Consider the following 144,179-nt stretch of genomic DNA (forward strand, 5'->3'; position numbering starts at 1 on the left):
GCCCCGACCTCGAACGCATGCGCCCCCTAATGGAACTCCCTCCCCCCAACTCACTCAAAGCCCTCAAACGCTGTCTGGGCTTCTTTTCCTATTACGCCCAGTGGGTCCCCAACTACGCCGACAAAGCCCACCCATTTATCCAGTCCACCTCCTTTCCCCTGTCGATGGAGGCCCGCCAGGCCTTTAGCCGCATCAAAGCGGATATTGCAAAGGCCACGATGCGTGCTATCGACGAGTCCCTCCCATTCCAGGTCGAGAGCGACATGTCCGATTTAGCTCTGGCGGCCACCCTCAACCAAGTGAGCAGACCCGTGACCTTCTTCTCTCAGACCCTCCGCGCTTCCGAACTCCGCCATTCCTCGGTGGAAAAGGAGGCACAGGCCATAGTAGAAGCTGTGCGATATTGGAGGCACTATCTGGTCGGCAGGAGGTTTACCCTCCTCACAGACCAACGGTCAGTGGCCTTCATGTTCGATAATGCACAGAGGGGCAAGATCAAGAACGACAAGATCTTGCGGTGGCGGATCGAGTTGTCCACGTACAACTACGATATCTTGTATCGTCCTGGGAAGCTCAACGAGCCTCCTGATGCCCTGTCCCGCGATACCTGCGCCAACGCACAGGTGGACCGCCTCCGCACCATCCACACGGACCTCTGCCATCCTGGGGTAACCCGCTTCTTTCATTTCATCAAGACCCGCAACCTGCCCTCCTCCATCGAGGAGGTCAGGACCGTGACCAGGGATTGCCATATTTGCGCGGAGTGCAAACCGCACTTTTACCGCCCGAGCAGGCGAATCTGGTAAAGGCTTCCCGCCCTTTTGAACATCTCAGCATAGACTTCAAGGGTCCCCTCCCCTCCAACAATCGCAACATATTCTTTTTAAATGTGGTTGACGAGTACTCCCGCTTCCCTTTTGCCATTCCCTGCCCCGACATGACCACAACAACCATCATCAAAGCCCTCCTCTCCATTTTCTCCCTGTTCGGTTACCCCGCGTACATCCACAGCGACCGGGGGTCCTCCTTCATGCGTGACAAACTGCGTCAATTCCTGCTTAGCAGGGGCATCGCCTCTAGCAGGACGACCAGTTATAACCCCCGGGGTAACGGTCAGGTTGAGAGGGAGAACGGTACGGTCTGGAAGACCGTCCTACTGGCCTTTCGGTCCAGAAGTCTCCCGGTCTCCCATTGGCAAGAGGTCCTCCCAGATGCCCTCCACTCTATTCGGTCTCTCCTCTGTGCTGCCACGAATCAAACACCTCACAAACGTCTGCTTGTTTTCCCCAGGAAGTCTTCTTCTGGGACCCCACTCCTGACCTGGCTGGCCGCCCCCGGGCCCATCCTGCTCCGGAAGCATGTGCGGGTGCACAAGTCCGACCCGTTGATTGAAAGAGTCCAGTTACTCCACGCGAACCCGCAGTACGCGTACGTGGAGTATTCCGACGGACGACAGGACACAGTCTCCCTTCGGGACCTGGCACCCGCTGGCGTGCGGCCACAACCCTCCAGCATCAGCACCCTCCCCCCAGCCCCAACCGCCCCCAGCGCCCTCGCAACCCAGCGCACAGGAACCCCCTTCCCTGGCCTGACTACCGCTAACTCCGACCAGGGGTAGGGACACAGGACCACGACCACCGCTCCCGGAGTCACGGACGACCACTGCTCCACCGTCACCAGCGCCGCTGCGCAGGTCCGGCAGGACACCGAAGGCATCCATCTGGCTGATCGAGTCAATTTGATGGGCCTTATGGACTTTCATGTTCAGCATATGTTCCTTGCCTGTGTTTGTTTTATTATTATTACGGTTATTGTTGTTTTTTTTCCTCCTGTACACTGTATATAGTTCGTTGGTTTTCTTACACGTTCGTCGCGGGCCAGTGGGCAGCCATAGTTATCTCGGTGCTCCTTGAGTAGGTCTCTAGTCATACCACTAGTCTTATGGGACACCCCCCCCACTGTCTCTCCCGTCACTCCTTCCCACCCCCCCGCTTCTTTCTCACCAAGAGGCGAATGTGGTAGTATGACTAGGGCGATCATATTACCTTAGAACCAAGCTGCCATTGGTACAGCAGTCCCGCTGCCCATTGGCCCAGGCAAGTCATGTGCCTCTCTGCCAATTGGCTGTGGCTAGTCATGATTGGCCGAGAGGATGGTTATAAAAGCTCGTACCAGCCGGCAGTCGGCCTTTCCTTGTACGACCACTGCCGGGCTCACATCTAGCATATTACAGCCTGATATCTGGATCCTCTCTACGACTTGTGCCCGATTGATGGTACATCACCAGACACGCCTATTTCTGACGCGTCATCGGCCTTGTGCGAGTCATGGGGCTGCCATCTTGGTGGCGGCCATCTTCGAATCCCGACACGTGCGGCGGCCATTTTGTGAGTCCGACTGAACCGAGGACTCTGACTACCCGCAACTAGGAGCGATCACGCTCGATCAATCTCGGCCGAAGCACCTACGGAACACCATGATGCAGGTCCGAATCAACGGCCACGACACCCCCTGCCACTCAAACGGTGCTTGGGGCTCTTTTCCTATTACGCCCAGTGGGTCCCCAGATATGCGGACAAAACGCGACCACTCATTAAGACCACGGTTTTTCCCCTGATGGCTGAAGCCCAGTCGGCTTTCAGCCGTGTCAAGGCCAACATCATCAAGGCCGCCATGCACGCGGTGGACGAAGCCATTCCTTTCCAGGTAGAAAGCGACGCATCAGACGTCGCCCTGGCTGCTCCCCTCAACCAGGCAGGCAGACCAGTAGCGTTCTTCTCCCGAACCCTCACCGCCTCGGAAATTCGGCACTCTGCAGTCGAGAAGGAGGCACAAGCCATAGTGGAGGCCGTGCGACACTGGAGGCACTACCTAGCCGGTAGGAGGTTCACCCTCGTCACCGACCAACGGTCGGTCGCCTTTTTCTTCGATAACGCACAACGGGGCAAAATAAAGAATGATAAAATTCTGAGGTGGAGGATAGAGCGCTCCACTTATACATACGATATTACATATCGTCCGGGGAAGCTCAACGAGTCCCCAGATGCCCTGTCCCACGGCACATGCCCCAACGCACAAAAAGACCGCCTGAGAGCCATCCACAATGACCTCTGCCACCCGGGGGTCACCCGGCTTGCCCATTTCATTAAGTCCCGCAACCTACCTTACTCCACCGAGGAGGTCAAGGCCATGACCAAGGCATGCCAGATCTGCCCTCTGGGCCCTTTGAGCGACTAAGTGTGAACTTCAAAGGGCCCTCCCGTTCACCAACCACAACATCTATTTCCTCACCATTATCGATGAGTTCTCCCGCTTCCCTTTTGCTGTCCCCTGCCCCGATATGACCTCGGCCTCCATGATCAAGGCACTGCACAGCATCTTCACCCTGTTTGGTTTCCCCGCTTATATCCACAGCGACCGGGGTACATCGTTCATGAGCGATGAACTGCATCGATATCTGCTCAGCAAGGGCACCACCTCGAGCAGAACGACGAGCTATAACCCGCGGGGAAACGGGCAAGTGGAGAGGAAGAACGAGACAGTTTGGAAGGCTGTCCTTCTAGCCCTACGGTCAAGAAGTCTCCCAATCGCCCGCTGGCAGGAGGTCCTACCCGATGCCCTGCACTCCATTAGGTCGCTCCTCTGCACGGTCACGAACGAGACCCCTCACAACCGTTTGTCTGCCTTCCCCAGGAAGTCCACCTCTGGGGTCTCGCTTCCACGTTGGCTGACAACTCTGGGACTAGTTCTACTCCGGAGACACGTGAGAAGCCATAAGACAGATCTGCTAGTCGAGAGGGTCCAACTGCTACCCCCAAACCCTCAATACGCCTACGTCGAGCACCCCGACGGCAGGCAGGACACCGTCTCCCTGCGAGACCTGGTACCCGCCGGCTTCCCCACCGACCCCCCCCCCTCCTACCGACGCTCCCCTCCCCGCACCAACTGCCGATCCCGACAGGGCCCCCCCATAGCGCCCCCTTCCCCGCAGCCGGCGCTGGCACCAATCACCCTAGTCACCCCGGATACCCCCCGCTCCAACGCGGGCAAAGGCTCAGTCAACCGTGCTCCCGGATATACCACCACCGAGAACGACCGTATCTACGGCACCACCGCCGAAGCTGAGAAGGTCAACACGGACAATCAGACCACCCAAAAGACTGAACTTGTAATTTCACTTCACCCCGACGGACTGTGCATTTTTTTTTAAAACAGGGGGTGAATGTGATGAATAATATCTGTACCTTTAATACAATGGCCCCTTTAAGACCGGGCTTGGAACCCTGGGGGACTCCGCCTCTGGCCTCGCCACCAGGAAACTGTGTATAAAGTTATGCTTAGTGGGCAGCGTGCTGTGAGCACACTTCTCGGCAACTGTCTGGTTCTCTGGTAATTAAAGCCTTTGAATTACCAATCTGCTCTCCTGTGTTGTAATTGAGGGTATCTCAAGTGTGAAGCTGCTTGGCGAATCATACATGCCATGCAAGACCATCCCCCAATTGGAATTGCACATTATCTCCTGGCTCTAGCATTGCTAGATCCTTAGCTGTCCTGTTGTAGTAATGCTGTTCAGTTTGCTTGTTCGGCTTCATTTTGCACAGCATCACTCGCATCAAAAAGAATCTGGACAGACTCAACTCGCTAACAATGACAGTAATAATTCACATGTATAGAATATACAATGTTTAACATGTATATATGTTTGTAACAGTCTCCAAATATCTTCAAAGGAAGAGGGATGTAACAATATGGTCATTGTATGGGAGATAAATGTTTAACAATTTCATGTACATACTCCTTACCACCAGATGGTGATCAAGAGCAGTCACATGTATATCACGTGATGACCCTTGATTCGGGGAGAAGGTGTTTAGGCGTGAGATAAAGTAATTGTGTATTTGAGAGTTCTGTGGTTAGAGTCATAGCATAGTTTATTTTAGAACCTGGGGTTGGATTCTCCGAACCACGACGCCGAAATCGCGTCCGGTGCCGGGGCAGGGAATCCAGTTTCACACATGGAATCGGGACCGGCGCCGGTTCCCTGATTCTCCGGGCCCTGAAAATCCGCGAATCCCCTACCTGCGGCTGTCATCGCTGGAGGTCTGCCCTGCTATCCTGCACCCCCGGCCGGCCGAAATCCCGACTGCGTGGACCAGTCATGGTCCTACCGGTTGGGATATTGTTGTGGCGGTTGAGGACTCAGTCTGCGGCCGCCATGGCCGGGGACGGACCGATCAGGGGGCGGTTGGGGGGAGGGGTGGGCTCGCAGGGGGGGGGGGGCCTTTATTGTGCAGGCGGTGCGGGCCGAGTAGCGTGGCCAATCAGGAACACTATTTGGCAGGTCCAGCTCCGCGGTCTGAGTTCGCCATGGAGCACAGAGCTGGAGGCTGCCGCCGTGTGTATACGCCGCCTCAGACCCAGAAGTGCAGGGCCCCGTATCTGTAGCTAAAGCTACTAGAAACACGCCGGGTCCCTGCTGGCCCTCTGCAGGGCTATGAATATGGGGCCTTTTCAAGCGATTTGTTTTGGCGTGAAACGCCACAGTTTTTACGACGGCGTGGGGACATAGTCCCAAAAACAGAGAATCCAGCCCCTTGTGCTTAGAAATACATTCAAGTCTAATTTAAGCAGTGTTAATAAATCAGCTTTGTTAATTCACTCAGTTAATTCACTACTCACTCAAGACATCCAGACAAAGGAAACAGAGAACTTCACAAGTGCGGGGGCAGGACTTGTGCTGTGGGGGGAGGGGGACAGCCGCCGGACCTCAGTTTCAGACTACCGGCTCAAAATGGCGGCTCAATAGAAGGATTCAGAATGGAATCCCTCGAGCTCCCTGCCATGAATAAATTAGCACCAGGAGTGATTCACTTTAGTGGGGGAACAAAGTCTCCCAAACTGAGAATCCTGCCCCAATAGTTGCAGCTGTATAAGTAGAGCTGGCCAGTGTGGCACCCAGCTAGAGAAGGAAGCCACTGTGAACTGCTGCTATTGTTGGAAATAAAGTTTCTGTTTGACTCTACAAACTCATGCTGGATTCTTCGTGGCCCTCAGAAAACCAACCACAGGGAAAACCACAGAATATTAGACTACAGTCTGAGAATAAACTATTTCACCATTACTCTGCTTTCCGTCTCTCTCGCTAATTGTGTATCCATACTGCCGCCATTTCTTTAATCCCATAGGCTTTAACGTTGTTATCAAGTTTATACTTGGCCAAAGGCTTCTTAGAAGTTAATATGCAACTTATCATTAACCCTCTCTATTAATTCATCAAAGAACTCCATCAAGTTAGTCAAGTATCATTTGCCTTTAATCAATCTGTGCTGACTATTATTTGTGACCCTGGGTTTTTCAAATGCCAATTAAGATTGTCCTAGATTATTGGATGGCATTTTACTGAATATAGACCCACTTGTGGCGGTACGGTTTTTGGGGTGGGGATCAGGAACCCTTTTGTTTTCTGAGCAAGTTTTATCTCAGCATGGCACTGGTGCCTCGCTTCTGGGTTTTCCAACTGGCGGGACATGGGCATGATGATGACCCACATTCTGGCAAAGGAAGGATCTCTATTTAAAAGAGAACCAGCAGGGGTCAGGTTGACTGCAGGAAACGCAGCTGCTGAACACACAATAAAGACAGAGGGTTTCAGGAGGACATGGTAAGATATGGGAAGACTGTCCACCAACCACACCCCTCTAGCCCACTCTGGTACTCCCACCAGCACTCCCTTGTTCCCTGACTGTTCCCTGGAGATTGTGCCTGAGGCAGTGTGGGACTGAAGGGAAGTACCGTTTGCTGTGAACCAGCAGAAGAGGCCAACCAAACAAACTGAACAAGCATGGCTGATGGTCACTGAAGTAGTGAGCAGGTAGTGAGCAGCAGATGTGTGATCCCCTGCAGTGCCACAAGAGGTTTAATGACCGAATAAGGGCAGGAAAGGCCCATGGCTGGACACTTTCTGGTGGCAGCCTCCACTCTCGGACTTCCCTTTGCTTTTCCTTGCGTTCTGAGCACTCCTTGTGCCTTGCTGTCAGAGCTGTTATTTTCTAGAATATACCTAAAAACACAAAGTTCAGGGGCTGGATTCTCCGCCCCATTGTGCCACATTTCAGGTTCACCCCACCGGCGGGATGCTCTGTTACGCCGGCTGGTCAATGTGGGCCACCCCCACGCCGTCGGGAAACCTGCTGGCAAAACGGAGCATCCCGCTGGTGGAGAATCCAGCCCATGATCCGTAGGTAAAGACCAGCTGGTTAAACATGATTTGACCTTCACAAATTCTTGCTGGCTTTTGTTAGTTAATCCACATTTGTCCAAGTGACTGGTAATTTTGTCCCTGATTATTATTTCTAGAAGCTTTTCCACCACTGAGATTAAACTGATTGGCATGCAGTTGTTGGGGCTATCCTAACTCTTTTCTTTGAATAGGGGTGCGATATTTGCAGTTCTCCAGACCTCTGGCAGCATTCCTGTATCTATTGCTTTATGCATTTTCCACTCTTACTTCCCTCTGCATGTTCGGAGTCAACTCATCTGCTTCAGGTGAATTGCCAACTTTTAGTACAGCCAGCCTTTCTAAAACCTCCTCTTTAACAATTCTCCTTCATCGCTTTGATTTTGGAAGCATCTTTTACCTTGGGAAAGACAAAAATGCTCCTTTAATACCTCAGCCATGCCCTCTGCCTCCAGATATAAGTCTCCTTTGTGATCGCTAATCAGCCTCACTCTTATTTTTCCCACCATTTTATGATTTTTATGCCTATGGAAAACATTGAGTCCCTTTTATGTTAACTTCCAATCTCATCTCATACCCTTTTTTTTGCATCATTTATTTCTTTTTCACTTACTTCTGAACTTTCTAAGTTCAGCCTGATTCTCACTTATATTATTTGGCTGCGATCTTTAACCACACCCTTTTGCTGCTTAATCTTATTTTCTACCTGTTCTGTCCTTTAGAGAGCTCTGGCTTCCCTGGTGGGATTCAATCGAGACTCTATCTGAACCATCTCCTTTTTAAGAGCTGCCGATTGTTCTGTTACAATTTTGCTTGCCAATCTTTGATTACCATTTACTGTAGCAAGATCCATTCTCACCCAATTGAAATTCACTCTCCTCCAATTAATTATTTCTACTCTGGATTGCTTCTTGTCCTTGTCTAAAGCTGACCTAAACAATATGATACTCTAATTAATGTCTCCCAAAAGGCTCCCTTACAGACACTTAATCCACTTAACCTACCTGATTCTCCAGAACTGCCAAAGTGTCCCTACCATGTTCCACCGGAATGTACTGATCTAAAAAATACTCCTGAACACTCTTCACAATTGTCCTCCTCTCTTCACTCTTATCATTCCAGTCTACATTTAGATAACTAAAGTCCACCATAATAACTACTTTAGCGTTCTTGCCCCTCTCTGTATTTAAGGTCGATTAAAATCACTCACTTTCAGGTTGTGGTTGCTAGTTTCTTCCCTCGTACCCTAAAATCTGCTTATAGGATTTCATTCCTGTTCTACCTATGTTGTTGGTACTGATATGGGACTGAGACTGCTGTCTGTAAACCCTCCTGCCGCAGACTGCTCTGCAACCTCAGTGATATGTTTGTCAGTTAATCCACGTTTGTTGATGCGACTGGCAATTTTGTGGCTGATTATTATTTCTAGAAGCTTTCTGTGGTAGTATGACTAGGGGTATTATGGTACCTGGAAGTGTGAGCTGCCATTGATGCAGAGGACTCGCTGCCCATTGGCCCAGGTAAGTCATGTGCCTCTCAGCCGATTGGCGGCTCCATCACTCTGACCTCCAGTTCACACTCGGTCCAGATAATGGGGTGCTGCATAGCAGACCTCACGGTCCAGGGGAGGGAGTTTAAAAATTACAAGCTCTTCGTCCTTCCCCACCTCTGCTCGGCAGCACTCCTGGGGTTAGATTTCCAATGCAACTTCCAGAGCTTAACGTTCAAATTCGGCGCCACTATGCTCCCCCTTACTGTCTGCACCTTCAAGGCCGATCCCCCGTCCTTGTTTGCAAACATCACCCCGGATTGCAAACCCGTCGCCACCAGGAGCAGATGATACAATGCCCAGGACCGGACCTTCATCAGGTCCAAAGTCCAACGGCTTCTGAAGAAAGGGGTCATCGAGGCGAGCAACAGCCCCTGGAGAGCACAATTGCTGGTGGTCAAGACCGGGGAGAAAAATAGGATGGTCATAGACTACAGTCAGACCATCAACAGGTTTACGCAGCTGGACGCGTACCCTCTCCCACGTATCTCCGACCTGGTCAACAGGATCGCGCAGTACAAGGTCTTCTCCACGGTGGACCTCAAGTCCGCCTACCATCAGCTCCCCATCCGCGCGAGTGACCGAACGTACACTGCGTTCGAAGCGGATGGGTGACTCTACCACTTTTTAAGGGTTCTCTTCAATGTCACAAATGGGGTCTCGTTCTTCCAAAGGGAGATGGACCGAATGGTCGACCAATACGGTTTACGGGAAACCTTCCCAGATCTCGATAATGTCACCATCTGCGGCCACGACCAGCAGGTCCACTCCTCTGGCACCATTCCCGTATCTATTGCCTCTGCAACTTCCACCTTTGCTTCCCTCATTGTGTTTAGACGCCAGAGCAGGGAGCCAACATACCAGCCTGGATTTATGTCTGCGGCTGAAGAAATGCCTGTCTGTTCCCCTCATTACAGACTCTCCTATTTTAATGACCAAGGAACCAGGCAGTAGGAAGGATAAAGATTTATTTTAACTAACAATAGATCTGCCCATGACAGTAACTGTGTACATATCACAGTCTCCTTTGGGACAACCAACATGTCGATCCCTGCTTGGCTGGATTTTTTTTAAATTAAAAAAAATAAATTTAGAGTATCCAATTGATTTTTTCTAATTAAGGGACAATTTAGCATGGCCAATCCACCTACCCTGCACATCTTTTGGTTGTGGGGGGCGAAACCCACACGAATACGGGGAGATTGTGCAAACTGCACACGGACAGTGACCCAGAGCCGGGACCGAACCTGGGACTTCAGTGCCTTGAGGCAGCAGTGCTAACTATTGAGCAACCATGCTGCCTTGGCTGGATTTTATGCTCAGTTTGACGAGCCCAAGTTGAATGGGGATCCGACCTCTACAGGGGAAGCTCGTACTCCATGAGCCCCACGAGGAGATAGATTATGATTTCCCGTGGGACTCCTGAGGGTTATCTTTATTGCTTTCCCAATTTTCCTCCCGCCAACTTGCACAGCTGACTTGGCCGTGGTGCTGTGGAACTGGTCCTGGCTGCACTCTCCAGAGTAATCATCACTCCCATCAGTATTCAGAACTGAATACTGGTTGGAGAGCAAGATGCATTCCAGCAACACCAGCACTTAGCTGCCCAATTCTCCTAGACCACCTGTCAATCACCCATTCCGTTTCCACCTGCAAAGCCTTAAGCTTCATAGAACATACATAGAACATACAGTGCAGAAGGAGGCCATTCGGCCCATCGAGTCTGCACATACCCACTTAAGCCCTCATTTCCACCCTATCCCCAAAACCCAATAACCCCTCCTTTCCTTTTTCGACACGAAGGGCAATTCATCATGGCCAATCGACCTAACCTGCACGTCTTTTGGACTGTGGGAGGAAACCGGAGCACCCGGAGGAAACCCACGCAGACATAGGGAGAACGTACAGGCTCTGCACAGTGAGTGACCCAGTGGGGAATTGAGCCCGGGACCCTGGCACTGTGAAGCCACAGTGTTAGCCACTTGTGCTACTCTGCTGCCCAGAATTCAGGGTGACAACATGCAGGAATATGCTGTCCACAAAACTTTCAGCTTCACCATTGCACCAGACTGATGCCAGCAGCTGCTCAAAGCCCAAAACCTGGTGCTTGGGCTGCTCCAGATGTAGATATCCTGATATCCAGGACACTTGAAAGCTCCTGGAGTTCCCAAATGGAACAGAATATGCACTTCATGTGGTTGAGATACTCAGACATATCTCTATTTATTAGACCATTAATTGATACAACAGAAATAAACATAACTTTTTTAAATTCATTTATGGGATTTAGGTGCCCCTGGCAAAGCCAGCATTTGTTGCCCATCACTAAATCCCCTTGAAAAGATGGTGGAAAGCAGTTTGCAAAGCATTGTCATCGTCATTTGCTTCACTTCACATGTACATAATCCAGCAAGGCTATGTTCCGTTTTTAGTATAGACTTCGTCCTGGATTACGGGGACCAGCAGTTGCATAGGAACATCATCATCAGGAATCTCCCCTCCAAATCAAAAAACATCTTGACCGAGAACTATATAACCACTCCTTCACAGTTGCTCGTTCAAGCACAAGGGACTCCCTCCCTAGTATACCTACAGCAGATGGGCTGCATCTCCATCTTCCTGAAGTCTGGTGGCTTTAATTGTACACAATACACCAGATGAGATCTAACCAGAGTTTTGGGAAGGTTTAGCTAAACCTTCTTGTTTTGCATTCACACGCCTTATTCACAAGGTCAAGTATGATGATTGTAGGAATTTCAGATATATTGTGTCACATGTATTTGGTGCAGAGTTAAAAGCCTGCTTAATGTGTGTATATGGCTGTTGCAGTGGTATTTAAAAAAAATCCTCCTTTGCAAAACAGCAGCTTTTTTGGGAGACAGAGGTGCAATTAAAGCGTTGTAAACGATTGGGCCAATGGCTTTTTGTTTGGATTAAGGGGGTTCCCTGTAGAATATTTAATCAGATACTTTGGGCTGGATTCTCTGTTCCTGAGACTAAGTGTTGATGCCGGGGCAGGATTTGTGTACTTCCACGTGGGAGAAGCATTCGGAACATTTAAAGTAATTGTTTGGCTGACTACAGAAGGCTGGATTGGTGGTAAACTTGGCTAAAAGTGAATTTATGAAAGCTCAAGTCACATTCTTGGCCATACAATTGGATGTGGTCAGATGGCCCCATGTAATGTGAAAATGAAAGCTTTTGGGTAGTTTCCAAAGCCATAAACAAAGTTCTCAGATTTCTGGGCATGAGTGGTTTCTACTGGAAATTCATGCCACAATTTAGCAGTGCAGTTGCCCCACTGACTGAACTTCCGAAAAAGCACAGGAAATTTCAGTGGACATCAGAATGTGAGGGTGGCATTCGACAATCTGAAAACTGTATTACCACCAACACCAAATTATGACAATCAATTTAAGGTGGCAATTGATGTGTGATGTGGGCATTGGTGCTGTACTGTTGCAGGAAGATGACGAAAGAATCAAAAGGCCTGTTGGTTAATTTCCCCGGAAACTAAATATTCATCAAAAGAAGTATTCGATCATCGAGAAGGAGGCATTGAGTTTGGTATTGGCATTACAATATTTTGACATTCATGTTGCGAACAGTTCATCAGAGCCTATTGTATATACGATCGTAATCCATTCAAGTTTTTGCAAACGTTTCAGGACCGAAATGCAAGACTGTTTGGATGGAGTTTATTGCTACAACCATTTAACTTAAAAATTATACATTATAAAATTATACATGTGGCAGGAAGAGAAAATAATGCTTTGTCATGGCTTGGAAATGTGAGAAAAATGGAACGTTCGAACATGGAAAAGAAAGATTGAAATGGACTATATTCATGCTTAAATTTCCATGCTTAAATGCAATATGATATAAATCTTAGAGAGTATTACTTGTGTTTAGTAATGAGCAATGTTTAGAGTTGAAAGGCTTTGGAAAATGAAGCTATATTTTTATATTGCTGGTTCATGTTTTTTAAGGGGGGGATGAATGTCGGAATTTCAGTATTATATGTATTTAGTGTGTGTAGAAATGCTCACATTCAAAGCATTGTCTTGCATCTTTGACTTTGTCTATATATATGTTTCTGGAACCTACCTCTTCATTCACCTGAGGAACGAGCAGTGCTCCGAAAGCTAGTGATTTGAAACAAACCTGTTGGACTTGAACCTGGTGTTGTAAGACTTCTTACTGTGCTCACCCCAGTCCAACGCCGGCATCTCCAAATCATGTAAAAATCTTGGTTTGCAAGAGAGATAGTTTTTTTGGGGAGCCAAATTGCAATGAAAGCTTTGTAAAAACTTGGGCTAATGGATTTTCCCTGTGGGTTATTTAATTAGGTACAATGTTGATAAAACTCTAGTTAGACCACACTTGGAATATTGTGTCCAGTTCTGGTCACCTCATTATAGGAAGAATGTGAATGCTTTGGAGAGGGTACAAAGGAGAATTACCGGGATACTGCCTGGACTGGAGGGCATGTCTTATGAAGAAAGGTTTAGAGAGCTAGGGCTTTTCTCACTGGAGTGAAGAAGGCAGAGAGGTGATTTGATAGAGGTGTACAAGGTGATGAGAGGCATGGATAGAGTGGATAGCCAGAGACTTTTCCCCAGGGTGGAAATGGCTATCACAACGGGACATAATTTTAAGGTGATTGGAGGAAGGTATAGGGGAGGTGTCAGAGGTGGGTTCTTTACACAGAGAGTGGTGAGTGCATGGAATGCACTGCAAGGTAAGTGGTGGAGTCAGAGTCATTAGGGGCATTTAAGCGACTCTTGGACAAGCACATGGACAGCTGTAAATTGAAGGGGTGTAGGTTAGGTTGATCTTAGATTAGGATAAATGGTCGGCACAACATCGTGGGCTGAAGGGCCTATACTGTCCTGTTCTATGTTCTATTTAGTTGATAAGATAATGTAACTAATGGGAGGGGATAGCGTACCTGGCATTTTAGCAGAGATTGTACAGTTGCAAGATGGAAATCAAACCATGAAGCCAGTTTCTGAAGACATAAGCTAGAGATGCATTGTTCTGACAGGATTCAGGTTTACCTCTTAAGCAAATATGCCTGGGTTTGCCAACTGCATTTTAAAAGTGGATTGAGGTGAGATGACTTTCTGGTTTGACTGGGAATAAAGATATCAGTGAAGGGTTATTGTGTCACTGTGTGGATTAGAATTGTTTATGGGGTCATTGTAAGCTATTTTCTTGTATGATGTTAACGATATCTTAATACTGTGCTAGTAACAAAGTTTGTGTTAATATACCATATCCATTCCCCATATTTTGTGTGAAATCACTCCTGGAGCGAGGTATCCTTTAATCACAGTCTTACAAAATAAAAATAAAATATTGGGCCTTGTGTCCAGTATCGTAGCTACTGTTGGGGTCTGGCCCGGGATTGTAATAAAATGTTACCAATTGCTTTTTTAACTGCATTGTCACATTCAAAGATTTGTGACTGTGCATGTCACGCCCTCGTGTTCATGAATTCCCTCAAAATTTCACCATTTAGCTAATACTGTGTCTCAATGTTATCTCTTCCAAATGCACTGCTGTGTATCTAACAGTGTGCGCCATGTGTCACCTCTTCACCAAGCCTATGTTCTCCTGTAAACACTGTCTTCAGTTTGTGGCAAGGTCCTCCCCTTTTCAACGAGGCGTCCAGCGTGACCGTAAAACGTTTTCTATATTCTCCTTGAGTTTGGTGGCAATCCTGACACCGTGAAAAGAAGTTGAGCATTTGGCACACAGACGAAGCTGCCAGGGAAGCGAGCCGATTCCACACGACCGTGGCTGCTGCAACGCTGGACGGAGCAAATTGGCTTTGGTGGGAATGCTGGAGTTTGTTCAGCTTGTGCCAGTGTCGCTTTCGGAAGAATTGCTCAACCAGACCTCCTGACAACAGGGATCTTCACGAGAGGTAAAAGCAGAAAACGCTGGCTGAACTCAGCAGGTCTGGCAAGCATCTGTGGAGAGGGACTCCATGTGACACTTCTGCAGAGCAGCTCTCGGCAGATGCTGCCAGACCTGCTGAGTTTATGCAGCATTTTCTGCCCCCCCCCCCCCCCCCCACCCCCGAGGTTTCCAGCATCCGCAGCTTTAGAGGCTTCGCTCTGCAATAGTGTCCTTCCAATCTGGCACCTAGACCTGGGTCACCTATCAAAGGCACCGCTGGGGACTGGAGAGATGCCCAGCTGCTGTCTCTCCCGCAGGATGCTCAAGGTCCACTGAAGTCGACCCGACTGCATGTTGCCAAATTGCAATTTGAAATCGTACATCCTGTACCCAAACCTAGGTCGTTCTTCCCCCACCCCCTTCTAAAAAAATCTGTCCAGTTGAGCCACCTCGGTTAAAGCAGAGCCAGCCCAGCAGCGGGATGAGTTCAGGAATGCGGGGGCCACGGGACAGAAGAGCCGGAGATCCCCCGGTGAGCCAGCGGTGACAAGTTGCTCTCACGTGTTGTTCGATGGAGCGCTCGTAACTTTTGGGACGCCTGTGAATCTCCGCATTGCCCTTCCTGGGCCGCTGACAACAGATGCGCAGAAGCAGGATGTAGGCTCCAGTGTGAGTTTAGCCGCAGAGCTGTGTGTGTGTGTGTGTGTGGTTGGGGGATGTGCAGGACCGGCTGAGCAGTATGATTGCAATCTGCTTACCATCGAGCTGGTAAGCAAACTGACAAAACACATGTCTTTAAATGGCTCTGATATGGTTTTGTTGCAGTGGCTGTGTGTGGGAGAGGGGGGGGGGGTAATGAATGATTAACAATTGCTGCTGCACGGTTTAAGTGTTGGGGGGGCGGGGAACCAGGGAAGATACTGTCCAACATCCCACCTCCAATTGATATGGACTGACCCGGGAGGCGGGTATGCTGCTGACAGCGAGCCCGCCCACAGCCGGGACCCGCCGTCCGATTGGCTGCTTTGCAGTGGGCGGGGCCACCGCAAGCCGATTGGAAGTGAGGGACAATGGGCGGCGAGCCGGGGGGGGGGGGGGGGGGGGGTTGCGGGCTGGTGGAGGCTGCTGCTGCTGTCAATCATCCCTGCTGCTGCTGGGGGGGTGCAGTGCGGCGGAGTGGAGAGGATCCGTGTGCAGGATGAGAGAGTGCAGCGGATCAGTGTGCAGAATGAGAGAGTGCAGCGGATCAGTGTGCAGGAGGAGCGACTGGTGAAGGATCAGTGTGCTGGAGGAGAGTGGAGAAGGGTCAGTGTGCCGGAGGAGAGAGTGGAGAGGATCAGTGTGCAGGAGGAGAGACTGGTGAAGGGTCAGTGTGCTGGAAGAGAGAGTGGAGAAGGGTCAGTGTGCCGGAGGAGCGACTGGTGAAGGGTCAGGGTGCTGGAGGAGTGAGTGGAGAAGGGTCAGTGTGCAGGAGGAGAGAGTGGAGAAGGGTCAGTGTGCTGGAGGAGAGAGTGGAGAGGATCAGTGTGCTAGAGGGGAGAGGATCAGTGTGCTGGAGGAGAGAGGATCAGTGTGCTGGAGGAGAGGGGAGAAGGGTCAGTGTGCAGGAGGAGAGAGTGGAGAAGGGTCTGTCTAGGAGGAGAGAGTGGAGAGGGTCAGTGTGCTGGAGGAGAGAGTGTAGAGGGTCAGTGTGCAGGAGGAGAGAGGATCAGAGTGCTGGAGGAGAGGGGAGAAGGGTCAGTGTGCAGGAGGAGAGAGTGGAGAGGGTCAGTGTGTAGGAGGAGAGAGGGGAGAGGATCAGTGTGCTGGAGGAGAGGGGAGAAGGGTCAGTGTGCTGGAGGACAGAGTGGTGAAAGGTCAGTGTGCAGGAGGAGAGAGTGGTGAAGGGTCAGTATGCTGGAGGGGAGAGTGGAGAGGATCAGTGTGCAGGAGGACAGAGTGAGGGTGTGACTGACTGGCACTTTTAAACTGAGGGGCAGATTCCACTGACTGCTTTGATTTGATCGCCCTCCGACCCCCATCTCACTGCCCAAGATCGATTCCAGAGTCGCATCACCCCCCTTCCCCCACCCTCGCCCTCTTTTCAGGATTGAAGTTTTATTATCCAGTCCAAATGGTGGAAATATGACTTGAGTTCTGATGATTTCTTTGGTTGGTCTTCTCGCGAAATACATGAGCAAGTGGAAGAAAAAAACGTGCATCTGTTAAAGCTGGGCTTTTGGTATCTGATGGGATGTATTTGGCCTGTTCACTTCATACATTGGTTGGTGACAGCCTTGCTTCGGCTGTCTAGGTTCAATTCAACAAATGTTGATTCATCCATCTGAAAGGATTATGCACCACACCCCTCCCTGGTTGATTTGAAGTGAGTATCTGCTATTTCTACTGCTAACGGGTTAAATGATTTGTTTCCGTAAATTGTGATTAGTTAACTGTGCTGTCGTCTTCTGGGGAGCCAATTAATTACCTTGCAATGGCTTCTCTTCCCGCACTCACCTCTTGCTGACCCTCGCTGATCTACCCTTGCCCCACCACTCCTGTTTCTCTTCTTTCTGCTGCCCCATGTGTTCAGTCCCATGTGCATGTCGTACCCAACTGTATCTTGGTGCTGCCTCACTTGAAAAGAGCAAGATAAAGAAGAAATGATGGCCAGACAGATCTAGACTCAGGAAATAGCACAGTGTCTTTAACCAACTCGTTCCTTCTGACTGGGCACTGTTTGGCCTTGGTGTCCTATTTAACCCTGCTGTTATGTTTGTGACTGCACAAAACATGCAACAAAAATAAGTTGGAAGGGATAAGATTTGCATGAAAACTGAGACTTCACTCAGGCTTGGACTGGGCTGCGATCTGAATATTCTTAATGATAACAGTTTTGTGAGAGAGAGAGAGAGCGAGGGAGAGAAAAGAGTATGGTTGGCAGTGCTAATAAGGGATTCTTTCAAATAATTTAAATGTAAAAACATAAGAAATAGGAACAGGCCATGTGGCCCATCGAGTCTGCCCTGCCATAACAGTACGTTCATAGCTGACCTTTGCTTTCAACTCCACAATAATAATTATTTAACAAGTAGGCTTACATTAATGCTGCAATGAAGTTACTGTGAAAATCCCCTAGTCGCCACACTCCGGCTTCTGTTCGGTTACACAGAGGGAGAATTCAGAATGGCCAATTCACCGAACAAGCCCATCTTTCGGGACTTGTGGGAGGGAACCGGAGCACCCGGAGGAAACCCACGCAGACATGGGGAGAAAGTGCAGACTCCGCACAGACAATGACACAAGCTGGGAACCGAATCCGGGTCCCTGGGCACTGTGAAGCAGCAGTGCTAACCACTGTGCTACCACGCCGCCCTAGATTCCCCAGGTCTTAGAAAGAACCTTTCTTTCAGTCTCTACCCTGTCAAGCCCATTCAGAATCTTGCATGTTCCAATGGGATCACCTTTGATTATTCTAAAGCTATGAGAGTATGGGTTAATTTATTCAACCTCCCATCATCGGACAAACCTCTCAACACAGGAACTAATCTAGTGAACCTTCGCTTCCAATGCAAGTACATAATTAAATATAGAGACCAAAACTGCACACAGTACTTCACCAAAGCGCTATACAGGGACTTTTGCCTTCCTAATTGCTTACCGTATCTGCTAGCTAACTTTGTGCTCCCTATATGAGTAAACCCAAGTCTCTCTGAACATCAACATTTACAAGTTCCGCAATCATTTAAAAAAATTCAACTTCTCTTTTCTTACAACCAAAGTGAACAGCCTACAAAATGTGTAAGAATCTAAGAATAACCTAGGAAATTGCTTAAGACTCGTGTTAATATGAGAGTGAATACATTCCCAAAAAAGTTAAACTGCTAGTTCTTTGTATACTAGAGTTAAGAAAGTTTTAAACAAAAACTTTCAGTTTTAAACAAAGATGTGCGGGTTAGGTGGATTGGCCATGATAAATTCCCCTTAGTGTCCAAAATTGCCCTTAGTGTTGAGTGGGGTTACTGTGTTATGGGGATAGGGTGGAGGTGTTGACCTTGGGTAGGGTGCTCTTTCCAAGAGCCGGTGCAGGCTCGATGGGCCGAATGGCCTCCTTCTGCACTTTAAATTCTATGTAAATCTATGTAGATATGATTGTTGGTGTATATCGCACACTACTGAACAATGGAAATGAAGTAATGATGAGAAACATATAATTCAGACACATGTAGAAGTAAAGACTCGATGGGCCGAATGGCCTCCTTCTGCACTGTAAATTCTATGATAAAAGAGAGCAATGATACTTGGTCATTTTAATCATCTCAAAATGGGCTGGAATAAAGTTGTTGGGCGTGATTCTGCGGGAATCGGCGGGGCGGGCATCTCCGGCGCCGAGGAGTGGCGTGAACCACTCTGGCGTCGGGCCGCCCCAAAAGTGCGGAATCCTCCGCACCTTCAGGGGCTAGGCCGGCGTCGGAGTCGTTTGAGGCGTGCCGGCCGGCGGGAAAGGGGCTTGGCACCATGCCAACCGGTGACGAAGGGCCACCGCCGGCAGGCGCAAGCGCGGGAGCGCCAGTGTGTGCTGGTGTCTTTCCAGGCGCATGCGCAGGGGGGGGTTCATCTCCGCGTCGGCCATCGCGGAGGACCACAGAGGCCGACGCAGAGGAATAGAATGCCCCCACGGCATCGGCCCGCCCGCAGATCGGTGGGCCCCAATCGCGGGCCAGGCCACTGGGGGCACCTCCCAGGGCCAGATCCCCCAGTGCCCCCCCCCCCCCCCCCGAGGCCGCCTGTATAGCCAGGTCCCGCCGGCAAATACCTGGCAGCCACTCGGCCCATCGCGGGCCGGAGAATCGCTGGGTGGGCCGCTGTTAGTGGCCGCCGACCGGTGCGGCGCGATTCCCGCCCCTGCCAAATTCCCGTCGCCTGAGAATCTGGCAGCCGGCGGGGGCGGGATTCACGCCACCCCCCCCGCCGTTTCTCCGGGGGGGGTCGGAAAATCCCGTCCAATATATGTAGTGAAAGTGGAGGGGGTGGTGGGGGTTTATGGAATGCATCCAGTAATCAAACAGATGCATGGGAAGTTGGACAGTAATCATGAGGGGAATGAAATACGAAAGTGATACTTAAGTTAGTCCGGTCGTATCTGTTTTGCCCACCAGATCTCAAAAAAGATACACTAGCCTGGAAGAAACTAGGTGGCAGATTCACCATACTGAAACCAGGGTTGAAACATTCAATTATGCCTATGTGTTTCACAAACCTGATTTGTGTTCCTGAGTTTATATGCTTGGGGGTGATTACAGCAAAACAATTTCCTCTGTTAAAAGGAACCAGAACATGGAAGCATTACGTTAAAATCAGAGAGAGATCATTTGGAAAGCACTTTTCATACAACCGGAAGTCATATCTGAAACTCTCTTCCCTCCAAAGGGGAAATGCTCAAGGGTGGTATTGAATAACTTTTCTTATGCATGCGTATTAAAAGAAATGAAACAACGGTGAGAATTGAATTTGAAGAACAGATCGGCTATGATCTAGCTGAATGTTGGAACAAACTCGAGGACCGAGGAGTTTAAAAGCCTATTCTTTTCACGTGTTTCTCTGTTGCTTAGTAACTTGCTGACCTGAAAATGCAAGAAGCAATGTATGATTCATTTCTGGAAAGTAAATGAGGCAAATAACTGTGAGTAAGAACTCGTGGTCATGACATTATTTGCTAATTTTCTGAGAGTAGAAGACAATGATGAGTTAAAGATTAGTACTGGACTGAAAAAATATTGCATTAATATACCATGTTTAACATAGTAAAATGACTTAAGGCGCTTCGCAGAAGTGTTGTCAAACAGAATTTGATACGGAGACATATAAGATGATATTAGGGTATTGACCAAAAGCTTGATCAAAGGTAGGTTTTGAGGAGCATTTTAAAAGAGAGGTGGAGAGGTTTATAGAGGTGATTCCAGGGTTAAGGCCACGGCTCAACGCACAGCCACTAATGGTGCAGCGATTAACATTGGGATTGCCTGAGAGGCCAGAATTGGAGGAACAGAGATCTCAGACAGTTATATGGCAGGAGGAGATTAGAGATGTGGTGGGGGGTTGGGGGGGAGATGGGTGAAAGGATTTGAAAACAATAATGAAAATTGAGAATAGTGGTAAATTTGAGAACAGTGGTGGACTGGAAGTCAATGTGTGTTAGCGAGCGATGGGGTGATGGTTGAACAGGACTTGGCATGAGTTATGGTGTAGTTCGCAGAGTTTAGGATGACGTCAAACATTTGGAATATGGGAGGCTGGCCAGGAGAGCATTGGGATGGAATGGTTAGAGGAGGTAAAAGCATGACTGAGGTTTTCAAGTGAATGAAGATGGGGCAGACACGGGCAGTGTTATGGAGGCGCAAGTACATGGTCTTGGTACTGAGAGTGCATGTGTACACTAAAAGGATGTCGCGGTTATGAACTATCTGCCTCAACATAAGACAATTGCCTGGGGTGAAATGGGAATGCTTGTGGGAAACAAAGACATTGAGCAGATTTTCTGACCCCTCCAAACCCCCGTGTTTTCCGGCAGCAGAGGGGTCTTGCCATTGGCTGATAGTGGGATCTTCTGGTGCTGTTGGCCTATGGTGTTTTGCATTGTTTGTCAACAGCGCTGCCGGGGAACCTGCTGTGGGGGGGGGGGGGGTCACCATCAGGGGACCAGAAGATTCCACCTGCAGGAAGGGCCAGAAAATTCAGCCCAATGGTCTCTTTGGTCTCCCAGTATTTAATTGGAGAAAGGTTGTTCCTATCCAGCACTGAGAAACACAGTGCTCACATCCTTTCTGGAGATAACACGGGAGAGAGTATTTGTCCCTGTGCTTCCAGGACGCAAATACTAGTGAGCTATTTAGTTCCGTGGTTTTTATGTTCACAGTTTGATTAACAGTTTTAAGTGGTTATTAAAGGATTATCCAGCTTTGATTTAGTTTCTAAACAGATGTTTGTTTGGTTCTGTGTTTAAAGGACAGCTCTGTTTGAATGTTAGAGATTTCGTATATGTCCATTTCAAAGACTTCCCTTTGCTCCTAGGCTCCTGAGGTCTGTACATAATGGATATTGGGCGAGTCAATATGGAGAAATCATGGGGGTCTTGAGAGGAGGCATGGAGGAAGAGTAGGGGGATGAAAGCAAGGGGCATAAGAACAATGTGGAGAACTGGACTTTCTAACTAGTCCACCTCTACACCTAAACTGCACCAACTCGGGAGTCGCAAAACCCACCTTTATCCCACAAACACCCCTCTGAGACAAAAATATAGTGGGAATCGGGTGAGGAAGTGGGGGCAGATTTCTGAAGTTGGGAATTGGACCGACTCACGTTTTACAAGTTGAACACGAAAATCCCGCCCAATACCTTCAATTGCTAGCAGTACTGGAGGACGTCCTGTCAAGTTAAATCCTGCATTTTTCTTAATAAAGTTTTCTTTTTATTTCAACTAGGTTCCAATGTTTGGGACAGATAAATGAGTACTTAGACCAAAAGGATCTAATCAGAGGAAGCCAGCATGGATTTGTAATGGGTAAGTCATGCACAATGAACCTAGTTAAACTTTTTGAACGAGTGACTACACTAGATAAGAAGTGTCCCTAGATGTTTTAAAGAACCCAACAGTTTGCATTTGTGTAGCACCTTTTGATGTAATAAAACTTTGCAAGGTGTTTTCTAAGGACTCTTATGTGGCAAAATTTAACATCTTCTGCATAAATGATATTAGGGCAAAACAATCAAAGTCTTGTCCAACAGCTGGATTTTAATGAGTGTTTTAAAGAAGAAAAACAAGTTAGAAGAGTAGAGAGATTAATGGAGGGTATTCCAAAACTTAAAGCTGTGGCACCTGAAGTCATGGCCATCAACAGCGGAGCAATAGACATGAAAGATGTTCAAGAGGCCATAATTAGAGGAGTGAGGATACCTCCGAGGATTCTAGTGCTGGAGGAGATGAGAAGTAGGAAGGGCACAGCCATGTAGAAATTTGAAAGCAAGGATCCAAATGTAGAATTTGAGCTGTTGTTTAACTGGGCCAATGCGCAGTCAATTCCAGCCCCACCTGACCCTGAGCCATAGCACAAGTGAATTAACCAAGAATCCTTACAAAATACCAAAAGTCTTTGGCCCTTGGCTGCCCAATAATTGCAGTCACCGGGTTTGTAAATGTAAAAATTACTTTTTTATTAATAACAAGAACTATAATGAAATGTGCAGCAAGTACAACTGGTTAACTATTATCTGACTCCTAATTCCCCAGTTCAACTTGCCCCCACCCTCACCCTTATCTATAGACACGCATACGCACACACACAAGACAGACAAACACAGAGGAAGAAAGGGGTAAAAATCATAAGTAAAAGGGGGAAAAAAGAGTCCTTGTTTCAGATGGTGTTTTATTTAGCATCTTACTCCACCGTACCCCACTTCAAGGGTGGGATTCTCCCCTACCTGGTGGGGCGGGCCATACTGGCGCTGAGGAGTGGCGTGAACCACTCCAGTGTAGGGCCGCCGGGAAGGTGCGGAAACCTCTGCAGAGTTGACGCCATGCCAGCTGGTGCCGAAGGGCTTGGCACCATGCCAACCGGCGCCGAAGGGCCTCCGCCGACCGGCACGAGTTGGCGCATGCGCGGGAGCGCCAGCGTGTGCGGGCATCATCCCAGCGCATGCACAGGGTGGTTCTTCTCCGCGCCAGCCATGGTGGAGTATTACACCGGCCGGCGCGGAGGGAAAGAGTGCCCCACGGCACAGGCCCGCCCGCGGACCGGTGGGCCCCGATCGCGGGCCAGGCCAGCATGGGGGCCCCCCTGGGGCCAGATCTCCCCGTGCCCCCTCGAGGACTCAGCAGGCCGCCCGCAGAGCCAGGTCCTGCCGGTACGGACCTGGTGTATTTTACGCCGGCGGGATCCGCCGAAAACGGACGGCCACTGGGCCCATCGCGGGCCGGAGAATCGCCAGGGGGGCCGCTGCCAATGGCCCCCGACCAGCGTGGCGCGATTCCCGCCCCCGGCGGAAAACCGGCGCTGGAGAATCCGGCAGCCGGTCGGAGAATCCCGCCCCAAATCTTTTCTTTCAGTTTGAGGCTTTTACTGTGGATTCATTCAGGCCTGTGCAGTTTCAGAAATCCAGAACTGACTACATTTCTGGAGAGAGAGGGTCCTGGTCTTTGTTTGCAGCCTGTCATGGTTCCCCTGTAGATGCATTCATTTCAGGTTCTCTGCAGTTCAAGAAACACATGACTCACAGCCTTTCTGGAGAAAACACGGGAGAGGGAGACCTTGTCCCTGTGCTTCCAGGATGCAAACTGAGCTTCCTGGAGGCAAACTGAGACCCTTGGGACTCTGAAATTGGGTGGCACGGTAACACAGTGGTTAGCACTGTTGCTTCACAATGCCAGGGAACCTGGTTCGATTCCTGGCTTGGGTCACTGTCTGTGTGGAGTCTGCATGTTCTCCCCGTGTCTGCGTGGGTTTCCTCCGGGTGCTCCGGTTTCCTCCCACAAAGTCTCGAAAGACGTGCTTGTTAGGTGAATTGGACCTTCTGAATTCTCCCTCTGTATACCCGAACAGGTGCCAGAATTTGGCGACTAGGAGATTTTCACAGTAACTTTATTGCAGTGTTAATGTAAGCCTACTTGTGACACTAATAAAGATTATTATTAAATCATTCCACTGGGACAGGATCCAATCACCACCTGCTACTGGGCAGAGTCCGGCCTTTTAGGCCAATTCATTGGCCCCCAGCCAATCAATCAAACCAAATCCTATCCCATCTCTCTCTCTGGTGCCGAAAAGCCTAAAGCTCCTGCTAAGACTAACAGAGTGTTCTCTCCTGCTAAGACTAACAGAGTGTTCTCTCCTGCAACTTCTGAATTCCTCATTCTCTCTGCTGCTTGACTCAAAGACACATGTCCATTAATCACCCATGGATCAAGATTCATAACGGCAAAATAAAAGAAAGGGGACATAAAGGAATAAGCAGGAAGGACCATTCCAACTGGGAACCAATTTAGGTCACCCAGCACTGGAATGATGGGTGAACAGGACTTGGTCTAGGTTAGGACAAGGATAGAAGAGTTTGGGATGATTGGATGTCGAACACATCCAAAAGCTGTCCAGAGGAGCATTGGAAATTCAGTCTTGAAGCAATAAAGACATCAATGAGAGTTTCAGTATTGGCAGAGTCAGGCGATGTTTACAGAGGTAGAAATAGGTGGTCCTAGTGATGGTTTAGATATGTGCTTGGAAAGTCATCTAAGACGCAGAGTTGCAAACATTTTGGTTCAGCCCCAGTTAACAGGAAGCGAGGGATGGAGTTGGTGTCTTGGGGAAGGAATTTGAATCTGGTTTATAAGTACAGCAACGTCATGTCCTTGAATCTTAACACCGAGTTTGTTGGTGAAGTATCAGCGTAGCAAAGCTTCCGAAAGAGTAGGACAAACCAGAAGTGCTGTAAGTTGCTGTTCAATGTGCTCCATCGTAATAATGAGTGCTGAAAGCCTCACTAATGGGGCGGAATTCTCCGACCCCCCGCAGGGTCGGGGAATTGCCCGGGGCCGACGTAAATCCCGCCCCCGCCGGAATTCTCCGGCAGCCGGGAATCGCGCCCCTCCGGTCGGCGGGCCCCCTGCGCCGATTGGCGGGCCCCCCACGGTGATTCTCCGGCCCGTGATGGGCCGAAGTCCCGCCGCTGTCAGGCCTCTCCCGCCAACGTGGTTTAAACCACCACTGTGGTTTAAAAAAAAAAGATTAAGGGGGGGGGGGGGGTTGTTGGGTTACGGGTATAGGGTGGATACGTGGGTTTGAGTAGGGTGATCATTGCTCGGCACAACATTGAGGGCCGAAGGGCCTGTTCTGTGCTGTAATGTTCTATGTTCCGGCGGGAGCCGGCGGCGGGAGCGGGCCCCGGGGTCCTGGGGGTGGGGGGGGGGGGGGGGGGGGGGGGGCGGCGGGGCGATCGGACCCATGGGGGTGCCCCCACGGTGACCTGGCCCGCGATCGGGGTTCACCGATCAGTGGGTGGGTCTGTGCTGTGGGGGCACTCTTTTTCTTCCGCCGCCGCCACAGCCTCCACCATGGTGGAGGCGGAAGAGACCCCCTCCACCGCGCATGTGCCGGTGGTGACGTCAGCGGCCACTGATGCTCCGCCGCATGCGCGGACTCGCGCCGACTGGCAAAGGCCTTTCGGCCAGCCACGACGCCGGCCAGCGTGGCGCCAAAGGCTGTTGGCGCCAGTCGGCGGAGCGGGAGCCACTCCAGCGCAGACCTAGCCCCTAAAGGTGCGGAGAATTCCGCACCTTTGGGGAGGCCCGACGCCGGAGTGGTTGGTGTCACTCCGCTATGCCGGGACCCCCCGCCCCGCCGGGTTGGGGAGAATTTCGCCCATGTTCTCAATGCCAAATCTGGGGCCTAAACTTTAAGAAAGCATTCAGTAACATTCCATATCATAGACTGCTAACACAAATGAGAATATATGGAATAGGAAGCAGCAGGAGCACAAACACCAGTAGGAACAGGTGTGGACCATATGGCCCATTGCACTTGCTCTGCCATTCAATATGCTCAAGACTGTTCTTAGGTTTCAACTCCACTTTCCTCATTGTTTCCATATCCCTTGATTCCCTGAGAGACCAGAAATCTGCCTGTCTGAGCCTTAAAAGTGTTCAACGATGCAGAATCCACAACCCTCTGGGGCAGAGAATATCAAAATAATTTCTCTCATCTAATTCCTAAATCATCAACCCCCTTATCCAGAGACTGCGCCCTCATGATTTAGCGGAAACAATTTCAGCATTCATCCTATCCGCCTCAGAACCTTGTACATTTCAGTGAAATAGAACCGTAGAATTCCGACAGTGCAGAAGGAGGCCATTCACCAACCATTCATCCGAGTCTGCACCGACTCTCCAAAAGAGCATGCTACCTAGACCCACACCTCACCCGTTCCCCATTACCTCGTGCATTGATCACGATCCACCTAACCTGCACATCTGGGGGCAGCAGGGTAGCATGGTGGTTAGCATAAATGCTTCACAGCTCCAGGGTCCCAGGTTCGATTCCCGGCTGGGTCACTGTCTGTGTGGAGTCTGCACGTCCTCCCCCTGTGTGCGTGGGTTTCCTCCGGGTTCTCCGGTTTCCTCCCACAGTCCAAAGATGTGCGGGTTAGGTGGATTGGCCATGCTAAATTGCCCGTAGTGTCCTAATAAAAGTAAGGTTAAGGGGGGGGGGGTTGTTGAGTTACGGGTATAGGGTGGATTCGTGGGTTTGAGTAGGGTGATCATGGCTCGGCACAACATTGAGGGCCGAAGGGCCTGTTCTGTGCTGTACTGTTCTATGTTCTATCTTTAGATTGTGGGAGGAACCCGGAGCACCCGTAGGAAACCCACGCAGACACGGGGAGAATGTGCAAACTCCACACAGTCAGTCACCCAAGGACAGAATTGAACCCGTGTCCCTGGCGCTGTGAGGCAGCAGTGCTAACCACGGTGCCACCATGCCGCCTCCCCCCTCTCACTTTTCCAAACTTCATCCAGAGAAAATTTGCCCCCTTTTTTTTACGGACTTGTATTTTATTTGTTTTTATTTTGTTTTTTTCGATTTGCAACATACTGACATTGGTCTGGAACTGGTTAGGAGCTCTCGTTTGGAGGTGATATGTTGTGGATGAGCACTACAATTGGCAGGAGGTGATCATGCTTGTCAGACGTCTATACAGGCTGCCCAATTTTCCACTGTTTTTATAAATGACCTGGATGAAGGGAAACAGGCCATATCCTGAGGGAAACAGGCCATATCCTGAGGGAAGCAGGCCATATCCTGAGGGAAGCAGGCCATATCCTGAGGGAAGCAGGCCATATCCTGAGGGAAACAGGCCATATCCTGAGGGAAACAGGCCATATCCTGAGGGAAGCAGGCCATATCCTGAGGGAAACAGGCCATATCCTGAGGGAAACAGGCCATATCCTGAGGGAAGCAGGCCATATCCTGAGGGAAACAGGCCATATCCTGAGGGAAGCAGGCCATATCCTGAGGGAAACAGGCCATATCCTGAGGGAAGCAGGCCATATCCTGAGGGAAGCAGGCCATATCCGGAGGGAAACAGGCCATATCCTGAGGGAAGCAGGCCATATCCTGAGGGAAGCAGGCCATATCCTGACAACACCAAATTAGATGGCAGAGTAAACATTATAACTGAGCGCCAGAAGTTGCAAAACACAGGCATTGATTAAGTGAGTGGGCAAAATGTATTTCTGTATTTATTTGTTTATTGCCCATCCCTAATTGCCCTTGAATCACTACAGTCCATGTGGTGTTGGTGCATCCAGAATGCTGTTTGGGAGGGAGTTCCGGGATTTTGAGCCAGCGACAGTGAAGGAAATGGAGTTAAATATGGGGACGATGGGGTCATCCATTTTGTATCTCAAGAGAGACAGATAAAACATTCAAAATACTGAGAAACTAGAATCTGTGGAGGAGCAAAGAGATTTGTGGGTCCTAGTACAGCAGTCACTACAAGTTACTGGACAGATGTAAAAAAAAAACACTGAAGGACTATTCGAATGTTGGCATTCACCAAAAGAAGGTTGGAGTACAGGGTGGAAGTTTTGTGACTTGTACATAGCTCTGATTTGACCACATTTACAGCACAAACCATTCACTTGTCTTTTCTATTTTTTAAATCATTCTTTTTAACTGTTCGCAATAAGGAAATAATACAAAATACATTTGGAAACCAATAATAATAATATTTTTATTGTCACAAGTATAGCCTTTGCAGTGAATGTAAGTTAAATACTGATGTATCAGCTGAATTCATATAACAGTTTCTCAATACTCTGAGATAATAATTCATCAAATATCGTTGGCGCTTGCCCATGCCATTGATAATTTGTACCAATGGGTCAGTCATTCGTTCCAACATGGCCTTGATACTTATTGTTAAAGGTGAAAGGAGTATCTGATGTATAGTGAATTTGTATTCAGTGGATATTTTCTGAGTATTATACACTTGGGAGAGTGACTGCTCCTACTGTGACTTTGCAATAGAAAATGCCATTTTAGGGTCATGCGGTATTATCGATATTTTAAAACAGATGAGTGCTTATGCTCCTCTTCAAGTTCCATTATTTAAGACCAGGGCTCGAGTATAATTGCTTCAGATAGATTTAGTTGCACACTATAAATAAAATTCGTAACATCACCTAGCCCACACATTTTGGAATTTGAGTGTCGCTCCTTCGCCCTTGCATATAAAGCAGAATCCATGCTGGTTGCAGCATCCAAGATCAGATTTACAGTTTGCTTCATACAGATAAAAGCTGTTTTCTGACCCTTGTGTTCCACCTTCAAATACTTGTGATATACATTGTGGATATCGAACATCTTTGTGAATGGGGGGGGGGGGGGGGGGGGGGGGGTTGGATGGTGAAGGGTGGGGGGGGGGTATGTAGGTGGCCGGTGGTCCCGTGATCCTGCCTGATCCATGATGAAGACCAAATAAAAGTTGAAGAGCTCAGTAAGAAATTTGTTAATGGGGATGTCGTGATCTCGAGGGGCTGCACGGGCTGTATCGGTTGTTTGGGAAATACCAGTTGAATGGAGGTGGTCACAAGGTGGGGAGATAGTCATGGCTGTTCCAGGTAGGCTATCCCACGTAATTAGCTGCAATCCAAAAAAGAGTGAATGGCTCAAGAGGGTTTCGCGCCCATTACGAGATACATGCCATCAGCAGGTGGCACAGAAAGTGGGGAGAGTAAGCACGTGGGCGGTTTTGCGGCATCATCTGCTTGTCATTTTGAGAGCAGAAGAACAGGGGTAAAGGCTGCCCAGCACAATTGAAGGGTTGCCCGAGCCCAAGGAAGGGAGCACTTAGGGAACAACGGTCAAATTTTGGGCACAGCGGTGATGAAGAGCAACATGCTCTGCAGGAAAGGTAGAACCCCAAACAGGGGAGATGGATGAGGGGCAGGAAGGACATAAAGGCACCTTCTGTATAACACCTTCTGCTGAAGACAGAGCTACCTTGAGATGACTGAGAACCGATGCCGCAAGAGATTGGACCTCTCCAGGGAGATGGTCACAGACATCCTTGACCTCATTGTGGAAGACCTCTCAGCGCTAGTTGCCATGCTCTGCCAATAGCCCTGAGTCACAGTGGCCTTGAAGTTTTTCCATTCTGACTCCTTCCAAGCATCCAGACAGGCACCAGGGCGCTTCCACCAGAGCCTTCTGCTCATTTGGGATAGGGGATAGAGCAGTCACCGACAGTGAGGTTGGCCTGCGCAGCAGATGTGAGGATCCACCCCCCCCCCCCCCCCCCCCCCCACTCAGATGACCTGTCACAAGTGAGTTATTCTCATCAAACATAATGGACGCGATCTAACCAAATCAAAAGAGTCCCGGGTGTTTCCCAGCGCTTGCAGCACCGAGAAACACCACACTATCTACCAGGACTCTGGTTCAATTAGGGGCCTTAGCGAGGAACTCCGTGACATGGCCACATGTAGTCCTGTTTCCTGCACTGAGGACCTCTGCTCGCTGCAACTCCACAGTGCAGAAGGAGATCGAGACGCCATTTAAAAATAGCATCTCGATCTCTCGACTCCCCGACCCTGACAAAATCTCAACTCATCCATAAGGGGGTCCGAGGGACCCCCACACAATGGGTGGCCGTGCCAGGACTGGCCCAATCCCCAGCACAGGAAAAACGCCAGCTTAGCAGTGTCCCTGCCAGCTTGTAGTGCTAGGATGCCAGGCTAGCAGTGCCAGGGTGCCACCATGGGCAGAGGGCAAGCATTTGGAGGCCTCCGACCCCCTGGGAGACCCTGACAAGTGCTATTCTGTCTGGTCCCCGTTTGTGGAGACCAGTATCGAACAGCGCTCGCCCAGGTCTTCAAGCCCAAGTGGTTAGGTACCAAAGCTGTGAGCACCTCGGGGAAATGCATGTTAGAGTTAGACTAGCTGTCTCGCTCTAATATGCAATTTTGTAAAATAATGATTTTGGATTGCGACGTCTTGTTTGATATTGTTTGATCTCGCAAGTTGTAGTGAGCCGGGCAGATCCCAGGAGCAGGATCTCCGGCATCGACTGGCCGCACCGCGTTTTGGGTGCAACACGGCCAATAGATCGTGGCCAATGATACTTCCCTCTCACTGACCATTCTCCCACAGGATCTCCCTCGGATGGTCCCCCCCCTCCCACCCCCAGCCAAAGAGAACACCTTGAGGTTTATGATTTCACTTAATGGTGCTGACGCTGGATCGAACAGTCACCTGGCATCTATCGGCCTCACCAAGAAGACCCCAGCCAAGCACCGATTAGCACGGTTACCCACAGACGACGTACCAGCACTTGGGGTGGCTCCCAGGCAGTTGGAGGCCCCCAGGCGGTCAGTGTCCGGGTAGGGAGGCAGCCTTGCACTGCTGTGCCACCTGGGCACTGCTAGTTTGAACCAAGCTTAAAGTCTGTTTTTCTGCAGTTTAATAGTTCTTCTGAAGCACATTCCACTTCTGTGAAAAATACCCCACTGGCTTCTTCAGTCCCATTTTAACCTTCCTGCAGCAAAACAGCACCAACACCTACACACTGGCATCAGCAGCCATTTTGAACAGTTTTGTATAATCAGGTGCTGCTAGAACAGGTGCAGTAATCAGCACAGCTTCCAAGCTGTCAAATGCAGTCTGCCACCCCTATATCCTTTCGTGTTTTTTCTTCTTCTTTAGCAAACTAGTTAGTAGAGCAAGTACACTTCAGAAATTTGACCCAAATCTTTCATAACATCCGCTCATGGCAAACATACCGCAGAAATCCTCATTTAGTTATAGGCACTGGGAGTTCCATAACTGCTTTTACTTCTGTGTGCTGTGGGGCCACTTGACCAGATCCAACAGTGTGGCCTAAGTATGTGACTTTTGCACATTCGCTTTAGCTGAATTTATAACCAAATTGGCTACCTGTAGTTGCTCAAATAGTTCCTTCAAATATGGTAAATGTTCTGCCTGGGTTGGGCTGAATACCCACTAAGTCATCAATGGAAATGGCACAATTGTTCAATCACTTTGTTTGAAGGTCTCTGAAACGTTGCTTGTTCATTTTCCATACCAAAGGGCAGTACTTTACATAGATACAGATCACGCAGCGTAACAAAAGCTGATATCCCTTTTGCACTTTCATGTCATGATATGCAAACATGCACCTAATGATATACAGACAGGCAGCTAATGAACACAAGAGAACAGGACATGACCAATGAGCAGGCAGGACACTCGGGTGGTATCTCACTATAAAAGGCATGAGGCATTCACACTCCGTCTCTTTCCACTGATGAACATCTACAGAGTGCATCAGGGTGTATGGACAGTAACACATCTCCAGCATGTGGCTAAGAGCTAGTCTGGTTCAGTCAGATAGAGTAACCACACTTAGGTTAGCAGAGAGTCGAACTCAGAGAACTGTGCTAACGGTTCAATAAATCAGACTGAACTAACTTCAAGGTCTGGAGTATCTTTTGATCAAAGCTGCGTCCAGTTGCAGCCTGTGTTATCCCAGAGTACATAACACATCATGATACCAGGAGACTGCTTAATCTGAGGTCTACCTCAGTCCGTTTCGTGATGACTAGTGAATGTATCCCGGCACCATGGAGAAGATTCAGGCTCCTCACCAGCTTAGGACCTCCGGCAATCTCAGTGCCAACTGGCGGACATTCAAGCAAAAAATTCTGCTATACCTCGAAGCATCAGACCTCTATTGCCTTTTTTACCTGCTATAAATATGGCAATCAATAAGGTTGCCCTTCTTTCTTTAGATATTGATATTATATTGCTCAGAATCGGCGGGTATCAAATGATACCACCACAAGGTTCAACCGGATATCGATCTAAGAGCCAAATACCAGTTAGTTAGTTCAAGATCAATGGTACTTTATTTACACACACACAATTAATCATGCAACATAAACACTACTAGTTAAACTACACCCATCAACTATGACAACCTGTACTTAACTTCAGGCACCTGGCTTAGGTCAGAGGAACAGTGGCCTTTGTTCGAATCTGGATCTACTGGGTCTGGAGAAGTAACTGCTGCTCAGCTGGGCTCATCCGTCTGTTAGCAGGCATTGAACTTGAACTTGCTTCTCTGGTGGTGCTGCAATTGGAGGTGGATGTTGCCGGAGCGCCAGGTCCAAAAGAGATTGAACACATGGCGGTGTCTCTCTTTACCCTTGGGGAGTTTCATGCTCTTTTGGGCGGTTCTTCGGTTTGGACCTCATTAATTGAATAGTTCCCGATCATTGTATTTGATCTGAGCCAATAAAGGGGCGGGTGCCTTGATGGCTGGGCGTGTCCTAAGCGGTCATTGACCCTGTTGTTTATGCTTCCTGAGTAATGGGAGTGGCGCCAAAATGTCTGGGATTGTATCGGTTACCTGAGTATCATTCCTTTGTCTTACGGAGATGGGCCATCAAAATGTTAATCGGTTGGGGGTTTCGATGCTGTCTGGATTCTTTGCTCACAAATATACATTCAGGCTCTGAGCCTGTCTGAATCTTACATTGTCCATATCTCCCGTTAGGCTTTGCGAGCGTCCATGTTTCTTGTTGTAAGTGGCCATCCCAGATGGCTATACCTCGTGGGTGTGTCTGTTGCAAGGAAGATTGCGCTTCTCTCAACAGCGGGTGATCAAGCCATCGAACTCTTCAACTCTTTTCACTTCACCGAAGGCCAGGACAAGACAAAGTTTCAGATCATCCTGGACAAGTTTGACAGTCACTGTGAAGTGTACACCAATCAAATCTTCGAGCGCTACATTTTTAAACAGCGCCTACAAGGTAAAGATGAATTTTTCAACTCCTTCTTAACTAACCTCCGCCTGCTAGTGCTGTCCTGCAACTTTGGTGATATTGCTGACTATGATCAGAGACCAAATTGTTTTTGGAGTTCACTCTGAGCCTCAGAGAGCAGCTACTGAAAATCAAGTATATGACCCTCCCAGTTGCGATTGAAACATGCATAGTGCATGAGCACGGCAAAAATCGCAATGCCCAATACAAATCGGCTGAAAATGAGAAACGTGCCTCCCACGAGGCAGAGACTGTGCAGGCCATCTCCTGGAAACAGCGCCTCAGCATCGATGAAAGCGGCCATTTCGCGCGCTTTTCCCGGGGCCCCACGCATGCGCGATGCGAACGGGATAACGAAGCGGCTGACACCCGCACTGCGCATGTGCGACGACGTGCGGAACATCAGGACGCCAATGTCATAACGTGCTCGAACTGCAGCAAGGCCCACTTGAGGAAACACTGTCCTGCAAGAGGCAGGCAATGTTTAAATTGCGGGAAGCCTGGACATTATGCAGCCTTGTGCAGGTCTGCACCACCAGTCAGGGGCCAACGCTCCCAATTCCGACGACGCCGCGTTCAGAGTGTGCGACAACGATTACAGGATTCTGATCCTGGCAGGACAACGGATCTAGGGGAAGAATGCCTGGACTCCGCCTACTGTGTGGGCATCATTACCAAATGTGAATATGCCTAATCCAACTCAACACAACTTCAATCCATCCTCACTGTGGATTCTGCGGACGAATGGCGTGTGGTGATGCAGGTCAATCACTGTTCCATCCAGTTTAAGCTGGACACAGGTGCTTCTGCCAACCTCCTCTCATAGGCAGACTTCAAACGCATCAAGAATCCCCCCCCCCACGGTCCTTCCAGCAGCCTGCAGGCTCCTGGACTACAATGGGAATGCCATCACGGCACTGGAATCCTGCCACCTACTCGTCTTTAACTGGAGCACCCATGTTCAGTTACGTTTTGAAATTGCCAAGCCAGACAGGGTATCCCTACTTGGCGTGCAGGCCTGCAAGCAGCTGAACCTCGTGCAGCGGGCATACACAACGACATCCTCCAATGTGGATCTTCAGGCCGACATTGATGACATCCATGCTCAGTATCCGGATGTGTTTTGACGGGATGGGCACGCTGCCATATTGATGCAAGATTCTGCTACGACCTGATGCCAAGCCAGTGGAATCGAACCTGGGACCCTGGAGCTGTGAAGCAATAGTGCTATCCACAATGCTACCATGCTGCCCGGCCATGACTCCCACCGAAACACGGTATGCACAGATAGAGAAGGAATGCCTGGGTCTTCTCACTGGAATCCTCAAGGTTCATGACTATGTCTATGGCCTGCCGATGTTCACTGGTGAGACGGCCTCAGGTCCACATTATACACAAGGACCTGAACGACATGACGCCTCGGTTGCAGCGCATCCTCCTCAAACTCACGATTTTGACTTAGTGTACACACCTGGCAAGGAGCTCATCATCGCTGATGCATTGTCTCGCTCCATCACATTGCCTAGTGAACTGCTGGAAATCATCCGGCAGATTGAATCACAGGTGCAGCCGTGTGCCAGCACCATCCCAGCATCTGATGAGAAGGTGGTTAGTATCCGCGAGGAGACAGCCAATACGTGCCATGCACCACCTTGCCAATGGCTGGTGGAAAAGGCAGTGCCCTCAATTTTATAATGTAAAGGACAACCTGACGGTGATTGATGGTATCCTCCTCAAGCTGGACCCGATTGTCATTCCACTCAGTCTCCAGAGCTTGGTGCTCTGCCAAATCCATGAGGGACACCTGGGCGTCGAGAAGTGCAGACGCAGAGCCAGGCAGGCAGTCTACTGGCCCAGGATCAGCCAGGACATTTTGAACATGGTCCTCAACGGTGTGACCTGCCAATACTTCCAGCCAGCGCAGAGTAAGGAGACGCTCCAGCAGCATGAGATTGAGACCTCCCCGTGGTCCAAGGTTGGCATCGACCTCTTTTGTGCGAATGGCCGTGACTACGTGTTGATTATTGACTATTTCTCCAATTACCCTGAAGTCATGAAGCTCTCAGACCTCACTTCTAGGACCATCATCAAGGCCTGTAAGGAGATGTTCTCCAGGCATGGTATCCCACTCACTGCAAGAATGACAATCGCCCGTGCTTCAACATCCATGCGTGGTCTATGTTTGCCAAGTCATACCATTTCAAACATGTCATTTCCAACCCACACTATCCGCAGTCCAATGAGAAGGTGGAAAAAGGGGTGCACATTGTGAAACAGCTCATCTGCAAGGCTGCAGATTCTGCTTCTGATATCTACCTCGCGCTGCTTGCGCCGGCTCAGCTCCTGATGAATAGGGACCTGCGGACGACACTCTCAGCCATACACTTACCCAACCCGGGTCACCTCCCGGTGTTGCAGAAGGTGCAGCAGCTCCGAAACCAGCAAAAGCAGGGCTATGATACTCATGCCACCGATTGGCCGTGTTATCCCGGGCAGACACCGTCAGGATCAAGATACCAGATGGTGGCTGGTCTGCTCCAGGTGTTGGTGTTCGACAGGCTGCGTCCCGCTTGTATGTTGTACGTATGGCTGATGTTGTGCGATGAAACAGACGGGCACTGCGCAAAGTTGCTTGCCCGCAACCGCTTTCTCCTCCGTTTCCGTCCGTTGTTTTGCCACCTCCTGATACCTCAAACTACAAGTCCACCAGTCAGGCTTCCATCCCACCTATCAAGGCGCCGTTGTCCCCACCACTACCTCTCTGCCGGTCGAGAACGATCAGGCGCAAGCCCCAGAGACTGGACTTATGAACACTTGTGTTGTTTATGTTCTGTTTTCTCGCATTCGACAGCTGTCTTCACATGTGTTCACATATGCCACCGCTTGTAAATATGTAAGTCGATGACACCACTTGTATATACATTTCCACATGCCAACAGAACATACAAAAAAAGGGAGATGTCATGATATGCAAACATGCACATAATGATATGCAGACAGGCAGCTAATGAACACAGAGAACAGGACATGACCAATGAGCAGGCAGGACGCTTGGGTGGTATCTCACTATAAAAGGCACGAGGCACTCACACTCCGCCTCTTTCCACTGATGAACATCTACAGAGTGAGTCAGGGTGTATGTACAGTATCACACCTCCAGCACGTGGCTCAGAGCTAGTCTGGTTCAGTCAGACAGAGTAGCCACACATAGGTTAGCAGAGAATCGAACTCATAGAGAACTGTGCTACTGGTTCAATAAATGAGATTGAACTAACTTCAGGGTCTGGAGTATCTTTTGGTCAAAGCTGCATCCAGTTGCAGCCTGTGTTATCCCAGAGTACATAACACATAATTTCAGATAATGGTACTTGCCGGTACTCCCAAAGTAAATCAGTTTGCTTCATTTTGCTTATTTCTGATCTGGGACCAACCACCCAACCTTGCCTTCAATTATTCACCTGAAACGGGCAACAATACCAGCACCCCCCCCCCCCCCCCCCCCGCCTGCTATAAAGCCTTCACCCGTTTATCTGCATTTGCCTTCATTACTTGCAGAGATACCTTTAAACATTTCCGTTGTTAACTCACATGTCCTATTTAATTTCTGTTTGAATTTTGTTGCAGAACCCAGAAGAATGATTTTAGAACTCATTCACCAATTTCTCCTGAATCAGTTTGAGTGGTCCCCACTTTGTGACCATGAAGTAACCCGCAGGGACTGGACCCTGTTGCCGGATTAGGGGCATTCTGAATATCAAACAACAAAAATGGAATTCTCCAATCCCAGTCATGGACGGTAGTCTCGACTCCAGCCTCCAGTCATAGATACATAGAGGAGGAGGTCTTTTGGCCCTTCTAGCCTGCTCTGCTTTTCATCACTATCATGGCTCAATATCCTAATCCTGCTTTCTCCCCCTAGCCTTTGATCCTATTCTCGCCAAGTGCTATATCTAGCCTCCTCTTGAATATATTCAATGTTTTAGCATCAACTACTTCCTGTGGTAATGAATTCCACATGTTCACCACTTTTTGGGTGAAGTAATGTCTCCTCATCCCTGTCTGAAATGGTTTACCCTGAATCCTCAGACTGTGACCCCTGGTTCTGGACACACCCATCATTGGTAACATCTTCCCTGCATCTACCCTGTCTAGTCCTGTTAGAATTTTATAAGTCTATGAGATCCCCCCTCATTCTTCTGAACTCCAGCGAGAACAATCCCAACCTAGTCAATCTCTCCTCATATGACAGTCCCGCCATTCCTGGAATTAGTCTGGTAAATCTTCGCTGCACTCCCTCGAGAGCAAGAACATCCTTCCTCAGAGAAGGAGACCAAAACTGTACACAACACTCCAGGTGTGGCCTCACCAACGCCCTGTATAATTGCAGCAACACATCCCTGCTTCTTTACTCGAAACCTCTCGCAATGAAGGCCAACATACCATTAGCCTTCTTTACCGCCTGCTGCACGTGCATACTTACCTTCAGCGACTGGTGCACAAGGACCCCCAGGTCCCGCTGCACACTCCCCCCTCCCAATTTACAACTATTCAGGTAGTAATCTGCCTTCCTGTTTTTGATTCCAAAGTGAATAACCTCACACTTATCCAAATTATACTGCATCTGCCATTGGTTTGCCCACTCGCCCAACCTGTCCAGATCATGCTGTAGGATCTCTGCATCCTCGTCACAGTTCACCCACCTAACTTGTAACATCTCAAAGTTTGCATATGGTACCATTTTGTTGCCTCATCCAAAGCATTAATATATATTGTGAATAGCTGGGTCCCAGCACCAATCCCTGTGGTACTCCACTAGTTACTGCCTGCCAACTTGAAAAGGATCCATTAATTCCTACTCTTTGTTTCCTCTCTGCCAACCAGTTTTCTATCCGTCTCAATACATTGCCCCCAATCCCATGCACTTTAATTTTGCACAATAATCTCTTATGCGGGACTTTGTCAAACGCCTTTTGAAAGTCCAAATATACTACATCGACTGGCTCCCCCTTATCAACTCTACTGGTTACATCTTCAAAGAATTCCAACAGATTTGCCAAGCATGATTTTTCCTTCATAAATCCATACTGACTCTGACTGATCCTGCCAATGCTTTCAAAATGCTCTGCTATAAAAAGTCGTTGATAATGGATTCAAGAATGTTTCCCAATACCGACATTGGGCTTACTGGTCTATAATTCTCTGCTTTCTCTCTACCTCCCTTTCTGAATATTGGAGTGTCGTGAGCTACCCTCCAATCTGCAGGGACAGTTCCAGAGTCTATAGAATCCCGAAAGATGACCACCAATGCATCCACTATTTCCTGATCCACCTCCGTAAGCACGCTGGGATGCAGATTTTTAGCCCCTGGGGATTTATCCGCTTTCAATCCCGTCAATTTTCCCAGCACCATTTCTCTACTAATGTTCTTCCCTCTCACTAAACCTTTCATTCTCCAACATTTCCGGTATCTGATTTGTTTCCTCTTTTGTGAGGACAGAACTAAAGTATGTATTCAATTGCTCAGCCATTTCTTTGTCCCTTCTTATGCATTCCCTTGTTTCAGTCTGTAGGGGGCCTACATTTCTCTTTACCAATCTCTCTCTTCACATATCTATAGAAACTCTTAGTGTCAGTCTTAATGTCCCCTGCAAGCTGCCTCCCTGCAAGCTTCATGGTTTTTAAATGTTGATGCCAACTCTCCAAAGCACCTTGTGATTCAGGAAGATAAGCTAATGACCTGAATTGCTTTATTCCCAGACTACTCATCACCCCTATCGACAGCTGAGACCTGACATTTGAACACTGATCAGATTGTATATGTTGGCAACCCACATCTTGTAAAGTGTTTGGTTAATTCTTCTAAAATCAGCGGTGCTGTGATTTCTCTCAAAGTTATTGCGCCTGGAAATCTTGTGGACACATGCATGAATGTTAGTAAATACTGATTCCTACATACGAGGCGGGATTTTCTGCCCCCCCCATCTCCGTCTCCGTGGCGTGTTTTGTGGCGGCCCGCCATTGGCCGGTGGCGATATTTTCCAGGCCTGCTGCTGTCAATGGGGTTCCCGTTGTTTGTACTCTTCGCTGCTGCTGTCAATGGGGTTCCCGTTGTTCGCACTCTTCGCTGCTGGTGTCAATGGGGGTTCCCGTTGTTCGCACTCTCCGCTGCTGCTGTCAATGGGGTTCCCGTTCGCACTCTTCGCTGCTGGTGAACCCGCGGCTGAGGGTCACCTTTGGCAAGACTGGAAGATCGTGCTGGTGGGAACAGGCAGACATTTACGGCCTTGGTCTCAGGAAGGGGTCCTATGCAATCTATCAGGATGCCGCTAAAGGGTTCCTCGAATGCTGGAATTGGGATTAAAGATTCAGGTTTAATCAGTGCTTGAGGTTTTCCTGCTATTTGACATGTGTGGCAAGTCTGACAAAATTTAACTACTTCTTTATGTGGTCCAGGTTAATATAAAAGTTTTTGTATCTTGCTGATTCCCAAATGCCCAGCCATTCAGATTTCATGAGCCACTCTTAGAATTTTACTCTGATTTCCAGGCAGAATTACTACCTGGTGGACTGTGACCCACTTTTCATCTGCAGGGTCTTGAGGCAGTCTCTATTTCTTCATTTGCACTTTGACTTTAAGATGATAACATTCTGGAATGTGTTCTGCCTCAAGTTTCAAAATAAGCTGTCTGACATAATATTTTCAATGCTCGATGCTTCCACTGTAACCCCACTTAATTCCACTAAACACCTCCGCCTCAGGAGCTGGTCCAGCACAGTGGGCTAAACAGCAGGATTGTAATGCAGAACAATGCCAACAGCGCAGGTTCAATTCCCGTACCGGCCTCCCCGAACAGTCACCGGAATGTGGCGACTACGGGCTTTTCACAATAACTTCATTGAAGCCTACGTGTGACAATAAGCGATTATTACTATTATCATTCTCTCTAACGTCTCCCTCTGAACAAACTTTTAAAAAATAGATCTAGTCAACTGAGGTTCGGCATCTTCCTTCTGTCACTGCACAGCCTAGAAACAATCCATGATGGCATTTTTGTAAAATCTCCATTGATTGTATTTTAATAGCGTTTTACCACTGTAGGGGTAGTTAGTATTTGAGATCGAGGGATATAATTTCCAAAAATGAATTGAACTTCTGCAGTGAGGAATTTCTCAAACACTCCAACAATTACTTCTGTTTTCAAATAACGTTTCAAATTTACTTTGTATAGTGACATATGTTTAAATTCCCCATGCATTCCACTAACTAACAATTTCTCCTGAAATAACCCTTTTCTAGACAGCAGATGGCACAATTCCATAACATTAATGATTACTGGCACCCGTATCCCTCACAATTTTGACAGTCTTTCCTTCTCTTTCTGGCAAATAAGGATACACTTTACCCTCACTCTACCCTCACTCATAAAATATTTGAACATCTCTGTAACCTGCCCTTCATTTTTTTAAAAAATAATTTTTTTGAAAAATGTATAACAACAGAAACAATAATAATAACAATAATAACCACCCCCCGGACCCGTAACAACACATATCACAAACCCCCCCCCCCCCCCCCCCCCCAAACCCAATGAACAAGAAAATAAATTAAATTAACATAAACAATCCCCCCTCTGAAAACCCCAAATATCCCTGGCTTGACCCTGGACCCTACCACCCTCGACACCGTCCTCGCCACGCCCTGCCAGAATTCCCCCAGTGCCGGGCATGCCCACAACATATGGGCATGGTTCGCTGGGCTCCCCAAACACCTAATGCACCTGTCCTCACCCCCAAAAAACCTGCTCATCCTCGTCCCGGACATATGAGCCCTGTGCAGTACCTTGAACTGGATGAGGCTAAGCCTCGCACATGAAGAGGAGGAGTTCACCCTCTCCAGGGCGTTTGCCCATGTCCCCTCCTCAATCTGCTCCCCCAGCTCCGCTTCCCACTTAGCCTTCAGCTCCTCTACCGACACCTCCTCCACCTCCTGCATCACCTGGTAGATGTCAGACACCTTCCCATCCCCAACCCACACCCCCGAAAACACCCTATCCCTTACCCCCCGCGGGGACAGCAAAGGGAACCCCTCCACCTGCTGCCTTGCCCTGAAGGTACCTGAACATATTCCCCGGGGGGAGCTCAAACTTCTCCTCCAGCTCACCCAGGCAAACCTCCCGTCAATGAACAGGTCTCCCAACTTCCTTATGCCCGCCCTGTGCCACCCCAGGAACCCACCATCAATGTTCCCTGGGACAAACCGGTGGTTCCCCCGCAGCGGAGCCTCCACCGAGTCCCCCACTTCCCCCGTGTCGCCTCCACTGCCCCCAAATCTTGAGGGTAGCCGCCACTACCGGGCTCGTAGTGTACCTCGTTGGAGCGAGCGGCAACGGCGCCGTTACCAGTGCCTTCAGGCTCGTGCCTCCACAGGACGCCATCTCCATCCGTTTCCATGCTGCCCCCTCCCCATCCATTACCCACTTGCGTACCATCGAGACATTAGCAGCCCAATAGTACCCAGAGAGGTTGGGCAGCGCCAGCCCCCCTCTATCCCTGCCCCGCTCCAAAAAGACCCTCCTTACCCTCGGAGTCCCGTGCGCCCAAACAAATCCCGTGATGCTGCTGTTCACCCTCCTAAAAAAGGCCCTCGGAATAAAAATGGGGAGGCACTGGAACAAAAACAAAAACCTCGGGAGCACCATCATTTTAACGGTCTGTACTCTACCCGCCAACGACAGCGGCACCATGTCCCACCTTTTAAACTCCTCCTCCATCTGCTCCACCAACCTAGTAAAATTAAGCTTATGCAAAGTCCCCCAACTCCTAGCCACCTGAACCCCCAGGTACATAAAACTCCTCACTGCCCTTTTTAGCGGGAGCCTACCAATCCCCTCCTCCTGATCTTCCGGGTGTACAACAAACAGCTCGCTCTTGCCCAGGTTCAACTTGCAGCCCGAGAAACTCCCAAACTCAGCAAGAATCTCCATCACCTCCGGCATTCCCCCCACCGGGTCTGCTGCATACAGCAGCAAGTCATCTGCATAAAGTGACACTCGGTGCTCCTCCCCACCCCGCACCAGACCCCTCCACCTCCCCGACTCCCTGAGCGCCATGGCCAGAGGCTCAATTGCCAACGCAAAAAGCAAGGGGGACAGGGGGCACCCTGCCTCGTCCCATGGTAGACCCTGAAGTACTCGGACCTCCTCCCATTTGTCGCTACACTCGCCATTGGGGCCTCGTACAGCAACCTCACCCATTTAATAAAATCCTCCCCAAACCCGAACCTCTCCAACACATCCCACAAGTACCCCCACTCAACCCTATCAAAGGCCTTCTCCGCATCTAATGCCACCACAATCTCCGCTTCTCCTTCTGCCGCCGGCATCATTATCACATTTAGCAGCCTTCGCACGTTAATGTTCAGCTGCCTCCCCTTCACAAAACCCGTCTGATCTTCATGTATCACCTCCGGCACACAGTCCTCTATTCTAGTGGCCAAGATCTTCGCCAGCAACTTAGCGTCCACATTCAACAGTGAAATTGGCCTATATGATCCACACTGCAAGGGGTCCTTATCTCGCTTCAGGATCAGGGAAATCAGCGCCCGTGACATCGTCGGGGGCAAAACCCCTCCCTCCCATGCCTCGTTAAAGGTCCTAACCAGCAGGGGGCCCAACAGGTCCGCATATTTTTTATAAAATTCAACCGGGAACCCATCCGGTCCCGGCGCTTTCCCCGACTGCATGTGGCCAATCCCTCTAACCAGCTCCTACAACTCGATCGGTACCTGCTCCTCCTGCACCCTTGGAAATCGCAGCCTGTTCAAAAAGCTCTCCATTCTCTCCCCCCCCCCCCCCCCCCACCGGCAGCTCCGACCGGTACAGTTCCCTGTTGAAGTCCCTGAAGACCCCATTGACCTCTACCCCTTTCCGCACCACATTCCCACCCCTATCCTTCACTCGACCAATCTCCCTAGCCGCGTCCCGCTTGCGGAGCTGATGCGCCAGCATCCTGCTCGCCTTCTCTCCATATTCGTAGACTGCTCCCTGCGCCTTCCTCCACTGTGTCTCTGCCTTTCTGGTGGTCAATAAATCAAACTTGGCCTGCAGGCTATGCCACTCCCCCAACAATCCCTCCTCCGGGGCCTCCGCATACCTCCTATCTACACTCAGCAGCTCCCCCACCAGTCTCTCCCTCTCACTATGGGCTCGGATGGAAATCAGCTCCCCCCTAATCACTGCCTTCAGAGCCTCCCACACCATCCCCACCCAAACCTCCCCAGTATCATTGGCCTCGAGGTACCTCTCAATACATCCCTGGACCCTCTTGCACACCTCCTCATCCGCCAACAACCCCACGTCCAGACGCCAAAGCGGGCGCTGGTCCCGCACCTCCCCCATCTCCAGATCCAACCAATGCGGAGCAAGGTCCGAAATCGCTATAGCCGAATATTCGGCATCCTCTACCCTCGGGACCAGCCCCCTACTCAGGACAAAAAAATCAATACGGGAATAAACCCTGTGCATGTGGGAGAAAAAAAAGAGTACTCCCGAGCCCTCGGCCTCCTAAACCTCCAGGGATCCACCCCTCCCATCTGGTCCATAAACACCCTCAACACCTTGGCCGCCGCCGGGCTCCTGCCTGTCCAAGAACTAGAACGATCCAGTGGGGGATCCAGCACCGTATTGAAGTCCCCCCCATGATCAGGCCCCCCGCCTCCAGGCCAGGAATGCGGTCCAACATACGCCTCATGAAACCAGCATCATCCCAATTTGGGGCATATACATTTACCAACACCACCCTCTCCCCCTGCAGCTTACCGCTCACCATCACATATCTGCCGCCACTATCAGCCACCACCTGAGACGCCTCAAACGCCACCCTCTTCCCCACCAGGATCACCACCCCCCGGTTCTTCGAGTCGAGCCCTGAATGGAAAACTTGCCCCACCCACCCCTTCCTCAGACGAACCTGGTCCGCCACCTTCAGGTGAGTCTTCTGAAGCATGGCCACGTCAGCCTTCAGCCCCTTCAGATGCGAAAACACCCGGGCCCGCTTAACCGGCCCATTCAACCCCCTCACATTCTGCGTGATCGGCCGGATCAGGGGGCACCCCGCCCCCCTCTCCCGCCGACTAGCCATAACCCATCGACTGCTCGCCCCTGGCCAGCACCCCCCACTCGCCCCGTTTCCCATGGCGATAGAACCTCACCCCGACCCCCCCCCAACCCGCGACGCTCCCTCCATAGTACTCCCGTGAGCCAGCTGACTTCTGCTGACCCCGGCAGCTCCCGCCCTAACTCCGACCCCTCCCGATATGGGGTCACCCCCCTCCCCCTCCCTCCTGCAGCAGCTCCTTGGCACCGCTCCAGCGCGGGAAAACGGAACTGATATCCACGCCCCTTGCCACCAGCTCCACCCCCCCTCGTCCCGCAGCGCGGGAAACCAGAGGAAAGCCCGCGCTTTCCCACTGCCCCACCCTACACCCCCTCAACGCAGCTCCCAAATAGCAGTCCCAACCCATCCACCAACCCCGTACAAACAAAAAAAAACAACCACAGTCCCCAACACTCCCCCTTAAAACACAAAATCATAACCAACACCATCCGAAAGCAGAAAAAAAAACAGAATAGCCAGCAACAGCATAAACAGTGATACAAAAACCCCCACAGTCCCCAGTCCCTAGTTCGAGTCCAACTTTTCGGCCTGCACAAAGGCCCAAGCCTCCTCCGGGGACTCAAAGTAGTGATGCCGGTCTTTGTAGGTGACCCACAAGCGCGCAGGAGGCAGCATGCCGAATTTCACCTGCCTGCTGTGGAGCACCGCCTTCGTCCGGTTGAACCCGGCCCTCCGCTTGGCCACCTCCGCACTCCAGTTCTGGTAGATGCGCACTACCAAATTCTCCCACTTGCTGCTCCTCACCTTCTTGGCCCATTGCAGCACACACTCCCGGTCACTGAACCGATGGAACCGCACCAGCACCAGCACCGCCCGCGGGGGTTCATTAGCCTTAGGCCTCCTGGCCAGTACTCTGTGTGCCCCCTCCAGCTCCAGGGGCAGATGGAAAGATCCTGCCCCCACCAGCGAGTTCAGCATCACGGCCACATAAGCCGGCAGGTCCGACCCCTCCACGAGGCCCAGGATCCGCAAGTTCTTCCTCCTTGACCGAAACTCCATCTCCTCAAACCGATCTTGCCACTTTTTGTGGAGCGCCTCGTGTATCTCCACCTTCCCCACGAGGGCCGAGACCTCATCCTCGCGCTCAGAGTCCTGCTGCTGCAACTCAAGGATCACTGCACCCTGGGTTGTTTGGGTCTCCAGCAGCTTACTTGTCGTAACCTTCGAGAGTCTAGCAACTCCACTTTCAGCTCCGTAAAGTAGCACAGAGGGGTCGCCTGATGCTCCTCCGCCCACTGCCTCCACTCCTCGGGGGCTCCACCAGCCGCCATTTTGTCCACCTTCCCCCGCTTTTCCAGGGGAGCTGCTGCCATTTTTTCCCTCGCCCCACTCCGGGTCCGCACCATAAATCCCGGGGGGTATTGCTCCAGACCCCTTTACACACCGGGAATCGTCGAATCAGCGCCGTTTGGGGCCCTTAAAAGAGCCCACAAGACCTACGAAAGCGGGAGCTGCCGAACGTGCAGCTTAGCTCCGCATTGCAGCCACCGGAAGTCCGTAACCTGCCCTTCATAATTAACCTGCCCATCATAATTTCCTTGTGTAGGGTGAGAACATATTTCCATCTCTGGTTAATTCTGGTTGGTTCCGGTGTACCTGTGTGAATGCTACTGGCTGATCTTTCACTTAGGACTCCCAGCCCAAAGCACTTTTAGTTATATACTATTCTGAGTTCCTATCATTGCTACATTTAACTTCCAGCAATTCGTCTTAGCATGCCCAATCATGTTGCAATGATGTTACCTTGTTCGCTTCACCGTTTCTTTCCATCTTTTCATGTTTAGTCGAATGACAGCCTTCAATTTGCTTCTTATTACTAGCAATTTGCCCATTGCTAGATTTTCTGTATCTCCAATTTCACTGCTGACTCCCAAATTATCTTTTTCCCACACTCAAATATCTGCGTAAAATAGCATAAGATATCATAAGAAAACAGCAGCTTCTCTGATCTTTTTGCTTTGTCAGAGATTGGAGACTAGGAATCCTGGGTGTGTAACTCCCCTCCTAGCTCCACAAAGTCTGTCCACCATTTCCAAGGCATAAGTCAGAATGATGATGCTGTTTAACTCTCAATTTGCCTGGATGAATACAGCCCCAACAACACTCAAACAGCAGGCAGGGCAAAGCATCCCGCTTGATTGGCATCCCATGCACAAACACTCACTCCATCCACAGTGGCAGCGGTGTGTACCATGAACGAGTGGCACGGTAGGAACTCACCAAGTTGAGACAGCACCTTCCAAACCCATGACCGCTACCACCTAGAAGGACAAGGAAGGCAGACACATGGGTACACCATTGCCTGGTTTCCCTCCCAAACTACTCACCCTTCTGACGCAGTGTTCCTTCACTGTTGCTGGGTCAAAATCCCGGAACTCACTCCCCAACAACACTGTGATTGTACCTGCACCACATGGACCACAATGGTTCAAGAAGGCAGCTCACCACCACCGTCACAAGGGCAATTAGAGATGGCCAATAAACACTGTTCTACCCAACGACACGCACATTGCACAAATGAATTTTAAAAATGACCAGTGACTGAAATAAGATAGAATGGTGGACAGTTGCCCAACTGATCACCATCTCCATTTGTTGAGACAGATGCCACGCTTCCAATCCTGTGGCTCTCTGCAACAACTTTACTTGTGTGAAGTCATAGTAGATGTTTCCCTCATGATGTTGCAGTGGAAACTCTCAGGTTCCAGTGATTTTGAAATATGACTTTTTTTTATTGCAGATTTCCAAAGTAGACGTGGTAAGCAGATTGATTATGCACTGGTGCACAGTGAGCTTCCAGTATGGATGAACAAGCCACGAAAGAAACTGTTCTTCCCTTCTACGTCCATCGGTTCCTCTTCATGTTGCTGATACTGATGACAGTACTAATGCTGATTCTGAACTTGCGCAACATGAAGGTTAGGAGAGTGGTATGTCCAACATGTCTAGAGGAAAATAATCATGTTCACCACGGTTCAAAGTAGTATTGTTTAAGAAGATGCTGATTTGTTTTTCCTACATCATTAGGTCCAAATGGAAACTATCAGAATAATTATATTACTGCTGTTGTCTCTTTAAAAAAAGGCTGAGTTTTCTTCCAGTTTGGGTCCTGCTGCGTTACACATTCTCACTGTATTGTGAACATTGTGTTCCAGGCATCTACCTGTGCTCTCTTCCGGTACTTAGGCCAAGGGTGCTCCAGGAAAGACTATCACTCTCGTTGGCATGGCTGAGAACTACCAGCCAATCACCATGGCTGCAGAGCTGTCTTGAGCAACAGGGAAGCAATCCCACTTTTTTGGTGTTGGGGGAATGAGCTATTTTCTGAAAGATTTTTCTCATGTAAACTGCAAGGCAGATGCGTACTGTATTAAAGAATTCAGTCTGCCTATATGTTTTCAATTTTGGACATCATTAATTTGTTGTTATTCGGTGATGGCAAAGATCTTGGTGCTGATTGATAATGACCGGAGAATGCGTTACAGTGTCAAGAATGATCATCTGGCAAGAACCAAAGTAATTAAAACTCGCAAGATTATGAATAGAGTTATGAGAACTAATTCTGCTGCGATATAGTTCCATGGGCAGCTGGTACTTTCTTGTACTTGGACCAAGTATTTTTACTTAGTCAGCCTTGACAGTGATTGTTGGTATGTTTACTGGCCTTCAAAAAGGTATCATGGTGAAGCCCAGCTTTGCTCTTCCCCTTTGCCGCACATTCTGTTCCAAGAGAAGTCATTGGATAGTGATCAGAAGTCGGGGGCACAAGGCGGCATGTGGCACAGTGGTTAGCACTGGGACTACGCCGCTGAGGACCCGGGTTCGAATCCTGGTCCTGGGTCACTGTCCGTGTGGAGTTTGCACATTCTCCCCGTCTCTGCATGGGTTTCACCCCCACAACTCAAAGATGTGCAGGTTAGGTGGATTGGCTAAATTGCCCCTTAATTGGAAAGAAAAATAATTGGGTACTCTAAATTTAAAAAATAGAAGGGGGCAGAGACATTTTGTCTCTCACTAACTCAGCAGCACAGAGACTATCTCTGCAAACACTGGTGATCAAACCTGGAACTTGCCTGCTCTGGTCAGCTCCAGTCACTGACCGGATGAGTTAACTGAGCTGTTTGAGAGTCCATGTCCAGACTTTCTGCTGATCATATTGATGGTGCAGCAATTCTGAAGAAGTTAGTTATCTGAACCATCCACTGCTTCTTTTTGTTTAAAGGAGGACGTATATTAGCAAACAACAATGGCATTGGAAAAGATACTCATTAAAAATGTTCTTCTTTTTCACAGTACGAGAAATATTCAATTTCTGGCTCAGAGTCCAAATGGAGGGGTTATCCAACTCCAAAGTTATATTCTGCAATGAGGCAGGGAGTTGAAACAAAGAAGCTCCCTTGGACATACAGACTGTTGCAATGTGGCTACCAGAATCACAGCTTCACACCTGAAGAAAGGTCAGAGGGGGAACTCCTTATGAAAATGATCAAATGGCCAAAACCACCCAACCCTTCTGTGTCCTTTGTGAAAAGCAGCGACCCAGCACATGTTCGCTTTGTCATTTTAAATTCTACAAAGACTTTCTATGTCGGGGATCAGTTACAAGTGATGCTGCAAATGAAAGATTTTGAAGGACACCCAAAGCAATATGGGGGTGACTATCTCCAAGGCCGGGTCCACACTCCAGCTTTAAAAGCTGGCTCAGCTGGAACAGTTATAGATAACCAAAATGGATTTTACTATCTAAACTTTAATTTATCTTGGCCGGGGAAAGTTGAAGTGTCTGTTTCCCTGGTTCATCCCAGTGAAGGAATCCAAGCACTTGAAAGACTTCGCAATGAACGGCCAGATAGGGTCTACTTTAAAAGTACCTTCAAATATCGGGGGATTTCAGAGACCACTGTGTGTAATCTTTACTTGCCACAAACTAAACCACTCTGTAACTTTACTGATCCCAGGACCGGGGAGCCCTGGTTCTGTTACAAACCAAAGAAACTTCTGTGCTCTGCCCGTATCAACCATGCGAAAGGAGGATATCAGAAAGGTCTCTTAATTGGGGAAGAGAAGCGTTATTTCCAAAGGTATGTCACTTAATGTTGCTTTATTTATATTTTGACTTTTCATTTTGAATGGTGGACCAGATTGTAATATAAATGTGAGATAGAACCAGATTTCACAACACTAGAATGTTAATGAAATATTTGAACTTTCAATATCTCCGAGTGCATAACAGTATTGAACAATAGCAATAACTTGAATTTGGATAATGTTCAATAGCCTATCCAATTCAATGGTGACTTTGAGGAAGGGAAGAGTTGGAGATGGACGACGTGAAGGTGAAAGGGCGAAAATCAGAAGCAAAAAATTGTTTTTTGTAAAAAAAAAAGGACTTTCAAGCGAGAGCTGGCATTGATACAGAATTTATATAGTGACTAACGTAGAAAAGCATCTCAAGGTGCTTCACGGGGCATTATCAAACGCAATTTGTCACTGAGCTACATTCGGGCAGATGACGGAAAGCTTCGAAAAGGGAGTAGGTTTTAAAGCAGGCGGAGAGACACGGGTTTAGGAAGGAAATTCCAGAGCTCAAGCCGCAGGCAGCTGAAGACATGGTTGCCAGTGGTGGAGCAATTAAAACTGAATGTGCCAAGTAACTAGAATTGGAGGTGCGTAGATATCTCCAGGGGATTGTTAAGCTGGAGGAGGTTACAGAGATGGGGAGGGAAGAGAGGCCATGGAAATTGGGGTGATCATTTTAAAGTTTCTTTGGTGCATCGGTTTGGTGTCATTTATTTAAGACATTTCAGGTACTTCTTCAGAGTGAAGGCTGGAACTTTTTGTTTGAAATTTAAAGTACACAATTCATTTTCTTTCCAATTAAGGGGCAATTTAGCTTGGCCAATCCTCCTGTCCTGCACATCTTTGGGTTGTGGGGGTGAGACCCAAACAGACACGGGGAGAATGTGCAAACTCCACACGGACAGTGACCGGGGCCGAGACCGAACCTGGGATCTCGGTGCCGTGAGGCAGCTGTGCTAACCACTGTGTTACCGTGCCGTCCTGAAAGCTGGAAAATTGAGTAGCAAACTTTTGTAGACCACTGTCATACGCCACTCTCATACGCCACTCAGGATTTCCACAGGTTCAGTATTGGAATAGCCACAGAACTGAAAAACATCGCAGATGGGGAATGGCAGCTGGAAAAGAAGGAAATGTTCAAAATCAAGAAAATAATACATTGAATATTTTAAATATTCCATATCACAGATATTATTCCAAGCCAAAATGGCAAAAAAAAACCCTCTTTAGTAATAAAAGATAAATGGTAGATAATTATATAATATTTTTTGTCTCTTGGTGATGCTAACTTTAAAAGTTTCAGTCATCTTCAATTGAGCAACTTTTCTGTGTTAAACAGTGAAGACAATTAGTCGACTATGATAGGAAAATGGAATAGTTTAGGATCTTAAGTGCCTCACTCCTTCCCTTAGAGTATCTATATGATTCCGCTTTTACCTCTATTTATATTTCTTTCCTCCTCTTTTTAAGTTGGCAACTCATTTGGGGAATGTTTTCAAATTATACCATAGCCTTCACCAATCGCTTGGCCAGGTTCCAAGTCTTAGCTTTAAAGGACGTTGACCGTACATCATTTCTAATTTGGTCTTTTTCTGATTCACCTGTACTGTTGAACTTGGCAGCACGGTAGCACAGTGGTTAGCACTTTGCTTCATAGAGCCAGGATCTCAGGTTCAATTCCTGGCTTGGGTAACTGTCTGAGCAGAGTCTGCATGTCCTCCCAGTGTCTGCATGGGATTCCTCTGGGTGCTCAAGATTCCTCCCATGGGCGGGATTCTCCGACCCCCCCCCCCCCCGGCCGGGTCAGAGAATCGCCGGGAGGCGGTGTGAATCCCGCTCCGACGCCGGCTGCTGAATTCTCCAGCGCTGGTTTTTGGGCAGGGGCAGGGATCATGTGGCGCTGGTTGGGGACTGTTGGCAGCGGCTCCCCCGGCAATTCTCCGGGCCCCGATGGGCCGAGCGGCCACCCATTTTTGGCCAGTCCCACCGGCATGAAATAGACACGGTCCATCTCGGCGGGACCTGGCTTGGAGGACGGCTTGAGGAGTGCTTGTGGGGGGGGGGGGGGGGGGGGGGTTCAGGCCCCGAGGAGCCCCCATGGTGGCCTGGCCCGATCTGTGGGCGGGCCTGTGCCGCGGGGGCACTCTTTCCCTCCGCACTGGCCTCTGTAAAGCTCCGCCATGGCTGGCGTGGAGAAGAAACCCCCTGCGCATGCACAGGAAACACGCCGGCGGTTCTGCGCATGCGCCAGAACACAGCGGGAGTCCTGTGCATGCGCCAACTCGCGCCTGCCCACGGCGGGCCCATCGGCGCTGGTTGGCACAGCGTCAACCCTTTCAACGCCGGCCTAGCCCTGGAAGCGCAGAGGAGTCCGCAACTTACGGGCGGCCTCTCTTGGCGATGGTAAGGGCCGCCCCATCAATTGCGGAAGAAACCCTCCCCACAAGTCCCGAAAGATGTGCTTCTTAGGTGAATTGGACATTCTGAATTCGCCCTCAGTGTATGGAAGGTGTGGAGAACCACAAGCTCAGTTAGAGATGGGGGCACCCTTCCAAAATGGCGGCCCGATCTCAGAGTTCAGCTCCCCTGTAATAAAAAAAATTCAAAGTGTGGGCTAAACCAGTGAGAAACTCCTCAGGGCCCAAAATGTGTCCAAGTGTCGTTTGATAGCAGTGGGCAACTTGGCGGCAGAGCCGGCGGGAGTCTCCCTGAAAAAGACGCCACAAATGAGCTTAAAAGGTTTTGCCATGAAACTCCACCCGCATTGGGCTACATTACCCGAGATAGTAGCCTCGGTGTTGAACCCACGCAACCACCCCCACCCCCCAATGATTGTCTCCTGAAGAGTTTCCAACTCGCCTAATCACCATGCTCTCTTCCTCTACTCCAGTCACAGGCAACCCCACTCCTTGTGATCCCTCCATTGCAACCCACCTACCCCAGCTGCCCTCTAATCCTTGGCTGGGGTCTTGGGCTACAGGCATTTCTACCCGACAGGGAGACTACTTGTCAGGCTGACTGGCTGTCACACAAGAAATCGGTTTCAAACATTTTGAAGATATTCCTGCTGTGAAGTCTGCAGAAACCCACGCTTCCTCATCCTGAACTCCTCTTTACCCATAGCCTGTGATCTATAAGGATGGCTAACTGTTAAATTTTCCATCAAAATAAGTTTAAGTTAAAGGCGAAATATTAATATATCTTAAGGAATAGATTTAGTTTTAAAATTAGAATTAGGCTATCTCCTGTGTTCAGTTTTTATATTGATTCAGTGGTTTGATGTGCAATATCTTTACATTTTCAGTGAAGTCAACATCAAGAGGCCCATATTACCCAGTTCTTCAAGTTATATAACTGTGGAGCCTTCACCTCGGGCAGGTGAGATAAATGTAAACCCACGACTGGTAACTGGAAGATTTTCTATATTAGCAGCTGTGAAAATGTATTGACAACCTACATTATCGTGTGTCACAATTCCTGTAACCTCTCTCTCTTTATTTTCAGCCACAGCTCTCGGGGAGTGTGTCCGAGGAACGCCCATGGCATCACCATCTGGTTTTTATTATAAGGACCAGTGGATGTCAATGACCTGCAATATTCGCCGCTTTGACACTCCTGAAAGAGTTACAAACTGCCTCCGTCGAAAAAATGTTTATCTGTTTGGAGATTCCACTGTGCGCCAGTGGTTTGAATATTTGACTGAATTCATTCCAGGTTGGGTTGCTTCGACTATCTTTCCATCTTTCTGCCTGCCTTCTGTCTGTCTCTCTATTTAATCCTGTTTAACTACCTGTATGTATCTATCTTGCACGTAGCACAGGTTAAACGCACGTGCGAGACTTGACATTTGTAAGTTATACCTTGATAATTGGCTGAAGAACATATCAGAACAGAGGAAAGCTGTTCGACATTTACTGATGAGAAGCATCAAGATTTATGAAAATAACCTGAAATGACTGCCCGACCAATAAGAGCAAGATGAAGCAATCAAAATGCTCTTAGAAAATAATTTTGCTCTGCCATTTACCCTTTGATCCACTATTGGCTTTAAAATAAAGTATAAAATATTTTACAAACTCACAAAATAACTTGATTTCAGTTTAACGGTAACATTGGGAGCTGTTCAGTCACGTTGTGCAATCCCGCTATGTTAGAACTGCTGGGAGCCCCGAACGGGATATGCGCCGGGCGCCAAACAGCTTCCCATTTTCCCGGCCCGCTCCACCTGGCGTGATCAGAATCTCGCCTGGAAAGTGTGGGAACCTGATCACAACCTATTTTATTTAATCTCGCTCATGAGATTAAAATTGAAGGCAGCGGCCTCCCAGGATTCTCCTGCTCTCCAGCAGGAAGTCACGCAAGTGCAGTTCACTACTGGTCCTTAAAAGCATGGATTGGGGTCATGGACTCCGAGAGGGAGCAAGGAGGTGAGTACTCCTCCCTAGCTTTGTTTGTTTTCACTGCACTTTGCAGTCCATTCATTCTGAAGTGGTGTTGTTTCTAACCACAGGTTTTTTCTGCAGTTCGAAAGTTTCCGAGAAAGACCGGTACTTTCTCGGAGTGCTGTTTTTCAGTGGGTTATCTTCAAGTCTGAAGTGCGTCCTAGAAAGACCAGATTATCTGTCTGACAGCTATTTTTTGGACTGGATCTTTTTCAACCTCTGATGCCTGAACAGCGTGCCTGCACTGGAGGTAGTTGTAACTCCCTTCGCTGGCCCCGATAGTGCCAAAGAACAATTCTGCGTGTCTCGCTCCTTCAATCAGTTGGCCATCACCATTAATGTTTCAGCACGCTGTATCTCACACTCAAGGCAGATAATTGAGGTGTCACTGGGTGTCGGGGACGCTGATGGATTCTCAGCCTCCAGGATCTTGAGGACAAGGGGTGCTGGGGGTTGAGGGTCCCGGGATGGAAGACCTTACTGACTGTTTTCTTTCCCTGATTAAATATGAATATTGGGATAGAGCCAGTTGAGAAGGCTATCATCCTAATAGCCGCAACTGAGACGAACCGACGTTGGTGACTGCATCAAGGCCAATGCAGACTGAAAGCTACACCACAGCAACAGGATGCTGCTGCTCAGGCTCAATGCCCAGCTGCCGATCAGGCTGAGGAGGGGGCCAGAAGGGTACACCAACGACGAGCGAGGGTGTACAGGATTCGATGGCCCTGTAATGAGCTGTTGTACATCATGTGCCACAGAAGATTGTGTCTCACCAGGGAGACAGTGCAGCACCCCTCATCCTCGAGGACCTGAAACCCCCCCCCCCCCCCCGGAGGATGAGGATACCAGCACCCGGTTGCCCTTAAGGTCACGGCTGCCCTCAATTTCTCTGCCACGTTAGCCCTGCTGCCTCACGGCGCCGAGGTCTCAGGTTCGATCCCGGCTCTGGGTCACTGTCCATGTGGAGTTTGCACATTCTCCCCATGCTTGCGTGGGTTTTCCCCCACAACCCAAAGATGTGCAGGCTAGGTGGATTGGCTGTGCTAAATTGCCCCTTAATTGGAAAAATGAATTGGGTATTCTGAATTTATATTAAAAAAAAATTTCTCTGCCACTGGGTCAGTCCAGGGTTAGAGCTGGAACATTTCGCACACTGGGTGCATCCGGGGGGGGGGGGGGGGGGGGGGTGTGTGTGTGTGTGTGGTCACGCATGCTCTGTATGCCCAGGTATCAAACAACATCAACTTCGACCTGGACCAGGCCCAACAGGATGCCCGGGCTGTATGATTCGGTGCTGACGCCGGGATGCCCCAGGTCCAGGGGGACATCGGTGACATGTATGCCAACCTGAAAGGCCCGGGGCATCATGCAGTGTCCTTTATTAATAGAAAGGGGTTTCACTCCCTGAACGTGCGACCACCGCCTCAAGATTATACATGTTGTATGCACGCGATCCTGGAAGTGTGCATGACAGTTACATCCTGGGGCACCCAGGGATTTTCCAGCCCGCCGTGGGAGATACGGTGGCCCGGCCAGAAGTCCATTGACCGTTGGCAGGTGGGTCTGGAAAATCCTGCATCAGGTCTTGCTGTATGATTAATTGGGATGGGAGTAACATTCCCGACATAGAATTTCAGATTGAAAGTTGTTTACAGATCTGCTCTGCTTAATGTCTGAACCCAAATATTTATATGCACCCCCAAGCTGGGTTCCCACTTTAAAATTCTACTCTAATCTTATTAATTTCTCATTTCTCAAATTCTACTGTATCACCCCAAAAGAAATCTTTGGATGGTTTCAGAAATATTTCTCTTTAAAAACGATTATCCGGTATTTATGTTGATGTTGATTGATCTATAATCACTTGAATATGTGGCTAAAAGAGCCAAAATGATTTTCAAGTTCACTTTTTCAGCCTTGAGAGTATGTTCTAACATCTGTATCATCCAGTTGCTCATCAGAATCCTGAGCAAGTCGCCATTTAGATCTCATTGGCGAGGGCTTTTGCAGTATAAATCCATCTTTGCCACACCCTTATCAAGTAGCTTGGAATCAATTCTAAACTCTTTCCAACTATCTAATGCCTTTTGTTTTGCCTCAGTTATCATCATCTTCAAATTTTTGGAAGCTACCAAAATATTACAGTGATGAGGACTCTAGTTCTGTTCTGAGATTGTTTTATAGCTTTTGTTTGATTGTATAATTTATTCAAGTTTCAGTCTGCATTTGTATTTTTATGTCTGTCGGGACTACTGTTCGAAAATCTCCTGCCAGGAGGCCTTTTTCTGACACGATGTCAGTACTTTCACTGTGTTATTTCCTGCCCAATATCAGTACATGGACTCTGCTTTCTTACTCTCCATTCTTTCACCACATTCTGTCAATGGATCTTACTTCTTGGCCATCAACCCGAACAGTCAACCCATATTTAAACTTGGGCCAACAGCTTTTCCTGCATGTTTTATAGTTGTCTGATAGTTCCAGTCACTAGATTTCTCTGGAATATATGGCGCCCAAATGCTCAGTCTGGGGAGGGACAGGGGAAGATGTCAGCAGCTATGGGGAAGGAGGCATCACTTGGAAGGAAGAGGAGGGGGGGGGGGAAAGAGAGTGAAGAGAATGGAGAGGTGGGACAGGGTGACGGAGCCACCGGTGGCCAGATCTCCTAGTAGGCAAATCTGCAGGTGATGAGGTTGTCCGTGTGCGGCAGCTCCATGCTCGGTTGTTCCTGGCCATCCTCCTTATCAGATGGGCCTGGCATTCTTCCTCCTCCAGCATGTCCCCCCTCAGCTGCGTGATATTTTGCAGGATGCAGCAGGCCAGCATGATGATATAGACCCTCGTGGGGCAATATTGGAACGCCCCACCGGAAAGGTCCAGGCATTGAAAGTTGAGGACATTGATGCACCGCTCTGCAGCTCCCGCTCCGCGCCCCCGTCGGGGCATAGTGGGCATTGCCCTGGATGGGCCACCTGATGCCCCGCCGTTGGGTGATGGCGGTATGGTGGAGGGTGGGGTGCGGGGGCACCTATACGGCCAGTGTCACTCTGAAGAACCAGGGGCTAAGGTGGGTGGTCAGTGGCATGTGCAGCAATGGCGGTCTGTGCCTGGACACCACCCCAGTCCTGTGGGGGGGGTCACCCCGGCCACTCGGCCCATCACAGCAACCCCCCCCCCACCACAAGCCCGGCAGTCCACGGTCGTGACTCTCCGTGTCCTACCTCCTTTCTCTCTGTCCCTCATCAACCATGACGCCGGTTTCATGATTTTTAAAAGCACAAGTGAACTGCGCCATTGGGAATTCGACCTATTGGAGGCGGAGAATCGCGCAGGCCGCGGAGAATATCGGATCACGCCCGCAAATGATATGCAAACAGTGCTTACTGTACCTGCGTCCCGGACCACATTGACGCCACTGTCGAGGTGACGGAGAGTTGCGATTTGGTGACAAATCGGGCCCCCGACGCGATTTTGGCGTCGGAACCGATTCGCGACCAAATCGCCTTTCCCAATTTCAACGTCAGCAAATGAAGAATCTGGCCCATTGTATTTTGTTAAGGTGATACAATCACATCTTAACTAGGTGAAATCACATGCTCTAACTTTCCTGAAATAAATCGGGCTGAATGTCATATATTATTTTGCCGTTTTTATGGAAGTTTATTCAAACTGCATAAATAGCTTCCTAGAGACTACATCAGTGCTAGTAAAATAGCTGGGCTAAGCTTATACATGCGGAATTGCAACTCTCTGGTGAGCTCAATGTCAGAGACAGTCACAGAATTTACAGTGCAGGAGGAGGCCATTTGGCCCATCGAGTCTGCACGGGCTTTGGAAAGAGCACCCTACTTAAGTCCATGCCTCCACCCTATCCCTGTAACCCAGTACCCTTACCTAACCTTTTGGACACTAAGGGCCAATTTAGCATGGCCAATCCACCTAATGTGCACATGTTTGGACTGTGAGAGGACCCGGAGAACCCAGAGGAAACCTACGCAGACACGGGGAGGAAGTGCAAACTCCATACAGACAGTCACCCGAGGCTGGAATTGAGCCTGGGTCCCTGGAACCACGAGGCAGCAGTGCTAACCACCTTGGTGTTATCACCTAGCTGAAAACAAAGAATACATTTATATTTGTAAACCTTGCATTGATTCTCACTACTTGACGGATCAAGGATCAAGTGGACCAACCTGTTCCACATACATGTTGAAGTGCAAGCACTATCTACTATTGCAGAGTTAAAGGAGCCTGCAACTAAAATATTCATCACAGGACGAAAACACCTTGTGACCAGCATAATTTGTTTGAATACATTATTCCTTTCATCCTCCTCAGAAACCTTGTTATATGTCTTTTCCAGGATCCTGCTATTCCGCTTTACATAGTTCACCACATAATGATACTATGAAGCTTTTATTAACTATTCCTCGGACAAACTAGGGATTCATTTGCCTATTATTGCTATTCCAATTCTGTCTTCCACGGTAATAGCCAGATCTGCTGAAGGTACTTACTTCCTCAATCTGTCTGTCCATCATCCTTCTGTTGTACTGACGCCTGTGTCCAGAGTCCGGACCGTTGAAAAATCTGGAATCTTCTATTCTTTAAGTCACTGTGGAACATTGCAGTTTTCCCCTAAAGGCTGAAGGAAATAACTGTTTCCTCAGGATGTTTATTCAAGGCAGCAGACAGCTGATCCAAGAGATTCCCTCTCCAAGAACTGAACACCGGTTACAACCGTAGTCTGTAAGAGATATCTTAACACCATGCAGCAATATAAATGCTAGTTCTGATCCAGGTTCCCCAAAATGGAATCTTGTTAATCTTTTACAGTTTGATACATTTTCCCATGGAATGACCATCTGTTGTCTGAGATCTATCAATGTCTGACCATGTCTCATAGATCAACTTTCCTGTATAATTCATCTAAGAACTAGTAGAAGGTGAACACCTTCGTTGCTATCCAAAATATGTTAGTTCTGATTTTAACGCTCAGAGATAGTTAAAAATTCCAGAGCCTTACCTCTTTGATTAAGGGATGGTTTAGCTCACTGGACTAAATCGCTGGCTTTTAAAGCAGACCAAGCAGGCCAGCAGCACAGTTCGATCCCCGGACAGGCACCGGAATGTGACGACTAGGGGCTTTTCACAGTAACTTCATTGAAGCCTACTCGTGACAATAAGTGATTTTCTATTTCTTCTATTTCTGGTAGGGTCCTAACCTGTGTTGACATACCCACTTAATTCTTCCACTGGTCACGTGGTTCAGATTGAGAGAACATCAGAGGGTAATCAGGCCCTGACAATTTACACCAGTTGGTGAACAATAAAACTGGATCCAAACTTTATACATTTTTCCAAGCATTTATTTCCAAGAGTTGAACCTTTTACACATTCAGCTTCTAACCCAACAACCACAGTTTCAGTTTGTGCCTAATATTAGGGGCACAAGTGAATGCCCAGTTAATGCCCATCATCTCCATACAATTAACACAGACTCCGAGAGTGAAATTCGGAAACTGGTCTCCAGGCAAAGGATATTAGATGTTTGGAACTCTTCTTCAAATAACAAAATGATGCTGGATCAATTGGTAATTTTAAAACTGTGAAGGATTTTTGTTAACGCAAGGTATTAGGAGACATGGGATAAAGGGTTTATATGGGGTTCAATCACAGATCTTCCATGATCTCACTGAGTAGGGGAACAGGCTCGAGGAGCGATGTGACCTACTCCTGTGCTTCTGATGGAAGGAGCCAGACTGAAAGGTCTGCTGTGAGCATCCTCATCAACATTCTCATGTATGCAGCCTCAATGAAGGTTTCATCCGATTCCCCAAGAGCAAATCTTCTCTGTGTTCTCCCCCTCCGTGGAGCTGGCACATGAGCTATCCTTTCTCCTTGGTGTGGCTGCAGTCTACCCATGCCACTGACTAACCACATACTGGTCCTGATTCCACACTATCCTCTGAAGTACACACAGGTCCAGTATCAGTGCTGGTGACTGCAAGCATCAAATCAAGTCATGGTGCTTTTTCATCAGTGGTGTGCTGTGTTTTTAAAATTCATTCGTGAGATATGTGCATCGCTGGCTAAGTCAGCATTTATTGCCCATCCCTAATTGCCCTTGAGAAGGTGGCAAACACCTGCCTTGTTGAACAGTTGCCGTCCACGTGGTATAGGTACACCCACAGTGATGTTAGAGAGGGATTTCCGGGATTTTGATCCAGTGACAGTGAAGGAACGGCGATATATTTCCAAGTCAGGGTGGCGAGTGGCTTGGAATGGAACTTTTAGGTGGTTGAGTCCCCATGCATGAGGGTTCATGTTGCTCCCTCTCTTCCTTCAGAGATTGCTATGGATGCACAGGCAGCGGTTCTTGAGTATCTGAAAGATTTGGGATGTGAGGAGTCAGGTGACATGGTATTGAAAGCTAGAGGTCCATGGTCACGATGTCTGCAGCTTGTATTCAGGCCAAGTAGCTGGATGAGGATGATGTGGAAGTTCAGAAGTGGCTTCAGGGGATAACATAACATCATCCTCAGTATTCTCTGCAATGCCGCATGCACCCAGGCTCTGTTGCAGCCTGCCGCCATCATGTAGAGCACCACCTCTTTTGCAGGGCCCAGGGGATGCTGATACTACTCTGCTCCCTTCAACCGCATGTCACATTATCCTGTGGCATAGAAGGAAGAATGTCAATGATTGTGGATGTTACAATCCGTGCAAGACCCAAGGGGTTGGAGCAATTAGTCGCCATCGTGAGTCTCACCGAATACGAGCTCCCCCGTTAAGGGGGCAAGGAGCCCGTGATCATTACAAAGTCAGCCAGGTATGGAATCGACCGAGCAGACCCGCCTGGGATCTGGTGTATATTGTAAATATAATTGCTTTGCAATAAACCAAGGGCGTGATCTAACAATAAAGTTTCTGAGTGTGGTAGCGAGTGGGAACTGCCGGCTGTTTCCCAACGGTCGACCCGGGAAGGCCGTCACTGATATCTAATGTTAATTAGGGCTCTTAATGATGCCCCACGGGCTTCATGCCGGAAAAGACAGTCCCGCCAGCTGATTCACCTGGACCGTGTTCAGCAGCTCCCTGCTAACGAGGGTGAGCAGCTCTTAACCAATCCCGCAGAGTAAACCCCAGACAGCATGCAACCGTGCCACCGCGCAGACCAGGCCCACGTTTCAGTGAAGCTGACCTGACGTTGGACACGGGGGAGTCCAAATGGGATATTCTTTTCTCCAGAGGTCGGAGGGTCAGCATGGCAGCCATTGCCAATTGGGAGGCAGTGGCAGCGGCTGTCAGCAAGGGGGTGTCACCAGGACTGCTATCCAGTGCCGTAAGGAGCTAAACAACCTCCATTGGGCCACACGGGTGAGTTAGCATCAGCCCCCCTGGCAGCTGTCCTGCCTGCCACCTGGCAGCCTCTTCCCCCTCCTCCCATGGCCCTGCGGCTGGCACCGCTCCACCCCCCCCCAGCACAATACTGCACCAGAGCACACCCTGGCACCTACCAGCAAACCCTGGCACCCATGCCAAGCAGCAATGTCCACGCCTGCCCTACGCTGAAGCCCCCTTCCCCCGCGATGCATGAAGCGTGCGTAGTTCTCAACCTCCTTTCCCCATCCAGCCTTCCCTTTTCCTGATTAGGCCCATGTGTCAACAGCTGATCCGTGGTGGTGTGTTGCACATGAGCTGCTGCTGTTTCTTTCCTGTGTCTGGGTATAGAGCAACAACTATCATTTTACCTCAAAGTGGTAAAGCCAGGATATTACATTAGCGGTGTGTATCGCTGTAATACCTCCTCCATATTTATGAGTTGTTATGAGTTCCATGGTCTCTTCTCAGTCGCACAGAGGGAGAGTCTTCAATATTCCAATTGGAGTCAGGTATCCATATCTACCATGCTTTGTACAGATGCGGTTTAGGGATGGCCAAGAGCTTAATAGGAGGTCGGAACCCAGGACCTTCCGCAGGATCCTTGTTCGTGACTTCTCGTGAGGACCTCTCAACCATTAACTTTCCCAGGGTTGAAATTGCATTGCCTGAGTTTGCGTGCATTGGTCCAAAGGGCTTATGCAATTTCAAGTGGAGGTGAGAGATGTTGGTGAGATCCCGGTGGATTGGGAGGCATTTGTTTTCCTTTATTCATTGAACTTTACTGAGGGTGGTTGCCTTGTAGCAGATTGAGGGGGCCGGGGGTGGAGGGTGTGACAGCGTAGGTAGCCAGGGTATTGGCTCAGCTATGAGGATGTTTCAACTTAAAATTATATTTATGAAAGATATCCCAGATTGAAGGAAAAATATTGCAGAAAAATGACTCTTGAAGAAAAAATAAAAGAGAAATGACAAAATGTAGGAGCGGTATACAGAGAAAGAGGAAAAAAGGGAGAGTAAGACAAGCAGATAAACAGAGAGAGAGAGAGAGAGAGAGAGAGAGAGTGAAGGAATTATGGTGGGGAGAAGCAGCGAAGGGAGCCAGTTGCAGGAAGAAAGACTATTTTTTGTCCATGGAGATCAACCAATATAGGTCAAAAAATCTTCAGTGACATCAGTAACTTGTTAAATTCCCGAGTCCGTTTTGTCTACTTTTTTTATTCGCATGGGATGCGAGTGTCTCTGGCAACACCTATTGTCCACCCCTAATTGCTCTCCAGCCAAGTAGCTGAGTAGGCTATTTCATAGGGTATTTAAGAGACACCACATTGCTGTGAATTTTGAGTCACATGGAGGGCAGACCAGGTGACGAAGGCAGATTTTCTTCCCGAAAAGGACATTAGAGAACCAGGTGGGTTTTTACAACAGGCGACAATGGTTTCATGGCCACCATTAGACTTTTAGTTCCAGATTTCCAAATGAAGTCTGACTGAACGTCACCCAATTAACAGTGATGTTCAACAGAGCGTATCCCCCACCCCTCCGGTGATTCCCACAGAGTGAGCTTCTAACCTCCGCTCATTCAGCTGGATAAAATATTTCTCAAAGGGAGGAAGTGAAAACCTGGCACTGTTAACTCTAACCGGTCTTGCCTCTCACTTTGAAGTCAGAAAGACCAGCAGTGGCAGAGCACAAAGATCAAATCAGCAGTTTGGCTGTTTCTCAATTATAGAATTATAATCATTACGTTTACGGTGAAGAAGCACGTAAGAAGAATAAATAATGGACCAACTAATTGGAAGTCAATGAATGTGTTATGGGAGATTTATGCTTATTTGTCAGCGTGTCTGTCCTTTGCTGCAAGATGTCATTGTATGATTTATGTCTGCAACTCATATATGGCATGAGCACACTGGCAAACCTGTAACTCAAATTTAGTGTTCTGCTGTTTGAAATGATACAACCCCCACCCAGTTTTATACCTGTTAACATCAGCAATAATGCACTTTCACAAGTTCAATAATGTTATCCTTTATTTTTTAGGACTCAAAATATTCGATCTTGGCAATCCTAAAAATATTGGCCCTCACCTTGCTGTGGACTTGGAAAACAACATCATGGTAGAATATCACCCACATGGCCCACCAATCCGATTCAACACTGTTTCAAGCCAGGACCTACACTACATCGCAAATGAACTGGATGAAATTAAAGGAGGAAAGGACACAGTTATAACCATCACCTTATGGTCTCATTTCAGCACTTTTCCAATAGAGGTTTATATCCGAAGATTACAGAATATCCGGAGATCAATTCTACAGTTACTCGGCAGGAATCCGGACACAGTGGTAGTAATGAAGACGGCCAATGTCCAGGCCCTTCCTGGAGATGTCAGTCTGTACAACAGTGACTGGTTCTCTTACCAGCATGATTTAGTGTTGAGGAAGATGTTCACAGGCATCAACGTGGCATTTGTGGATGCCTGGGAGATGACAATTGCACATTACCTGCCACATAACTTACACCCCGAGCGAGTCATTGTTAAGAATGAAATAGATATGTTTCTTTCTTACGTGTGCCCATCTGAAAAGAGATAAATATTGTATTAGATCTGTTCCAAACAGATTTTAGTCATTATGTGATTCAAAGGGTGTGATTTAACAGCCTCCTCCCGCCTGACTTGGTGTCGGCACGAGGCCACTGAATCTCGCGAGACATAGATTTGTTTTCCAGCTAAATCGTGCCCAAAATCTAAGTAATACCATCAGCACTCCTAGGTTTGTGTAATTGCCTTAAATTAATGTGCATTTTTAAAAATTGATGACAACTGACTTTCAAAACAAATAATAATTTTTGAATTATTCAAGTGTGGGCGTATTCATTATGGTTGTAACCAAATAAGGGTTTTTTGTTGTGTACGATTATTCCATGCCAACTGGAGGAATTTGCTGTATTGCGGGCGCGTGCTGGGGGGGGGGGGGGGGGGGGGGGGGCGTTGGGTGCTTTTCCCAGAGCACAGTGGAGTACAACATTGTGGCGCTGAGTTTGCAACAAACTCCACCTCCCTCATTATCAATGGGATTTCACCTCAGTTAAATGAAGAAAACTAATTGAAATCTCAGGATGTAGAAGGAGGAAGGAATGCATTGAAGGAGTGCAGTCCAGACCATGGCCCCAATAAGCAAGAAACTGCATAAGAGGGATGTTATGGGCCAGGGTTTCGAGAACCTCAAAGTGTATCATGGAGTTCACCTGGCCCACAACTTTGAATAGATTGTGGTTATGGGGAGCACACAGGCCCACTCTGCAGGTGTGATGCAACAGAAATCTACAGAAATCTACAATACTTTTAAATTAAAACACTTTATTTATGAAACCAGTTAACACTTTATAAACCCACAGTAAACATCTTAACAACTATCAACACCAATAAATCCCCCCAAAAATACAGTACTCTTATGAGTAACTCTTAATCTTTCCTTGCAACATCCATAAGACCAAAAGAACCCTCTCTACAGAAAGACATCAGGTTTAACTTCACCACTGAGAACAGTTAGCACTTTGGAATCACCAAATGAACATTCTTTAGCTTGCAAAGATTCATACACATCTTGCTGTAACTGCAGCTTCACCAAATCTAAAACAAAACTAAACACACCCTGTATCTGCGAGCCCAAAGCGAAAGTAAAAGCAGACAGACAGCCCTGCTCCACCCACACTCTGACATCACTGATAAACACTAATTTCTTAAAGGTACATCCACTGCAGCTATTTTATAAACCCCCATTTCTTAAAGGTAATCTCACATGACAGGGAACAACAAAGTACAGAAATGGTTGCAATGGGAGATTTCTAATAGGTGGATAGATAGACATTCCTGTGACTGGCACCATCATGAATCCCACAAAATGGGCGAGTTTTCCGTCCCGGAGCCAGCGAAAATCGGAACATGTTCACACTGCTGCTCGCAGCGCCGGGAAGCACGATTCCATCAGTCCAAATGGGCCAGCGCGCCGCCCACGCGCATCCCGCCCGGGTCCCAATTTCCCAGGTATATGATTCGCTGGGCTCGCGATCCTCATCGTGAGGCTGACAAGCTGCAAAGGCTTTTAGTGCTTCCCACACCCCAGACTCTCATTCCAGCCAAGAGGATGGCTGCTAAAAGGCCTGCGCCGTGATTCCTGGACGCGGACATCGACACGATGTTGGACACCATTGAGGAGCCATGATGTGGAGATGCCGGCGTTGGACTAGGGTGAGCACAGTAAGAAGTCTTACAACACCAGGTTAGTGTCCAACAGGCTTGTTTCGAATCATTAGCTTTCGGAGCGCAGCTCCTTTCATTAAGGAGAGCAGGGGCACCCTCTTCCCCAGGGTGGGGCGGAGGCAGCCAGCTATCCTGAATAAAGTCTGGGGTGAGGTGGCGGATGCAGAGAGTGTTGGCAGCCTCACCAAGAGGACCAGCATGCAATGCAGGAAGAAGTCGAACGCCCTTCAAGCTGCGCGGGTGAGTGACCACCTGCGTGACCCTGGCATCAATCCCGTCCTTGACCGCCGACATCAGCCCCTAATCCCTTATATCCACCTACCAGCATTTCCCTCAGAACCCACACCAGAGTAAGCCCCAACACATGTCCTACCCTCTTTGGCCAGGTGGCTTGCCCGCATATGCTACCAGCTAGAAACCCACTCCCCCACCCCATAAAACTGGCGTGTGGCATCTCTAAATGTCCTTTCATTGTCCAAAGGATAAAGTGGGCCATAAAAGATGGGAGCTACAGGTGGTGGGTGGCGGCATGCCCCACATAGGGGTCCACACCCTCTTTGAAGAAAGGGTCATGGAACTTGCAGGGGAGGCCCCTCCAGACCCTCCAAGCACCCCGGAGCAAACCTTCGGGGAAGACGTTGACTTCTCGGGGCCTCACGGTAGCATGGTGGTTAGCATCAATGCTTCACAGCTCCAGGGTCCCAGGTTCGACTCCCGGCTGGGTCACTGCCTGTGTGGAGTCTGCACGTCCTCCCCGTGTGTGCGTGGGTTTCCTCCGGGTGCTCCGGTTTCCTCCCACAGTCCAAAGATGTGTGGGTTAGGTGGATTGGCCATGCTAAATTGCCCGTAGTGTAAGGTTAATGGGGGGATTGTTGGGTTACGGGTAACGTGGGTTTAAGTAGGGTGATCATTGCTCGGCACAACATCGACGGCCGAAGGGCCTGTTCTGTGCTGTACTGTTCTATGTTCTATGTTCTCAGCACTGCTTTCACCAGCACCATTCACCGGCGCAGAGACTATCGCCTCAGTGGGAAATGTTAGCCGCCAGGCTCCTGGGTCATGCTCTGGTGAGCAGCACACACATGCTGCAGGATATCAGGTGGAGGCAGGTCTCCTAAGGGAGCGGACAGTCAGAGTGCTACCCGATACTTGGGTACAGCTGCCCCAAGGCTGATATTGTGCTTCTGGAATAGATAATCCCATCACGAGTGCAGGTGCAGATACAAATTCAGAATGTACGGGGGGAAAAGGGGTGCAGCTACATTCCAGCAGCTGCAAGCACAGCTGGAGGAGTTCAGTCACCTTCAGACATAGGAGATAGTGCCGACAATGCGTGGCCCCCTGCCAACACTGAAAAGGTGGCGTCCGAGGATGAAGGCCTGGGGCAAAAGAGCAGAGCTATGTGCCAGGACGTTCAAGGCTTGGGGCACACTGTGCTGTCCATGGCTGAGGGGCAGGGTGGTGGACATGTCCCAGATGCAGATAAGACATTGCTTTGACACTCCAGAACTTGGCCCACTCATAAAAGAGCCATGGCCAAGGGCATTGAAAGCAATGGCTAACCTTAGCCAGTCACAGAGGGACTTGTCACAGTTCTATGGCTGAGGGCAACAACATTATGGTTCAGACGAGGGTGGGCCTCCAGGACTGGCAGCGCCAGATGATGTTGGGACTACTGGCCCAGGGACTAGTGAGCAGCCTGATTGAGAAGGAAGGGATGGAACCCATCCCGAGGCTTCCTGCAAGGCAGGGGGGGGGGGGGGGGGGGGGGGGGGGGGTGGTGGTGCTGGAACACTACAGCCCATCGGAATCCACCCACCTGACCTAGCACGGGAGGGTGCATGGTGGGGGAGAGGTGCAAGATGCATCGGACCCATAGATGTCCCGCAGGCATCCGTCCGCAGCGAGAAGTGACAGGCTGTGGGAGCTGCAGTGAGAGACAGCCAGCATGTCAGCATCCCCAGTTTATCAGCTTAAAGCTTGCTCCAACTACCCTCCCCATGTGGCCCATGAGGAGGAGTTCCTGTTGTACAATCAGGGATCATCCAGGTGGACAGTGATATGTTATCTAAAAGGCAGGAATCAGACTTTGTCAGATAATGAGCACCAGAGCTCATCTCACAGCGAGTCGTCATCATCCTCCATCCTGCAGACCAGACCCTCTGTTACTGCAAACCCAGGTTCAACACCCTTTGTGATGCTGAGATGACCCTCGGAGGAGGGCGGCGAGGATGCTGTACTCGTGGGAAGGGGTGAGGGCAAGTGGAGAGGGTGGGCGATGACGATGGAGCTGCCGGTACTTTGCTTTCTGGTTGGCGAATCGTGAGCTGATCAGGTTCTCTATGGTTCAATGGCCCTGAAGGACTCGTTCTATGGCCTGTTGAGCCAGTTCCGGGTCCTCATCTGGCTCTTGCTGGACATTGCCCTCGTCCGGCGAGGCTTGCCGTTCTGCCCAGTCCTGTTGTGTGATGTTGTGCAGGACGTATCCAGGCACCACAATGTGCACGGCCCTCTGGGGACTGTATTGGAGGGCCCCCACCAGAGCGGTCCAGGCAGTGGATGTGCACCGTTGGAAGCCCAATGCACCGCTCGATGGCACTCCTGGATGCTGAGTGAGCATCGTTATAATGCCTCTCCGCCTCAGTCTGGGGCCTCTGCACAGGCGTCGTCAGCCATGACCTGTGCAGTAGGCCTAGTCACCCAGTTGTCAACCCCTCACCCGAGGGAGTGGCTCAGAAGTACCCGGAACCTCACAGTGCGCCAGGATATAGGCGTTGTGCACTTTGCCTGGGTATCGTGCATAGACGTGCAGCTGATGATCTGCGATATTCTGCACAGGTCCCTGCTTGAGCCCTGGAATGAGCCAGACACCTAGAATTTAAGGGAAGTTGTCAATTTGACGACAATTGGAAGCCGGTGTACTCCTCCTTCCCCTCATGATGCGCAGGTGGCACATGATCCCCTTGGTGAGACGGGGTTGACAATGGCACATGTGGTGCGGCAGCTCCTCGAAGGACAAGCAGCGACGGTAGGCCTGACGTTGCGCCACCTTCATATCTCCTCGGCCTGGTGGATGGCCGGCACACAAGCCTTACTGTCTGGCCCTTGCTGTTCTGGGGCAGGCTCCGGTCACGCAGGGTCTTCCTTGGGCTGGCCCTGGTGCTCTCGCCACCAAGCATTCGCAACGGCAGCAGCGGCCAGGTGCATATGTGGCAGGCTGAGTTCTAAATTCCATTTTGAAATGGGGCGAGTGGGGGAGAGACAGATATGGTCAGCAAGGTGATGCTTCACTTGAGCTTCAACCTCCCCAAATGAGTTTGAATGTACAGCTACCCTCACCTTGCTGAACCAGGATTCTCGATCTTAACAGTGGGGCCAGTGTATTGCCTCTCTGGCACCAGGGTAAAGAACATCATGAGGAGGGTGTAGTATATTCTGCAGGGGGAAGGGAGTGAGCTGGGACATGCGTTATACTTTGGTAACAATGACATAGAAAGGAGAGGTGCTGTGACCCTATGGTCAAATTTTCACAGGCTGGGGGGGCACGTGGCGCAATGGAACTATGGCGCTGAGGACCCGGGTTCAAATCCTGGCCCTGGGTCATGGTCCGTGTGGAGGTTTCATATTCTCCCGTATCTGCGTGGGTTTCACCCCACAACACAAAGATGTGCGGGTTAGGTGGATTGGCCAAGATAAATTGCCCCTTAATTGGAAAAAAAAAAAATTGGGTTATCTAAATTAAAAAGAAAAACATTTTCAAGGGCTAGGGAGGAAGTTTAAAAGTATCTCAAAAAGGTATTAATCTCTGGATTACTCCCAATGCCACCTGCTTGCCACCGTAGAAACAGGAAGTTGGAATCAATGCCTGCCTTAAGGCAGAGTGCAGAAGGGAAGGCTTCAGATATCCAGGGTATTGGAAACAATTCTGGGGCAGAAGGCACCTAATAAATATATTCAAATAAAAAGAAAGTAAAAAGAGATGTGGATGGAAGTATGGATTATGGAAGATACTGTAGTCTCGGAAAGAGGAGTGTTTTCGACTTTGCAATGACAGGATCTATTTGGTTCGAGTTTAGAAACAAAAATGGTGTGATCATGCTACCCGGGCTGTACAAAAGCTCTCTAAGTAGGCAGAAAGAGATAGGGGAACAAATCTGCAGGGAAATCTGTGTGCAGGAACACAAGAATTTGGAGCCAGAGTTGGCCATTTAACCCCTTAAGCCTCTCCACCATTTCATAAAACCATGACTGTTCCGACTGTGGCTTCAATTCCATTTTACTTTCTGCCCCCACCCGTCCCACACTCTGCCCCCATAACCCTCGACTCTGTGGTAACCTGGCATGGCCTGGTCCTAGGCCCGATTAAATTGGATATCTTAAATTAATGAATTGGACACTTTAAATCAAATTGCAGTCAAACTGAGGCATGCTGATGAGACTTCATTCGAACGAATTTGAATGACCCAATTTTCTCCGGATGCCTTCCCCCTACGGCTTCCAACCTCATAGTCCCCCATCCCGCTTTTACCTACTTCCCAAAATCCACAAAAGGACTGTCCCGGCAGGCCCATTGTGTCAGCATGCTCCTCCCCCACCTAACCTATTTCCTCTTATCATGACTCCATCCTCACTCCTCTGGTCCATTCCCTCCCAACTACATTCCTCTGATGCGCTGCATCATATTGACAGCTTCCAGTTTGCACGTCCTAACTGCATTCTATTCACCATGGATGTGCAATCTCTCTACACCTCCAGCCCACATCAGGATGGCATGAGAGCTCTTCGCTTCTTTCCCGAAAAGAGGTCCGGACAATTCCCATCCACCACCACTCCTCCTCCTCTGCCTGGCTGAACTCGTTCTATCTCTCAACAACACATCCTTTAACTCATCTCACTTTCTCCAAATCAAAGGTGTAGCAATGGTTACCCGCATGGGTCCTAACTACGCTTGCCTTTTTATGGGGTATGTGGAACATTCCTTGTTCCAGGCCTATCCAGGCCCCCTGCCACAACTCCTTTACCGATACATTGATGACTATTTTGGTGCCGCGTCATGCTCTCGCCCGGACTTGGGAAAATTCATCAACTTCGCTTCCAGTTTTCACCACGCCATCACTTTCACCTGGACAATCTCAGACACTTCCCTTCCATTCCTTGATCTTTCTGTCTCCATTTCCGGCAATAGACTATCCACTAATATCCACTACACACCCACTGACTCCCACACCTATCTGGACTACAGCTCTTCGCACCCTACACCCTTTCTCTCAACACCTTCGCCTCCGTCGCATTTGTTCCGATGATGCCACTTTCCAAAATGGTGCTTCGGAAAGGTGTTCCTTCTTCCTCGACCGTGATTTCCCACCTACAGTTGTGGACAGGGCCCTCAACAGTGTGCAGTCCATCTCCCACACTACTACCCTCGCCCCCTCCACTCCCTCCCAAACAAGGATAGAGTCTCCCTCATTCTTACATTTCACCCCACCAGCCTCCGTATGCAAAGCATAATCCTCCGCCATTTTTGCCAACTCCAGTGTGATGCCACCACCAAACGCATCTTCCCTTCACTCCCTCTGTCAGCATTCCGCAGAGACCGTTCCCTCTGAGACAATCTAGTCCACTCCTCCACCATACCCAGTACCTCTCACATCACCCGTGGCACCTTCCCATGCAATCACAGAAGGTGTAACACCTGCCCCTTTACCTCTTCCATGCTAAACATTCCAGGCCTGTGGAAGTGAATTTCATTTATTTGTTTTAAACCTTGCTGTCTGTATGTAATATTAAGGGTCTGAAATATGTCTGTGATCCTCAAGTAAAAAATGTTAAAACGTTGAGGGAGTGAGATGAGAGTAGAATTCTGTATCTGATAATACAGAGACAGCAAAGATGAGTCTGTAAAACCTTGTCGACTGAGACAAGGGATATTGGAATGCGAAAGAGCTGACTCGAGCTGACTCAGGAGCATGAGAGGGAAGGAGATAAGGAAGTTGGGACGTTGGAATGTGAAAGAGCTGACTCAGGAGCACGAGAGAGGAGGTAAGGAAGTTGAACCTGAGGGACAGATCGGATAAGAAAAACCGTTAGCAGCAGCAAGTTGCATCATAGTCACCAGCCTTTCTTAGGATAATAATTTCATATAAGCACATGTTCTGGATCCTTGCCAAATCATTGGTGTATCTAGGAATTTAAGGGGACCACCTCTAAGCTGTGTTTGTATAAAGAGACAGTCCATATTTTGGACTTTGGCACTTCTCGAAGGTGGTTCCCCGACTACTTAGAGATTTGTCCCGGCCGTGAATAAACGAATATTCGTTACTGACGTGTTCGAGTGTTTTACTTCTGGACTGACGGACGGCTATGTGAAAGCGCAATTCACATTTGGTGTCTGCGGTGGGATCTCCAGAGGTGTCTGCGCTACCCAACCGGCGTAATCGACTGAGCTCGTTCAAAGTAGAGGACGAATTTGGCCCCCAACGTGAGTAAAAAAAAATTTTCCACCTTGGTATTCGCCTACTACTAGTTTGATCGTTGCTCAGCCTTGCCGTTGGTTTGTCGAGAAGCCTCTGCGAGATCCAGGTCAGTCCAGCGAACCCGTTTTAAGGAGGGTAAGTGACCCCTGCAGTTATCGTCACTAAGGGCGGTCTGGGACTGCCGCCATGATTCTGGGCTCTGTGCTCCAGACTATTAGGTAATTCTCGGGCTGTGTTCTCTAGAAATTACAGGCGGGGTTCTCGGGACTGCTAGGAGACGATTCTGGGCTGTGTGCTCCAGACTGTTAGGTAATTTTCGGGCAGTGTTCTCAGGACTACTAGGAAACGAGAGTGGAATTAGAATTCCACCATGGATAATACCGTAGATACTTGTGATGACCCGGGCAGTGCGCTCCAGACTCTCTGTGAACAATACCCCAAACACTCAAAGCAACTCCGACAATTGTCGGGGGCCCTCCATAAAAACCTAGGCAAGGATAAATGGCCTCTGGGGGGGACCTAAAGACTTGGGTCCTGTCCTAGAGGCCCAACAGGTGATCTGGAAAAACAATCGCGGTTCCACCGCAAAGAAATTAATTGCTTTATGGAGGGAATACTGTCAGTCAGTGAAAGATGCATCTACACTGGCTAGCTGGCAGGCTAATGCCTCGAAATTGGGCATTGGCCTCACCGAAGGGGGAATTGTTAAAACAGTAGAGGTCTTAAGAAGGGAATGTAAAGAACGAAAGAATGTTACTCCTACCCTGGCGCCGGTCAGCAATGCGAAGCAAGGTTGGGAGGATGGGGACGAGGAACATCTGTTCAATTGCGGGGGACGTCGGAAGCCTCCACAGCCACCGCCTCTACCACCCCTCCCTAATGCACCGATCCAATTTATTATACCCCTCCCAAGTCAGAATCCACTACCTTATGCACCACCGCCGCCCCAACCAGCATGTAAACCCCCGGCCATGAGTACAAGGTCGAGAACAAGGGGAGGAGGGGGACCATTCATGCAATTGGTCCAGTTAAAGGAACAAGTGGGAGAACAATTAGACAGTCTTGTCCAAAATCTGGATGAGGACGAGGATTTCCCTCCTCCTCTTCCACCAGCCCTCGACCATCCCTTACCCCCACCACGACAGATGCCAATGCGCCAGGTGCCAAATCCTACCTATGACCCTGTTGCTCCCGTGGGCAACCCTAATGCTGAACGTACCATGAATATTTACGTCCCGTGGAAACCGAATGAGATTATGTCCATACTAGCTGGAATACCAAATTGAAAAGAGTCCCCTGCTGCCTTTGTTGACCAACTCCAATGTACAATTCGTGTATACGAGGCCGAAGCACGGGACTTATGGGCCTTGGTCCAGCAGGTCTTGCGCCCAGAAGAACACGTTCGCTTCTGCAATGTCTTACAGCAGCAGAATCCTACTATTACCCTCCCTGTGTCTTTAGCGTCCCTTAACGTGCTCCACCAGGCGGACTGGCAACGCCAAGATGCAATTTTTGCTGCATTACACACTACCCTTCAAAAGCCTGTGGATATTACTAAAATACTTGAGACCAAACCCCGCAAGGATGAGGAAGCCGACACCTTTTTAGAGCGTTTTAATGAGTCCTACCGTAACCAGGCCGGAGACACTAACTACCGTGCTAGCAATAACAGCCCACAGTATTGTGCCATGCTCTTGAGCTGCTTACCCACCTCCTTATCAGATGCGATTAAGACTAACAATATGGATTGGTCCGATAATAGTCCCACCCAAATGGCACGAGCTGTGAGGTACTACTGGAAAAACGGCTCACCTGAGCGTCCGTCTAAAGCAACCCCTAAAATTAAGACTGAGTATGTCCTTAGAAAAGACGTCCAGGAGGTACCAATACCCTCTCGGGCGCCTGATAACACAGGCCACCAGACGGAACCCCAATTCTGCGCCCCTGGTTGGGTGACCCCACAAGGTGAAGGATACACCTCCCATCCAAACGGGCCCCAAGCACCGCTCTATGGCCCTCCGTATGCCCCTCTGGGAGCAGCGTCGGCCTATGCAACGCCCCCACCATATTCTTATGCCACACCCTACCAACACCCCTCCCATCCCCCACCACCCTATTGTCCACCGATGCCGCTCCAAGCAGCACCTACCCCCACACAACCACCACAACATGCAAGGCTCTGTTATAGTTGTGGTTAGCCAGGACATTACGCTCGTAACTGTTACTCAAACCCTACTCGCGGCAGAGGGGGTCGTGGAGGTGGAGGACGGGGCAGAGGAGCGCCCGCAGTGGCTGCTCCAGTCACTACTCCGTTCACTCAAAATAACCCCTTCCAACAATACTGATTGCCGATGTTGCCTTCTCGTTTAACCTCCCCTGACTCTGAGCCTGTTCTCTCTTTAACCATTTATGGTCACTCCTATCCGTTTCTCATAGACACGGGGGCTACCATGTCTTCCGTACAGTCTCACCTCAACCTTCCCCTCTCATCAGAAACCCAACAACTATCTGGTTTCCAGGGACAGGTAGCTAGTTACCCCATTTCTTTCCCTGTGCCCGTTTCCTTCCACGGCTACACCCTCCAGCACCGATTTATTGTTACAACCGGACTAGATTGTAATCTACTGGCCCGAGACCTTCTCTGTGCCTTTGGAATACATCTTGAATGTGGGGATAACGGGATCACTGTCCATTCGCCCAGCATACCACGCCAGTTAATCACTCATGTGCACCCGCAATGGTGGGCACTTCATTTGATGCCTGAGCGGTTGTTCCACGTCACGCTGGCCTACGATTCGACCGGAGCCGACGAGGGCCTGGTCGACTCTTACAGCCCTCATCTTGAACAAGAATTCTCAGTCACCCTTTTTGCTTCTGTGAGCGGGCCCCAAGGGACTGCGGATGCGGCACAAGTGCCTACCTGGCTATGGCGCCAAGACGGGTACACCGCCCCGCACGTCACCCGCCATGTCCATTACCCCCACCATGCTAAGGATCTAGGGCCAATGGTCCGACAGGCATTGGACCAGTCTGACCCCTCTCTTCTGGAACCCCAACTCCTCCCTGGCGGTCTTACCATTACATTCATGTCACAACCAGCTACATCTCAGTCCATTCTTTTACACCATCGCGCCCAGACCGATGCGACTGTATCTCCCCATGTATGGGCTGCGGATAAGTTTGATGTTGGTCTTGTCCCTACCCAGCCTATCACTATTCCTCTCCTCCCCGATGTTCAACTCCCCTCGATCCGACAATATCCCATTAAGGCTCAAGCTCGCCACTCCATCGATGCACTCATAGCTAAACTTCTCGACCAGGGCATCCTGGTTCCTTGTCAGTCTCCGTGCAATACCCCCATCCTAGCGGTGCCCAAACCCGGAAAGCCGGATCAATACGGGGCCTCACGGTAGCATGGTGGTTAGCATCAATGCTTCACAGCTCCAGGGTCCCAGGTTCGATTCTCGGCTGGGTCACTGTCTGTGTGGAGTCTGCACGTCCTCCCCGTGTGTGCGTGGGTTTCCTCCGGGTACTCCGGTTTCCTCCCACAGTCCAAAGATGTGCAGGTCAGGTGGATTGGCCATGCTAAATTGCCCGTAGTGTAAGGTTAATGGGGGGATTGTTGGATTATGGGTATACGGGTTACGTGGGTTTAAGTAGGGTGATCATTGTTCGGCACAACATCGAGGGCCGAAGGGCCTGTTCTGTGCTGTACTGTTCTATGTTCTATGTTCTATATCGCCTCGTCCAGGATTTACGTGCTATCAATTCTATTGTTCAGCCTCTCCACGCCCTTGTTCCTAACCCTGTGCATATTCTAGCCCAGGTTCCTGCAGACGCACTATTCTTCTCCCTTGTAGACCTCCAACATGCCTTTTTTGCTCTACCACTCGATCAATCATGCCAATATATTTTTGCATTCACTTATAATGGCCAACAGTATACTTGGACACGTTTGCCTCAAGGTTTCATTCACTCTCCCATTCTTTTCTCCCGCTGTCTCCAACACCAACTACAATCCCTCTCCTTCTCCCGAGGCTCCACTCTTGTTCAGTACGTCGACGATCTCTTGATCGCTAACCCTACTGAGGAGGGATGTCGGGCCGATACTCAACTTTTACTCAATTTTCTGGCCTCCCTTGGTTACATTGTCTCTCCCTCGAAAGTTATGATTGCTCAACCTACTGTTAAGTTCCTAGGTGTTAGGATATCTGCCACCTCTCGTTCCTTAGATCCAGACCAGATCCGCCCTATCTGCGATTTCCCACCCCCAACGACTGCCAAGCAGCTCCGTCAGTGGCTGGGCATGGTCAATTATTGCCGTCAGTGGATCCCGAATATTACTTTGGATTCCCGCCTCCTTACCCCTTACACCAATGAACCCAATACTTTTACCCTTTCCCCGGAGGCCGTACTGGCCTTTGACCGTCTCAAGGCGGCCCTCCTCCAGGCCCCTGCCCTTGGTCGACCCTTATACGATCGCCCTTTTCAGCTCTATTGCACAGTCCTTGCCGACTGCGCCACAGCTGTCCTGACCCAACGCCATGGCGACCGCTGTCGCCCGGTCGCATACTACTCCTCTAAACTCGATCCGGTAGCCCTTGGCTATCCTATCTGTACCCAAATTCTTGCAGCTATCTACAACAGCCTGCAATCGGCTGCTAATATTACCCTCCAACAAGACATCACTGTCTATAGTTCCCATTCTGTTACAGCCCTTTTGGGACAGCTACAAACCCAACATCTCACGATGGCTCGTCAGAATAAATATGAGATTGCTCTCCTTAATAACCCGAAAGTCCAGTTTGCCCACTGCACCACTATCAACCCTGCTAACTTTTTGACGTATCCTCCCACGGACATGCTCGACCCAACTCATGACTGCCTGCAACTGTTGCGAGAGGTCTCCTCGGTCCGAGACGACCTCTCCGACATACCCATCCCGGGTTCAGATTGTTCCTTTTTCACTATGCAATCATCGATCAAGACGGTGACGTAGTGGAAGCAGCAGCATTTGAAGTTCCCTTTTCTGCCCAACAAGCAGAATTGTTTGCATTAATACGAGCATGCATATTGGCTAAGGGAAGGAAGGTTAATATTTATACAGATTCCCGATACGCCTTCGGGGTAGTACATGATTTCGGGCAGTTATGGAAAAACAGAGGATTCCTAACCTCTGCTGGTACACCCATCTCACACCAGCAGTTAGTAACCCAGTTTTTGCAGGCCCTTATGCTCCCAGACAAGATAGCAGTGATAAAATGCGCAGCGCATACAAAAGGCACGGGACTGGTGGAAACGGGCAACAGGCGAGCGGACGAGAAGGCAAAAGAAATTTCTAAATCTGGCAAAATAATGGTGCCTAGAATGATGAGGCAGACTAAAACCCCCTTGGGAAAGTCCCCCTCTGAAAAACCAATGCCAACCATTGCTGACATAATCCAAATGCAGGAGGACGCTCCTGCAACTGTTGTAAATATGTGGAAGAACTTAGGATGTATATATGATAACGAAAATAAGCTGTGGGTCACCCCGGTAGGACAAACATGTATGCCCGATGCATTGGCAGCCTGGGTGACCGAATGTGTACACTTTGCAACTCACTGTGGCGCTCGTGCCACAGGGGACATATTGTTAAAAAGCTGGTGGCACCCACGACTGCAAGAGATGGCCCAACAAATTAGCAGTCGGTGCCTAATCTGTCAACAGCACAACCCCGGTAAGGCCGTCCCCTGTGATCCTGGCACAACCCCCTTACCCGAGGGTCCATTTGAGACCCTACAAATGGATTACATTGAGTTGGAAAGATGTCAATGCTATAAATATGTGTTAGTCATTGTGGATACTTTTAGCAAATGGATCGAGGCCTACCCGACTATGGATAACAAGGCCTCGACAGTAGTTAAGGTGTTGATGCGAGAAATTGTTCCGCGATTTGGAATCCCAGCCCAGCTGAGCTCTGACAATGGTCCCCACTTCATAGGTCAAATCAATAAGGAATTCTGTGCTCTGCTAGGAATAAAGCAACAGTTTCATTGTGCCTACAGACCACAAGCCGCTGGAGTGGTGGAAAGGGCTAATCAGACTCTAAAGACTAAACTCGCTAAACTACAAGCAGACACTGGGGCCACTTGGCTCAAACTCCTGCCTTTAGCACTCTTCCAACTACGTGCCACTCCCGCAGGAAAAACTCGCCTAAGCCCAGCGGAAATACTATATGGAAGACCCTTTCGAACGCCCTGGGACAGCAGTGTTCCACGGAATGTTCAATTTCATTACATGTCTACCGAGATGGCTAATTATATATTAGCACTAACTAGAATTTTGAAAGGATTACATTCCCGGGTCCGTGCCACCCAGGAAGAGATCCCGTCCATTACCCATGACATCTCTATCAACCCTGGGGATTATGTCCTAATCCGAAATTGGACACTTAAAGGTTTGGAACCTCGATGGGATGGTCCCCAACAGGTTCTACTCACTACCCCCACTGCAGTAAAAGTGGAGGGGCGAAACGCATGGGTACATATGCACCATTGTAAGTTAATTAAGTATCCATGATGTTTTAAACTTTTCCTTTAAGTCTTAGGGACACGGACACCAGGATGAAGTTCCTCCTCGTCGCCACAATACTCGCCACTCCACTCTCCTTCACTGCATCCAGAGGGGGGAGATATCTACCTGGGGGCCGACGTCTACCTCTGTGCCGAGAAGAGACCTCACGATATGGAACGACGCCAGATCTCCGATGGATCACCACTCCTGGCCGCACCTGCACGACCATCGACGACCAGCAGCCTCGATTCCTGACTATGCAAATGTCTCTGATCTACGATCGCCACGCTTGCCGGTGGAACTACCGGTGCACCAAGAAAATCAGGCTGCAAGGCCCTGACTGAAGGACTATTCTCACCCACCCGCCTTCCAGGAGGAAGCGGGCAACGCACCATGTAACTGCAAATTCATTTTTGTTTATGTCTTATGTTTATGCTAAGAAAGTGAATGTCTCCTCTTGTTGGGTATGTACACATGTCCCCACCCATGCCCATGGAGGCGTTCCCTTGGTGCCTGTTCCTTTTTCATTAGAGCAGACGGCTGAATGGGTTATATACCAGAACAGGACAGTATCTAATCACCTTGCCTTACCAACCAGGTTCTCCCAGTCCTCCTCTGTTAACCACAGGAAAGCAGCCCAGGACTGGCGAAGCGCCGGTTACCAGTTACGTGCTTTTACTGGTTGGCGACAGCCACCCTACTCATCAGATCACACACCCCCGTTCTTTCATATTCAGAACCCCCAGACCGGATCAGTCTGCTTACTCCGGGAAGTAAAAACCCCCGGAACCCACGTGTTAGGATCTAGTTCATGTAACTACACTCTTGGGTTTTCCAATTGGAAAGGCTTCGCCCTCATTAATAACATTGCTAACCATACAGGGGGTCCTGACTGGACTCAAATATGGACCTCCTCGATGGTAACTAGCCTCACACCCTATAATGGCACCTACTTTATTTGTGGCCGTAAGGCCTACCCCTGGCTCCCCACTAGTTGGGCAGGGTCTTGCTACCTGGGTTTCGTTGTTCCGGACATTACGCACTATCCGCAACTCGGACATCCCCACCATCGGGCCCAGAGGTCAGTACCACCATGGGAGGTGGTGACTTCCCTCTTCTGGCCCCAGATAGGCGCCATCTGGTCCCTCAAGAAGTACGAGCTCGTCCGCAACATATTGGAACAGGTTGCAAACGACACCGCGGAGGGACTTAGTGAACTCAGTACAGAGTTAGTAGCCATACGAACGGTAGCCCTACAGAATCGCATGGCCTTGGATTACTTACTGGCCAAGGAAGGGGGCACCTGTGCTGTCATAGGGACCGAATGCTGCACTTACATTCCTGACAGTTCAGAGAATATCACGCAGTTGGTGACCCATATCAGAGATGGAGTGCAGCGCCTGCGACCCACCAGTAATGATGACTGGTGGAACTGGATGTGGTCCAGTTCTTGGGCCACTTACCTGTTCCACGAGCTTATTATCTTCGTTGCCCTCTGTTTGTTGCTCTGTATCATAGCTACCGGTGTGAAATGCCTGTGCAACCGCTTAGGTGCTGTTGCATTACCACAAATGCTTCAGAAATCCGCCCCAGACGAAAAGGAAAAATTGGTTCAACCTGCCCCCGACCTACATGAGGAGATGGCGTCCCGCCAGAACCCAGTAGAGAAGGAATTCCTCCGCCTCGCTCACATTTTCACCTAACATATCTTGAGTGTTATATGATCATGGAATGATCAGAGGGGGGAATGTGGAAGTGAATTTCATTTATTTGTTTTAAACCTTGCTATCTGTATGTAATATTAAGGGTCTGAAATATGTCTGTGATCCTCAAGTAAAAAATTTTAAAACGTTGAGAGAGTGAGATGAGAGTAGAATTCTGTATCTGATAATACAGAGACAGCAAAGATGAGTCTGTAAAACCTTGTCGACTGAGACAAGGGATATTGGAATGCGAAAGAGCTGACTCGAGCTGACTCAGGAGCATGAGAGGGAAGGAGATAAGGAAGTTGGGACGTTGGAATGTGAAAGAGCTGACTCAGGAGCACGAGAGAGGAGATAAGGAAGTTGAACCCGAGGGACAGATCGGATAAGAAAAACCGTTAGCAGCAGCAAGTTGCATCATAGTCACCAGCCTTTCTTAGGATAATAATTTCATATAAGCACATGTTCTGGATCCTTGCCAAATCATTGGTGTATCTAGGAATTTAAGGGGACCACCTCTAAGCTGTGTTTGTATAAAGAGACAGTCCATATTTTGGACTTTGGCACTTCTCGAAGGTGGTTCCCCGACTACTTAGAGATTTGTCCCGGCCGTGAATAAACGAATATTCGTTACTGACGTGTTCGAGTGTTTTACTTCTGGACTGACGGACGGCTATGTGAAAGCGCAATTCACAGGCCCAAAACACTCATTCCAGGTTAAGCAGCGTTTCACTTGCCTCTCTTCCAATTTGGTCTATTGCATTAGCTGCTCCCAATATCGGAGAGATCAAACGCAGACTGGGTGATCGCCTTGCTGAGCATCTTCGATCGGTGTGCATTCAGGATCCTGACCTTCCTGTTGCTTGCCATTTTAACAAAAGACCCTGCTCCCATGCCCACATGTCTGTTCTTGGCCTGCTGCAATATTCCAGTGCAGCTCAACGCAAACTGGAGGAACAACATCTCATCTTCTGGTTAGGCACGCTACAGCCTTCCGGCCTGAACATCGAATTCAACAACTTCAGATGATCAGCTCTCCCCCACCTCAACCCATTTGTTTTCACCCATTTCATTTTAACTGTCTTTTACCATTTTTAAATTTCTTAATATATATTTAATTCTCCCCGCCCAATCTTATCCACCTTTACTTCACCTTTCTCCTCTTTGCTTCCCCCTTCCCCTCCCCCCACATCTACAGTTCATCCTCTGATGTTAGTTTCCCTGCTGTTGATCCAGCAGAGGGCAGAGCTGCAGATTGGCTGTTGCGGGGAAAATTTGCATCAGTGCATTGCGGTCACTGCATCCAGAATGTGTACCTGAGCAAGACACCCTCCGTGTTCAAGTGAAGGCAAACATCCAGCAGAGGGCAATAGAGCGGAGCTGCTGATTGAGGGGAAAATTTGCATCAGTGCATTGTGGTCACTGTATCTTGAAGGTGGTTTGTGGATGAGCTGCTGTCAAGTGACAAAAGTCACTAAACTAATTTGTCAGGGGGCTGGGAAAAGGAGCTGTAGTCCAGAAGCCAATGTTGAGAGCAGTGAGGTACTGAGGAGGGGATCAAGGTCGCAGACAGAAAGGTGGGTTGAAAAGTGTCTACTTCAATGCAAGGAGCATCCAGAATAAGGTAGGTGAACTTTGAGTGTGGATTGGTACTTGGGACTACGGTGTTGTGGCCATTACGGAGACATGGTTAGAACAGGGACAGGAATGGTTGTTGGAAGTTCCAGGGTATAGATGTTTCAGTAAGAGTAAGGAAGATGGTAAAAGAGGTGGAGGAGTAGCATTGTTAATCAAGGATAGTTTAACGGCTGCAGAAAGGCAGTTCGAAGGGGATCTGCCTGAGGTAATATGGGTCGAAGTTAGAAATAGGAAAGGAGCGGTCACATTGTTTATAGGCCCCCCAAATAGTAATAGAGATGCAGCCATACGACAATGCCCGGCAAAACATTGAGGGCCGAAGGGCCTGTTCTGTGCTGTTCTATCTTTTGTTCTCTCTGGGGACTGCCATTAGCACTCTTCCCCCTTAGTTTCTGTGGCTATTAGCACCCGGTTTCCCTGGGTTTCTGTGGCTATGACTCATTCTCACTCCACAGTATAAATATTTCCCACTTTCTCTGTCTGTTAGCTTTGACAAAGAGTCATCGGACTTGAAATGTTTGCTCTTTTCTCTCAAACTGAACAGTTATTTTACATCAGTCTTCATGGTAGAAGACACCAGTGGGATGCCAGAGCTCCAGGAGAATCATGGGGCCGAGGGGAGTGCAGTGGCCATCAGCAAGGTGAAGGTTCTGGAGAAACTGAAAGGTCTGAAGGTGGATAAGTCACCTGGATGGGCTACACCCCAGGGAGATAGCTGAGGAAATTGTGGAGGCATTGGTGGAGGCATTGGTGGTGATCTTTCAGGAATCACTGGAGGCAGGAAGGGTCCCAGAGGACTGGAACGTGGCTAATGTAACACCGCTGTTTAAGAAGGGAGGTAGGCAGAAGATGGGAAATTATAAGCCGGTTAGTCTGATTTTGGTCATTGGTAAGATTTTAGAGTCCGTTATTAAAGATGAGATCACGGAGTGCTTGGAAGTGCATGATAAAATAGGACTGAGTCAACACGGCTTTGTCAAAGGGAGGTCATATCTGACAAATCTGTTAGAGTTCTTTGAGGAAATAACACGAAGTTAGACAAAGGAGAACCAGTGGACGTGATTTATTTAGATTTCCAGAAGGCCTTTGACAAGGTGCCGCATTGGAGACTGTTAAAGAAGTTAAGAGCCGATGATGTTAAGGGTAAGATCCTGGAATGGATAGAGGATTGGCTGACTGGCAGAAGGCAGAGAGTGGGGATAAAGGGGTCTTTTTCAGGATGGCAGCCAGTGACTAGTGGTGTGCCTCAGGGATCTGTGCTGGGACCACCAACTTTTCACAATATCCATTAATGACCTGGAAGAAGGAACTGAAGGCACTGTTGCTAAGTTTGCAGATGCTACAAAGATCTGTAGAGGGACAGGTAGTATTGAGGAAGCAAGGGGGCTGCAGAAGAATTTGAACAAGCTAGGAGAGTGGGCAATGAAGTGGCAAATGAAATACAATGTGGAAAAGTGAGAGGTTACGCACTTTGGAAGGAGGAATTTAGGCATAGACTATTTTCTAAATGGGGAAATGCTTAGGAAATCAGAAGCATAAAGGGACTTAGGAGTCCTTGTTCATGATTCTCTTAAAGTTAATGTGCAGGTTCAGTCGGCAGTTAAGAAGGCAAATGCAATGTTAGCATTCATGTCAAGAGGGCTAGAATACAAGACCAGGGATGTGCTTCTGAGGCTGTACAAGGCTCTGGTCAGACCCCATTTGGAGTATTGTGAACAGTTTTGGGCCCCATATCCAAGGATGTGCTGACCTTGGAAAGGGTCCAGAGGAGGTTCACAAGAATAATCCCTGGAATGAAGACCTTGCCGTATGAGGAACGCTTGAGGACTCTGGGGCTGTACTCATTGGAGTTTAGAAGGATGAGGGGGGATCTTATTGAAACTTACAGGATACTATGAGGCCTGGATAGAGTGGACGTGGAGAGGATGTCTCCACTTGTCGAAAAAACTAGAACCAGTGGACACCATCTTAGACTAAAGGGATGACCCTTTAAAACAGAGATGAGGAGGAATTTCTTCAGCCAAAGGGTGGTGAATCTGTGGAACTCTTTGCCGCAGAAGGTTGTGCAGGCCATATCACTGAGAGTCTTTAAGACAGAGATAGATAGGTCCTTGATTAATAAGGGGGTCAGGGGTTACGGGGAGAAGGCAGGAGAATGGGGATGAGAAAATATCAACCATGCTTGAATGGTGGAGAAGACCCGCTGGGCCAAGTGACCTAATACTGCTCCTATGTCTTATGGTCACTATTCTGAGAAACTTTGAAGGCTTACCTCAAGAAATGGAACATAGACGTCAATGTCTGGGCGACCTTTGCTCAGAAGAGACCTACTTGGATGGACCTCCTGATTGAAGGGACATAATTCCTCGAGAACAACGGACGGCGAGAGAAGGTCTGGAAAAGGAACCTTAGGAGGAATACCTGTGAACTAGAGAGTCCAAGGATCAATCCCACCTTTTGGAAACTCCTGTCAAGTGAGTGATTGAAGATGCAGCTGTCAGATTGGGCTCCACGCCAAGGACCCACCAACCCTGTGACCAGTAACACAAAGTATCTTAGGTGGACAATCATGCTCATTAGCGAGAGATCACCGCATTCTATCCATTGTAGTTTCTTTAATGGAATGATATCCTCATGACAACCAAAGTTTAAAAAATCTTTCTGTGACTCCAAACTCACTTTATAAAATAAAGTACCCCATTCATGGAATTAACAGCCACATGACAAAACAAAGTTTTAAAAAATAAAGATATATCTTCCATTCACATTATTTGCACTGTAAACATATTTATAAAAGCTCAACACTGATAACATTAAACATTAATATAGATGCTCTCGGATGTCTCCTACCTCTGTTCGATGATCCTGGACCAAAAGAAAATGGGGCAAATAAAAAACTACCTAAAATGGGGCAAGCCGACCAAGTTAGCCCTGTCCCTGGATTTTTATACAGCACCTTCTACGTAGCGGTGGGAGGAAGACAGGTGAAAAAACTGGGCGGAGATTTTAAACATGGCACGCTTCCGGCACACAAGCACGTGTGTCTACACTTCCGGCTGGTCACGCCGCGCATGTGCAGCGAACAGTCTGTAAATGTCAGGAAGTTACGGGCGAATAACTCGGTGTGATATAGCTGCATCATTTCCAGTCTTTGCCAACAGCCCTTCCTTCTGTCCAGTATCTTGTCCAAGTGACGATTCCTGATTTGTGAGCCGACCTTAATGATTACTGGCAAATTCATTAATCCTGTCAGGTGTGGCAGAAGATGGTGGCACGGTGGCACAATGCTTGGCACCGCTGCCTCACAACGCCAGGGCCCTGGATTTGATTCCACCCTTGGATGATTGACTATGTGGAGTCTGCACCTGCTCCCCGTGTCTGGGTGGGTTTCCTCTGGGTGCTCTGGTTTCCTCCCACAGTCCAAAAATGTGCAGGTTAGGTGCATTGGCCAATGTTAAATTGCCCCTCAATGCCCAAAGATATGAAGGTTAATTGGGGTTACAGGTTTACGGGGATAGGTCGGGGGAGTGGGCTTAGGTTGTGTGTCCTTTCGGAGAGTCGGTGCAGACTCGATCTTAGAATCCCTACAGTGCAGAAGGAGGCCATTTGGCCCATCAAGTCTGGACAGACCCTCTGAAAGAGCACCCCACCTAGGCCCACTCCCCAGTCCTATCACCGTAATCTGACCACACCTTTGGACACGAAGGACGAATGGCCTCCTTCTGCACTGTACAGTATAATGACTTTGACCAGGCCTTTGAGATTGGCCAATTGGAATATGAGTTCCCTGATTACTTGCCCAATCAGGGAACTGCTTTTCTTTAGATAACAGATCCTCTGCATTCCCAGTGTAGACAGCAAGCTGAATGCACATTGTCGTACTGCTGTTGGTTTTGTTAATGAAAGGAACTCTGGTGAAGGGACTTTGGCCTCCATGGACGTATTCCAAGGAGTTCTCTGGTTCTATATGTCCTCACTTGTCATCCCAATGCAATGAGTAGTGATCATGGAAGAAACACCTTGGGCGGGATTTTCCGAACCCCCACCGGGTCAGAGAATCCCTGGAGAGGTGGCGTGAATCCCGCCCTGCCACTCCGACATCGGCTGCCATATTCACTGGTGCCGGTTTTCGGGCGGGGATCACGCCGCGCCAGTCAGGGGCCGTTGGCAGTCCCCCCCCCCCCCCTCCCCGGCAATTCTCTGGGCCCCAATGGGCTGAGTGGCTATCCGTTGTCGGCCAGTCCCGCCGGCGTGAAATGAACATGGTCCCACACGGCGGGACCTGGCTGGTAGGCGGGCTGGTGCGGTCCTGGGGTGGGGTGGGGGGGATGCGGGGGGATCCGGCCGCGCGGGGGGGGGGGGCTCCCTACTGTAGCATAGCCCTTAATCAGGGCCCACCGATCTGCGAGCGGGCCTGTGCCGTGAGGGCACTCCTTACTTCCGTGCTGGCCTCTGTAGGGCTCCACCATGGTGGAGGACCGGTGGCGAAGGGCTGGCGTGTTCTGGCGCATGTGCAGGTGGTGTCTTCGCGCCGGCTATGGCGGAGCCCTACAGAGGCCGGCGCAGAAAAGACACCCAATGCGCATGCGCCAGAACACGCCGGCCCTTCGCCGCCTGATGGCGCGGCGCCAACCCCTCCGGCGCCGGCCTAGCCCCCGGAACTGCAGATGATTCCATAACATCCGGGTGGCTCGACGCTGGAGTGGTTCGCGCCGTTCTTGGCTCCGGTGTCGGGCCGTCCCGCCGATTGCGGGGGAATCCTGCCCCTTATTCCTTCATCCAGAGACATTAGGGGGTTGGATTTTCTTGGAACAGCATCACCAACAATTTGAGTTAAAATTTGCAACTATCTTCCCAACTTCTACTCAAATGTCCGGAGAATCTCATGGACACATGCTGCAAAATCAAACAAGTCCAACACAGTGAAAGCAAATGGATTTCAAGGGATGGGCAGAGTTAATGCCATGGGGGAGAAATTGACTTGGCGTCACTTACTGCACAGGTTTATGTCGATGTCCCAGCAAAATGCAGCACATTGACCATGCATCATTTTGCTGAAATATCATTGAAGGTGACAGTCACTAGGCTGCCTGGCCTGGGGAATGGAGGTAGGTCTGTATAACGCTACTGGAAGTGGCAATACATCAATTCTTTCTTTGCAACCCTCTTTATGGATGGAATGAAAATTTTAATCCAGTAAACTGGTATTTATGCAAATTAGGAGTATAGAAACTTCGGAGCACAGGAACAGGAGGCAGGCCATTCAGCCTCTCGAGCCTAGGAGTGTAACCAGGCGGACTTCGGTCCAGTGTCAGAAGAAGCTCAACAACCTCCATCGGGCCACACAGGTGAGTTGGTATTGACCCCCTGGCGCTTGCCATCATCTTAGCCTTCCCTTGCCCGCTGCATGAAGTCTGCGGCTCGCAATGCCCTTTCTTTGTTCCTGCAGGGGAAGTTCGCACACATAGGCGTTTCATAGGGCCCAGACAGATGGTCCTCACCCCAATGAGTAACGGGTCCTGGAGGTTGCGGTAGTGGTCGAGGACAGAGCAGTCACTGACATCGAGGCAGAACCCACCGGCCCCCATCCAGATGACCAGCCTCAAGTGGGTTTTGCATGTCAGACAAGATGATCCTTCCCTCTCAGTGACCACATGTTGATTCTCCAGCAGGGTCTCCATCCTATAGTGTTGACCCATCCGGGGTGGTCCCCCCTGCCTTACAAGAGAACACCTTGGAGTAGAGCTCTGGGGATGATGTCACCATCAATGTGTCACAGCTGTCATCCCCACCTTCCACCAGCACAGAGGCACACACCTCGGTAGACAGGCTTCTGGGGCATGATCCAGTGAGCACCACACCATTGTCGATGCATATCAGGTGGAGGCAAGGATGTCCAGGGGAGACAGCAGTCTTCGGTCTGCAGGACTCCAGGACCCAGCTGAATCCCGGTCAGATGCCAAGCCTACGGACCAGGTTATCTCAGAGGTGACGCTAGTGTGGCCGTGATATTGAGGTGGGGATGTCAGCAACACTCCAGCAGGTCCATAGCCGATTGGAGGAGTCCTAAAGGCTGTGGGTGCAGGAGGTGGCAATGCGTGGCACTGAAGCCAGCACTGCTAGGGGGGGCGACCACAGTGAAGAGCCTGCAGCACAAGTCAGCATCATGAGTGGAGGTGTCCAAGGCATTGTTGGTCAGCCAGTGATGACCATGGCTGAGTGCTTCAACATCATGTTCCAGTCGCTAATGAAATGAAATGAAAATCGCTCGAGCATGGGAGTTTAACCAAGAAGACCTTGGTCCAGTGTCAGAGGAAGCTCAACGACCTTCATCGGGCCTCATGGGTGAGTTGGCATTGACCCTCTGGCACCTGCCATCATGCCTGCCGTCACCTTAGCCTTCCCTTGCCCGATGCATGAAGTCTGCGGAATCTGTCCCAGGCGCAAGTGGACCTTGCCGAGGTTCGCGGAGCATGTCCCAATCACTGAGGAACATGTCCCAGATGGATATTGCTGAGGCACTGCAGAGCGTGACCCAGTCACTGAGGAGCATCGCCGATGGTGTCAACACCATGGTGCAGACAATGAGGAGCCGCCAGGGTTGGCAGAACCAGATGACGCAGAGGCCTTCAGAGCTCACTCTCGTTGCTGCTCCATCCCAAGGTGGCCCCCAGGACCATAGGGGCACCGTCCGGAAAGGAGGGAGTGCCAGAGTGATGCACTATCAATTACGACGAGAAAAGAGTAGAGTGTAATCGAGGCTTTATTACGCAGAGATGTGGAGCCTCCTGCAGCTGCTGCCAAAATGGCTGCAGCTCAGAGAGCCCACACATTTATACTCTGCCTACTGGGCGGAGCCAGCAGGCAGGGATCTACACCCGTACCTGTAGTACAGGAGCCTTACCATAATATACCTCACATGCGATATATATACAACAGTGGTGACTACCACACAGAGGCTGACCCGGAGCATTCCAGATCAGGGTGGCAGGGCGAGGCATGTGCCACTGGCAAGGTTCCGGGGCCCTCTGGTCCCAGGCCCTCCAAAGGGCTCACGCTAGGGGTATCAAAGGCCACAGGATACGGAAAGCAACAGATTGCTTCCATCTCTGATGTATTCTGGCGGACGGACAGGCAGCAGCTGAAGTTCCCGTTGTTTTGGATCTATATAATCTGGGGATGGCCTGTTGGACCCGCAGCCGCTGAGCCTCTCACTTGCCCAGCCTAGGGGCAAATGCACTGTGGGTACCCATCCCCCCAACCAGGCCCATCCCCACTGGTGGCTCTCCCACTCCTCCCTGAGTGCTGGGGCAGATGCTCCAGTGCCGCTGGGCCGCAGGCCTGCTTTCAAAGATGGCTACTCAACTCCTCTGATCCTCTCAGCGAGGTACCAGTATTTAAATAAGTGTTCTAAAGGGCACCCGCGTGACTGCTTGCTGGAGAGCCAGTTTGATCACGGGAGGCTGTTAGATTGGGGCCCCATCCCGTTAACAATATGGAGATTGACTTCACTTGGTGTTAATTGGCATCTGGTCACATCGAGACTGGATCTGGAATCCGCCAGCGGGAGTAGGCCACGTAGAATCATAGAATCATCGTATTTACAGTGCAGAAGGAAACCATATGGCCCATCGAGTCTGCACGTGCCCTTGGAAAGAGCACCCTACCCACGCCCACACCTCCACACTGTTGCCGGAGCCCAGTAACCCACCCCCCCCCCCCCCCCCCCCCCCAACCTTCTTGGACACTAAGAACAAGTTAGCATGGCCAAAAACCTAACCTGCACAGCTTTGGACTGTGGGAGGAAACCGGAGCACCCGGAAGAAACACATGTGCAGACTCCGCACAGACAGTGATCCAAGCCAAACCTGGGACCCTGGAGTTGTGAAGCAACTGTGTTAACCACTGTGCTGCCCTGAGAAACCAGTTGGTGCCCAGTGTGGATCCCGATTTCAGCCTCTCCCGCGATCTAACCGGCTTGCATAGATCCTCACCGGGCATGACGTGGCCATTAGATCTAACCGGCTTGCATAGATCCTCACCGGGCATGACGTGGCCATTAGATCTAACCGGCTTGCATAGATCCTCACCGGGCACGACGTGGCCACTAAATCTAACCGGCTTGCATAGATCCTCACCGAGCATGACGTGGCCATTAGATCATGCCCTTAGTTATTGTTTTGGGCCGTAGGTGGTTTCTCTCCAGTCTGGCCCACACTTTGAAATTTTTCCATCACTGGGGAGCTGAACCTGTCGACCAGGCTGGCCCCTCAGAGATTGGACCACCATTGTGAAAGGGTGCCCCGATCTCTAAGTTAGCTTGACGGTCCCCCACACTGCCACGCACATTGGCATTACCGGAAAGCACCCCCATCCCCACCCCACTCCCAAGTGAGGACACCATGCTATGGGGTTGCTGACGGCACCCTCCCTATTACATGCCTCTCAAACCCCCCCACCCTCCCTTTCAGGACCACCACCCTCAACCCCCCAACCTTTATGAGTCCCCTTCATACCTGCCCTTCACCCTTCTCCACCCTTCATAAACCCCCCTCATTCCCCCCTTCATTGGCATGGCCCCCCTCCGGCCCCGACCATTGGCAGTGCCACCCTGGAACATAGGCACCCTGACAGTGCAAGCGTGGTAATGCAAAGATGCCAGGTTGGCTGTGCCAAGGTGCCCGGGTGCCAGAGGGAGAGCCAGGGGGGCACCCTGCCCTGTCTCTGACCAGCCAGTGGTTTCTAAAGGCCTGGGAACCCCCACCCCCAGGTTCCTTTACGCCTGGCCCACATGTATATGGAGCAGTAGTAAACAGTGCCTGGTTGAGGCCTCGTTAGTTCCAGGGTGCTGTACGGTTCATTTAAATATCCTGATCTGGATCTCGCGAGTGAGGGCGAGATCCAGATCGCGACATCTCCTTTGGTTCGGATGAATCTCGCGAGATGTCTCAGGCATCTTGAATCCGACAAGAGGCCTCTCGCGAGATTCAATGGCCTCATCGCATCACCAAGTCGGGCGTGATGAGGCCGGTAAATCGTGCCCAATACAATATATTTGCATGAGCAAATAATCAGAAATGTCCACATGCGATTTGTCACAAGAATATTTTCTTTGCAGGAACTATTGCTGCTACAGTACAGTGTGCATGGTCAATCAGTTTATTAAAAGCTTTGTATTTTAAGACTTGAAGGCACTGATGACTGTGTTTCCTAATCTAACATCAGACGTGCACCTTAATGTCATGCTGATTACTGGGGCATGTTGTGCCTACATCAGTCAGGTCAAAAGCTTACTATTTATTTTAGCTGAAACCACCCAGTTGACATTAATGATTAAAGGATCAGAAAATACAGGCTATTCAACGTTTTTTCTGGAATAGGTCATTCAGGCTTCCAGTTAAAAGGATAGTTGTAATTATTTTGTAATGCTTATCTATACTTGGTGTCTCCAAAAATGGGAAGCCTCTTAAGATGGAAGTGGATAAGGGGCATCAGCCACTGTGATGGGTGAGCAAACATTTCAGCACGTAAGAGAGGGAGACCAACCATTGAACTTGAAGATCACTTCTGGCAAGTTTAAGACTTATACAGGAGAGGCAGTAAAACTAAAAGGCACCACAATGGTATCTGTAAGCTGTGGACAACAGTCTACCCAGCTCCAAGTGATAATTGTGATGGGGGCAGGACCAAGCCTTCTCGTTTGTAGCTGGCGAAAAGCAATCAAATTGAATTGGGTGGAGATTTTTCAGGAAGAGAGACTGCACAAACTGGTAAGAAAATATATTTTTAAAATATTTTATTCAAAGCATTTTCATATGAACAAACAAAAGCAGAAGAACAACCAAACAACATTATAAACAACTAACACCTGCTCCCTCCCGCTCCCCTAATACCACCCCCTTTTCACATCCCAGCTTCCCCATTTTAACCCCCCTACAATCCCATTCCCGCCCCCGCTGACCCCTCAAACCTCCTTTAAAAAAATCAATAAACGGCTTCCACCTCTGAGTGAACCCATCCACCACCCTCTCGCGATGAACCTGATCTTCTCCACCCTCAGGAATTTCAGCAGGTCGCTCACCCACACCCCCGCTTTTGGCAGCTCCGAGTCCCGCCATCCAAGCAAAATCCGTCTTCGGACTGCCGGGTCTTCCGACTATCCCGATTATCGCAACCCCTGGACTCAGGACCACATCCAACCCCCCAGCACCTCGGACATTACATCCAGGAACTCCTGTCCGAACCCCTTCAATCTTGGATTTTCTCTCCGTGTCTGCCTGGGTCTCGTAACCCAAACAATGTGTAGGTAGGTGGATTGGGCACGCTAAACTTGCCTTTAATTGAAAAAAAAGAATTTGGTAATCTAAATTTTAAAAAAAACTTCTCCCAGGCCAACAACATCACGGAGAACGAGTGCCAGACAGTCATACTGTTGATGGCTTGCGGAGCGCACACATTCAGAGTGATCCAGAATCTCACGTAACCAGTAGCGCCAGATACGCAATCGTTCGACCAACTCGTGGCACAACACTTCCTCCCGACTCCATCGGGCGTCATTCAAAAATATCAGTTTAATATTGCGGAGAGGTCCCCCGGTGTATCCGTGACCGAGTTTGTATCACGGCTATGGAAGATAGCCGCGTTTTGTGAGTATGGAACTGCTGTATCTGATATGCTCCGCAATCATTTGGTCTGCGGTATAAAAAATGTGGAAACACAGAAGAAACATTTGGGCAAAATCTTCCTGACATTTCAGCAGGCTGCAGATCTTCTTGCCCCAGGAGTTTGAGCATCATTAGGCCTGTGCACTTCCCTGAGAGGGAGATCCCCACAATGAAGCCGGATAGGGGGCTGGATTCTCCGTTCCCGAGTCTATGTGCTGATTCCAACGGAGGATCGTGGAGTTCCACGTCAGAAAAGTCGGCACCAAACTCGCATCGATTCCACTACCGGCGAGGGGCTAGCACCGGCACTGCGTGGAACACCAGCAGAAAACATGAACAACGGTGCAGGAATCGCCGCGTCTGTGACGGCTATGCGCAGAGCTGGCAGGCTGCAGCCGCGCGTAGACTATACACCACCAACACACACACACACTGATCGTGGCCAAAAAGATGGCACTGGTTTTGCTGGACCACGTCCCTGTTCACCCCGACCCCACAACCCAACTCCTGGCCACCCCCCCCACTACTGCCCACAGCCTTGGGAGAAGACCCCCCGGCCAGAGGCACAAATGTGGGCGAAGTATGGCGGTGCTGGGCACTGTCCGTACGCCATCTCTCTCCGCAGCCACAACACCAGGTTTACCATTGTTGAGAGCACACGTGGACCACGCCGTCAGGAACTCGGCCTATTGGAGGCGGAGCATCATGGGTGGGCCGTTAATGAGATGCAGTTGCAAGTACATGACACTGTTTTTGAGGAGGCGGAGCATCGTAATTCGGGATTGGGAACTATTCTCCGCCCGATTGCATACTCCGATTTCGGCGCCGGCCAACGGAGAATCCCGCCCAAGGAATCTATCTCTGCAGAGACTATAAATTGACAGTGAGCACAGCTTCGAGGTTAGACCTTTATCCTTTACCACACATCAAGGATGTGTGAGGCAACATTGGCCGGTAGCTGTACTTTGACAAAATTAGACTTTTAAAACCATTTAAAATGCCTAATTCTCTTTTTTCCAATTAAAGGACAATTTAGCATTGCCAATCCACCTACCCTTCACATCTTTGGGTTTTGTGGGGGTGAGAATGTGCAAACTTCACACGGACAGGGACTGAGGGCCAGGATCGAACCTGGGTCCTCGGCACCGTGAGGCAGCAGTGCTAACCACTGCCGCCCCAGACAAAATTGGACTTGAGCAATGCTTATCTACAGCTGGAGCTTGATAAATCATCATGGCAGTGTGTAATGATCAATATGTACAAGGGACTCTGTGAATACACCTGGCTTCTGCTCCGAGTATCCTTAGTGTGCGCAGTGTTCCAGAGCGTTATGGAGAATATCCTGCGCGGATTGCCAAGCATTGCGGTTTACTTGGATGATGTACTGGCCACAGGAACCACAAAACAAGAACATTTGCTGAACTTTGAGGCGGAATTGAAATGCTTTTCGGAGCATGTGGTTCACCTGCACTGTACGAAGTATATGTTTCATGCGAAGGAAGTGGCATTTTTGGGGGTATCGGGTGGACCTGGAAGGCCTGCGTCTGGTCACCGAGAAAGTGAGAGCCGTCAAAATGGCCCCCTCCTCGCGATACGCCTCCGACCTTCGCTCTTTTCTTGAACTGCTAAATTACTATGGCCGATTTATTCCAAATCTGGCAATTATCCTGGTCCCCCTTCACTTGCTCTTCAAGAAATACCAGCCTTGGGAATGGGGCAAGGTTCTGGATGAGGTATTTGGGAAGGTGAAATAGCAGATGTCCTCTTTGGGGGTGTTGGCATATTTCGACCCTTCAAAATCATTGTACGTCATGCGCGATGCTTCGCCGTATGGGATTGGGCAGTTCTGTCTCACCGGATGAGCAATGGCCGTGGACGTCCAATCACCTTTGCCTCCTGGATGCTGGCTGCGGCTGAAATGAAATAAATTGCACAAATTGGGAAGGAAGGCTTGGTGGTCATGTTTGAGGTTAAGTGGTTTCATCAGTACGTCTATGGCCACCATTTATTTATCATCACGGATCACAAGCCATTGCTGGGCCTCTTCCGCAAGGACAAGGCGATCAAACCAAATGCACCTGCAAGGATTCAGTGCTGGGCCTTGTTATTGACTGCTTACAAATACTCTATCGAGCGCCACCTAGGGACCCAAATTGCACATGCTGATGCGCTGAGCCATCTTACCCTACAGTCCGAATCCACAAACCCCCCCCTACAATGGACAAAGGAGTCGCGGCAGTGGGTTTTATTGACTCCTTGCCCGTCAATGCATCATGTATCCATGACTGGATGCAGACTAACCACGTCCTTGCCAAGGTGTGGCATCTGGCGCTATACAGCGGGCAACATCGACAGCTACCAGGGGAGTCGAAAGCTTTCTCGCCCAAGTTCTCAGAGCTGACTGTTGAAGCTGACATCCTCCTGTGGGGCACAAGTGTTGTTGTTCCGACGAAGGGCCAGGCAATGGTGTTGAAGGACCCCCACAACGGGCACCCCAGAGTGTCCAAAATGATGCTGGTGAGGAGCTGCTCTGGTGGCCGGGTTTGGATGTGGATATCGTGGCGTTGGCCCAACAGTGCTCCATCTGTCAAGAGCACCAGAAGCTCCCTGCAGCGGCGCTCTTACACCCTTGAGATTGGCCAGAACGTCCCCGGGCTCGCGTGCACGACGATTTTGCCAGCCGATGTTCCCCATCCTGATGGATGCCCACTCAAAATGGCTGGAGATCCACAGAATGGCGACGATCACCTCCTGGGCGACCTTCAAGCATTTGCTCATTTATTTTCCACTCACAGAATTCCTGAGGTGCTCATGAGAGATAATGGGACTTCTTTCACAAGTGAAGAGTTTGTCACTTTGATGAAAAGCAAACGATTCACCATGTTCGTGTTGCCCCATGCCATCCGGCATTGAATGGCTTGGCAGAGAGGGTGGTGCAAATGGTTAAATCGGAGCTAAAGAAACAGACTTCGGGTTTGATGGACACCAGGCTGGCAAGATTTTTATTCTCATACAGAATCACGTCGGTGCAGTAACTGAAGTTAATGAATCGGAGGCTTCGTACACGACTGAGTTTGATTATTCCGGACATCGGTGCGAAGGTGCACCGCAACCAAGGTTTGCATGGGCCTTGCCCAGTTTGATGTTGATGTCTTTGGCACTTTGCACCTGATGATGCGGTGTTCATTCGTAACTTCAATAACGGTGCTCGCTGGTTCTCTGGAACTGTCATCCGCCAAACAAGGCCAGTTTCTTATCAGGTTTGGGTCTGGGGGCAGTGAATGCAATGGCATTTGGATCACATTTGCTCACACAGGTTGCTCGCTTGTGAGGTTCCTTGAAAGAAGCCTGTCCTGGACCCTCCAACCCCATTGCCGAACTAGCCAACTGTGACCCCTCTGGTCTCTCTCGAATCCCACATGCCCGACATTGTATCTTCTGACTCAGAAATGGAGACGCAGACCTCTGAGGTCTCGGACTCCGATCAGCCACCTCTTCCCGATCGTCCGCCACGTTCCTGTTGCAAATGGCATTCATCCGAACAGGGGCTGGTTTAGCACAGAGCTAAATCGCTGCCTTTGAAAGCAGACCAAGGTAGGCCAGCAGCACGGTTCAATTCCCGTACCAGCCTCCCTGAACAGGCGCCGGAATGTGGCGACTAGGGGCTTTTCACAGTAATTTCATTTGAAACCTACTTGTGACAATAAGCGATTTTCATTTAATATGCCGAGCAATCTAGCGCATCAGCTCAATGATGAATTGCCGGGGATGAAAAGAATCCAACATCTTCTGCCTGCTCCTCCTTTACCGCCTCATCGATCATCAGGGTGGTCTTCGGACTTTGGGGGAGAAGAATCTAATAGCTTGCAAGGGGCTATGGGGTTGGAACGATCATTTTTCCCATGGCCCTTGCGGAGTACGATCTCCCCAGCTAGGGATGGGGAACCTATATTGATCACTATATAGATGGTCGGCCACTAAGGTACCGACCAGTGAGGAGCCCGGTCGTGATCTGCCGGTCTGTATAGAATTTACAGTGCAGACCGAGGCCATTCGGCCCATCGAGTCTGCACCAGCTCTAGGAAAGAGCACCCTACCCAAGGTCCACATCTCCACCCTTTCCCCATAACCCAGTAACCCCACCCAACACTGAGGGCAATTTTGGACACTAAGGACAATTTAGCATGGCCAATCCACCTAACCTGCACATCTTTGGACTGTGGGAGGAAGCCGGAGCACCCGGAGGAAACCCACGCACACACGGGGAGAATGTGCAGACTCTGCACAGACAGTGACCCAAGCCGGGAATCGTACCTGGGACCCTGGAGCTGTGAAGCAATTGTGCTATCCACAATGCTACTGCTACTGTGCTGCCCATATATATATTGTGTATTCTCCGATCCGCTGGCAGCGCATCCCCGCCCGCGGCAAATCCCATTGGCCGGTGACGGGAACACGCGGCTGGGGAGGCGGAGAATTCACCCCCTTGTTTCTTTATTTTACTCATTGTGGACAGGTCGGGATTCTCTGACCCCCCGCCGGGCCGGAGTATCGCGGGGTGGGGGGGGGGGGCTGGTGAATCCCGCCCTGCCGCCCTGTCGCCGGCTGCCAGATTCTCCGGCGCCGGTTTTTCGGCGGGGGCGGGAATTGCTTTGCGCCGGTCGGGGGGCCGTTGGCAGTGACCCCCCTTGCGATTCTCCGCTCCGCGATGGGCTGAGTGTCCGCCTGTTTTCGGCCAGTCCCTCTGGCGTAAATCAAACAAGGTCCTTACCGACGGGACCTGGCTCTGCGGGCGGCCTGCGGAGTCCTCGGGGGGGGGGGCCCGGGGATCTGACCCTGGGGGGGCGGGGGGCACTCTTTCCCTCTGCGCCGGCTGCTGTAACGGTCCGCCATGGCCGGCGTGGAGAATAAACCCACTACGCATGCGCTGGGATCACGCCAGAGCATGCTGGTGCTCCCGCGCATGTACCAAACCGCGGCAGCTGGCGGAGGCCGTTTGGCACCTGTTGGTGCGGCGCCAACCCCACCGGCGCCGGTCTAGCCCCTGAAGGTGTGAAGGATTCCGCACCTTCCGGGCAGCCCGACGCCGGAGTGGTTCATGCCACTCCTCAACGCCGGTATGACCCCGCCCTGCCGGACAGCAGTGAATCCCGGCCCAGGTCTGTGGAGTGGGTCCCACGGATAGTGACCATGTTCGTTGTGGGGGAGAGTGCCTGAAAGTGCAGAGTGCCGTTTAGTCAGGCAAGAAACAGCGGCGGTGAAGCAGGCAATTTTCACACAGCTTTTCCCACCTGATCCACTGTGCAGTTTTGGGAACATTCCACCCATTATGTCCCTTTTACTCACAAATAATTTCAACCCAATCATCTGAAGTGTTGGAAAAGTCTGTAGCTCCTGCATCAAACGTATCAACACCAGAACACATATTGTGTGCGTAAAAAGAAGTCTATGGTGTTGTTGTGATAGTAAGTAAAGTCACCAGACTCCCAGATAAGCTGCTTTCCCCTTTGAGGGGGAGAGCTGACTGGTGGTGATTTAACCCGAGGATCACCACACCTCAGGTGAGGGGCAAGGTTGAGAAGGCGGAGCCTTTATGAATAACCTCAGCCGGTACGGGAATTGAACCCACGCTGTTGGCTTTGCTCTACATCACAAACCAGCTGTCCAGCCAACTGAGCTGAACCAGTCCCCGGCTGGTTGTATTGTGATAGGCCACGAGGGATAGCAGCCTATCATCTATTATAAGGGTTTTCGGCAGAGCGAGGGTTAATGTGGGACTGGAGAAGCAAAATGAAAAGAGTAGAGTCTGGAAGGAGACAGCCTGCGGTCAGCACCCATGCATGGCAGTACTTTGAATATGTACAGAGTTATCGGTTACTAATGAATCACTTATGTTCAACCATACAAGCCTTCAGACTCCTCTGTGAAACACCGAACAACCTTAACAACAGCTGTCGTCAATTTTTTCTGAGGGACAGAAATCAAGGACAAACCCCGAAAAGTATATGAGTAAAACTAAAGTAGTAAAGTCCCAGTTGACCATAGGCAGCTTTCCCCTTTGAGAGGGGCGGGGGAGATGACTGGCGGTGATTTAACCTGAGGATCAGCACACTTCAGGCGAGCGGCAAGGTTGAGAAGGCATGAATAATCTCAGCCGGTGTGGGAATTGAACCCAGCCTCACGAACCAGCTATCTCGCCCACTGAGCTGAACCGGCTAAATTGGGATATGAGTATGGGCAGGGAAAAAAAGAATATCAAGAATGGGAATTCTATATTTTGTTGACAAAGGCGGAGACCGACATCAGTGCTTAAAATCAAACAGGCTCCTGTCTGTGCGCTTGAAAGCCGTCAAGATTAACCCTGAATGCTTGTGCTCATGCTCAGGATGGAGAAGGAGCAATATTATACTGACTGCAACATCTGGAGCATTCCTGGGAACCCAAGAAGATTTTCCAGGACTGACCATTCCACCAATTTTCTTCAGATCGTAAGGATTTTGGAATACGTGAAACAACCAATTGCTGACACAACAGGTATGCTTCAATTAGCAGCACGAGTTTATTAAGCTTAATTAACATATACCAAATTAATACTTAACAACAGCAGTAGCTGTAACACTAAACTTTGATCCATGCTCTCCATAGCCACTTGGCCATTGTCCTCTGGGTTATGCCCTGTTGAATGTAGCCTTGTCTTCTCTCGTGGTATGCCAACAATGTCTTGAAGTGTCCTTCTGTTACCTTGTCAAAGAGATCCTTCCCATGCCATGTTAGACTATAGTTGTGTCAGGCCATTATGATAGAGCCAATGTTACCTCATTAGTTGGCCATAGGTCTGGCCTGGGCCAACACGTAAGCCCCCATGGTTGTCTCTTCTGTTTCCCTTTTTGTCGACTAACCAAAAGTCACATGTCTGCTGACATCCGACATTTTCTGAAATTTCACATATTTATCATCTCTACCCATTCCACTAGTTCAAACATAGAAAATAAAAATGTGTTTTCAAGCATTTACTCAGACAAATCACAACATCACAGAATTGCTTTGGCACAGAAAGAGGCCATTCGGCCCATCATGTCTGTACCTACTCAGAAAATGGGCGTAACTTAATGTCATTCCCCTGCCTTTTCCCTGTACTTCCGAAACATTGTTTCTCTTCACATAAAAATCTAATGGCCTCTTGAATGCCTCAATTGAACCTTTACCTCACCTCAGGCAGAGCATTTCACACCTGAGCGACTCGCTGTGTAAAAAGGTTTGTTCTCACATCACATTTGCTTCTTTTGCAAATCACTTCAAATCTGTGCCTCGCGTTCTTGATCTTCCTTGATCAGGAACGGTTTCTCCCTATCTACTCTGTCCAGCTCCCTCATGACACAAAATTGGTAGTGTGGTAAATAGTGAGGAGGAAAGCCTTAGGTTACAGGATGATTTGACGGGCTGGTCATGTGGCAGAAATTAAATGGAATTTAGCCCTGAAACGTGTGAGGTGGTGCATTTTGGTCGGACTAACAAAGCACAAGAATATTTAATGAATGGTAGAACCCGAGGAAGTTCAGAGGATCAGAAGGACCTTGGTGTGCAGGTTCACAAATCCCTGAACGCAGCAGGACATGTAGGTAACGTGGTTAAGGAAGCACATGGGATACTTGCCTTTATTAACCGAGGCATTAACTATAGGAATAGGGAGGTTACGATGGAGCTGTACAAAACGTTGGTTAGGCCCCAGTTGGAGTACAGTGGGTAGTTCTGGTCACCACACAATAGGCAGGAAGTAATTGCACTGAAGAGGATGCAGAGGAGATTCACCAGGATGTTGCCTGGGCTGGAGCATTTCAGCTATCAAGAGAGATTGGATAGGCTGGGGCTGTTTTACCTGGAGCAGAGAAGGCTGAGGGGGACCTGATTGAGGTGTATTAGATTATGAGGGACATAGATATGGTGGATAGGAAGGAACCTTTCCACTTAATGGAAGGGTCAATAACCAGGGGGCATAGATTTAAGTTGATGGGCAGGAGGTTTAGAGAGGATGTGAGGAAAATCCTTTACACTCAGAGGGTGGTGGGAATCTGGAACTCACTACCTGAAAGGGTGGTAGAGGCGATAACCCTCGTAACATTTAAGAAGTATTTAGACGGACACTTGAAATGCCACAGCATACAAGGCTACGGACCAATGCTGGAAAATAGCATTAGAGTAAATAGGTGCTTGATCGCCAGCACAGACAGGAGAGGCCGAAGGGCCTGTTTTTGTGCTGTAAAAGCTCTATGACTCCATGACCTCTATCAAATATCCTCTTAGTCTTCTATTCTCCAAGGAGAACCGTCCCAAACACTCCAATCTATCCTCATAACTGAAGTTTGGGCAGCATGGCAGCATAGTGGTTAGCACAATTGCTTCACAGCTCCAGGGTCCCAGGTTCGATTCCCTGCTGGGTCACTGTCTGTGCGGAGTCTGCACGTTCTCCCCGTGTGTGCGTGGGTTTCCTCCGGGTGCTCCGGTTTCCTCCCACAGTCCAAAGATGTGCAGGTTAGGTGGATTGGCCATGCTAAATTGCCCTTAGTGTCCAAAATTGTCCTTAGTATTTGGTGGGGTTGCTAGGTTATGGGGATAGGGTGGAGGTGTGGACTTGGGTCGGGTGCTCTTTCCAAGAGCCGGTGCAGACTCGATGGGCTGAATGACCTCCTTCTGCACTGTAAATTCTATGATTCTAAATTCTATGATTCTCATCCCTGGAAGCATTCTTGTAAACTGCTTCTGCAATCTCTCCAATGTATTGACATCCTTCATCTAGTGTGGCATCTAGAACTGTACACAATACTCGAGGTGAGGTCTGTGGCCTTTTTTATGTTCAGCAGAACCTCCTTGCTCATGTACTCTGCACCACTGTTCATAAAGCTCAGGCTACTGGATGCTTTATTAGTCACTCTCTCCACCTGTCCTACCACCTTCAATAATTTATGTGATGCACTATCATTTGCACAAAGACTCAGATTGGGTACAACTGTGGCTTTATTGCAGTCAGATGCGTGGCCTCCTGCTGCAGCTGGCGAAATGGCAGATCAATGGAGGACATGCATATTTATACCCCTCCGACTGGGCGGAGCCAGCCGGCAGGGGCTACCGGCAAACCTGTAATACAGGTCCTACCTTACATCGCCTAATACAGGTGTACACAGTGGTTCACCACATTCACCCCCTGTTAAAAATGAGTCCGGTGGGGGTGGTGTGGAACTATATACAGTGTTGAGAATTATGTACAGTGTCTTAGAAAAGAAGTGGGGGAGGAAAACAAAATGTCCATTTTGACGGTCCGGTGCCCGTTAGAGGTTCAGTCGATCCGGTGCTTTGCCGATTCGCTGGGAGCGACGTAACAGTGGCGGCGATGTCGGTGCTGGTGGTGCCTGTGTCACCGATGTCGGTGCTGGCAGTGCTGGTGCTGGCCTGCTGTCGGGTGACCCCGGGAGCGTGCCGAAATCTTCTTTGTCCTCCTGCGTGGGCAGGGGAAGGTGGGATGGGCCTGGTGGGGTTAATGTTGGGAGCGCCGGGGGAGTGGAGGATGGCGCCTGGGTGGGGAAGTGTGTTTGGATGGAACCTGACGGTGCCAGGTCCCTGAGGGAGACAGTATCTTGGCGGTCATCGGGGAACTCCACGTAGGCATACTGGGGGTTGGCGTGGAGCAAGTGTACCTTGTCCACCAACGGGTCTGCCTTGTGGAGTCGGACGTGCCTACAGAGCAGGACCGGTCCTGGAGCTGCGAGCCAAGTCGGGAGCGACACCCCGGATGTGGACTTCCTGGGGAAGGCAAAAAGACGCTCATGGGGTGTGTTATTTGTAGCGGTGCACAGTAGCGACCGGATGGAGTGTAGTGCATCCGGGAGGACCTCCTGCCAGCGAGAGGCTGGGAGGTTCTGAGACCGTAGGGCCAGCTGGACGGCCCTCCAAACCATCCCGTTCTCCCTCTCTACCTGCGCGTTTCCCCGGGGGTTATAGCTTGTCATCCTGCTGGAGGCGATACCCCTGCTGAGCAGGAACTGACGCAGCTCATCGCTCATGAATGAGGATCCCCTGTCACTGTGGATGTAGGTGGGGAAACCGAACAGAGCGAAGATTGTGTTGAGGGCTTTGATGACGGTGGCAGACGTCATATCGTGGCATGGGATGGCAAAGGGGAATCTGAAGAACTCATCGACCACACTGAGAATATAAGTGTTGCGGTCGGTGGAGGGAGTGGCCCTTTGAAATCAACGCTGAGGCGCTCAAAGGGGCGGGAGGCCTTCACCAGGCGCGCACGGTCCGGCGGGAGAAGTGCGGCTTGCACTCCGCACAGACCTGGCAGTCCCTGGTGACTGTCCGTACTTCCTCGACGGAGTAGGGCAGGTTGTGAGCCTTGACGAGATGGTACAGTCGAGTGACCCCGGGTGACAAAGGCTGCCGTGCAGGGCCCGGAGTTGGTCTACTTGTGCGCTGGCACATGTACCTCGGGAGAGGGCGTCTGGGGGCTCGTTGAGCTTGCCGGGACGATACAAAATCTCGTAATTATAGGTGGAGAGCTCAATTCTCCACCGCAAGATTTTATCGTTTTTGATCTTGCCCCGCTGTGTGTTATTGAACATGAAGGCTACCGACCGTTGGTCAGTGAGGAGAGTGAATCTCCTGCCGGCCAGGTAATGCCTCCAATGCCGCACTGCTTCAACGATAGCCTGGGTCTCCTTTTCGACGAATGAGTGCCGAATTTCAGAGGCATGAAGGGTGCGGGAAAAGAACGCCATGTGTCTGCCTGCCTGATTGAGGGTGGCGGCAAGGGCGACATCTGAAGCATCGCTTTCTATTTGGAAGGGCAGTGTCTCGTCTACTGCGTGCATCCCGGCCTTGGCAATGTCTGCTCTGATACGGGGGAAGGCCTGTTGTGCCTCGGCCGCGAGTGGACTGCATGAGTGGGTGGGCCTTGTCCGCATAGTTTGGGACCCACTGAGCGTACTATGAAAAGTACCCAGGCAGCGTTTGAGTGCCTTGGGGCAGTGGGGGAGGGGAAGCTCCATGAGGGGGTGCATGCGGTCGGGATCGGGCCCCAGAACTCCGTTCTGGACCACATAGCCGAGGATGGCTAAGCGGGTCGTACTGAACACACTTCTCTTTATTATAAGTGAGGTTGAGAAGAGTGGCGGTGTGGAGGAATTTAGCGAGGTTGGCATCGTGGTCCTGCTGATCGTGGCCGCAGATGGTGACATTGTCCAGGTACGGGAACGTGGCCTGCAAGCCATACCGGTCGACCATTCGGTCCATCTCCCTTTGGAAGACCGAGACCCCGTTAGTGACGCCAATGGGAACCCTAAGAAAGTGGTAGAGACGACCGTCCGCCTCGAAGGCAGTGTATGGACGGTCCGATTTACGGATGGGGAGCTGGTGGTAGGCGGATTTTAGGTCAATTGTTGAGAAGACCCGGTACTGTGCAATCTGATTGACCATATCAGATATGCATGGGAGGGGGTATGCGTCGAGCTGCGAGTACCGATTGATAGTCTGGCTGTAGTCCACGACTATTCTGTGTTTCTCCCCAGTTTTAACTACTACCACTTGGGCTCTGCAGGGGCTGTTGCTGGCCTTGATGATACCCTCCCGAAGCAGCCTCTGGACCTTGGACCTGATGAAAGCCTTGTCCTGGGCGCTGTACCGTCTGCTCCTGGTGGCAACGGGTTTGCAATCGGAAGTTAGATTGGCAAAGAGGGGGGGGGGGGGGTCAACCTTTAGGGTCGCGAGGCCGCAAACGGTGAGTGGAGTAGGGGCCCGCCGAATTTGAGGGTGAGGCTCTGGAGATTGCACTGAAAATCCAGGCCCAGCAATAGTGCAGCGCAGAGATTAGGAAGGACATAGAGACGGAAACCGCTGAATTCTACGCCCTGGACTGTGAGAGTGACCGTGCAGAACCCTCGGATCAGGACAGAATGGGATCCGGAGGCCAGGGAGATCCTTTGATTGGCGGGGTGGACCGTGAGGGAGCAGCACCTTACCGTATCTGGGTGTATGAAGCTTTCGGTGCTCCCGGAGACCTGCAGGCAGGAGGTCATGTGGTCGTTGATGTTCACCGTTGTCGAAGTGGTGGCCAGGTTGTGTGGACGAGACTGGTCCAGCGTCATCGAGGCGAGCTGCGGGTGATCGTCAGAGGTTTCAGACAGAGAGCGTTGGTGGCCCAGGTCGTGGGATGTCTTGGCATTCCTGCCCCGTGGGGAAGACAAGATGGCGGCATCCGGAGGTCCTGCGGGGAACAAAATGGCGGCGCCCATGGGGCGCACAATGCGGGGATGGGACAAGGTGGCGGTGCCGTTGGGCCGCACGTTAGCGGAGATGGACAAGATGGCGGCGCCCATGGGTCGCACGTGGACTGAGGGGAAGAAGATGGCGGCACCCACTGGCTTCACGTGGCCCCGGGAGGAGAAGATGGTGGCGCCCATTGTGTGTTTGGCAGGGGGGAGGGGCGATAGCGGCGACTGCGTGGGCCTGACACACTGCGGCGAAGTGGCCCTTTTTGTTACATACAAGACTTGCAAGTGGCGGCACGGGCCGGGCAGCGTTGGCGGGGGTGTTTCTGTTGGCCACAGAAGTAGCAGCGGGGACCCCCGGGGTGCGCAGATTTATGTGTGGCGCAGGCGTATTGGCTAGGCAGGGCCCCAGCTGGGAGGGTCGTTTGCGGGGTCCAGGAGGGGTGGGCCGCCCGGCGAGAGGGGCAGACCTGAACATTACGGGAGGCGACCGTCATGGAGAGCGCTAATGTTTTTGTCTCCACTAAGTCGAGCGTGGTCCCTTCCAGCAGTCGTTGTCAGATGAGGTCCGACCCAATCTCCGTGACGAACGCATCGTGCATGAAGAGATTAGAATGTTCGGTGGCCGTAATGGTCTGACAGTCACAGTCCCGGACGAGTGGGATTAGGGCCCGCCAGAAGTCTTCGATGGACTCACCAGGGAGTTGAGAGCGAGTGGCGAGTACGTGCCTGGCGAAGAACGTGTTCGCTTTCTTCGCGTAGTTCTCTTTTAGGAGTGCCATGGCTTCCGCGTAAGTTGGGGCGTCCTGGATCAGCGGGAACACGCTTGAGCTCAATCTGGAATACAAGACCTGTATCTTCTGAGCCTCCATCGGTGTGGGGTTCGCTGCATTGATGTAAGCCTCGAAACAAGCTAGCCAGTCGGACGAGTGCGGATCCAGTTGCAGGTGATCTGGTTTGATTCTGATATCCATCTTGTTGAAAATCTGACTGCAATAAATTGATGCACGATCAATTGCACAAAGACTCAGATTGGGTACAACTGTGGCTTTATTGCAGTCAGATGCATGGCCTCCTGCTGCAGCTGGCGAAATGGCAGATCAATGGTCGTTACGCATATTTATACAGCTCCTAGTGGGCGGAGCCAGCCGGCAGGGGCTACCGGCAAACCTGTAATACAGGTCCTACCTTACATCCCCTAATACAGGTGTACACAGTGGTTCACCACATTATGCACGTAGCCATCCAGGTTCCTCTGCTTCTCCAGCCATTTTAAGAATTTTATCCTTCATTTTTTATTGTCTCTCCATGTTCTTCCTACCAAAATGAATCACCTCACACTTCTTCACATTGAACTTCATCTGCCACCTATCTGCCCACTGCACTAACTTCTATATGTTCTTTTAAAGTTCCACATTGCCCTCCTCACAGTTTACAAGGCTTCCATGTTTTGTGCCTTCCCCAAACTTTGAAATTGTCCCCTGCACACCATGATCTAGGTCATTAATATATATCAGGGTGGCTTTCTGACGGCATTTGATCTCGTAGGAACATGCAGATAATATTAAAGACCATCGTTGAAATCTGCTTGCTGCCAACGAAGGAACACCCTTATGTGGCCCAAAAATTGTTGTTAAGGACCTGTGGTGCATCAACAATGGGAAGTGACAATCTCCAACCACGCACCACAGATGGGGATGGGCTGAGCCCCCATGGAGGCTGGACACAACCTTCCTCGCTGACAATGTGCGCTGTGAGAAAATATCACAAGCCATCGACGGATATGGAAGCTGCAACCAGAACGGGGAGATCTCACCCTCCACATTTTAGGAAGCACTGAAAGTGGTTATAAGGGAGGAGATAATCGCATGCAGGGATCTCAGAGCTAGGAAGGAGAGGGCGGCTAGGCAACAGCTGATTGACTCCATACTGGAGATGGATTAGCAATACTCCACGGCCCCGACGATGGAACTACTGGTGGAGAGGAAAAATCTACAAATGGACTTTCACCTGCTCTCCACCAGGAGAGCAGTAAACCAGCTCTGCCCGACACGGGGGACCTATGAGCATGGAGACAAGGCCTACAACCAAATCAAAAACTTCTTCCGCAAGGAGACCATGACATTCCACCAGATTCCAAAACACTCACTAGTGGACAGACTACTGACCCCGGGTGAACTAGGAGTCGTGAACTGTGCGGGCATGTATGGACAACTACTGGAGGAGATACGCTCACCACTGGACAAGACAAGGGAGAAATGGGAGGAAACTCTAGGCAGGGAGATAAGGGGAGGATTCTGGATCGAAGCACTGCACAGGGCAAACTTCACCACCACGTGCAAGGGCTGAGCCAATGCAGTTAAAGGTGATGCAAGGGCGCAGCTAACTAGGACAAAAATGAGTGGGTTCTTTCCGGAGGTGAAGGACAAGTATGAACAGTGTCAGGCGAGGATCGGCCACCCACACCCACATGTTCTGGTCTTGCCCCAGAAATGTCGGGTACTGGATGCCCTTCTTTGACGTTGGTTGTGGGGATGAGGGTGGAACCTTGTCCTTAAGTGGCAGTCAATGGGTATCAGAACAGCCATAGCTGTTCATGGGGAGAGGGGTGGACATTTTAGCCTTTGCCTCCCTGATCGCCCGCCGGAGACTCCTGCTCAGCTGGCAATCGGTAGTGCCACCCAAAGCTGCAGACTGGCTGTCAAATCTGGCAGAGTTTCTCAAACTACAGAAAATAAACTACGCCATTCGAGGATCGGGACGAAGGCTTCCACAGCATGTGGAGGTTGTTCACCAACATGTTTCAAGACCTGTTTGTAACCAGCAACCAATTGGTTAAGGGAGGGGGTGCACCAGAACGGACTGCAAACAAAGATAGGAAGAGGGGAGGACAGGGGGGGGAGGCAGGCAGGAAGGGGGGAAGGGTAGGTGGGGGGGAGGGATGACAGGAGGGGGTGGGAGGGAAAGACAGCAGTGGAAATGCAGGACAAGTAGAAGGAGAAAACTGAAGGGGACAAAGGGCAATGACGAAAGCAGCCACAGCGGCGAGCGCACCAAACAGAACCGCCCCCCAACCCCAACTCAAAAGCCCCCTCTCAGGGGAACACAGCCGGCTACCGGCCCCACATGACCCCTAGTGGGCTCAGCTCATGTCAGACCCCTGTTAGGCTGAGCTGGCACTTTTGTTTGTAATTTTTGTATCTTTTTCGACTTTCTTTTGGTCTTAATGAGAGCACCTTGTAATATACGTTTTACATGCCGAGACTGCATACTCTGTGCACGATAATTGAAACTACTGTTGGTGTTGTGATTTTGTGATACATGTGTTGGCTTTGGCTTGATCTGTAGCTTTTGAAATAAAATGTCAAATGTTCAATAAAAAAACTTGAAAAAAAAAACAATGTGAAGTGACGACCATAGAGGTCATGTGAAATTTTCTCACACAAAAATAATGCTTCCTTCACTAACTGGGTGTAGTTTGATTCAGCGCTTGTTAAAGTACGTGACACAAAGGCTATTGGTCTTTCTTCGCCTGAAGGCAATATGTGTGACACTATGGCCCAACTGCCTACGGCAAAACATCACAGGCAAGTTGTAAAACTTTGAAATGTACCAACATTCCTGACTTCTTCAGTGCTTGGGCGGGATTCTCCGACCCCCCCGGGGGGGTCGGGGAAAATCGCCGGGGAGCGGCGTGAATCCTGCCCCGCCGGCTGCCGAATTCTCCAGCGCCGGGGAGTTGGTGGGGGCGGGAATCGCGCAGGTCGGCAGCTGCGGGCAGCGGCCCCCCCGGCGATTCTCTGGCCCGTGATTGGCCAAGTGCTCGCCTGTTTATGGCCGGTCCCGCCGGCGTAAATTACAACAGGTACTTACCGGCGGGACCTGGCTCCGCGGGCGGCCTCTGGGGTCCTCGGGGGGGGGGGGGGGGGGGGGGGGGGAGCATGGGGGGATCTGGCCCTGGGAGGTGCCCCCGACCGTGGCCTGGCCCGCGATTGGAGCCCACCAATCCGCGGACGGGCCTGTGCCGTGGGGGCATTCTATTTCTCTGCGTTGGCCGCTGTAACAGTCCACCTTGGCCGACGCGGAGATGAACCCCCGCAGCACATGTGCTGGGATGACGCCAGCACACGCTGAGGATCTTCGGCACCGGTTGGCGTGGCACCAAGCCCCTTCCGAGCCGGCAGGCGCGGCGCAAGCCACTCCGGCGCCGGCTTAGCCCCTGAAGGTGCGGAGGATTCCACACCTTCGGGCCGGCCTGACGCCGGAGTGGTTCATGCCACTCCTTCGCGCCGGAGTTGCCGGCCCCGCCGGTTCGTGGAGAATCCCGCCCCTTTGTTTATCTGACAATCTTTTTTGCACTCTGGAGCCCATTGCCAAGGTTGTTTTAGACACAGCAAATTATGTAACTGTTTAGGCAGGGTCGCTGGATTCGAGACAAATTTCCTACAATAGTTAATTAACCCGAGGAATGGTCTCAACTGTGTTCTATTCATTGTTCATGGGGCTCCATTATAAACTCCTTCTTCTTTGGTACCTTGTGTAAACCCTTGCTATTGATCACATGGCTGAAATATTGTATTTTCTATTTAAAAACAAAATAGTTTTATCGAAGATGTTTTTCATTGTAATGATATAATTCCACACTATACTACCAATACATACACGTATATTGCAAAAATAACATTATCAATGCTCAACAACTCACTCAACCCAACCCTTCAAACAAATAATTTAAAACTTTAAAAAAAAACTCAAACCCACCCCCCCAGCAGCTGCCATCTTGAGTAGCATCCTTTTGCCGACCCCCTAATGATGTATTTGACCTTCTCCAGATATCTGAACTCAACAAGGTCACCCAGGCCGTGGCACTGGGTGGAGTAGGAGGTCTCCAGCCAAGCAGAATTTGCCTCCTGGCTAGCAATGAGGCAAAGGCGAGGACATCCGCCTTTATCCCTGTCTGCAGAACCGTTGAGACTGGAACTACCAGTGAACAAGGCTCCAGCTCAATATCAAAACTCTGACATGGTCTTAAAGAAGGATACCCAGAATCTTTCAAGCTTAAGACATGACCAGAACATACGGGTAGAATTTGCCAGCCCCAGAGAACAACCTTTGCACCTATCATCCACCCCCGAGAAGTAAAACATGCAACCTCACTTTGACCTGAATCAAGCTGAGCCTCGCACATGAGGAGGATGAATTAACCCTGTGAAGAGCCTCATTCCACATCCCCCTCCCACTTCCACCTTACCTCATCCAAAGGAGCCTGCTCCGCCGACAGGATGGGGCCATAAATATCCAAAATCCTCCCCTCACCTGCATCAGCTAGAGATAAAACCCTATTCAAGAGAGAGGTCAAAGGTGCCAAGGAAAATGAAGAAAACTCCTTACGCTAGAAATCGCGAACCTGGAAATAACTAAACAAATTAGTCCTCGGACGTTGGAATTTTCCATCAACTCTTCAAAATTGGCAAAGCTACCCTCTGCAAACAGATCCCCAAACATCTCCAGACCCTCTAACCCCCATGACCTGAACATTGAATCTGAACCCGCTGGCCCAATGAGATGATTACTACACATAGGGGCTAATGGCAAAATGGAATCAGGCTTAAAATGTTGTCTAAACTAATGATAATAATCTTTATTGTAGCCAAGTAGGCTTGCATTAACACTGCAATTAAGTTACTGTGAAAAGCCCCTAGTCACCACAATCCGGCGCCTGTTCGGTTACACCCAAATGAAGGAAGCTATCAATTTGTTGACACTGGAACAGAAATAAATCCTCGGGAGGACATTCATTTTAATAGTCTCAACCCTGCCCGTTGATGTCACCACCGGCGCATGCGCGGTATGGGGGTTCTCTTCCGCCTCCGCCATGATGGAGGCCGTGGCGGCGGCAGAAGAAAAAGTAAAAAGCTGACAGACAGCCCAGCTCCACCCACACTCTGACATCACTGATAAACACCCATTTCTTAAAGGTACTCCACATGACATCTCCCCACAAGAAAAAAACCCCATCAACTTCAAGATGGTTTCATTTTTCACCTTTTCACTATCCTTTAAGAAATGCACACAGTAAATATACTTTTCGTTTCAAAAAACAATACACACTAACAGGTATAATAATATAGACCTTTTTTGTTCTTCTTCCTCCAACTAAAATCCTTCCTGATTGACAGTCTCTTTGAACAAGAAGGTCTCTGCACGATGCATCCATTTCTCTATGCCTCTGCATTTCTCCTTAAAGTCAGACACTTTCGTCCAATCTGATCACAGAGTGCCTTGCAATTCTCCAACACAGGAGCATTGGTTATCACAGCTTTCAGGCAGTCAAATGCCTGTTGAAACTCCGCTGTCCATTGAAATTTACGACGGTTCTTCAGCAAGTCCATCAGTGGAGCAATCACGCCACAAACTTTTGCACAAATGTTCGATCTAATCCACTCATGCCAAGAAATCGCATTATTTCCCTTTGCCTTGAGGGTATTGAAAACTCCTCAGTGACTATTGGTTTCACATCATCTGTGACCATTCGACCCTGTCCAATTGTATGGCAAAGGAAAGCGACTTGGCCTTTGCCAAGTTCACCTTTGGCTAGGTTTATCACCAGACCCGCCTCCTGAAGTCGATTGAATAACTCCATCAGATGTTTTAAATGTTCTTTCCATGTCTGGCTGAAAATTACCAGATCGTCGGTGTATACCACACAATTGGGTAATCCTGAAACAACTTTGTTAGTTAACCGTTGAAATGTGGCTGGGGCGTTTTTCATGCCAAATGACATTACTTTGAATTGGTATATACCATCTGGAGTCACAAAAGCAGAAATCCCCTTCGCCCTTTCGGATAAAGGTACCTGCCAGTAACCTTTAAGTAAATCCAGTTTGGAAATAAAAGCTGACTGTCCCACTTTCTCAATGCAATCCTCCAAATGTGGGATAGGATAAGAGTCCATTCTTGTAACTGCATTAACCTTTCTATAGTCCACACACAACCGTTGGGTACCATCTGGTTTTGGTACCATCACTATGGGTGAGCTCCATTGGCTGGAACCCACTTCAATTATGCCGTTTTTAAGCATACTCTCAATTTCTTTGTGAACCTGTGCCAATTTTAAAGGGTTAAGTCTATATGGATGTTGTTTGATTGGAACAGCAATTCCCACATCTACATCATGTATTGCCATTTTAGTACTTTCCAATTTACCTCCACAAACTTGCCCATGTGATATCAATAACTCTTTCAGGTCAGTCCGTTTTTCCTCCGGAAGGTAACTCAACAATTTATCCCAATTTTTAAGAACATCCTCGTTTTCCAATTTAATTTGAGGTATGTCAATTTCACAGTCATCTGGATTTGGTTTGTCACTTTGAGTTAGAATCATTAAAACCTCCTTTTTCTCTCCTTCCCTTTCAAAGTACCTTTGAAGCATATTCACATGACACACTCGGTGAGTCTTCCTGCTTTCTGGTGTTTTTAACCACATAATTAGGGGCAGCACGGTAGCATAGTGGTTAGCACAATTGCTTCACAGCTCCAGGGTCCCAGGTTCGATTCCGGCTTGGGTCACTGTCTGTGCGGAGTCTGCACATACTCCCCGTGTGTGCGTGGGTTTCCTCCGGGTGCTCCAGTTTCCTTCCACAGTCCAAAGATGTGCAGGTTAGGTGGATTGGCCATGATAAATTGCCCTTAGTGTTCAAAATTGCCCTTGGTGTTGGGTGGGGTTACTGGGTTATGGGGAAAGGGTGGAGGTGTTGACCTTGGGTAGGGTGCTCTTTCCAAGAGCCAGTGCAGACTCGATGGGCCGAATGGCCTCCTTCTGCACTGTAAATTCTATGATAATCTATGATAATTAACCTCACTTAATTTCCTTTCAATCTGATAAGGTCCACAAAACCTAGCTTTTAAAGGTTCACCTACCACTGGTAACAATACTAAAACTTTATCTCCACTGGCAAAACTACAAACGTTTGCTTTCTTGTTCGCTACCTGATTCATCACATGCTGAACAACCTTTAAATGTTGTCCAGCCAATTCACCTGCTCTATGTAATCGTTCCCTAAAATTTGACACGTAATCCAATAATGTAAATTCCGACTGCTCACTCGCCAATTTCTCCTTAATCAATTTAAGTGGTCCTTTTACCTCATGACCAAAATTTAGTTCAAAAGGACTGAATTTGGTTGACTCATTAGGTGCATCCCTAATTGCAAACAGTTTGAATGGAATTCCTTTATCCCAATCCTCTGGATAATCCTGACAATAAGCCCTCAACATTGTCTTTGATGTCTGATGCCACCTTTCTAACGCTCCCTGCGATTCTGGATGGCACGCAGTTGATTTAAATTGTTCTATTCCTATGGCTATCCATAACCTCTTTGAATAACCTTGAGGTAAAATTTGATCCTTGATCCGATTATATTTTGTGGGTAGTCCATATCTAATAAAGAATTTAAGTAATTCCTCTACAATCTTTTTAGCTGCAATACTACGTACTGGAATGGCCGCTGGAAACCTAGTAGACACACCAATTATCGTCAAAAGATATTGATTCCCACTTTTTGTTTTAGGAAGCGGTCCTACACAATCAATTAGGACCCTTGTAAAAGGTTCCTCAAATGCTGGAATGGGTACTAAGGGTGCTGATTTTATCACTGCTTGAGGTTTCCCTATCACTTGATGCGTGACATGATTGACAAAATTTAACTACATCTTTATGTAGTCCAGGCCAATAAAAATGTTTTTGGATTTTAGCTTGAGTTTTCCTTATTCCCAAATGACCTCCCACTGTACCTCATGTGCAACTCGCAACACCTCCTTTCTATACCCTACCGGCAATACTACTTGATGAATGTCTGCCCACTTTTCATCCGCCTGCATATGTAAAGGTCTCCATTTTCTCATCAAGACATCACCTTTACGGTAGTAACACTCTGGCATCCACTCAGATTCCTCTTCCGTGTATGCTTTCTGATACATCTGTTTTATTTCTATATCTTTCTGTTTTAACTCCGCCAATTTTCCTGAACTAAAAATATCCGCCTCATCCTCCACCTGTTCTTGTTCTTTTTCAACCATCTGATCAAAAATCGTTTCTGGTAATTGCACTTCAACTTCATCTTCACTCTTTGATTTCTCCTCTTGTCTTAACTTGTGACTTTGCGACCTTGTTACTACACACCGGAAAAATCCCAGGATATTCGTCCTTCAACACTTCTCAACCACCGTAGGCATCACGCCCACCTGCGATCCAGCTACATCGTAGTCAATATTTTCCCCGCTTCTGGACTGTGATAGAAAGATTCAACGAGGTTCGTTAGGTAAGCAAAACTAAGCTTTATTTACGAACTACAACTGCTAGCAGTATGGCTGAGACTTGGAGTCGGAAGGCAGTCAAGTACAAACTGCTGGGTCCGTCCCAAGTCTGCAATATCACAAAAGAATAAGACGATTTTTATACATTATATGATCAAGATAACATGAATACGGCTTGGTCAGGAATTTGATCAAAAGTAAAACATAAGTAATAATCATTAAAATGGCATCACCTTGCTGACCTTTAGAGGACTCGGGGTCTCATATCATTATCTTGTCTTTTGGTGCATGTTTTAAGAAATGGAGCAAACTTGTTTTTGTACCGGCAGAGACAGGTTTTTAGCTTATCGTATGTATTTAGACTGCTCTGGTCTTATGACGAACGAGCTTTATCCGAGTTTAGAGTCAGCCAGTTCTCGGGTCAAGTTGACCTTGGCTGCTGGTATTTGTGCCTTAGGTTATGCGAAGTCAGTTTAAATTCAATTGTACCAAGAAAACTTGACTAGTTTTCCCACCATGCCATTATTTGCTTCGCACAATACCACACTCCCCCCTTTTGTCATATCATGACAACTAGCTAAATAGGTATATCCATGATTCGTTTGAAAATGCATTTACACAAGCAGGCAAGCAATCCTATCCCTAGTAGCATTAGTAGTAGTAGAATAAAGGCCTTAAAGATCCAATCAAATAATCCATGACCCAACCACCCTAGCCAACCCGGCGGGTTATAGTCGTGAAATTCACTGCCAATCTCTTGAATTTGAGCAGCCTGTCTCTTAATATGGTCGGCCAGGGTAGTGATATTTTCAGAGCCATCTGGAATGTAAGTACAGCACTCTTGGCCTACAATAGTGCACATTCCTCCCTGCGAGGCTAACAGATAATCCAAAGCCAGTCGATTTTGTAATGCCACGGTCCGGACAGCCACTAGCTCAGCTGAGACCTCGGCCAGTGCCTGTCCAGTGTCCCTGGCTTCTGTTGCCATTACGTTTGCCAGATGTTCCAATGCTGAGGCCATGTAGATCAGTTTATTGGATGCCTTGCAGCTTCCGTACAAGGGAAAGGCCATCATAAGGAATTGTTCCGTTTTAGAAATAGTTCTTTTTGCTCACGAGGGGGAGTGCTTAAGGGTGGGTAGGTGACGCATTTGGGGTACGACATATCCCAAAAAGCAGGATCCTGTCCAATCAATGGGGAGCCACGGATATGCTTTAGTGCCGCATGTGAAATAGGTTCCATTGTAGGCTGTAAAATCATCAGCTGATGTCATCCAGGGGATTGTATTGGTAGGTTGCACCTACTTTGCCCCATTATCTTTCCTTTCCCTGATTTATTAAAACATATGGAACCTTGAACATTATACGAGTGGACGAGTGGAGTTAAGGCATGATTATAGGTAGGTTGATATGAAGCTGAAAATTTAGTCATGTTATAGCCAGCAGATCTCCATATTTTCATATTCCCCCTATCTCCCCTGATCCCTGTTTGATTTTGTCGTAAAATCCATTCAACTGTTTCTGCGGTATGAAAGGGGAGAGATTGGAGAGGTATTCCTTCCCTCGAATGGACGGGGATATGGGTACAAACCCAACACTTGCTAATATTCAATTTTTTGGCATAAAGATATGACAGATGTAAATAGGTATTGGAAGGCAGGTCTCGTTTAGTTCGTTTTTTTTTACTACCGTGTGGCCATTAAGGCTAAATAGTCCAGAAAGTCCAAAAATTATACTGAAGATCTTCATCCTGTGTTCTCGTCTGGGTTGGAGACTATCTTCTTGCAATCGGATAGATGTATCCAACTGGCACGTCCTTCAAGTTTGACCGAAGTTGGTGTCGTCAGTAGTACGAGGAAGGGTCCGCTCCAGCGTTGTCCTAGTTTCTTTCTGTCCCAGTTTTTCACCAACATGTGGTCTCGAGGTTTGACCACTGGATATCGAGGGACGGCTGTCCCTGTCGTTACTGGTAGATGTGCCTGTTTTACCTGTGAGTGGAGAAACTTCAAAGAAAGTGTTAATTGCTTCAAATAGTTCTGCCTTTGTTTCCCCATCACATGGAGGTCTACACCCTCTAGGGGTTTTTCATGGGCATCCCATGGAGTCCTCATTAGCCGACCATAGACTATCTCTGCAGCTGACAGTCCGGTCCGCGAATGGGGAGTCACTTGCATGTGAAACAGTGCCAAGGGTAATACTTTTTGCCAATTTTACCCAGTTTCTTCAGTTAATTTAGATAATTTTTCTTTTAAAGTCCCGTTGGCTCTTTCCACAATTCCTGTTGCCTGCGGGTGATAAGCGCAGTGCAGTTGCTGTTTAATTACAAGTGCTTTGCACAATTCAGTATTGATCCGAGCTACAAAATGTGGTCCATTGTCTGAGCTCACCATTTTGGGTACCCCAAAACGAGGAATGACTTCCGTTAACAACAACTTCACCACCGTATGTGCTATACCATTAGTGGTGGGGAAGGCTTCAATCCATTTACTAAACACATTGATTATTACTAAACAATATTTATAACACTGTGCTTTTGGCAATTCGATAAAATCAAGCTGTATACAAGCGAAAGGACCATCTGGCAAGGGAATGGTTCCCGGAGGGCAGTTAATACTTTTACCGTTATTATGTTTCATGGAAATGACGCATCGATCCAGCCGCGTTTGTGCTGCTGTATTCAAATCTGGGTGCCACCAAGTTTTTAGGAGTAGCTATACCACTCCCTCCTTGCCAAGATGGGTACAAGAATGCAAATAATCAACAAGTACCGGCAATAAAGAATTCGGAATACAAACTTGACCAACTGGAGTAAGCCAGAGGTCTCGTGTCAAGGAGTGTGAACACCCCATTGACTTCCATAGTGTTCGCTCAGAATCAGAGGCATCCCTCTGTAAATTTTGAACTTCAGCTATCTCTGGCATGCCCTTCGTCCTTAATGCAGGTACCTGGTTTAGAGCCTGATTAGCCCCACTGGGAACAATTAAAGAGGTTGATGAAGTTGCAGTTTTAGCAGCTGAATCAGCACGGGCATTTTCTAATTGAACAGGAGTGTCACCCTTCGTGTGCGCAACACATTTAATAACTGCCAATTGACGGGGAAGCTGAATAGCATCGAGGAGATTTTTAACCCAAAGAGCATTTTGAATGGGAGTTCCGGCAGAGGTGAGAAAACCTCGCTGTTACCAGAGGCGGCCGAAATCATGGGTCACGCCAAAGGCATACCTAGAATCAGTGTAAACATTAGTACTTTTATCTGTGGCTAAAATACATGCTCGAGTAAGGGCGAATAGCTCGGCTTTTTGTGCAGAGACAGGGGTCTGGAAGGCTGCTGCTTCCTGCACGTCAGTGTCGGTTACCACGGCATATCTCGACTGTGGGACACCAAATGGGGAAATGGAGGAACTGCCATCAACATAAAAAATTAGATCTGGATTATCAATAGGCCTGTCTGTTAAATCCGGGCGAGGTGCGGTAAGGAAGTGATTCCGAAGCAAACAATTGTGTGGTGGGTCCGCAAGGTTATCGGGGGGCTGTTCGAGGAACACAGCAGGATTTAAGGTTGAACAATAATGAAAAGAGAGGTAGGGGCTTTGCAATAGTAAAACCTCATAGCGGCTCAATCGCGCTTGAGTCAGATGCTGGGTTTGCTGAGACGTTAGGAGAGCCACAATAGAGTGTGAAGTATGCACTTGTACTGGCTGGTGAAGTGTCAGATTAGAGGCTGCCTGTGCTAACAAATGGACAGCAGTAAGAATTTGGGTGCAGGGAGGTAGACCACAAGCTACAGGATCTAATCTAGTAGACTAGTAGGTGACCGGGCGACGCCGGTCACCGTGTTCTTGTGTCAGAACACCAGTGGCACATTTATCAAGAACATTAACGTACAGCTGAAAGGGTCTGTCATACATAGGTCGTCCTAGCGCTGGGGCGATAGCCAGGGCATTTTTTCAGAGTAATGAAAGATTGTTTTGCTGAATCATGTAATTCAAAGTTAAGAGGAGCATTTTGAGAGGAGTACGGAGTTAATTCTTTAGTATGTACAGTAACATTCGGAATCCATTGTCTGCAAAAGTTCACTAATCCTAAAAAGGCTCGCACCTGCTTGGGCGATGTAGGAAATGGGGTCTGCAGTATAGGAGTAATGCGTTCCTGAGTAAGCGAGCGATCAGTACCACTTATTAGGACACCCAAAAATTTGACCTGTCGTTGGCCTTTATGAACTTTAGCGGGCGGGATCACATATCCCCATGAATGGACACGGATGAGCAGGTAAAAGGTGTCATGTTGGTTAGCGATGAAATCAGGGCAGGCAAGGAGTAAGTCATCAACATATTGGATGATGGTGGAGCCACCAGGAGGTGATAATGTCGCTAACTGGGAGTGCAATGCCTGTGGGAAAAGGGTTGGAGAATGAATGAAGCCCTGTGGGAGCCTAGTCCAAGTGTATTGCTTTCCCTTAAATGTAAAGGCAAACAAATACTCTGATTCAGGGGCGAGGGGTATCGCAAAAAAGATATGTTGTAAATCAACAAGGGTGAAAATAGTCGCTTCCGGTGGGACAGTACTAAGGATTGTCGCCGGGTTTGGGACAATAGGATGTAAGGGTTCCACTATCTGATTAATACGCCGGAGGTCTTGGACCAAAAGCCATTCGGATGGTCTTCCTATCTTAGGAACTGGAAGAATCGGGGTATTACAGGGCGATTGGCATGGTATCAAAATTCCCTGTTGAAGGAACGATTAAATCATGACCGAGACTCCTTCTTCAGCCTTGGGGCACAAAGGGTACTGTGAAATTGAGGGTAAGGGCATATCAGGTTTGACTCTAATAACAGCGGGAGGGACATTAGTGAAACCAACTTCGTGTTTGGAGGCTGCCCATAAATCTGCGGGTAGTTCAGGAGTCGTAGATTGGGCTGAATGATGGTGGTGCAGTGTGCCAATGAGGACAAATGGGCGTTTAAAATATTCTAAAGTGCCTGCGGGTAGGGTTTGACTATCATTAAGGAAAGGATCAGCTTGCCCTCTTAGTGCAGCTGCCAGAAATCCCAAGGACTTGGCACTGTAGCCTTTGTTGACAGAAAGGGTCACGTGGGGTGACACAAGTCTCGACTGACGCCAGAGGCTGTGGGGTAAATCGACAAGAAAGGCAGACCCTTCTTTTCCCTTAGCAAGGCCAACAAAGGAAATGGATTGTAGAGAACCGATGGCATCTTGGTAAATGCTCTCCAAATCAGGCGAGCATCCTGTACGATCGTAGGAAAGAGTGACATGTGGATTGGGAATATCTAAGGGAGGTGAAAAGTGTGAGGGATCAAAATCAATCGACCACCACTGTGGAGTAGTGAATAGGGGAAAATTTCAAAGCTGGGCCTGCGGGATAGGTGATATAGTAATGCCGTTATCAAGGCTTGGGTCACTATATTCTCTCATCTGGACTGTTTTAATAGCTGTGCCCAAGTGTCATTAATCTTTTGTAAGACTTCCTGCAGTTTTTAGATTTTTATTTTTTTAAACAGTGGTACTCAGGGTTAACGTTAGCTGCCAGCATAGAACAGAGAGCAATCAGGCGCAGGCTCAGAAGTTATTAAATCTTGCAGCTGGTGACCTCGTATTTGAGACAGTTCTATAAACATTCCATTATTAATGCGCTTGTATTACCGCTCCGAATTTGCAGTGTGTCTGCCTAATAGAGTCAGGTGTCGCTAGTTGAGGTACATCCTTCCTGGGAGAGGGCTATGAGTAGTCAATTTTCAATGTTTGCTATTTAACCAGTTTTTTGGAAAGAGACATTACTGGATGTTTATTATTTTTTTTATTTCAAATGAACTGAACCACCGCCGAGTCTATCTGGACGGCCTGAAACGATCTGAAGTTATTTTAGACAAGAATCCATTGTTAAGTTCCAAACCTTAATCTTGTATTGACTTTGCTCCCCTTTTTTCATTTTGGGCGATTTGTCATCCTCAGATATTCCTGAACAAAAACTAATGGAGTGTTTTAGCCCCTTTCTGATCAAGGTGGATAGCCTAACTTGGTTCTTTTCCCATATGCGCATTCCGTTTTCAAGACCTGTCGATTCTATACCCAATTTTAATTCTTTATCCTGCCAGCTGGCTAACAAGTAGGCATCCTTCAATTTTGGACAATATTCCCTCCATAGAGCAACTAACATTTTAGCAGTTGACCCCCTATTATTTTCCCAAATCACTTGTTGTGCTTCTATGACTGTTGATAGGTCTTTAGTTCCCCCCAGTATTGTTCACATAGCGTTTGCAGTACGCTGCCATTTTCAAAAGTTGTATCTAAAGTTTTAGCCATTGCACCCTTTGTCTGATGCCAGATGGTCCTTCCGATTATAATTTTAACAATTGATTAAGGAAATTACATGTGTGATGTTTTATGTCAGGGTCTGCACGCTTTTTGCCCTGTTTATGTGTTGTTAAGCAGAGTTATCCGCATCTGCAGGAGATTATAATTTAAATCACGGAGTAATCGCGCTCCATACAACCAATTAACAGCTCGAAGGTGACACCGTAAAGATTCTATGTCACCCACCTTACAGAGTTAACGGAAACTTTTATCGCGAAGGTTTCAGGTAATAACAAGGACCATGTTGGCATCGATATCTCTTTACCTCTTTCAATAATCACAGCATGAAACATAATTTTTAAAGTCAAAGTCTGAAAAATGAAATATGAATTCTTTCCCTCTCTCTCTTATCTATCTCTCTCCCTCTCTACGTAACTCTATCTGTCTTTGGAACTCTTGTCGCTCTTTCTCTTTATCTGCCTACCTCTCCATCTCTGCCTCTCCCTGACTCGCTCTCTTTCGCTCTCTCAACTTTGCTGTCTCTATCAGTTCCTGTCTCTGTCCCTGGTTCTCTCTCTCTCCTTCAATCCCTTTCTCTGTCTCTCTTTCTCTCTCTTGGATTCAGCCCTTGTCCTTGGGGACAAATTTTGAACAAAGATTTTTCATTCTCCTTCGAAAACTTTTATCTGTGTTATTCCATTTAAGTCAATTTGCACTGATTAATTTTACAGGCATTAGCTATTCTTAGAGACTTATTTCCTTGTTTGTCAATTCAGAAAAGACCAACTGTCTGCTGAAATGGTTAATGTTTCCTGCAGAATCTAAGGGGCGGAGAACTTGGCGTGATGCCATTTACGTCTTTTCACGCAATCTAAAAACTTATTCATATTTCAATTACTCTTATTTGTAAAGTTACTTTCTTTTAAACTGATATAGTGTGAACTGAACAACTTTGAAAAAGCTTGGGAACACTTGCAAGAGGAATTATGAATGTTTTGCCATTAGTTTAAAAACAATTCGAATATGCATTTGTTGTCCTTCAGAAAAACCAATTGTTATCATAATAAGGCCAGTACAACATTCCAAGCAGTTTTTAGCTTACATTATCTGACGTATATAATTTTGGTCAAAAGCAATGTTAAACTTCAGTCATTATTCCCAGCATGCTTCTAAATTGGTAACTCATTAACTTCACTTCTATAATTCCCTTATTGTGGATCTTTTAATCAACACCTTTTAGTCAATTATCATGTCTTCCGTAGAGAAGGGTTGTTTATAATGTAGGGAGAACGGATGCATGACAGTTCCCTGCGTGTTATGAGCTTGGCAGCAAGGAGACAAGGTCAAGGTGGCTAGAGCTGTTCTCCCGTGTCAGTAAAAAATATATATCTTGCACAACATCACAAGGGGGAGGCTGGAGGAAAAGTTTCCTTCTCATTAGGTTGGAGAGAAAAATCAAGAAAAGCCTGATTAACAGAGGTAAAGGGTTGTTCCATATTTAAGGTTTGCGTCTGTGACCGAGTGCGTGGCGCTATGGGGAACGCGTCAGCGGGAGTTTCATTGGTAATGGGATCAGAAGGGGGAGTCAGGACTTGGGACAGTGGAATTGTAGGATCGGGGAGGATGAGGGTGGGGTCCAGGGTCGAAATCCCCCTCCTCTTCCGTATCGCCTGAATAGGGGAACATTGGCATGCCAGAGCAACTGGGAGGATCCTCCTTTCCTATAATCTGATTGGCCAGTCCTACTTTTCTGCCGGCAGGAGATTTGTTATTGCCAGATTGCTTTTTATCATTTTGATGGTCTTTATCCCAAAGCTCACATTCCAATTTTAAAGTCTCCCAATCTTTCTGTTCACCGTCCACGCACTCATTAATCCCTTTTGCGGGTGTTATCTCTCAAACTCATTAATAGTGATTGTTTGTTGCGTTAAGTGGACTGTTTTTTTCCACTGTAAAATTAAACAATTTGAAGCCGGCATTTTTTTTTCCAGATTGCTTTTTTTTTCTGCATCAATGCTCAAAGGTAATAACAAGGACCATGTTGGCATCGATATCTCTTTACCTCTTTCAAATAATCACAGCATGAAACATAATTTTTAAAGTCAAAGTCTGAAAAATGAAATATGAATTCTTTCCCTCTCTCTCTTATCTATCTCTCTCCCTCTCTACGTAACTCTATCTGTCTTTGGAACTCTTGTCGCTCTTTCTCTTTATCTACCTGTCAAAGTTCCAAGATCCCTGTGTTACCTAGTGGCCGGATATCGTTACCTAATTTATTGTTTAAAGCAGCGCTGCAGACAGTATCCGGAACTTCATTCATGAGAAGGGTTTTCTAAACACATGAAAAATAGAGGGGAATTGCCCCTAGCTTTGTCTAAAGTTTGTCCCATAATATCAGTAAAATGTGCCCCTGGCAAAAAAATGCTCAAAAAAATTTCTGGTACCAAATCAAATTGGAGTGTCCTTGATCCCAAATAAAATTACTGACAGGGTCCCTGACCCCAAATAAAATTACTGACAGGGTCCCTGACCCCAAAACTTAATCAAAGGGTCCCTGACCCAAATTTATTGACAGCCAGTATAAATCTGATCCGGATGGAAAACGAGATCAAAAAGGTCCCTGACCTGCGGCTAATCACGATCGGGTCCCTGACCCCCAAAACAATTTACTCACAGTCAAATTTAGATTCGAGAACCGTCACCTGTTTAGTTACTTCCGACAGGGATGAGGGGTCGCAGCACAGATCCGAGAGAGAGAGAGAGACCAAGGTGAATCATACCGTGTCCCGGCGTCTGTCTCTTTCCTCCTGCTCGTGGCTTCGATCACTTTTTCTCAGTCCCTCACGGAAGATCACTCAGGATATTGGATTTTTTATCACAACGCCAAATGTCGTAGTCAATATTTTCCCCGCTTCTGGACTGTGATAGAAAGATTCAACAAGGTTCATTAGGTAAGCAAAACTAAGCTTCATTTACGAACTACAACTGCTAGCAGTATGACTGAGACTTGGAGTCGGAAGGCAGTCAAGTACAAACTGCTGGGTCCGTCCCAAGTCTGCAATATCACAAAAGAATAAGACGATTTTTATACATTATAGGATCAAGATAACATGAATACAGCTTGGTCAGGAATTTGATCAAAAGTAAAACATAAGTAATAATCATTAAAATGGCATCACCTTGCTGACCTTTAGAGGACTCGGGGTCTCATATCATTATCTTGTCTTTTGGTGCATGTTTTAAGAAATGGAGCAAACTTGTTTATGTACCGACAGAGACAGGTTTTTAGCTTATCGTATGTATTTAGACAGCTCTGGTCTTATGACGAACGAGTTTTATCTGAGTTTAGAGTCAGCCAGTTCTCGGGTCAAGTTGACCTTGGCTGCTGGTATTTGTGCCTTAGGTTATGCGAAGTCAGTTTAAATTTAATTGTACCAAGAAAACTTGACGAGTTTTCCCATCATGCCATTATTTGCTTCGCACAATACCACAATTACCCAAGATAAACTGTATTCCAGGACAAGATAGTTTCTCTATTACTCCTACTACCACTTCACCACTCTTCTCTGGACTTTCCAACCTTACCTTATATAATGGAACACTACTCCTCTCACCCTAAATTCCACATATTACCACCTTTTCTGGCAACATTCTTCCCAAACTACATAACTCCTCATCTCTTATCATTAAAGATTGACTAGCTCCCGTATCTCTTAATATTGTGACTTCTGATACAAATGAGTAAACTTTACCCACACAAGTAAATTCTTTCAAGAGATCTGGCATCTTCTCATCAACCACCTCTTGATCAGGCTGTACAATCTTTTGCACCTCCTTCGCTTCACTTGGGCTTTCCTTTACCACTTTAACAAACCTCACTGTCATCCTGTTTTACCACATCAGCCTTCCCAATGCTTTTCTTCAACCACCAACACTGTGACTTTACATGGTCTAGTTTATTACAGTGAAAACATTTGAAACTTTTCATTTCTTTTCCACCCTCCTGGATTTTGTTTTTATTCTGCGGTACACTCTCCTTATTATCTCCCATCAGATCACCTTTACCTTTACCACTGGAGTATTTCTCATGTCCCCAATTTCTATCCCTCACAGGCTGAAACTGATGTCAGAAACCAAGCTTTGATTTATGAACTAATTCCTAATCATCTGTCATTTCTGCTGCTAATCTCGCAGTTTTAACCCTCTGTTCTTCCACACGAGTTCTCACTACATCAGGAATTGAATTTTTAAACTCCTCCAAAAATATAATTTCTCTGAGAGCTTCATACGTTTGGTCTATTTTCAAAGCCCTTATCCACCAATCAAAATTAATTTGTTTGAGCCTTTCAAATTCCATGTATGTTTGACCAAATTCTTTCTTTAAAATTTTAAACCTTTGTTTGTGAGCTTCAGGAACTAGTTCATATGCACCTAAGATGGATTTTTTCACCTCTTCATACATCCCAGATACCTCCTCCGGTAGTGATGCAAACACTTCACTCGCTCTACCTACCAGCTTTGTTTGAATCATTAATACCCACATGTCATGTGGCCATTTCATTTGTTTAGCCGCCTTCTCAAATGAAATGAAAAAGGCTTCTACCTCCTTCTCGTCAAACCTTGGCAATGCTTAGACATATTTAAATAGATTCCCACCAAGCCTTCGACTTTGACGCTCTTTCTCACTATCCTCAACACTATCATCCAACTGTACATTTCCCTTTATGTCTGCCAATTTTAACTGACTGTCATGTTTCATGGCCATTCTCTGAAGTTCAAACTCTCTCTCTTTATCTTTTTCCCTGATCTGTATCTCCCTTTCGCTTTCTTTTTGTTCTGCTAGGGCTATTCCTTCTTTTCTCCTTTCTGCTCTCTCCTTTTCTTTTTCCTCTCTCTCTCTCTCTCTCTTTCTTTTTCCTCTCTCTCTCTTTCTTTTTCCTCTCTCACATATTCAAGCTGCTTTAATTCTTTCTCATGTTCCATTTGTTTAATTTGTAACTGAATTTTTGCCAATTCCAATGAGTCAGACTGTATCTCAGGCAACTTTACATGCTTAGCCACCACCATAATTATCTCATCTTTTCGCATTTTGTCAGGTAATGTTAACTGCAATGTTTTTGCCAAATCTAACAGTCTGCTTTTAGTCTCTGTCAGTAAGGTACTGCGTGTGACCGTCTCCACCCCAAAAACTTCAGAGCCTCTGAAAGAGGCATTGTCCACAAGACACTCCCTACTTAAACTGAAATACCACACCTGAAAAGCAACCACAATTTGCTCACCCCTTACTGTCTTTAAGTTTTCTAATAAATTTTCCTAACAATCCAATAGATAGACTTTTATCCCCCTCGAGCCCCCAATTGTTATGGGTCCGGGTTTACAGAACCCCAACGTGTATCATGGAGTTCATCTGACCCACAACTTTAAATAGATTGTGGTATGGGGAGCACACGGCCCACTCAACAGGTGCGGTACAGCAGAAATGGAAAAGTATTTTTTATAGCAAAACAATGTGTATTCTATGAACTCAAGTTCACCTTTTTAAAACATACAGTGAACATCTTAGCAACCATCAATTCAAATACAACCCCCAAAGAATACAACACTAAATAATCCTTAATAACTTCCCAAACAACATCCAGAAAACAAAAGAAACATCTTTTAACAGAAGCACATCAGGTTTACTTTCACTACTGAGAACATTTATAATTCTGAATTCACCAAATGATCAAGAGATAGGGCGCGATTCTCCGCCCCCCCACGCCAGGTGGGAGAATCGTGGGAGGGCCAGGCGAATCACGCCACGTCACCCTGGCACCCCCCACGATTCTCCCACCCCCCCCAAAACGGCGTGTCGCGTTTTGTGACAGGCTGCTTGGAGAATCGCCGCTCGCCGTTTCTCACGGCGACCGGCGATTCTCCGGCCCGGATGGGCCGAGCGGCCTGCCGAACCCGACCAGTTCACGCCAGCGCCAACCACACCTGGTCGCTGCCGGCGTGAACAGTGCATGACCAGTAAGTGTGGGGCCTGTGGGTGGCGGAGGGAGGATCGAGCACCATGGGCGTGCTCAGCAGATGTCTGGCCCGCGATCGGTGCCCACCGACTGTCGGGCCAGCGTCTCTAAAAGACGCACTCTTTTCCCTCTGCCGCCCCGCAAGAATCAAGCTTCCATGTCTTGCGGGGCAGCGGAGGGGAAGACGGCAACCGTGCATGCGCAAGTTGGCGCCGGCCAACCTGCGCATGTGCGGCTGACGTCACTTCAGCGCCGGCGTCCGCGTCATTCCCGGCGCGCCACTTTGACGCAAGCGTCAAGGCCGGGCGCTCGGCATTCACGCACCGCCGCTCCTAGCCCCTGGTGGGGAGAATAGGGGGCGAGGAGCGGCCTCCGACGCCGGAGTGAAACACTCTGGGTTTCACTCCGGCGTCGGCTGTTTGGCTCCCTTTGGGAGAATTGCGCCCATAGTCTTTTCATGGCAGAGAGATCAACAGTACACCTGCTCTGTCTGGCTTCAGCTCCAACACTGAAAACGCAACTGAAACACACCCTGCAGCAAACAGCCTTAAACAAAAGTAAAAAGCTGACCGACAGCCCAGCTCCACCCACACTCTGACATCACTGATAATCACCCATTTCTTAAAGGTACATTTCTTAAAGGTACTCTCACATGACATCACATGTCACACTCGGTGAGTACCTTTTAAGCATATTCACAGGACACACTCGGTAAGTCTTCTTTGTGAACCTGTGCCAATTTTAAAGGGTTAAGTTTATATGGATGTTGTTTGATTGGAACAGCAATTCCCACATCTACATCATGTATTGCCATTTTAGTACTTTCCAATTTACCTCCACAAACTTGCCCATGTGATATCAATAACTCTTTCAGGTCAGTCCGTTTTTCCTCTGGAAGGTAACTCAACAATTTATCCCAATTTTTAAGAACATCCTCGTTTTCCAATTTAATTTGAGGTATGTCAAATTCACAGTCATCTGGATTTGGTTTGTCACTTTGAGTTAGAATCATTAAAACCTCCTTTTTCTCTCCTTCCCTTTCAAAGTACCTTTGAAGCATATTCACATGACACACTCGGTTAGTCTTCCTGCTTTCCTGCTTTCTGGTGTTTTTTACACAGGATAAAAGAGCGGCGGGGACACATTGAGAGCGAGAAGACCGGCGGGACACAGTGAGAGCGAGGAGAGCAGCGGAGAGTCAGTGAAAGAGAGGGAGGAGAGTCAGTGAAAGAGCGCGAGGAGAGCGGCGGAGAGTCAGTGAAAGAGCGCGAGGAGAGCGGCGGGGTACCAGTGAGAGCGAAGATAATATAAGGCGGGAACCGGAAGTACGACCCGCGGACGTCTGGGAAGGTTTTTTCCCCCTAGCCAATAAATTCTGGTGGAGAGGAAACCCGAGACACTACACGTATAGTGTATCCCACCCGCCCTCCTCCTCTAACCTAATAATAAGACCCATTGGTGTGAGCAGGTAAGTGCTATATTATATTATTATTTTTTATTTATTTATATTTGTTTACCAGAACTTGGTTGGAACTTAGAGGGATGGCAGGGAAGGCAGTGCAATGTTCCTCCTGCAGGATGTTTGAGGTGAGGAATGCTGTTAGCGTCCCTGCTGATTTTACCTGCAGGAAGTGCAGCCATCTCCAGCTCCTCCAAGACCGAGTTAGGGAACTGGAGCTGGGGTTGGATGAACTTCGGATCATTCGGGAGGCAGAGGGGGTCATAGATAGGAGCTTTAGGGAAGTAGTTACACCAAAGACTGGAGATAGATGGGTAACTGTAAGAGGGACTGGGAAGAAGCAGTCAGTGCAGGGACCCCCTGCGGTCGTTCCCCTGAGTAACAAGTATACCGTTTTGGATACTTGTGGGGGGGGGCGGGGAACTTACCAGGGGTAAGCCATGGGGTACGGGCCTCTGGCACGGAGTCTGTCCCTGTTGCTCAGAAGGGAAGGGGTGATAGGAGCAGAGCATTAGTAATTGGGGACTCAATAGTCAGGGGCACAGATAGGAGATTTTGTGGGAGCGAGAGAGACTCACGTTTGGTATTTTGCCTCCCAGCTGCAAGGGTACGTGATGTCTCGGATCGTGTTTTCCGGGTCCTTAAGGGGGAGGGGGAGCAGCCCCAAGTCGTTGTCCACATTGGCAATAATGACATAGGTAGGAAAGGGGACAAGGATGTCAGGCAGGCCTTTAGGCAGCTAGGATGGAAGCTCAGAGTGAGAACAAACAGAGTTGTTATCTCTGGGTTGCTGCCCGTGCCACGTGATAGTGAGATGAGGAATAGGGAGAGAGAGCAATTAAACACGTGGCTACAGGGATGGTGCAGGCGGGAGGGATTCAGATTTCTGGATAACTGGGGCTCTTTCTGGGGAAGGTGGGACCTCTATAGACAGGATGGTCTACATCTGAACCTGAGGGGCACCAATATCCTGGGGGGGAGATTTGTTAGTGCTCTTTGTGGGGGTTTAAACTAATTCAGCAGGGGCATGGGAACCTGGACTGTAGTTTTGGGGTACGGGAGATTGAGAGTATAGAGGTCAGGAGCACAGATTTGACTTCGCAGGAGGGTGCCAGTGTTCAGGTAGGTGGTTTGAAGTGTGTCTATTTCAATGCCAGGAGTATACGAAATAAGGTAGGGGAACTGGCAGCATGTGTTGGTACCTGGGACTTCGATGTTGTGGCCATTTCAGAGACATGGATAGAGCAGGGACAGGAATAGTTGTTGCAGGTTCCGGGGTTTAGGTGTTTTAGTAAGTTCAGAGAAGGGGGCAAAAGAGGGGGAGGTGTGGCGCTGCTAGTCAAGGACAGTATTACGGTGGTGGAAAGGATGCTAGATGGGGACTCTTCTTCCGAGGTAGTATGGGCTGAGGTTAGAAACAGGAAAGGAGAGGTCACCCTGTTGGGAGTTTTCTATAGGCCACCTAATAGTTCTAGGGATGTAGAGGAAAGGATGGCGAAGATGATTCTGGAAAAGAGCGAAAGTAACAGGGTAGTTGTTATGGGAGACTTTAACTTTCCAAATATTGACTGGAAAAGATATAGTTCGAGTACATTAGATGGGTCGTTCTTTGTACAATGTGTGCAGGAGGGTTTCCTGACACAATATGTTGACAGGCCAACAAGAGGCGAGGCCACATTGGATTTGGTTTTGGGTAATGAACCAGGCCAGGTGTTAGATCTGGAGGTAGGTGAGCACTTTGGAGACAGTGACCACAATTCGGTGACCTTTACATTAGTGATGGAAAGGGATAAGTATACCCCGCAGGGCAAGAGTTATAGCTGGGGGAAGGGCAATTATGATGCCATTAGACATGACTTAGGATGTGTAGGTTGGAGAAGTAGACTGCAAGGGTTGGGCACACTGGATATGTGGAGCTTGTTCAAGGAACAGCTATTGCATGTTCTTGATAAGTACGTACCAGTCAGGCAGGGAGGAAGGGGTTGAGCGAGGGAACCGTGGTTTACCAAAGAAGTGGAATCTTTTGTTAAGAGGAAGAAGGAGGCCTATGTGAAGATGAGGCGTGAAGTTTCAGTTGGGGCGCTTGATAGTTACAAGGAAGCGAGGAAGGATCTAAAGAGAGAGCTAAGACGAGCAAAGAGGGGACATGAGAAGTCTTTGGCAGGTAGGATCAAGGAAAACCCAAAAGCTTTCTATAGGTATGTCAGGAATAAAAGAATGACGAGGGTAAGAGTAGGGCCAGTCAAGGACAGTGGTGGGAAGTTGTGTGTGGAGGCTGAGGAGATAAGCGAGATACTAAATAAATACTTTTCGTCAGTATTCACGCAGGAAAAAGATAATGTTGTGGAGGAGAATGCTGAGACCCAGGCTATTAGAATAGATGGCATTGAGGTGCGTAGGGAGGAAGTGTTGGCAATTTTGGACAAGGTGAAAATAGATAAGTCCCCGGGGCCTGATGGGATTTATCCAAGGAATCTCTGGGAAGCCAGGGAAGAGATTGCTGAGCCTTTGGCTTTGATTTTTATGTCATCATTGGCTACAGGAATAGTGCCAGTGGACTGGAGGATAGCAAATGTGGTCCCTTTGTTCAAGAAGGGGAGTAGAGATAACCCCGGTAACTATAGGCCGGTGAGCCTCACGTCTGTTGTGGGTAAAGCCTTGGAGAGGATTATAAGAGATACGATTTATAATCATCTGGATAGGAATAATATGATTAGGGATAGTCAGCATGGTTTTGTGAAGGGTAGGTCATGCCTCACAAACCTTATCGAGTTCTTTGAGAAGGTGACTGAACAGGTAGACGAGGGTAGAGCAGTTGACGTGGCGTATATGGATTTCAGTAAAGCGTTTGATAAGGTTCCCCACGGTCGGCTATTGCAGAAAATACGGAGGCTGGGGATTGAGGGTGATTTAGAGATGTGGATCAGAAATTGGCTAGTTGAAAGAAGACAGAGGGTGGTGGTTGATGGGAAATGTTCAGAATGGAGTTCAGTTACGAGTGGCGTACCACAAGGATCTGTTCTGGGGCAGTTACTGTTTGTCATTTTTATAAATGACCTAGAGGAGGGCGCAGAAGGTTGGGTGAGTAAATTTGCAGACGACACTAAAGTCGGTGGAGTTGTAGACAGTGCGGAAGGATGTTGCAGGTTACAGAGGGACATAGATAAGCTGCAGAGCTGGAATGAGAGGTGGCAAATGGAGTTTAATGTGGAGAAGTGTGAGGTGATTCACTTTGGAAAGAATAACAGGAATGCGGAATATTTGACTAATGGTAAAATTCTTGGTAGTGTGGATGAGCAGAGGGATCTCGGTGTCCATGTACATAGATCCCTGAAAGTTGCCACCCAGGTTGATAGGGTTGTGATGAAGGCCTATGGTGTGATGGCCTTTATTGGTAGAGGGATTGAGTTCCGGAGCCATGAGGTCATGTTGCAGCTGTACAAAACTCTGTACGGCCGCATTTGGAGTATTGCGTACAGTTCTGGTCGCCTCATTATAGGAAGGACGTGGAAGCTTTGGAACGGGTGCAGAGGAGATTTACCAGGATGTAGCCTGGTATGGAGAGAAAATCTTATGAGGAAAGGCTGATGGACTTGAGGTTGTTTTCGTTAGAGAGAAGAAGGTTAAGGGGTGACTTAATAGAGGCATACAAAATGATCAGAGGGTTAGATAGGGTGGACAGTGAGAGCCTGGCTAGCACTAGACAGTGAGAGGTGGCTAGCACGAGGGGACATTGCCTTAAATTGAGGGGTAATAGATATAGGACAGAGGTCAGAGGTAGATTTTTTACGCAAAGAGTGGTGAGGCCGTGGAATGCCCTACCTGCAACAGTAGTGAACTCGCCAACATTGAGGGCATTTAAAAGTTTATTGGATAAGCATATGGATGATAATGGCATAGTGTAGGTTAGATGGCCTTTAGTTTTTGACTTCCCATGTCGGTGCAACATCGTGGGCCGAAGGGCCTGTACTGCGCTGTATCGTTCTATGTTCTATGTTCTAATTGACCTCACTTAATTTCCTTTCAATCTGATAAGGACCACAAATACTTGCTTTTAAAGGTTCACCCACCACTGGTAACAATACTAAAACTTTATCTCCACTGGCAAAACTACAAACTTTTGCTTTCTTGTCCGCTACCTGATTCATCACAGCCTGAGCAACCTTTTAATGTTGTCCAGCAAATTCACCTGCTCTCTGTAATAGTTCCCTAAAACTTGACACGTAATCCAATAATGTAATTTCAGACTGCTCACACTCCAATTTCTCCTTAATCAATCCAAGTGGTCCTCTTACCTCACCACCAAAAAATAGTTCAAAAAGACTGAATTTGTTTGACTCATTAGGTGCATCCTTAATTGCAATCCTCTGGATAATCTTGGTAATAAGCCCTCAACATTGTCTTTAACGTCTGATGCCAACTTTCTAATGCTCCCTGCGATTCTGGATGGTACATTATTTTTCTCCAATGCTCTCCATCACTTCCTTGAATAACCTTGAAGTAAAATTCGACCCTTGCTCCGATTGAATTTCTGTGGGTAGTCCATATCCAGTAAAGAATTTAAGTAACTCCTCCACAATATTTTTAGCTGTAATATTGAATACTGGAATGGCCTCTGAAAACCTAGTAGTCACATCCATTATAGTCAAAAGATATTGGGCAGGAACTTCCGGTTGCGGCTATGCGGAGCTAAGCCGCACGTTCGGCAGCTCTCGCTTTAAAAGGACTTGTGGGCTCTTTTAAGGCCCCCAAACGCCGCTGATTCGACGATTCCCGGTGGATAAAGGGGTCTGGAGCAAAACCCCCCGGGATTTATGGTTCGGACTCGAAGTGGGGCGAGGAGAAAAACGGCAGCAGCTCCCCTGGAAAAGCGGGGGAAGGTGGACAAAATGGCGGCCGGTGGAGCCCCTGAGGAGTGGAGGCAGTGGGCGGAGGAGCAGCAGGCGGCCCTTCTGCGTTATTTTACAGAGCTGAAAGGGGATTTGTTGGAATCCCTGAAGGTGACGACGAGTAAGCTGCTGGAGACCCAGACAACCCAGGGTGCAGCGATACTTGAGTTGCAGCAGCAGGCCTCTGAGCGCGGGGAGGAGGTTTCGGCCCTCGTGGGGAAGGTGGAGATACACGAGGCACTTCATAAAAAGTGGCAAGATCGGTTCGAGGAGATGGAGCTTAGGTCACGGAGGAAGAACCTGCGGATCCTGGGCTTCGAGGAGGGGCTGGAGGGGTCAGATCTGCCGGCCTATGTGTCCGTGATGTTGAAATCGCTGGTGGGGGCAGGATCCTTCCATCTGCCCCTGGAGCTGGAGGGGACCCATAGAGTGCTGGCCAGGCAGCCTAAGGCGAATGAACCCCCGCGGGCGGTGCTGGTGCGGTTCCATCGGTTCAGTGACCGGGAGTGTGTTCTCCGATGGGCCAAGAAGGTGAGGAGTAGTAAGTGGGAGAATTCGGTAGTGCGTATCTACCAGGACTGGAGTGCGGAGGTGGCCAAGCGGAGAGCCGGGTTTAACCGGACGAAGGCGGTGCTCCATGGAAAGCAGGTGAAGGTGCGCGCCTGTGGGTCACCTACAAGGACCGGCATCACTACTTTGAGTCCCCGGAGGAAGCGTGGGCCTTTGTGCAGGCTGAAAAGCTGGACTCGAACTCGAGATTGTGGGCTGTGGGAGTTTTTCTATTCTATTCATGTATCATTGTTTATGCTGTAGCGGGTTATTCTATTTGTTTTTGTTTTTTCTCTCGCTTTCGGACGATGTGGGTTATGGTTCTGTGTTCTAAGGTGGGTACTGGGGTTTGTGGTTGATCTGTGTCTTTGTTTGTATGGAGTTGGTGGTTGGGTTGGGACTGCGGTTTGGGAGCTGCATTGGTGGGGTGGGGCAGTGTGAAAGCGCGGGCTTTTCTCTGGTTTCCTGTGCTGCAGGACGAGGGGGTGGAGCTGGTGGCGAGGGGCGTGGTTATTAAACCGGATTTCCCGCCCAGGAGCTGATGCAGGGGACGAGGGGGACCTCATATCGGGAGGGATCGGAGTTAGAGCGGGAGCTGCCGGGGACAGCAGAAGTCAGCTGGCTCACGGGAGTACGGTGGAGGGAGAGTCGCGGCTAGGAGGGGTCCGAGCCTGGGGGGGGGGATACCGGGTTGCTGCTGGATTGGCCAGGGAGGAGTTCGGGAGAGGTCGGGGTGAGGTTCTATCGCCGTGGGAAACGGGCCGAATGGGTGATGGCCAGGGGCGAGCAGTCGATGGGTTATGGCTAGTCGACGGGGGAGGGGGGCGGGGTGCACCCTGATCCGGCTGATTACATGGAACGTGAGGGAGTTGAATGGGCCGGTTAAGCGGGCCCGGGTGTTTTCGCATCTGAAGGGGCTGAAGGCGGACGTGGCCATGCTCCAGGAGACCCACCTGAAGGTGGCGGACCAGGTCCGTCTGAGGAAGGGGTGGGTGGGGCAGGTTTTCCACTCAGGGCTCGATTTGAAGAACCGGGGGGTGGCGATCCTGGTGGGGAAGAGGGTGGCGTTTGAGGCGTCTGAGGTTGTGGCTGATAGTGGCGGCAGATATGTGATGGTGAGCGGTAAGCTGCAGGGGGAGAGGGTGGTGTTGGTTAATGTGTACGCACCAAATTGGGATGATGCTGGTTTCATGAGGCGTATGTTGGACCGCATTCCTGGCCTGGAGGTGGGGGGCTTGATCATGGGGGGGGGGGGACTTCAATATGGTGCTGGATCCCCTACTGGGTCGTTCTAGTTCAAGGACAGGCAGGAGGCCGGCGGCGGGCAAGGTGTTGAGGGGGTTTGTGACGGGAGGAGTGGATCCCTGGAGGTTCAGGAGGCCGAGGGCTCGGGAGTACTCCTTTTTCTCCCATGTGCATAGGGTTTATTCCCGCATTGATTTCTTTGTTTTGAGCAGGGAACTGGTCCCGAGGGTGGAGGAGGCCGAATATTCGGCTATCGCGATTTCGGACCATGCTCCGCATTGGGTGGATCTGGAGATGGGGGAGGTGCGGGACCAGCGCCCGCTTTGGCATCTGGACGTGGGGTTGTTGGCTGATGAGGAGGTGTACACACCGTAGGAGGGTTTGGGGATGTATCGAGAGGTACCTCGAGGTCAATGATACTGGGGAGGTCCAGGTGGGGATGATGTGGGAGGCTCTGAAGGCAGTTATTAGGGGGGAGCTGATCTCCATCCGAGCCCATAGGGAGAGGGGGGAGAGGAGGGAGAGGGAGAGACTGGTGGAGGAGCTGTTGAGTGTTGATAGGAGGTACGCGGAAGCCCCGGAGGAGGGATTGCTGGGGGAACGGCGAGCTTGCAGGCCAAGTTTGATTTATTGACCATCAGAAAGGCAGAGACACAGTGGAGGAAGGCGCAGGGAGCGGTCTATGAGTATGGAGAGAAGGCGAGAAGGATGCTGGCGCACCAGCTGCGTAAGCGGGACGCGGCTAGAGAGATTGGTGGAGTGAAGGATAGAGATGGGAATGTGGTGCGGCAGGGGGCAGAGGTCAATGAGGTATTTAGGGACTTCTATAGGGAACTGTACCGGTCGGAGCCGCCGGCAGTGGGAGGGGGAATGGAGAATTTTTTGGACAGGCTCCGATTTCCAAGGGTGCAGGAGGAGCAGGTGGAGGGACTGGGGGCGCCGATCGAGTTGGAGGAGCTGGTCAGTGGGATTGGCCACATGCAGTCGGGGAAGGCGCCGGGACCAGATGGGTTCCCGGTTGAATTTTATAAGAAATATGCGGACCTGCTGGGCCCCCTGTTGGTTAGGACCTTTAACGAGGCATGGGAGGGGGGTGTTCTTCCCACGACGATGTCTCGGGCGCTAATCTCCCTGATCCTGAAGCGTGATAAGGACCCATTGCAGTGCGGTTCATACAGGCCGATTTCACTGCTGAATGTAGACGCCAAGTTGCTGGCGAAGATCTTGGCCACTAGAATAGAGGACTGTGTGCCGGGGGTGATACATGAAGATCAGACGGGTTTTGTGAAGGGGAGGCAGCTGAACACTAACGTGCGAAGGCTGCTAAATGTGATAATGATGCTGGCAGCAGAAGGAGAGGCGGAGATTGTGGTGGCATTGGATGCGGAGAAGGCCTTTGACAGGGTTGAGTGGGGGTACTTGTGGGAGGTGTTGGAGAGGTTCGGGTTTGGGGTGGGGTTTATTAAATGGGTGAGGTTGCTGTACGAGGCCCCGATGACGAGTGTAGCGACAAATGGGAGGAGGTCCGAGTACTTCAGGCTCCACCGTGGGACGAGGCAGGGGAGCCCCCTGCCCCCTTGCTTTTTGCGCTGGCAATAGAGCCTCTCGCCATGCCTCTCAGGGAGTCGAGGAGGTGGAGGGGTTTGGTGCGAGGTGGGGAGGAGCACCGATGGTCGCTGTATGCGGACGACTTGCTGTTGTATGTAGCAGACCCGGTGGGGGGAATGCCGGAGGTGATGGAGATTCTTGCTGAGTTCGGGAGTTTCTCGGGATATAAATTGAACCTGGGCAAGAGTGAGCTGTTTGTCGTACACCCGGGAGATCAGGAGGAGGGGATTGGTAGGCTCCCGCTAAAGAGGGCAGTGAGGATTTTAGGTACCTGGAGGTTCAGGTGGCTAGGAGCTGGGGGACTCTGCACAAGCTCAATTTTACTAGGTTGGTGGAGCAGATGGAGGAGGAATTTAAAAGGTGGGACATGCTGCCGTTGTCGTTGGCGGGTAGAGTACAATCCGTTAAAATGACGGTGCTCCCGAGGTTTTTGGTTTTGTTTCAGTGCCTCCCCATTTTCGTTCCGTGGGCCTTTTTTAGGAGGGTGAACAGCAGCATTCTGGGATTTGTTTGGGCGCATGGGACTCCGAGGGTAAGGAGGGTCTTTTTGGAGTGGGGCAGGGATAGAGGGGGGCTGGCCCTGCAAACCTCTCTGGGTACTATTGGGCGGCTAATGTCTCGATGGTACGCAAGTGGGCAATGGAGGGGGAGGGGGCAGCATGGAAAAGGATGGAGATGGCGTCCTGTGGAGGCACGAGCCTGAAGGCACTGGTAATGGCTCCGTTGCCGCTCCCTCCAACGAGGTCCACCATGAGCCCGGTGGTGGCGGCCACCCTCAAAATTTGAGGGCAGTGGAGGCGACACAGGGGGGAAGTGGGGGGCTCGGTGGAGGCCCCACTGCAGGGGGACCACCGGTTTGTCCCAGGGAACATGGATGGCAGGTTCCTGGGGTGGCACAGGGAGGGCATTAGGAAGTTGGGAGACCTGTTTATTGACGGGAGGTTTGCGAGCCTTGTTGAATTGGAGGAGAAGTTTGAGCTCCCCCCGGGGAATATGTTCAGGTACCTTCAGGTCAAGGCGTTTGCTAGGCGACAGGTGGAGGGGTTCCTTTTGCAGCCCCCGCGAGGGGTAAGGGATAGGGTGCTTTCGGGGGTGTGGGTCAGGGATGGGAAGGTGTCTGACATCTACCAGGTAATGCAGGAGGTGGGGGAGGCATCGGTAGAGGAGCTGAAGGCTAAGTGGGAGGTGGAGCTGGGGGAGCAGATTGAGGAGGGGACATGGGCGGACGCCCTGGAGAGGGTGAACTCCTCCTCTTCATGTGCGAGGCTTAGTCTCATCCAGTTCAAGGTGCTGCACCGGGCCCACATGTCCGGATCTCGGATGAGTAGGTTCTTTGGGGGCGAAGACAGGTGTGTCAGGTGTTCGGGGAGTCCAGCGATCCATGCCCATATGTTCTGGGCATGCCCGGCACTGGAGGAGTTCTGGAAGGGAGTGGCGGGGACGGTGTCGAGGGTGGTGGGATCCAGGGTCAAGCCAGGCTGGGGACCCGCGATGTTTAGGGTTGGGGTGGAGCTGGGAGTGCAGGAGGCGAAAGAGGCCGATGTTTTGGCCTTTGCGTCCCTAGTAGCCCGGCGGAGGATCTTGCTGCAGTGGAAAGATGCGAGACCTCTGAGCGTGGAGACCTGGATTACTGAAATGGCGGGATTCATTAAGTTGGAGAGGGTTAGGTTCGCCCTGAGGGGGTCGGTACAGGGTTCTTTAGGAGGTGGCAGCCTTTCCTCGACTTTCTGGCTCAACGCTAAGGTACTCGGTCAGCAGCAGCAGCAACCCGGGGGGGGAAAGGTGGTGGGGGGGGGGGGGGGGGGTGTTTAGGGGGATAGTATTTAAGTTAATTTGCTTATTGTTAATTTATTCTGTTGTTTATTGGGGTTGGGGGGGCCGGTGGGGGGGTTTGTTATATGCGTTGTTACGGGTGCCGGGGGGGGGGTGTTTAATATTATTATTGTTATTATTGTTTTGTTGATATATATTTTTCAAAAAATTCCAATAAAAATTATTTAAAAAAAAAGATATCGGGCAGGATTCTCCCGCAATCGGCGGGGCGGGCTGTACTGGCGCCAAAGCGTCGCGTGAACCACTCCGACGTCGGGCCACCCGTAACGTGCGGAGGGTGCTAGGCCGGCGCTGGAGTGGTTGGCGCTGGAAACCGGCGCCGAAGGGCCTCCGTCAGCCAGCGTGAGTTGCCGCATGTGCAGGAGCGGCATCGTGTTCTGGCACATGTGCGGAACTGCTGGCGTGTACCCTGCGCATGCGCAGGGGGTTTCTTCTCTGCGCCGGACAACGTGGAACTTTACACAGGTAAAGCTGTGTACAACAGGTCGGCGCGGAGGGAAAGAGTGCCCTCACGGCACAGGCCCACCTGCAGATTGGTGGGCCCTGATCGCGGACCAGGCCACCCCCCTGCCCCCGGGGGCCGGATCCGCCCGCCCCCCCCCCCCCCAAAGGACTCCGCATGCTGCCCTCAAAGCCAGGTTCCGCTGGTATGGACCTTGTCTAATCCACACCGGCGGGATTGGCCGAAAACGGGCGGCCGCACGGCCCATCGGGGCCTGGAGAATCGCTGGGGGTGGCCACTGCCAACGGCTCCCAGCTAGCACGGCGCGATCCCCGCCCCCACCCAAAAAACCGAGGCAGGAGAATTCGGCAGCCCCCCCCCGGCGATTCTCTGACCCAGCAGGGGGTTTTGCAGCGGTGGGAATCATGCTGCTTCAGTCGGGGGCCATTGGGCAGCAGCCCCCCAGCGATTCTCCGCCCCGCAATGAGCCGAGTGGCCGCTCGTTTTCGGCCGGTCCCGCCGGCGTAAATCAAACCAGGTCCGTACCGGCGGGACCTGGCTCTGCGGCCGGCCTGCAGAGTCCTCGGGGAGGGGGGGGGGCATCTGGCTCCGGGGGGTGCCCCCATGGTGGTCTGGCCCGCGATCGGTGCCCACCGATCCACGGGCGGGCCTGTGCCGTGGGGCACTCTTTCCCTCCGTGCCGGCTGCTGTCATCTTCTGCCATGGCCGGCGCAGAGAAGAACCCCCCTGCGCATGCGCTGGGATGACGGCAGCAGACGCTGGTGCTCCCGCGTATGCGCCAACTCGCGCCGGCTGGCGAGGCCCTTCAGCACCGGTTGGCGATGCGGCAAGCCCTTCCGTGTCAGCTGGCGCGGCGCCAGCCCCGCCGGCATCAGCCTAGCCCCTGAAGGTGCGGAGGATTCTGCATGAATTTTGTATTTTTTGCATTTGTTTGTTCGACCTCAACCTGTAGCTGTGTTGCACACACTGTCCTGCAGTACCTTGCTAAGTTGCCATGTGGATTGCTTTCCATTCTGTATGGTCTGTCAAGTGTGACTGCAAGTTCAAACACTTTCTTCTCATTGCATTGGACTGGGCTGTTTAGTTGTCCTTCGGTTTCAGAGTCGCACCATTTACATTAAACCAGGCTTATCCACCATGCTTTGCTGCTTTGTTACACGTAGAATATCATTTTAATCCAGTGTGTTGTCACAAGGGATCGGGCAACGATATAGGTGGGGTTTAGAGACACAATGTAAGTAACCAGGAGACCTAGTCAAATCAATAAACAATTTACTGATTAACACACGTGAAGGCACATAGCCATGTTCATAGTCAAATAAACGGAATGCGGGGTTCAAGTTATTGAGGCAGATTCTCATACAGTCCGTAATTAGGTTCTAAGTTCGGGTTTGCTGTCCGGTACTGGTCGTAACCCACATAGCACACAGCATGTAATTCACACAGGACTCCAACGTCTTCTTTGCTTCCACTCTAAGTGCGGCACGGTAGCACAGTGGTTAGCACTGTTGCTTCAGAGCTCCATGGTCCCAGGTTCGATTCCCGGCTTGGCTCACTGTCGGTGCGGAGTCTGCACGTTCTCCCTGTGCTTGCATGGGTTTCCTCCGGGTGCTCCGGTTTCCTCCCACAGTCCAAAGATGTGCAGGTTAGGTGGATTGGCCATGCTAAATTGCCCTTAATGTTCAAAACAAAGGTTGGGGAGGGTTACTGGGTTACGGGAATAGAGTGGAAGTGTGGGCTTAAAGTAAATTGCTGTTTCCAAGGGCCAGTGCAGACTCGATGGGCCGAATGGCCTTCTTCTGCACTGTAAATTCTCTGGTTCTATGATTCTGCCCCTTTACTATTGCTCAGTGATCTACTTATATACAACACGATCTAACGGGAGAAGCACTAAGTGGGGTAGAGGGCATGACTTGCTGGGTGCTCCTCAATGACTGACCTGATGAGACCGCAACCAGTATCTAATGCCAAATGAGGCAGGAAATGATCCCCCATGGTCTTCATGGTAGAAATGGCCGTCCCGCCAGCTGACACACCTGGCAGCTCCCTGCTAACAACGGGGAGCAGCACATAAACTGCTCCCTCCAAACAAACCCCAGACTGCACACAGCCATGGCACCACAGTGACCTGTTGAACATTTCGGGGACGCTGATCTGGCCAGGTTGCTGGATGCTGTACAGTCGAGATGGGACACCCTGTTCCCCCATGGAGGTCAGAGGAACAGCCACAGAGCCACCAGTGCTGCCTGGGAATCAATCGCAGTGGCTGTCAGTTCCGGCAGCGTGACCAGGAGGACCTCAGTCCAACGTTGGAAGAGACCAATGAACTCCACCGGGCCACACGGGTAAGTTGTCATCGGCCTCCTGGCATCAGTCCCACCTGACACATCTCTGACATCAGCACCCCCCCCCCCCCCCTCCACCCACCACAATAAATCAGTGGCCGACAACGCACACCACACCCCCTTCGGCATAGTACTACTCCTGCATCCCAGCACTCCCTGGCATCCACCAGAACAACCCACCCATGCCCAGCAGCGGTGCCCACACATGTCACCTGCCATAGACCGTGCTTAGACTCCCTCCCATTCCTTACTCCAGGCCACAGAAGCAAAAGAGGCGGCAGAAAACAGACACATAGAACGGGATTGTCAAACGGCAATATCGTAATCTGCGATCAGGCGAAGAATTGACTCCGCCAACAAAATCGGAGGAGGCGCCGGTTTGACGCTGGTCAGCCACGCTCCACCTCCTCTGAAATTGCGTCATCACGTTGCACGCCGCACGCTGTTGCAACAGCGTTGGCCCGTCATCGGCCTGCCCTCCCGTGATGCTCCATCCCCGATGGGCCAAGTTCCGATGGCGTAGGTCTCAGCCATGCGGGAACTCAGTCTGGAGGCAGCGGACTCTATCCAGCGCTGCCACACTCGGCCAGGATCCGTGCTGCTGGCCGGCGGCGCTTCCGCAAAGGCTGCGGGCGTATGGCCGGGGGGTGGGCCGTGGGGTCATGGGTTGCTGGTCGGGTCCGTGCCGGCGCCATGTCGTACAGCGCGACCGCTGCAAGTTGTCAGCTGTGCGCATGCTTGGCCAGGGACCCGGCCATTTTCTGGCTGTTTTTGGCGTGAGATCCAGTAGTTTCACCCGGCGCCGGTGCTAGCCTCTCACCGCTCCTGGAATCGGTGAGGGTTTCACACAGATTTTTTGGTCGTAAAAGACCACACATGTTCCGCTGGCGCCGGCACTTAGCCGCTGAAACAGAAAATCCAGCCCAAGACCTCCAGGCAGCTGCATTCGGGTCACTCCTTCGCCCTCTCCCACTACTGAAGCTCAGAACAGCAGACACTCAAAGGCAGGAATAATCATACCAGAAAATTACATTGACAGAGAGCACAGCAGAAGAGTGAAAGAATACACCATTCCCCTCTCCTGCACTGGTTGTAGGCCGGCATACATCTTCCCTTTGCCTTCTTCTAGGCCACAGAAGCAGAAGAAGCACCAACAAACAAACACTCGGCCTTCGGGCATTGCAGACACAAGCAGGAGCAAACAGCAAACACAACCTGTAGCCACTTGAGAATAATAGAATAATCGCTTATTGTCACAAGTAGGCTTCAGTGAAGTTATTGTGAAAAGCCCCTAGTCGCCACATTCTGCCGCCTGTTTGGGGAGGCTGGTACGGGAATTGAACCGTGTTCCTGGCCTTGTTCTGCATTACAGGCCAGCTGTTTAGCCCACTGTGCTAAACCATATATGGTTTATTAACAATCAACAATACCTTTATGCAAAAAAGACAAAAACAAACTACTCAACAGTCTACATATCCCATTAACCAGTAACTAACAAGGAACAGATATCATACGATACACACAAGCACCTGTTCACTACAGCGTGCAGCACTACAGGGGCAGCACGGTAGCACACAGGGCAGCATGGTAGCGCAGTGGTTTGCACAATTGCTTCACAGCTCCAGGGTCCCAGGTTCGATTCCCGGCTTGGGTCGCTGTCTGTGTGGAGTCTGCATGAGTTCTCCTCGTGTCTGCGTGGGTTTCCTCCGGGTGCTCCGGTTTCCTCCCACAATCCGAAGATGTGCAGGTTAGGTGGATTGGCCATGTTAAATTGCCCTTAGTGTCCAAAAAGGTTAGGTGGGGTTACTGGGTTACGGGCATAGGTTGGAAGTGTGGGCTTAAATCGGGTGCTCTTTCAAGGCCGGTGCAGACTCGATGGGCAAATGACCTGCTTCTGCACTGTAAATTCTATGATACAGTACAAACGAAAAGCCGCAAGAGTGGATTTATACAAAGAAAACCAAATACACATTAAATATGAAACAGTCAAAAATGCAACGAAGTTACCAGCATCCAAATTAATCCGTTGCATTCGCCCCCTCCTGCAGCTCCCAGGAGCAGACTCACATCAGTGGAATGTCGCCTGAGGATAGCACACCAATACACTGGAAAGTCACACTGATGCAGAGCATGGCAAAAGAGTGAGAGAGCACCCCCTTCCAGACGCCAGGCCTCAGACAACAGGGGCCGCAACAGATAAACACACAGCCTCCAGACATCAAACAGTACAATAACTCAAACTACTTAACAGTCCACAAAAAACACTAACCAACGACCAACAGGGAAAAGGTAGTGTGCCATCCACACAGAAACCTTTTCACTACTAATATCAGTACAAACGCAAAGCTACAACAATGTAGTTATACAAAGAAGACCAAATACATGATAAACATTAAACAGGAAACTATACAAGGAGGTTAGCAACATCTAAATCAACTCGCTGCTCTCTCCCCCTCCTGCAGCTTCCAGCAGCACTCATATCAGTGGAAAGTCAACTGGGGATAATGCAACAATACACTGGAAGAGTGAGAGAGCACCATGTTCCAGACTCCGGCCCTCAGACAAAAGGGGCTGCAGCAGACAAACACATGGCCTCCAGACGTCAAACAGGAAAAGGGCAACAGTATAAGAGCTCTCTTCCCCCCTCCCATCTGCAGCTCCAGAAGCAGACCCGCATGAGTGGAAAGTCACTCAGAGTGGGACAGAACAGTACATCGGAAAAGTCACACTGACACAGATCATGGCAGCAGAGCAAGGGATACCCCTTCCCTCTCTTCAGCACTGGCAGTTGTTCTGGACCCCAGTCCACAGAAGCAAAAGGGACTGCAGCAAACAAGCATACAGCCTCCAGGTATTAAACAGTAAGCGGCAACAGTGTAATAGCAAGTACGCAGCTCCAAACATTAAACATAAACAAGCAACAGTACGAAAAGGCACCAGCAATTTTCCCGACTCCCAACCCTGAGACA

General features: G+C 49.4%; 1 protein-coding gene and 1 long non-coding RNA gene across 7 annotated transcripts; one reads left to right on the forward strand and one right to left on the reverse strand.

Annotated features, from left to right (window-relative positions):
- The first annotated feature begins 14,523 nt into the window (after positions 1–14,523).
- On the forward strand, positions 14,524–64,486 carry LOC119968882 (NXPE family member 3-like). 6 transcript variants are annotated; one of them, XM_038801817.1, is made up of 7 exons: positions 14,524–14,718; positions 22,154–22,233; positions 47,456–47,645; positions 49,009–49,796; positions 53,099–53,172; positions 53,299–53,508; positions 63,666–64,486. In XM_038801817.1, exons 3-7 carry the CDS (start codon positions 47,517–47,519, stop codon positions 64,217–64,219), a joined length of 1,755 nt encoding a protein of 584 aa, XP_038657745.1. In that variant the 5' UTR covers positions 14,524–14,718; positions 22,154–22,233; positions 47,456–47,516; the 3' UTR covers positions 64,220–64,486. The 6 variants fall into 6 exon arrangements, with proteins under 6 accessions (XP_038657745.1, XP_038657744.1, XP_038657743.1 ...); XM_038801816.1 differs by lacking the exon at positions 14,524–14,718 and adding an exon at positions 15,146–15,362; XM_038801815.1 differs by lacking the exon at positions 14,524–14,718 and adding an exon at positions 15,839–17,058.
- LOC119968883 lies at positions 63,995–85,250 on the reverse strand. Its single transcript, XR_005461259.1, has 3 exons — positions 85,109–85,250; positions 84,531–84,789; positions 63,995–64,205 (listed from the first exon to the last, which is right to left on the reverse strand). It is a non-coding gene; the product is annotated as an uncharacterized LOC119968883 (long non-coding RNA).
- Positions 85,251–144,179: the final 58,929 nt, after the last annotated feature.

Source organism: Scyliorhinus canicula, chromosome 7, assembly GCF_902713615.1.
Source record: "Scyliorhinus canicula chromosome 7, sScyCan1.1, whole genome shotgun sequence".
In the NCBI taxonomy this organism is placed as follows: domain Eukaryota; kingdom Metazoa; phylum Chordata; class Chondrichthyes; order Carcharhiniformes; family Scyliorhinidae; genus Scyliorhinus; species Scyliorhinus canicula.

Coding starts and splice junctions, on each gene's coding strand:
- LOC119968882 (XM_038801814.1), top strand. CDS start 48,028: ATGAGCTATTTTCTGAAAGATTTTTCTCATGTAAACTGCAAGGCAGAT. Junction 48,232..49,008: donor ATCATCTGGCAAGAACCAAA/GTAATTAAAACT, acceptor TCTTTTTCACAG/TACGAGAAATATTCAATTTC. Junction 53,173..53,298: donor GGAGCCTTCACCTCGGGCAG/GTGAGATAAATG, acceptor CTTTATTTTCAG/CCACAGCTCTCGGGGAGTGT.